Source organism: Cuculus canorus, chromosome Z (genome assembly GCF_017976375.1).
Source record: "Cuculus canorus isolate bCucCan1 chromosome Z, bCucCan1.pri, whole genome shotgun sequence".
Lineage (NCBI taxonomy): Eukaryota > Metazoa > Chordata > Aves > Cuculiformes > Cuculidae > Cuculus > Cuculus canorus.
In genome coordinates, this window is record NC_071441.1 from 13,415,471 (window position 1) to 13,547,841 (window position 132,371).

The 132,371-nt window shown below is 42.8% G+C and overlaps 4 protein-coding genes and 1 long non-coding RNA gene across 8 annotated transcripts; all 5 read left to right on the forward strand.

Moving 5' to 3' along the window:
* The first annotated feature begins 26,208 nt into the window (after positions 1 to 26,208).
* LOC128850431 (uncharacterized) lies at positions 26,209 to 31,073 on the forward strand. 2 transcript variants are annotated; one of them, XR_008447867.1, is made up of 3 exons: positions 26,209 to 26,293; positions 27,691 to 29,033; positions 29,618 to 31,073. It is a non-coding gene; the product is annotated as an uncharacterized LOC128850431 (long non-coding RNA). The 2 variants fall into 2 exon arrangements; XR_008447866.1 differs by having other exon boundaries at positions 26,215 to 26,374.
* Positions 31,074 to 49,138: 18,065 nt separating this feature from the next.
* On the forward strand, positions 49,139 to 76,036 carry SLC30A5 (solute carrier family 30 member 5). The gene is made up of 19 exons (XM_054054380.1): positions 49,139 to 49,276; positions 49,486 to 49,608; positions 51,338 to 51,404; positions 52,663 to 52,748; positions 56,244 to 56,331; positions 57,981 to 58,068; positions 60,663 to 60,739; positions 61,819 to 61,989; positions 62,596 to 62,884; positions 63,251 to 63,459; positions 64,548 to 64,705; positions 65,343 to 65,472; positions 66,887 to 67,106; positions 68,593 to 68,819; positions 70,714 to 70,842; positions 71,447 to 74,337; positions 74,900 to 75,112; positions 75,637 to 75,777; positions 75,854 to 76,036. Exons 1-16 carry the CDS (start codon positions 49,221 to 49,223, stop codon positions 71,615 to 71,617), a joined length of 2,289 nt encoding a protein of 762 aa, XP_053910355.1. The 5' UTR covers positions 49,139 to 49,220; the 3' UTR covers positions 71,618 to 74,337; positions 74,900 to 75,112; positions 75,637 to 75,777; positions 75,854 to 76,036.
* Positions 76,037 to 78,942: 2,906 nt separating this feature from the next.
* On the forward strand, positions 78,943 to 87,552 carry CENPH (centromere protein H). The gene is made up of 10 exons (XM_054055358.1): positions 78,943 to 79,060; positions 79,136 to 79,179; positions 81,652 to 81,700; positions 82,128 to 82,202; positions 82,669 to 82,725; positions 83,565 to 83,628; positions 83,915 to 83,966; positions 85,121 to 85,281; positions 86,850 to 86,947; positions 87,255 to 87,552. The coding sequence occupies exons 1-9, from the start codon at positions 78,999 to 79,001 to the stop codon at positions 86,940 to 86,942; spliced, it is 657 nt and encodes a 218-aa protein (XP_053911333.1). The 5' UTR covers positions 78,943 to 78,998; the 3' UTR covers positions 86,943 to 86,947; positions 87,255 to 87,552.
* A 1,442-nt stretch (positions 87,553 to 88,994) lies between these two features.
* On the forward strand, positions 88,995 to 95,914 carry MRPS36 (mitochondrial ribosomal protein S36). Its single transcript, XM_009566296.2, has 4 exons — positions 88,995 to 89,086; positions 90,309 to 90,372; positions 94,409 to 94,602; positions 95,836 to 95,914. Exons 1-4 carry the CDS (start codon positions 89,048 to 89,050, stop codon positions 95,851 to 95,853), a joined length of 315 nt encoding a protein of 104 aa, XP_009564591.1. The 5' UTR covers positions 88,995 to 89,047; the 3' UTR covers positions 95,854 to 95,914.
* Positions 95,915 to 99,127: 3,213 nt separating this feature from the next.
* CDK7 (cyclin dependent kinase 7) lies at positions 99,128 to 122,104 on the forward strand. Of its 3 annotated transcripts, none has more exons than XM_054054586.1 (12): positions 99,128 to 99,363; positions 99,492 to 99,551; positions 100,568 to 100,601; positions 102,691 to 102,758; positions 104,641 to 104,709; positions 105,873 to 105,983; positions 106,813 to 106,931; positions 107,961 to 108,060; positions 109,800 to 109,886; positions 115,053 to 115,202; positions 116,763 to 116,910; positions 118,353 to 118,502. In XM_054054586.1, exons 1-12 carry the CDS (start codon positions 99,304 to 99,306, stop codon positions 118,439 to 118,441), a joined length of 1,095 nt encoding a protein of 364 aa, XP_053910561.1. In that variant the 5' UTR covers positions 99,128 to 99,303; the 3' UTR covers positions 118,442 to 118,502. The 3 variants fall into 3 exon arrangements, with proteins under 3 accessions (XP_053910561.1, XP_053910562.1, XP_009564590.1); XM_054054587.1 differs by lacking the exon at positions 118,353 to 118,502 and adding an exon at positions 119,208 to 122,104 and having other exon boundaries at positions 99,129 to 99,363; XM_009566295.2 differs by lacking the exon at positions 118,353 to 118,502 and adding an exon at positions 118,509 to 118,730 and having other exon boundaries at positions 99,129 to 99,363.
* Positions 122,105 to 132,371: the final 10,267 nt, after the last annotated feature.

Consider the following 132,371-nt stretch of genomic DNA (forward strand, 5'->3'; position numbering starts at 1 on the left):
GATTTCCTGCATCTGGGGACTGAGTGCTTTTGAGCTCTATGGAAAGCATCCTTAAATATTTGACAGCTCTGCCTTCCTACTGCTTTGCTCTCCATTAACAAAACTGTCTAGTCAGCCTACCTTCTCCCATGCTTCCCCGCCCCACACAACCTTGTATTTTCTGTAGGATAAGAAATGCTAGAGAAGAGGATGATCTACGTCTGCTGTAGAGAACAGCAGTTCCAACATCAGTCAGTATGTATTAGTGTGGAAAAAAGCAAAGACAGAAAAAGGGTACTCTCCAGGAACTTTTCTTTGCATTCTTGTTTTTCCATTCTCGTCCCTTTTTCATTACTCTCATCCACTTTTCATGACCTCCACTGGTAATGAATCAACAAGAGATTCCACTGACTGACACCCAGTACATAGCTAGAGACTCTGGAAATAATCCCACTTTCTGTATTCCCTTGCCCTAACACAAATTCCCAGAGTAAGGCACAAGTTGCTTGTTTCCCCAAGATCCTATCCCCAGAGACATTTTCCAGTGATATGAAGCAGCAGCAGGAAGATATCGCTAAATGAGCAAGCAGATTCCTTTGTACTTCTTCTATTTGCTGCACAGTAAGTCCACACAGAGCTTTATGGACCAGTACAACACAGGATAAACTGACTTTTTCTATTATCTTCCATGTGGCTTCACATATGGAGTAGAAACTATACCCAGGAGAGGCGTCACAGGCCCTCGTGCATCTCCTCAGCCCTGCTCCTGGCAGCAGAGCAAGAAGACTGAGGGAAACACTCCCATCTGGTGTTCCAGAGAAGGAAAGAAAACCTATATAACCCAGATCAGAAGGGGGCGAGTTGTGCCTTCACCTCATGATTCCCTTTCACCACAGCACTACAGGAACAGGACTACAGCATGTAATGCACAATACCCATCATTGCACTTGGTTAAGTATTTTCAGTAAGGCATTGGGAACAGCCCTCTTCGGGTCAGGAGAGAGTTACGTGTTCATGCCCCAAGGAGTTCCTGCTCTACAGCAGTATTAGCCACTATTGTGTCATAGATTCAACATTACGTGCTTAAATGAGTAAGGTTACACATGAGACCCCACTATTTTCAAATATCACTGAAATTATAATTCTGTAGATCTTGACTTTGCATGGCTTTAAAATCTCATCTTCAACAGTGTAATAACAAGAAAGCAAGGATTGGAGGGAGAGGGAAGGGCTGAATTTATATGCAACTGATAGTTCTTTGGCTGTGGAGAGACTTTGCTGCTGAAAAATACACTTCAGACTTTCATGGGATCTCGACAAAGAGTTTTTAGGCCTAATTTGAGGGTGCAGAGAACAACTAAGGGCTACTAGTTACACTGTCTACACAGGAAAAAGAGCTAGTCCAAGTACTAGTATCTCATATAAAATTCACTAGATCATTAACCTCAAACAAGATCAAACAAAAGAGCCTAGGTGTACATATTTTCCTTCTTGGTTCCTGCGTAAAAGTCACTTTTGTTGATATCAGGAAAGATTTAAGAGAAAAAGGAAAGGTATATGATGAGAGAAAAACATCGCTAAGCAAACCCAAGTGAGAAAACATGAGGAAACTTCAATGATTACGTTAGTGATGGTGCATTTATTCTGCTGCTGTGGTGGTGGGATGATGAGGGTGCTCTAAAACACCCAAATTCTGCTATTCCAAAGTTCAGATAAACTTTAGAAAACACTTCAAGGCAAAGTCCTGAGCCTGCAGAAGTCATTCAGATTTGTCATCTCTCACAGTGCCTGGACCTCACCTTCAAACCCTAGGGTAATCATTAGAGCCAGTAAGAGCTGAAGATCTATTTTCCTGGGCAGCCAATAGATGGTCAAACTGAAAAGCAACAGCAGAAGTATGAAGTCACTCAGCATTCTTAGTGACTACAAAAATCAGGTTGTACATAGAGCCAGGCATAAATTTTATGCCAGGATCTTCCCATATATAACATAAAAATGGTTATGGAATCTGTCAGCAGGTAGATGATCCCACCTTCTGTGGTGGTATTCCTGAGTTCATCTCCTGGTCTCATTGATAGAGAAGCAATTAGTTCTTACTGTTAGTGTAAGCAATTTCAACCATGGAACAAAGAAGCATTTAAAAATCAAATAAGAAATGACCGTTATATGGTCATTTTGTGTGCTGACAATCCTCAGACTTCATCTTGGTGCTTGTAAGTGCACACAAGGTGGCCTGGGTGCTTTCAGCCTGTTCTTTTTAACAGTTCTGTCCTCTCCTAGGCGTGAATCACATCGTTACATTTCATAGCATATGCAGGAAAAGATAAGATAAGAGGAAAAGTCTCTACATTACAATTCCTGGGCAAACTGGTATTCAAAATACCAGTAACTGTTACTGTTGAGGCTCAGCTCAGTCCAACAGGGAGTGATAACTGGAACATAAATAGCTATTTTGGACATGATTAATGGTCATGTGCTCAGATACTGGGTACAAGAAAAACTGCAGGCTTGCATGTACTGATGGTTGGGCAGCAGTATTAAGCAAAGCCACACTTAGCATCATTACAGGGCCCAGACAGATTCAGTCAGTTGTTTTCATCCAAGAAAAAGACGAGCTCTGTGCCAAAGGGGCTTTCCATCTCTGACATTTACGGCATGAGCCGTCAGATGGCTCAGGGCAGAGAGTGGGAAGTTTATTAGCAGTGGCTGGAAGAGTTTAGACAGCTGTTGCTTTCCACTGCCTTTCTGAAAGCCTTGGAGCAAAGTTGTGGAGAATGTTATCTCCAAAACATTGATCAAGAATGTGTCCGCAGGGAATTCAACTTCAAATACATAAAAGGTTACAGCAATAGAAAAGAGGAATGTTCCACCCATGCTGGTGGTGGAACAGACCAGACAGAGTGGGCATACTGCAGCAAGCTCGCTGGGTGCAAGTTAGACATCGTGAGAAGCTCTCCAGGAGTGAGGATAGCAAAGCCCTGCAACAACTCACTTGCAAAGGAATGGCAACACAAGTAACCCATCTTGTCAGAGAGGAAGGAGATGAGCTTGGTCAGCTCCTTCCTAACTTGCGAACTTCCACATTCCTCAGGCAGTAAAACCACACAGGTATTAGAGTCATAGCAGGTTAATAGTTACATGCTACTGAGAAGTTTAAAGCAAGAAAGGACTTCCAGGGAAAGACCAGAGAGTACTCACAGGAATTCCCTGAGAGGTCAAGACCAGCACGAGACATAGCAACCTTCCTGGGTTTATCGCATGCATTTCAGTTTTATTTAAAGGGTGAAATGATCCTTGACCAGATTTTCTTTTTAAAGAAAGTCTTTCTAACTGAGGCAGTTTTCTCCTGTGCTAGTGAAAACCCCTTCATGGTTAATTTGGTATCCTGATATTTTAAGAGCAGTGATGTTGTGGTATTATACAGTTATCACAGAAAATTACCACTTCAGGACAGATGGAGCAGTGGTGTTGATGAGTAATAATTAAGCTAAGTCATTAAGGGCTCTTGTACTCATTGAAGACATCCACTGAAGATATGTATATGGAAAGCAGATATAACTTCTTCTGCTAGCAATATCCTCATAGATGTCTAAAAGACCCTTTTTATCTTTAGATTAATTAATTAAAGAGGCCATATTTGAATCACGACTTTTGATTCTCTTTCCTAAGTGTTAAATGATTTTAGAAGTTTTGTGTCTTATCCTAGAGTCACACAATTCTTGTAATCATTGAAGACTGACTCAGTATATCTTATTGTTAAGCTTCTAATTTTGAACAACCAGATAAATTAGATATTTAAAACTTTGTATCCAAGGGACTCCACAAAGTCGCAAGGAAGACTGTCCCAACTCCATCCCCAAAAGGTACAAATGTATTGTTATTTCAGTACAATATATTTTGAGTAATCTGAAAAGTAAAGTGATGGTTTAACAAACAATGGCATTTAGTGTTTTCTCAATAGAAGAGAAGGATGACACAAGTGTCCCATTAAATGGATAAAAATGATTTGACAGAGACTGAAATACAGTGAGAGCCATCAGACCTTATTAGCAGATCAGTGACAAGCACCACCTTAACAAGAAGAAGTTAGCTGGTGATAGGCTTGACATAAGCCTTGTTAAAATGGTTGCCTGCTCCATGCAAGTCTTCATTTACCTCCTCTAATACACTTCTCAGGTTCTGCTTTCTAGCTACACATGCAGGATCAAGGGCCCATCCCATTCTCAGCCTATGGTAGGATTCCATGTGTATGTTGGATGCCCTGTCCACCTGGAGTCCTCTGAAGGAAAGACCTCATGGGAACACAGAGAAGAGAGGCCAGTGCATGGTCAGGGTGCTGCATCCCTTGCTGTGTGACAACCACTAGTGACACTGGGAGCAATGGTGGAGCGCACTCAAACTCTAAGAGGGTCATTACATCCTGTTGCCTTCACCAGGATCTACAACGATCCACGCAGGCAGGAAGGGTAGCCATGGCAGTGGTCTCAGCATTTACATCCACAAAATAAATATTGGAGACAGAAATCACTAAATTGGGTTGGATGATAGGCTTGCAATCTAGCACATGCACTGAGGCCTTTGGAGACAGGATCCAAACTATACACAACCAAGAGTCCCCCAGCAATCCAAACACCTGTAGTGCGGCAGACTAAAAAACAGCCTTAAACTAATCTGCATTAGAAGACGAGACCTGCTCACACCCTGGGTCAAATGAGGGGCAGGTGTGTGCTGCTTGTAGCAGTTCGCACAGGATTTAGAGGGAAGAGTAGAATCCTGAGATCTTGAGCATTGATGCTGGTGGGAAGACTAGGTTAAACTGCAGGCTTCCTGCAACCAGGTCCCTTAATGAAAGAGACAATCTTAAAGGCAGGGACTCCTCTGTGTCATAGGTGCTAGTAATGACACAAACTACTGCTGGAGGAAGCCATGTGAATACAAACCTGGGTGAAATATCTGTTTAGATACTTGCAGAGATAGAGCAAAATCACGATTGCTTCATAGATGGGAGGGACTACCCATCCACAATTTTTGGATGAGAGTCCATAGGCTATGACAGGGTCATACAAACCCACTGCCCTTTTCTCACAAAGTAAAAGAACATAGGATAACAAGAGGATAGAAAGCCTGTTAAATAGCTGACTTGCACCTTGCTATTATCCTCCTCCTTCCTACATAATAACCTTCACTATTTATATTCACATCTATATTTAATGCTTACTGAAGACTACAGTCTTGTGTTTGATGTTCAGCTGAAGACATGATTCATCACAATACTCATTTTTAGTAATGGAAAAAAGCAGTGGTAGAAAAAAACAGATAAGACTGCTTTTCATCTTGGTAGCCATGTAACCTTTATGTGAACTTGGAAGTCACACAAAGAATGGCAGCCTCAGCCTATCTGGAATTATTCACAAAGTTTTCTGAATGCTGCATGATCTCCCCTAACAGTATCTGATCTCTCTTTCTTTAAAGAATGCTTGTTAAAAATAGTGAGAAAATGATCCACTCCTTGCCCCGCCATTTCTGCTGTTGTTTTAACACAAGATGTAAAAAACATTCTATTTTTTATAAAAAGTTTTTAAAAAACAGATGCTATCATTTCTATGTCTGTAGTCCTGAGAATGAAAAACAAGGAGCATAGCTCAATTATTAACTTGTTTTTCATGCTCTATCCTGCAGCCAGAGCCACCAATGTTATGACTCCCAACCAGGTGGCTGGAGAGTAGAACAACACTCCCTTCCCAGCTACCAGCAACAATCCCACAAGAACAATCTACTGCAAGGTCACTGAATACAAACATCCAAAGTACCTCTGATATGAACTCACAACAAAAAATAATCTAGCGCTCTTCCTTATGAAAATAACTGGAGCACCTGACTCTTTTTTATCATGGACTATACATGCTCAAACTCTCCCCTGCATCCTCACGTGGAAAATGCCAGTGTTCTTGTGGTAAAAAACATCCCTTTGCAAAGAAGCTTATTGATAGCTATTATTTAGCCACAGTTTTATAATTCTCTTTCCATGGAAAATAGATATACCTCTCTCTTTTCCAAGACACTTGACTTTCCTTAAACTAACTAACACCATTCTGTTAGAGAACAGACACAGTAGGGTTAGATGACATTATAATTTAAGAATATAGCTTAACTCTAACTTTTGACACCAATATGAAAGACTGAAATTCCACTGGAAAATGTGAATTCATTAAACCAAATTTATTTTCATTCTTCAGAAAGAGTTCATTACAGGAATAAGAAATAGTATAAATTACCTCCAAATTCACAATTGCTATTAGGTATATTGCAGTCTTCTTTGAATTTAAAACTCATTTAATTTCTGGAAAAGGGAAAGCATGCAACCTTCATCTCTCTTATTCGTGACTTTCCCAAAATAGCTACAGTCAAAGGGGCTTTACAGTGAGCAAGGAATCCAAAGACCTGGATGAAACTCCACTAGTGTGGTGCTGAAGCCTAACCAGAAGGTGCGGTTCGGACGCCTGAAGTGCTACCCGTGAAAGCGGTAGGTGACTGATAACTTCGAATCACACCCCAGCACCATCTGTTTGTTTAAAATTGATCCTCAGGTCCAAAATGTCCTAGAGCTACTACCATGGTGAGGAATCAACATCCAGCTCTCAAATGCAATTGCTGGCAGAGAAACGGAGCAGAGCCTCAGACCCAGATTCCTGCATTGGAGTTGGGGCAGGACAGAAGGCAGGCACAGGCTCTCGCTGAGGCACGCCACCTCACCCTTGGGAAGGGGTTATGCCTGGGAGCTTGGAGACCTAGGCACACGCTCAGATACCACCCGGGAGCATTTCGGCAAGCATGCCCGCACGACTCAGCCCTCAGGCCTCACCATGTGTCCCTCTCTTCATACCATTCACAGTTTTGCAATGTCCATGGATATTCAAGTCTCCCAGAGAACCAGTCTGTGACCTACATCTGGTCCAGATGTACTCCACCTGTATGTTACTCTTGGTGGGCAGTAAAAGTCATTTCTGCATAATATGTATGCTGCAGCTGACAGCGCCAGTCCCAGCCATTCCTTTCTCCTCCCTCCTTCTTCTTCCTCGCACTGGATGTTCCAGGGCAGCTGGTTAGGGTGGACGCAACTGGATCATGGGACCAATGTGAGTTTTGTGACAAAACTGGTGCCCTCCTGGCCAAGAAAGCCAAGATGAGGAGAGCAGGAGATCAGTGCTGCTGAGCTGTCTCTGCATCCAAGCAAAGCCTTGTTCAAATCTAGCGTCAGTGATACCACGAACTGGGATGTCTTGGACTGGGTGCTTCATGCAACATTTTAAACTGCACTGCCACTTACACAGACTCTTACAGCAACACCAGAAGGGGTCCTCTTCGCTTGCATACACTGTACCTCCAGACTACTTTCCAAATAGCATGCGACTTCCCACCTTCCCTCTCTGTTTTCCATCAGCTTTACTCCTTCCTTTCCTCTGGCCATCTCTGCCTGCATGCCTCACTGGTGGGGCACAGGACTTGGCACTCGTGCAAGTGCTCCAGAGAGGCTCAGGAGGGGAACCGGAGCAATGCAGGACAACACTGAAATGGCTGTGCTAGGAATCCAGGAGTTAGCATTTTCTACGTGAAGGCAATTTCCAGTCCCAGTCCTACTCTCCCTTCCATCAGCACAGGTATCGCACCACTGCATAAGGTAAAATCTGACCACAAACCCCAGCAAATCTTCCCCCAGGTGCATGAAGAGACTGAAAAAGGCAAATCAGGGGCAGCTCTTTTTAATTCCTATCCTCATCCTTTCCCACATTCCTATTAAAAAGCAATGATGGAAGCCCATTTCCCTCCTTGTTATTCCTGCATTATAATTGTTTGTAAATGCCATTTTTTCTTTAATTACCCCTTCCTACATATACATGATAGGGTAAAGGATAATCCAACATTGCAATTGAATTACAAAAGCATTGCACACGGCTGTCCTATTAACTTCATAGCAGTGATGTGTTATAAAATGCGAAGTGTAGAAAAGGGGATAGTAATTTGTTTATAAATATGTTAATTAGGTGGAGCAAAAGCCATATTGCCCGAGAAAAGAAATCACTGATTGCAAAGTGTGCCTTCTAGCATGGATTTCACAGGGCAAAATGTAGTTAATAAAACCACCTTTATGCTTTGTATTACAGCTTTTTAGCATAAATGGCTAATAACCAATTTACATTAATGGTGTTGGCACAAATGTAAATTAGGGTCTTTCTGTTTGTATTGCTGAAGTGCAATTCTATTGCCAGACAATTGTATTTGGCCATTTCATTAACTGGAGAGATCTAAGAAACAGATACAGTTCCAGGGCCTGCCCAAGGAATATTAATGTGGAAGAGAAATTGCACCTTACACCTGGTTACAGGCTGGAGCCTCACAAAGAAAGCATTTTCACACCCAAGCCTGTTCTTCCATCACACACGCTGGCGTAGAGAGACCATTTCTCAAGCAGGCTGGTACTTTCTCAAACCATGTTTAGAAAATATGCTTTCCAGTATCATATGGCATTTCAAGATTTCAGCTGTTTTCGTGTTCTGAGTCATGAGCACCGAGGTCTTGGGAAGATATCAACCCTAAAAAAACAAGACAGCTGGAAAAGCATGACCACAGTCTGCAGTCATTCACATAAAGGAGAGGGGAACTTGCTTCCGCATGCACAGCGCCTGTGTCAGAAATAGGACTGTCGCTTCCCACATGAACTACACCCTCCAGGTCTGGCTCTCCCCTCCTAGCAAATATTTCCCCACTCCTGACTGATTCAGAGCACTCTCCTTCCTAGAGCAAAACCATTTCCCTGCAGCCAAGAGATGCACCTTGTATTTTCTCTGACGGAGTTAGTGATGTGGTAACTTGCATGGGATTTACACCACTGCTTCTTTACACTCCTCGGGGTGCTGGCTTTCCTGCTTGATATCTAGAAAAAGGGATGGTTTCAAAATAATAATTTTTATCAGTTTAGATGGAAGGTGGAGAAACGGGCCTCTACAGCCCACTAAATCAATAGTTCTGCCAGCCAAGGATCAAATGGAAGTGTTGGCAACTGACTGGCGAGGCACATGAAAGCCACACAATCCCATCTGCTATCACAATAGAGGTTTTCCATTTCAGGCCTCATTCATCTGGGACTTTTCATATTTACAGAGTCTTTCCTTAGTCATGTTATGTAAGCAGATACTCAATTTTCCCATATACTTGAGTGTGCTGCTGGAGGAACAATACATCATGAATCTATTTCCAATTTCATCACCTTTTATGTGATATTGATACAAAAGCACCTTGGTTTATAGATGAAGAGGAGAAGAAAGGCGTCTTGTCTTTATGCAAATTGGTAGTTAGCTGTTTTCCTTTCACCAACATACACGGCAACAGACTTTCTGTATGGTAAGAGTATTTTGGAAAAGAGAAGTGTGTATCATTTCACTTCCAAGCATGCTACATTTTGGTGCCATCAACACCAGTACAGCATCTTCAGAAAATCCCTGATGAACTACAGAATAATTTTTTCCTTTCGAACGCGAACAGGCATTTTAAAGAATCACGTAATATACATATATATGCCACCCACAGCCCCCTCTCATCCTCACTTAAGCAATGTCATTCTAGCAGATGACAAGTAGATCTCAGTCCTGCATTTCTGCTGCTCTGCTATAAATCAAGAATAATGTCATTAAAGTTCATCAAATTCTGCTGATATAACTTCAACATAAATGAGGTCAGATACAGGCTTCATGACCTCTGGATCCTCTTGTCGACTACATGCACAGATCATAATGAACTAAGGAAACATAGCAGGCAATATCATGCTGTTCCTGTAGTACAAAAAATATCAAAAGCGATTAACACACCAGTATTACAAGATTACTATTATGAATGGCCAAGACTTACAAGAATTAAAAAAGGATAATCACTTGTCTGAAGTCCTCATAGCAGGAGGCAGAACCCATCATATAAGGTCAACACCCCAAGCTTGTTCTGGTTTGGTAATTACTTAAAGTAGTTACCACCTGATCACAATTAGGTGGACTAAGTGAAAGACTTCATGGTTTCACTTCCATTCCTAAGTGACAACACCAGTGCTCCAGCGGGCTCATGCAGCTCTCTTGCATATTATGAGCCACACAAATATCGAATTCAGCTAATTATGATTATTGTTAAACTTATAACATCCAATCTAAATCCCATTATCTGACTAAAAAGATTCCCCAGGGGTTTCATAGGGTTTGGATCAGATCTACAATAATAAATGCCAAGTTTGTAGGGCCAAAATGTGCTGACTACACCAGTACAAACTCAGCATAACTCTTAAGTCAGTAGGGCTACTCTGATTCATGAGAGACTAAGAGAAGAATTAAACCATTAGTGGTTTGTGCTAAAATACAGTGTGCTTCTCATTTTATACCAGGCTAAATATTTTGGATTTACTATACTTTTTTAAAAAAATCTCAATTTTTTATTTGGACTGTAGCTGTTATATGTTCTGTTCTCGTGGTGGGTTTTCAGAGGTAAGATATCCCATTTAATAAGCACATGATTTCTTCCAGTAAAAATATTGGTTACAACCTACAACAGGGCAGGAAAGCTTTTAGTACAGTGTAGCCTCTGAGCCAAATCAGCCTATACTCACACTTCAGTGGGTTTCTGTTCCCACTTGACATCAATAATGTTGCCTAAGAGGATATGAGAGAAGGGTTTGGTCAATTGCACATGTACAATTTTTACAGAATCAGCTTGACTGTGACAGAAATAATAATTGATGAAAAGTAATTTGAAGATTCTGGGGTACAGCAAAAACTGTTTACTATTTCATTTTAGAGGCAAGAATGGGAAGATAAAAAAATCAATGATCACACAAGCTACAACCTGGTATGGAGCAGTATGTTTAGGAGTATGTGGCTACTAATAAACTCGTACGCTGGTATTTCTGTGTGAATAATACCTGAAAGCTTTGTGTGGCTTGCTGCAGCTCACATTTAATGCAAGGGCTCTACCTGCTGCTCTGAAGCACAGAACAGGTTAAAAATCTGGGTAAAAATACATTTGCTTCTCCAGAAGCTGTCTGTTGAAGCAGCTCTGATGACTGGGGAGCTACCCAGCGGTGCTTCCCGGCTGTGAGTGTGGACAACCCCATCTGCCTCCTATGTGGAGGAAGGAAAGGTGACACAGGGCTTCCCACGGGGCACCAGCAGACACCTGCATGTCTCCCCAACAAGCAGAAGTTGCAGTGTTTTGCGGGTAAATAAAGCTGCCTCCAAGGAAAGGGAGTTGTCATTTGTTTTCAATAGTTACCTCCTGCAAGGAAAAAGCCAATCTCTTCATCACTGGGAATAGTATTGTTTAAAAGAAAGAGACACCAAATCAGGCCAGTCTTCCCAGAGCAGTCCTACAGACACTTGAAGCTCAATAGAGTTCGGCTGCTGATTTGCTGCTTCTCACAAGCCCCCTGAAGCTTTGAATGCCTTGGTGTCATCCTTAGGGGATAAAACTGCATATTCCATAAACTTGCCTTAACCTGGCAACTTGTACAAATACTAAATTCTCTTTTAAAAAGGTGTTTACTAAAAAAGTAACAAGGCATTGATTTAATAGCTTGGATTTAGTCGGTCAATCAAAGGCATGTACGGAATAGCTACCAAAAAAGATCAAAATGCATGCTTATCCCATGCAGCAGAGGTGGCTGCAGTGATATACGGTGCAGTTCAGACTGCCCAACTGGCCCACAGTCTGCATTACTAGCACTGTATCCTAACTTAACTGCTCTGTAAAACTGCTTTGGAATAAGGAAGTGCCAGAGGATCCATATAAAACCAAATTTTCTTCCATTCTATTTCAAAGTTTAAGGCAGTCATAAAAAGAGAATAAATATCACTCCTTCCTTTATGCAGATGGGAACATCCATCACGAAATGACTGATAAATCTTATTTCAAAGGCAACCGTCAAAGTGCTGCTCTGTGGTGCCTCACTGAGTGATGCGGAGGCACATGGCACCACATTCACCACCCACAGCTGCAAAGGTAGCAGCAAAGTCCCCATCAGCTTCTCCGTGGTGGTCATGGAATGCCCCCAGCAGGGGCAGCCACCTCTGGGGCAGCCTGTGCAGGCAGCAAATCTGTTGCAATGTTTTGACCGGGAACTTGGGTGTGAACCCTCACATATGCCCCACAGCTCTCCCTGTGCTGCACTGTACCAGTTGCCACAGCTAGACCGTTTTATTTCAAAGGAAATGGATGCTCCAGGCCACCCATGCATCAAGAACAATGTGCCAATGTCTGCCTTGGCTCTGAATGTATCAGTCCTTGGGCACCTTCCCTAGGAGAGAAAAAACTCTCTTCTGTGACCTTTACAAACCCAGAGGGTATGCAGGAACAAATAGATACTGTATTGCAATTTCCAATGTCTGGAGACCTCTTCAGTGCCTGTTTACTACACCTGGTGGGAGGAGGGAGGGAAATGTTCAGTGGACAGCAACCAGTCACTAACTAAGTCAAACGCACCTCAGGAAGAGGACAGGATTTGCAGAGAAAAGTGAACAAGGGTGTGAAGCTGCTGCACCAACACAAATTTAAATACCTGCTCATAGTCCAGAACAACTGCCTGCACTAGACATCATTAAAACTGGGAAAGGGACAGCTAAATGAAATTTCTCACCAAGAAAAAACTATCTCAAGGAGAAAGATACTTCAAGAGTACAGCAGTGTCCTCCCAGCATTCAGCTAACGCCCATCACTGTCTGCTGGCAAGGCAGCAGAGCAGGGTGCCTTGGCAGGGATGAAGTTGGCCAGTGCTACCCACAGCCACTGCAGCTGCGAGCCCACCACGAGCCCTGCCTGCACTCCTAAATAGCTCTGCCTTTACCTGCTGGATTCTTGTTCCATAGCTGAAACAGGGAAATGTGGACACCTTGCAGTCCCTCTGAGGACTGGAGCATCGCCAGCCTCAGACACGGCCCCAGGTGACCAACAGCATTGGGCATAATTGCAAAAAGTATATTACTTCGGTTAAATACCTAAGTAATTACTGAACTAATACTGAAATCATGCTGAATTATGTGTCTGCCTTCTGCCTAGCTCCAGTTGCTGTGGTGACATTTTCCTTTTGCTAGCTTTGGCAGGCGATGTCACCATGTGTCTGCAGCCTTCCTCCTCATAGAGGGCAGTGAGCCTGTCAGACTTGCACACCAAGCCCTCTCACAGCTGCAGACACAGGGCACAACCTGCATGGCTTATTTTTAATACACTGAAACTTGCTTAGTTTAAATGGCTCCATTTCTGAGTGTGCTGTTCTCAGCAGTAATTACTAATCCTTGTGGTGGCCTCCACTAATCCTAGTGGTGGCGTAAAATTTTAAACAGAAGCTAATTTACCTTTGGAAAAAGGGTTGCTGATAAAAATGTGGAATAACAGGAGACCTAGGACAGTTCTGAGCATTACAATCACCTTAACTCCAAAAAGCTTTCTCCTGGCCAACCACTCTTCCGTACCTGTCAGTCCATTCCCAGTCCATGGGCTTTCCAAATATTGAAGGAAGAAAAGGTAAGGAGATTAGATTTTTTCTTACATGTGAAGTCAACCACCTATGTGTGCTACATCCTTGCATCTGGGCTTCGCAGGACAATTTCTCCTCTCATCCAAGCAGCTTCTCAGAACGACTTGGTTAGAGCAATGTTTTCTGAAGCCAGCTCTGGAAGTCGGAGGGCTGAAACCATTAAAATCAGTGGCCATTTCTGCTGCTTCCCAATGAGAGAGGGGCAAACAAGTAAACTTTGCTGCTTTAGGGTCATCAGGAGAAAATAAAAATGCAGCCAGCAAATACGACGCAACACACAAAAATGCCTGCATCTCACACCTGCGTCTACAAATAGCCCAATGAAAACACACCAAAGTTCTCGCTGCTGCTTGTTGCCTCCAACCGCATATCCTCAGATGCACAAATATGGAGAAAATACAGGTTTTCTTCCACCAAATGGCTCTGTTCAAGATCTGGAAACAATGCCCAAAGGCCAAAGGCCAGGACCACAAGACAAATCCATTCATGTGTTATCAGACCGTTGGTAAGTCTGTCTCTCAGTGCTAGAAAATGTCTGTTTACATGGTCTCAGAGGAAGGATTGTATAATCATTACTGTATGATCTTATGATTTAGGATTTCCTGGCCTGCAATGGCTCTGTGATCTTTGGCAAGTCATTTAATACCTTCCTGACAATACTTCCTTCTTTAAAAAATGTAAGGACAAAAATACATCCATGTTCATGGCAGGTTGTGAGGATAAACACAGCTCAGATGCTGAAGTGCTGAGATAGTATAATAACGTATGTATGTGCCATAAAAAGGGAATGTCTCACAAATATGTTGCAGGAGACAGAAAACAGGTTAGACTTCTAGGAACAGCATATGTCATTCTAGATGTACAGTCAGACGTTTCCACAGCTTTTCCCTTTTCTGCCATGAAGGACTAAAGCCACAGACCACTTCCAGAGCAACAGAGCTCAGTCAACAGCATCAAAACCTTCAGACAAGGCCTTAACTGTGCACTAAAAATTAATAGTAAAGCCTGCCTGGTGCCTGTAGGCTGTTACACAGAAATGATGGTAAACTGGGAACTATTTGCAACAGAACTAACTTTTTATCATGACCTCTGATGAAATCTCAAAGTCAGGAAGATGGCTCTGTTGTGGAAGAGAGGATTACCCAGACTTATCACAAAGGTAAGTCTTTCTAGCAAGTTATAACTGCTTACCATAATGGCTGGGTTCAAATGTGCCTTAGCTTTGGGGAAAGGTTTAGGGCATCTTTTGAAAGACAAGAAATCCTGCAAGGCCACAGTGTTCTGGGCAGCCTGAATGATCCTCAAGTACAATTGGTAATGCTGGTCAGAATCAACCTCATGTACTTCACCTTTGTGTCCAAAAATTACCTCTGGGTTTAGTTTATTACTCATTTACTCAGGTAATTCTGAGCCCCTGCAGTGCTGTATATAGTTCATCAACTGCAGTACACAGAGGCTTGACCTTTACAGTGGAACATCTCCACAACTTCTCAGATTGCTCTTTTTGCTGTGACCTTCACAGGACTGTAATATCAATAGCAAAATTTTTGTTATGGCTGCGGATAAGAGTCATGTTCTCAAACAAAATAGTCTGCGACAGCTTATAGTACCAAGAGATAAATGAGAAGTCCATAGTTGGGAAGAAAACATTTCTATGATCCTGTAGCAGAACTTAGTGCAAAGTGGCTTATAAAAACTTCACTGGAGGTACAGAAAATAAGTTCTCAAAAATTCCTGGTATAACAGACAGGAAAACAGACAAAAACAGTTTTGGGTTAAACATGATGACAAAATTGGATGGGCTGAATACACAGCAAGTGGTTAAAGAAGTGTGTACGAACCAGTAAGAAAAAAGTAAAAAGCAAGGCTAAAACTGGTACTCCACTGGCACAAGAATGTTCTTCTAGGAGCAACATTAAACTGCCAGAATTTGATCGAAATGGAGCAAATCTGTATGTCTACTGTCACAAAAAAAAAAAAAAAAAAAAAAAAACAAGAGGAAGACAAACACAATCAAGAACAGCACAGAATACTGGGCTGCATATAGTCAGACACAAAGACCTACATCAACACTTTTCCTACAGCTTGATTAGGGCAGGGACTTGGTTCCTTTGGGTACACAAATCCCATGTTATATACTGTTGTACAGCAATACTTTGGCCTATTATTCTATTTTTATAAGAAATATAAAAGAAATACAACATTTCTGGAATATGAAAGAAAGCTTTTCTTCTAATTCTCTACCCTGCATACAAAAAGTCATATTCTCTTGGGAAGCAGATGTATTTGGATTATATTCTTTAAAAGGAGAAACATTTGAAAATAGTACAGCATTTTTTATATTTATAGCATCATTTTAAAATAGATTTATCATCCAGCTTTCTAGTTTTCCTTAGGCTTTTATAACTGTGAAACTATGAGCATGGGAGGGATGCTCTCTCCTGCGTAAAGAAGGCACCTGTGGGGGACCTACAGGTCCACCTTTGTGGCCACCTTTCCTGCCAGTGCCTCAGGCTCATGTCTTCTCTCTACCAGAGTACTTCAGAAACACACAGTCGTGGTTGCTTCTGTCCCTTATATTTTCAGAACAAAGGATGATAAATGCAAACAAATGACCCTCAATCCTCGTCCACACAATTGTCTGTTTACACTCTTCTGGAATTTTAAAGGCCTGTTTAGTGCTTGCTGCCTTTCCAGCACACACTGCTGACTGGAGCCTTGACTTAACAAGACTCATTATCTCTCATAAAGATGTCTTTCCAGATGAGCTTTCTGATCTTCTTGTTTGTGACTGGAAGTATAACGTCCCCAAACTGCCAGTGTAAACCCTTGGAGTTTAATCAAAAGAACTGTTTTCTCTTCCAAGTAGTCTTTGGCTAAACAAGTCAGTGTAACAAATAAAGAAGACAGGAGTTTTTTTCAGACAGCTTGTGCACACCCAAGTCATGTGGACAGTGAGATTTTAATTTCAGAAAGCTCTGCAGGATTAGATCACATTCTTCACACTGGAACCAGCAAAACACAGTGCACAAACCAAGCATAGCGTTTTTGCCTTCAGATGGTTGTTTCAATATGGGACTACCAGGATCTCATCCAAACTTATCTGCAAGGGGAAACTCCACTGTGGCTCCTCTGTGTATCCTCAAGGGTTAGCTGGATGCAGACTCCCATCCACATTGGAACTGATGACGGCAAAACTAACACTGTATGTATGTTATTCAAAAGGAAATGGGGCCCTGTAAGAAAGTCAGCAATTTGGATCTGTGACCTTGAGAGCCTGAAGTGCTGAATCTCTCCATTCAGGCAGTCCAAGGGCAAAAATGTGTACATTTCCTAGAACTGTAGGCATATTTCCAGTTAATAGCCTGCATTAATATCTAAAAGTTAAATTACAGTCTTTATACTTTCTCTGCCTTTCCTCTGGATACTCAGCTCCATTTGTACATGTACAGACAAGGCAGATTTTGAATTAATAAATGTGATATTATGGCATGATCCTTTAAGCGACTGAGATGAAAGGCTGATTTCTGTTTCAGTCCTAAGCACACTGACATGAGGGGTAAATTTGGAGTTTGATGCAAGGGATTCAGCTGTGCAACTGACATTAAAGCTAATAGGAGCCACAAGAAAAACAAAATTACATTCTCCTCCTTGGACAAGAAATTAAATACAGATTGCACTTTATTCAAAGAGTCCAGAGTCAATTACTTTTTCCAGTGAAATCAATGAGAAGGACTTTCCATTTCAGTTCATCAGAGCTGCTGCCCGCTGACAAGAGTGACTTTGTCTGGGATCTTTGTCATCATTTTCCTTCCTGGATTTGGAGGTTTTCTTCTTTCTTACTTTGCCTAATTGATGACTCGTCTCAGAAATACCACATTCTTTTCTTTTTTTTTTTCCTCAAAGGCAATTCCACTGATTTCAGTAACTGGCTAGAATTTTGAAAAATCACTGGTGCTTTCCTTTAAGACATTGTAAATGCCATAACAAAGACCAACGTTAGCTGGATAAAACATCCAAAGCACATATCCTGTTCCCCAACAAGCCTGCTAAAGTGGGGCAGCAGAGACCTATGGAGACACTCTGACCGGGATCAACTTTCATCCAGTGACCTGTCTACAAATGGAGAGCATACTTTGACTTAGTCTTTATTTGTCACTGTTTGGTTAAGGCAGGTGTCACTTGGATGGACTTGATGCTTCAGTATGCCCAGTAACAGCACAACAACAGCAGAGTCACTTGTAAAACTACTGCAGAACATGGAGTAGATGTGCCTGAAGGATATTGGGCTGATGTCTATGGTCCATTCATTCAGCAATGTCAACTCTTGCATGTACTAAAGCCAAATTTTTTTCTAGGGGATTTGGTGTTGACATTGCCATCTCCAAGATCTGGGCTGATTCCTGGCTTGACATCTGTCATTAATTCTTAAAACTACACGTCCACACAAACATGATATCCCTTCCCTTTACTATCCATAGGAGGTTTGCAGCTGATCCAGGGCTTGTATAAAATTAGTGCACCCTCCCAGCTTATGTACAGCTATACCAGCCCAGGCAAGGTGAGGATCCAGTAGCCAAATCACCAGGGCCCAATTTCTAACATAATTTAATAATGATCATATCATTTAGCTGCTAAGTTGCCCAAGTAAATAACTACACCGTTCTCAGCTTCCATGCCCTGTAGTTCTCTTACTCCCTGCAGCCTTTGCTCCACAGCTCCACAGTGATGTGCCAGATCATGCAAAGGCTCTGCCCATCTGATATTATCCCCTGGTTGTTAGCACCTAAGCTTGTGAGCTTGTGATTGTAAAGATGTATGTGCAGGATGCAGCAGGGACGCATATGCCAGTGAGGTAGGGCTGGGAGCAGGAGCTGATGCTGCAGCTAATACTGCCAGAGCTGCAGTGGTGGGGTAGGGCTTGCTGTGCAGTCCCCAAGGAGAAGGAACATAGGAAAAAGGTGGTTCATCTGTATAGCACTTGGCCCCCTTGATATGACTATATTTAAGTACTGAAATCTTATGTAATATATGCAGGGTTTGCTATCAGCTAAAAGAAGCTGTTATTTCAATTTGTTAAGGAGTTCTCGTAGATTTGTTTTACTCTTGAATTACTACTTGCATTTTAAGGGAAAAAAAAAAAACAGATCTAAACTTTCATTAAAAATCTTGGTTTAGACTAGGGGAGAGAGAAGGAGGGAGAAACCCAGATCTTTGGTGAAAGAGCAAAGAGCATGAAGTATCCCAGGCACACAGGTGGTGGTTTATCGCTGTAACTGAGACTCTGTACAGTAAGACCTGTGTCAGCCACCCAAACAAAACTAAACAAAATGCTTTCTGATAGCTAACATTGAGATAAGAGGTAGAGTCTGCCATTTAGCAGATAACCATGCAGCACACACATCAGGTCTCCAGCAGTAATGGAAAGAGGAGCTTATCTTTCTGGGTTGAGCTGTGAGCTGTGTCAAGCAATAACCAAACTCACTGCTCTCACCAGACATCCATCAGCTAAGGGTAAGCTCAGCCCAAGTGCCACCAGCTGAGCTGTGCCTGCTGTCTGCTCTCCGGCAACACTTACACCCCAATGAGAAGTTTTTTCAAACAAATTTCACCTCAAACGAGATGTGGTCTTCCTGATGAAGTGGATGCCTCCACACCGTAGCAAAGGGTCCAGGCATTTGTTTATCTGGAGGTGGGGAAGTGCACATGGGATGGAAGAGCCTTCCCATCGCAAGAGCTCACCACTTCTAGTGTGGCATTTGCCCAAAAGACCAGGATGCACCAAGTAGCCATGAAAGGCCTTTATTTTCATCATATCATCATCATGTGGAAATACAGTGCTTTCAAACAACAGTAGTGATATGTAGGTTGTAGGCTTCTAATAATTATGGGGTTTGGCACCACGCAGATGTTCAGGTCAGCCTAGTGTCTTGAATACTATTTTGAGGGCATTAGAGAATGTGTTCAGCTCAGCCACAAACTTCCTGGAGATAAATTGCTCAGCCTATTCTGTGATTCATCCTCCGCCTATCTCACAGGGAGCCACTATCTCACAGGGACCTCAAGAGAACAAAATAATACAGAAATTACAGTATTTTCACCCACGCTAGCAATGAAGGTTGGGAAAGCCTCCAGAGCTCTCATTCTCACTTTTCAGGCAGCATCTGGTCCAGAACTGACCATCACTTCTGAAAGCTCAGAACATTTAGGCCTAGTTATATTCTGACAGAACTTTTACGTGTGCTTGCACAGCCAAGGTTATAAGACAGGTTCTGATATCACTTGGGTTTGTTATAACGTCACCAAAAATTCCAGTGAATTTCATTGCTTTTCAAATTTCATAAATAAAAATAACAAAGGGAGGGGTTTTTTCCCCTGAAATATCTATTTAGTTGATAAATTAAATTCCTGTTGTTCAGCTCCACTCAGGATAAAGTTCTGCAAGTGCCAAAAGAATAAATAGAACAGATAGTGTGCCTACATTACAAACATTAAAAGAATAAACATTGTGATCTGTGCAAAACATCTTAAAATGCTACTTTTGTTTTTCATTTTATTTCTACCCTGTAGTTTTAAGAACTCAGTTGAAATAATAAGTGTCCCACCTTCTGTCACGGGAAGAATCACTGCATTTTGTAAAACAGATGCCCTGTTCATATAGAGTTCATACAGCTTATTTTCAAAGAGATTCATATATATTCACACAGATTGTTAATCCTGTAATCATTTGGAATCATGCTAATATACATGTGCCTGTACATACACATTTATTTCACTATATACATTGTTAGCAAATAGTAATGTTTACATTACAAAAGGCCAGCAGCTGGATCACAACAGGATCCCAGTGGCCACAACCGCACAAGATTTTTATAGAGTACCATTACAGCAAAATCACTTGCAGTGCTTTGGGTACCACAAGCAGCATATCTCAACAGCACAATCAAGAGCATGAAGAGCCACCAGTAACAGGCTCTGGCAAGGGAAACAGCATTCCCACCACACGAGCAAGAGGCAAAAATGGAACTATTCCATTCCAAAAAAGCTTGTTTCAACATAATCTTCTTCTGTGACAGCATTTAGTATTTACTGTGTGTTATTATTAGTATTTACTGCGACAGTGAAGGCATTGCATTCCAGTGTTTAGCAAAGGGCTGGAGGCACTGAGTGCTGAGTCTCCATCCAAGGGCACAGCGTGGGAAAGAGAGAAGAGACCCCACACCAGCCTCTGTGCCCTGCCTGCTGTGAAGGCAGGCAGCTCCAGGAACACTGGTGCCAGGGCGTCTTCCCAGGAGGCTGCATGAGACATTCTTGCTCCCGCTGCCCCTCAACAGACCCCTTCCTGACCACTGGATCACTTGACTCTGGTGGATGAGCTACCAGCAGCAGCTGTCCTCTCTGTCCCCATCCCTCGATGGTCCCTGGGACTTGTGCTTTGCAGTACCCTACTCAGGATGCTGACTGTAACTGTCAGGTTTGGAAAGACTCATTTCCTGATCTGTTTTCCAAAATCCTGCCCTCTATCCTAGCAGCAACCTTGCAAGGTGCCTTATCCCTGGCATGCAAACCAGAGGAGAGCACCAGTGTCACAGCCAGGTGCTGCACCACAACAACCCAAACTGCCCTGCATGGAGAAATGAGACCTCCAGTACACTCAGAGAGCCACAGCCCACCTCAAGCATACCTCTGCCCTAAACTCAGGGGACACGGACAGCTTCATACCTTCTTTATCCTTTTTATAAATCGCATTATAACCTTGGTAAAAGGGAAAAAAAAAAAAATTAAAAAAACCCCACATAATCATGAGAGAGCCCTCTGCTGGTAAATTAATTTCTGGCTGGAGAATAAAGGACAAAATTTGGCTTGTGTTGGGTTTATTTTGTACTCCGTCAGCAGTTCTGTAAGGTTATACAAAGCAGTGTCCTTTCATAACTGCATTAAAGGAACAAGAACATCTGAAAATCTATGTGCTAGGAAGATGGCGGTGAATGAAGTTCCCAGGTTAGGGAAATTGAGTTAGGACGGTTTGCTGCTGATTTCCTGGGGCAGAATTAACTATTGAGTCAAACCCCATGGACATCAGAGGTGACATTACAATGTAAGTCAAAAGAAGACACTGCAGGATATCAGGCCGGGGAGTGGAGAAGGAGGACACACTCTCCATCACCTAACCACACAGAGGTTACGTGGGTGCATTACGCGTGCAGTGAAAATCAAGTTCTCATAGAAAGCACAAATCTCACTCGCCATTTGTGCCACACATACCGTCATCCAGGTGCTGGGTACGAATGCTGCTCTCCCCAGTTTCAGCATTTCCCTCCTACTGCAGCAGATGTAATGATGTACCAATTCTGTTAGAACAATACTCTCACCTTTGAAAATGTATTTAGGGTTGAAGTAATATCAGGGGAGAGCAGATAGCCTATTAGGTGTAGGTTGCTTGTGGTTTGTGGCTGGAAGGCAATCAATGTGGTGTCCTTCTGCAAGTAAGAAGGATCATATTCCTGGGCAGGAAGGCAATCCTTCCTTCCCTACACAGATTTATCATAACACTACCTGGGATTTCGCTATCAGTCCTGACCATTTAGTTATCCATGATGTACAACACAACAAGAGAAAAGCATGAAAAAGCACAGATGAGAGATACTATGCTTCAGGTGGTTTTATTATCTTTCTCCATCAAGACCATTCAGATTTAAAAATGCCTCCTGTCACTGCTGATGGCCGTGAACACCATTCCATGATGGGTGTCCCCTTGTTTTCAGTCACTGGCCACATACAAGAGTGAGCAGCGTGTCTGTCTGTGTGCGACTGCCCCTGAGGAGGGAGAGACTCCTCAAAACCACAGCTCTGTGAGCCTCTTCAATATTTGTAAGCTGCATTAACCCTGAGCACCACATGTTAGGGTATTGATCTAAAACCCATTTGACAACACACAGAGAAATACTACACTGATAACATATGGCACAGGGATACATGCAGAAGATAATGACAACTTGTTGCAGTTTGCAATGGTGAGAAAATGTGATTGCTTAGGTAAAAATATGCTACTAATCATTTAGTAAGAGCGTACTTCCACTTCGTGGTTCCCTCACAAAGCCCAACAATAAAAAGAAGAAGGAACAAACTGCATGAGTGCTTTTTTCTCACTGAGATCAGTTTTTTATGTTCATCTATTGAATTTTAAAACAGTCAATTTGGAGAGGGAGCCTTAATAAACTGACTTATTCTCTGCAACACTGGTTTCATATTCTTCATTTCTTTCTTAATATAATCTACAGTAAAGGAAAGATTGGGCTGTAAGTAAAATTACTTATATGGGTAGTCAATGGCGAGCATTTAGAGGATGTTTTAAACACTCTTAGTAACAATCGACATCTTGAAGAAGGTGTTGCAGCCATCAGCAGAGCCAGGGTTAGTGCAGCATCAGTAGTAAATGTATTGGTAAATCAAACGTATGGGTTTTAAGAAAAAATATGGTACACTGGGTCCAAACTTAGCAGTGGTTAACTTATTTTGCAGGTAGAATACCAGATGCCCAGTCTTTATTCCAGAAAGAGGAGCTGAGCCCTGCTGCAGAGAGGGTAAGGCAAAAGGGGCAAAAGATCCTGAATGACCCAAGTCATGAACATCTATTCAGCTAGGACCCAGGCTGAGTACCTTTCCTGATCATCCTTTGCCGAGCGCGTCCTCCCCTTCTGTGGATTTGTCACCAACCATCAGAAATCATCTCCTGACCGCCAATAATCCTGTCCCTGGGCCAGCACACAAGTTTCCTTGATCCTTGAAGTGGGGGCAAGGCTATTTCATATCTCCCAGGAATGCCTCCCATGCCTGACAGGATCTGCCCTGCAATAAAAATACCAACAGCTTTTTTGCACATCTACAATGGCAGCCTCGAAGTTCATGTAAGTACCATTTGCAGGTAGTGGTCTTCTTATTTTTAAGTAGTGTTGTTTCCAGAATGGCAGTACTGGCCTCAAAATGGATTTTATTATTGATGTTTTATTTAGTTATTAAAATGTAGGGTTTGCACTTAAAACAGAGACTATTCTCCAGCTGCTAGCTATCTTAAGCCAATTCATTATTCATAACCTTGATATTAATTTTTTAGATATCAAGCTATTGTCCAATAGATGATTGTGACATTTTGGAGAAGTGGGTGCTGGAAATGAATGCTTTTGAAGTGGGCCAGATTCACTACACTAGAATTGCAACTGCAGGTACCCCTCACTGCCCCACACTCCTCTTCTGCAAGGTGATTTCTTGGACCCAGTAACGCACCCCAACAACTTCTTTTGCAACCATTTGTCTGCCTCTGTGTGTGTGAAGGGGACACAAATAACAAAAGGATCAGCTGGTTTCTGCTGTGGGAGGTGAGAAATGATACCAAATGACACCAGATTGGAATCAGTTACTTCCACAAACTTTTATAACAACAGTGCCCTGAGGCACCCAGTTATGAGTAAGTTGATTTTTCATCATCTAAGTGACAGTCAGACCTCAGTAGCATGAAAGGAGTCAGCTGGTCTGTGTATGTCTCCAGTGCTGAGATACCAGAAGGATTTCATGCAAACTACCATGAGACTAGAAGGGCTGTGGTCAGGGGTCACAGAGGGTCACTGCACCAACATACCCCTCTGTCCTACAGCTTCAGGAACTCAGTTTTTTGCCCCAACTTTGTTTCTTTTCCCCTCACACTGTCACTGTACGTTCTTGGACTTATTTTCTAAGGCTTGCTTTGCCCATCTTGTTCCAAATGACCTGCTGCTTCCGATGACCAAGAAAGACTACACAAGAACAATGGAAGGATATTCAAAAGTATAGATGACCATGAAAGTCTCCTTTGTGTCTTTGAAAATTCCCCACATTAGCATTAAAAGCATACCTTGAGAAATATGCCTGGCAGTGGCAGCCCTTATGGCAAAAAGAAAAACAACTTTTGAATAAGAGGAGACATATTTGCCAAAAGCCAGCACAGGTGCATCGCAGGATTACATCCCAGCTGTTAGGTTCATTCCCCTGGGCACTCTCTGCTCAAACATCTTTGCTGTATGTTAGACCCTTATTCAACACCTTCTTCAAAAAGAAGAGGTAAAACCTTTCAGAGAGTCTGGTGAGACACCCTCAATCAGTGTAACACAGCACCTGCTTTGCAATACCTCTAAAACCACCCAGTAAATGCAATATTCCTCCTGCTTTCTCATTCTGGTTTCTACTTGTTCCATGAAACTAAAATCTCTTATCTATATAAGCTTTTCTCTATCACTCATTCTCTGGTCTCTGTTTAAAACACAGCAGATTCCAGCTATAAACTGCTTCAAATACCCTGAGAACTTCTGCAAAGCACAATGCAAATTTGAAAAGTTCATGCCTGGTGCTAATGCAATAAAAGGAGGCAAATATGATTCCAGATATACAGTTGGTGTAATGCCTTTAGGAACCACTCCATCAGTTTGATTTAGAAAATGATTGCATTATGTTAAAACAACTAAATTGGATAAGAGGGAGAGAGATTTGTTGACATAAATCTTGTCTCTGAGTACCAAACCCCTCCAAGTAAAACCAAATAAGAAAATATATACAGAGGGAACTGCCAATTTCCCCTGGGGAGATCTTTCTTCAAGGAACTAGAAGTCCATATTGGAAATCAATCTAGTTGTTTATAAAGCAAGAAACCTCTATTGGAAGACAGCAACCAGGAACATTGGAACCAAACAGCAGAGAACAAATGGAAAAAATGCCCAAACTATATAATCCAAACATATTGTTTTCAAATAATGGTTCTGATTCTGACCTCATCTGCAATAAGTAGGGAATAACTTGGCATGTGCCAGCCAAACATCATGATCTCAAAGCAAACAAGACACAATGGAAGGGCAATCAGGAATAAGCCAATAGCCTCATTAAGAATGACCATGAATAACCAGCATGGAGAAGAAACAAGGCAGGAACAACCCTAGGCAGTAGAAATTCTTCCAATATTTTGCATGGACCTGACATGGTGGCAATCATCAGCCTACCAACTGACAATGAGAGCTATTCATGTTAATATTTTTCCTGCCAGAAGAGTCCTGCTGAACACTACTAGCTCAGCGGGAGCAGGAGCCTGCGGTGAGGCCAGGGCAGGAGGTGAAGGACTGCACTCTCTTTTGCTTTCCCTGTCCCTACAGTTCTCTATAATCAGGGGGAAGAGAGGCAGGGAGCAGAGACTGCTGCGAGCATCTTTCTACAGAGAACTCTGGTATTACCGATAGTTTTTTCTTCCAGTCCAGCCTTGATTATCCCCAAACTTCTGCTTAAATAGGTAATTGGATACTGTTCGGCTGAATTAAATAGAAGATGTGGGAACTAAGTGCAGTTTCATACTGTAGAAATGATGTGAAAAATTATCTGCCTGAACATCTGTTTAATGCTAAACAGCTGTCAAGAAGTAAAAAGAAACAAATCTGAAATAACACTGTTACACATCCCCATACAAAATTCTTTCCCTGTAACCGTTACTGCTCCTTTATCTGTTACACCAGCAGCTAAACATTTGCTAAGTATTGAACAAACTCAATCAACGGCCAAAGGCTGACTGGTTACTGTCTCTCTGCCCACGGGCTGGTGTGGCCGTGTCAGTGACTCATAGCCCTTTGTCCAGGCAAACAGCAGCGGCAGTGATGGTGACAGCTCACCGTAGGTGCTGCCGCACATGAGGGGGACCTCCTGCTATGCACTGGGTTCCGGCTTCAAGAAGAGGGATTCGTGGTAAGGATTGCCAGCCTGGTGGTGCCTGGATCCTACTCTCAGCTCACCCTTAATTTGACCCAAGACATTTTGCAAGCAAATGTGAGTAAGGTGGTTGTAAATCCCAGCAGGCAGCACGGTTGCAAAGCTTATTACAGGCAGAGGCTGATAGACATGGAAAAATTCATGCTTTATCTCTTCCTGTACAGAGTGAAATCACAAGGGTATCCTACCCTTGCTGCAAAGCCACAGGACCTTGGTGGCTGTGGGATACAGGGACTTGTCTTTGGGCCAGCAGCTGCGGCAAGCCACACCAGCACCTCTGCCTGCCCAGGCACCACTGCTCCCCAGCCTATTTCAGCCTTCTCTCTGGTGAATGACCACTCTCACTTCTCCAAAAATATTATCTTCTTGGCAGGCTGGAGGTAGTCATTTCTTGTCCAAATAGTTTCTTGGCAGACTGGAGATACTCCTATCTTGCCCCAGGGGTACATGTTAGCACCTGTTCTTGTACCTGAATAAAACTTGAGCATGTTACTGCTCCATTGAAGAGTAAAATGCTCTTTCCTGTTCAGCACTGTAATGGACTGCCCACGAGCCTTGCCACACACTGAATCAGACAAGGTCTGTGACTGTGTGGACTAGTGCCCACACATTGTTTAGGCATTTAAGTTAGAACCAGAATTGCCTCTTTCACCAACACGAAATAAACAGTGGGTAGTGCCATCCACTTGGAAGAAGCTAGTCCAACCTTGTTTTTTGAGGAAGGCAGGAGAAATTATTCTGAGAAAGCAAAAAACAGCAACAGCTCCTCATCAGCTTATGCCTTTGTCATGGACAAAATACAGAACAGCAAGAGAGTTTTTTTCATTGATTTTTGCTGACATGCAGCTCAGTCTTTGACCTGATCCCATGAGGACAGGCATGAAGCTAAGGTCCAGCATTCCTGGCTACCAAAACACTGACAGAATGGGTTTATGTAAGAAAACTTGCAAGAAAGCAAGTTGTGTGCCCTTCTTTGGACTTCGCTGATTAAACCAAACAGACTCCAAGCTGCTGTATGACTACAGCAACTCCCAGACCAGGAGAGGACCCAGGTTGCCTTACAAGCAGGGCTGCAAAAAGTGAAGCAATCAGAGATGAAAAAAATCTCACCTGCCATGTATCCAATATTTTATCAAATAGGAACTTTTCTTTTGTCCTTGAGAACCACTTAACACTGATGCTCATAGATATTCTTGCATTGTCAGCTCATATTTTTGTGATCCTTTCCAAAGGACCTTATTAGGATTAGATGATTTAATCCCCTACTAACTTGTTTAAATTGTAGTGGTGGCATAGCATGAGGGGCACAGGTACAAACTGTAAGTGCAATGGAACAGCTAAGCTTACTGGAGGTCTTACTTGGTGTCTTGCAGAAATCCCTGTGGAGATGCATCATGTACTGCTACCTCATTACAAAGGCTCACTGCTCAACGCACAGCAATTCAATGGAGGAGGCTGCTTGAGGAAGCATATATTTTCACTCTGAGATAAGCTTACCATCATTTGTCCTCAAACTTTCCCCACTCCTGCCTAGTACCACCCTGATGCAACAGTCTGCTTCTGCTCCTGCAATGTCTACGATCAAATATGTCATGGAGAAGCCTCTGAGATGTAAACATGTTTCTTCTTCTCCTTGGAAATCACTAGGTCAGCTGTACACTGTGATGACACTCACATAAGAAAGGGAAAAATATTTTCATCTCAAAACATCAAGCGCTGGAAAGAAGGGGTTTGATTCTAAAACATACTATTTCTTCCTCTGCTGCTATTAAGAGCCACTGTGGCCCTGCATATGGCCAGCTTTCAGCCCTGATAGTGATTTCTTTTCCTAAAGTCACCCGCAAGAATATCAGAAATAGGAATAAGACATCCCAGCTCCAAATCGTATCTCTCAGTCATACGGCCATTGTCTCTCTCTTTTGCCTTTGCCAATTTTACACTGTCCTGCTTAAAGCAATGTTCATGCTCTACAGCACCTCTCTCTTCCAAACATAAATCAATAGAAGTCCCTGCTGATTTAAAAAATGAAGCAAAAAACTTTTTGATAACTCCAACAATTGCTCATAAAGGACTAAAGTACTCTAGAAACCTGTACTGCATTCGGTTTCTAGAACAGTAACTGTTTTATCCAAAGTGCTCCGTTTCCCTTTGCTATTTCAACCAGGAAAAGCCAAACTCTTATTTTGCACTTTACTCAAGAGGGTATCAAGGTCTACCATTTCTAACAACATGGGGAAAATACAGAGAGGCAGTATATAACAACTAGCTCTATGTATGTAACAGCCAGACCTATACTGTTGCATAAACATACTATATGAAAATTTCTGGCATGAGAGTGATTACTGCAACAACGGCTTATCTGCATGATATTTGATTGACTGAAAAGGAGCTAAACAGTGGTTTCTCTTTGGCAACCTCTCCTATTTCCTTCTTGAATGGTAGAGTATTGAAAAAAAAGAGGAAAAGTCCCATTTTTAGATCCAGTGAGTACTTCCCGATGCCCCATTCTCGTGTCCCAGGCAGCTGGCACCCACTGAAGGTTCGAGGAAGAAGAGTGTCACCACTGCCAGGAAGGCTGACAGTCCGCAGCCCTGCAGCACACCACACAGCTCTGCAGCCACTGCACCAGAACCTCCCAGGTGGCATGAGATGCAAGAGGTACAAGGCATAACTCAACTCCCCTCAAAATCAATAGCAAAACTTCTGCTAAATTCAGGTGGGTCAGGGTGCCATCCAGAGACTTTTGTAGCAGATACCTCAATTTCTGACTTAATTTACTGCAACAGCTAATTAAATTCTTCAACAAATATTCACGCTAGTGGTATATCGTGCTGTCCTGCCTGGCACCTCGGGTGAACCTGGGCACAGAAATTCACCATGAGTCTACAATGGCAGAAACATAATTCAATTCTCCTTTGAAACAACCAAAAAAAAACCCCTGTGGATAACATTAAAGTACATATAATTTACACCTGGGTTTTTTGCTGGAAGTCTGGACCAAGGGTACATGTAATGATGCAAATTAGAAGAACTCTTATTTGAGGAAATTATCTGTGCAACCTAAAAAAAAATCTCCTTCGCATTGCAGATATGTTTCTTTTATAAAGCTGAAGAAAGCTTGCTTGGATATTAACATTTTTTTAGGCATCTTAGATATTATATTATATTATTTGCATTACGATGGAGATGGCAGAACTTCTCAGGGGAACCTCACAGGGATATTTTAAGGGTTTCTTTTTCTCTCTTTTTTTCCAGTTTTGTATGCGCAAAACCTAACAGCTTGTTCTTCTCTTTTCTCAGAGAGAAAAAATGATTCTGATTTCAAGCAGCACTGAAATACAAGGTTCTGCCAGATGTTACATAAACGATGATGTAATGCTGAAGTATTTCATTACACATGCAGCTCTGTTCTTCAGCCCAACAGTGATTTATTACATTTTGTCAATCCTATTTTATGTACCCACATCACTTTTACCTCATTTTTCTTCATGACATTGTTACATTGTCACATAGGGACACAGAGGTAATATCATAACAATGCAGGCAATGAAGTTAGCATTTTACAAACAACGTTACTAATAAATAAGTATACCAGTGAGGGGGAAATGGTCTGTCTGAGAGAGTGAAAAACGAATTTACCTTTGAATAATCTGATGGGGGGAAGAGGCCGCAGGTCCAATAAGAAAACTGAGTTTGTATCCTCTCGGAGTATCTTCTGCCTTCATGCAGAATGGTGAGGAAATGCTGTTCTTGCCTCTTTTCAGTTTAATCTCACATTCTCTTTGTTTTCCTAATGTGTTCTGTGTGCTGCCAGCTAGACCTCACACAAACAGCTGCTTGGTTGAAGAGATTCATCAGCAAGTGCAAGAAGATCAATGCTTAAAATCTGTTTTGAGCGTGAAATTATCAAACCATTGGATATACTACCGGTTTTCCCTGGTTTTCCATCAAGGTTTGTTAGCAAATCACACCAAGCAATATCTCTTCTTATCAGGAGAAAAAGAATTTCAGAAGATATAAGCTGAAAAGATACGAAGGCTATGTCAAACGAATGCAGCAGGATACTTAAAAGATGCATTCCTAAAGCAATATCATTAAAGAAAATAGCCCTTCTGGTGAGCAGGATGCCAAAAACCCTGTTAGATGGCTGAAAGAGAGAAGCCCTCTTTTCTAGTAGATAGACATTAACCTGCATCATGCAAAATGTTGCAGTGAGAAGCTGCAGCTGATAGCAATTTAAAATTGTCTTCTTTCAAGGAGCACAAGGCCAAATTCTGCTTTTCTTATGTCACTAGAAAATCAAAGAAATTTGCTCTTATAAATGGCATGTCCCCCTTAGGAGTATAAAAGGCATTTCCCTGTTTTATGTGGAGTCTCTGCAGGTTAGTATTTGTTACTTAGTAGGTAAGGTGCAAGTCAGCAGAAGACTCAAGTACATGCTTAATTCTCATTAATTTCAGTGGTTAAGAACATGTTTAGGGCTTTGGCTAAACAAAAGCTTCCCTCTCCTGTTCTTCAATATTTCCTTGGCCCCTATTCCAAAGCCCATTAAAATTTGTCTCAGTACACCCACCAACTGCACTGCATCTGAGATGTCATTGCCAGGCACTCAGTCTACTATAAAACATCAGCGTTTCACAGAGACGTGATTCCGCACTTCAAAAAACAGCTAAGTGCTTCCCCAATCTGGATGTCAAAAACAAACAGTCCAGAAAGGAAACTGCTTTCTGCTCCAGGACATCACTGAGTAACTATCTGTTCCACAGACCACTCTTCCTGTCTAAAGTGAATAAAGATATAAGCTGGATTGACTTTTACTCCCTGTTTGGGTTTCAGACAATTCGTAATGAATCCACCAGTTGCTTTAGTAGGTTGGGACTCACCACCTACTATTGTTTTGTTCCCCTGGCGGAGAGATTCCGCTTTTTGCAAAAGGTAAGCAGAGAGCAGAAGTGAAAAAACCTCAGCGTACCATAATTTTTTCCCTCTCTAGTTAACACAAGATCTTGCCAAGCACAATAATTTTTTTTTAAAATTACACAATTATGCCCTTATTGTTTATTTACTTGTATAGACCCAACCGGCCACGGTACTGCAGTAAGTCACCTGTACTCCCTTAACACAGTTTAGAAGACAGGTACATGGGCAAAGGGAGGCAAGGAGAAGGGAAGGGACTTTCCCAAGGCCACACAAAAGATGGATGGCAGAGGCAGAAAAAAGGCAGATCTCCCAAGCCCCTGTCCTCTTACTGCTATTACCATGAAATGCTGAGAGCAGAGAGTCATCTCTTTTGGGTAACTTCAAGCAAAACATTAATGGGTAGTTTTGGCAATTCAGCCTCTTGACTGGCTTATTTGGGGCTCATATATCTGGGATGCCTCAGAGGCAGGGTAGATGCTGAGCGGCCAGTGAGATGGTATGTTTCTGGCAGGGCAGCACACCCTGCCTGGCTCCAGGCATCACCATCGGAGCCTTCAGACTCTGAGAACATTTCCATAGTTTGGCTTAGAAGCTGACATTACTTTTTTATGGAGGAGAAAGAGGAAGGATGTGATGTTCAGCTGGCTTACAAAGATTGAAATAAATGCCAGCACTCCAGCAAAGCAATGCAGCTGTTCTCTCAGCCTTGTCCCATGTAAAGATACCTGGAAATGGAGAAAAAGCTTTCAAGGTATTGCAGCACACATGAGGATATAAATGTTCTGCTTTTATATTCTCATCGGAGTAAAAAGAAGAAAAAAGTATTTATTATCTAACTAGCCATGAGATTTAAACTGGGGCAAATAGGAGTTTGATTTCTTTTTAGATAAAAGAGATGTTAAAAATGAGAATTTCATCTTGCACGGAGGCGTGACAAAGTATAAGACAGAATCCTTCTTGATTACAATCTTCCATCATTTTGATTTTATAATTACTGAATGGAATCAATCAGCTTTCAATTGTTACCTTGGTGAAAGATTAAAACATCATTACTTGTCATACATATTTCACACTTTAGCAAATTTTAATAAACTGTATGCATGAGAAATGGTCATATTATCTTTCACAGCACTGGGATGTTAATGACATTTCTATTGATTTTAATTCACATTTGTTGGTCAAAACAACTCAGATTCAGGCAAGGCACGGACTTCCATAATCAACACTAACAAATGAAGACTGCTGGAATCATTAACCTAAAATATCATAAAATAATTGCTAATGAGCTAGGAAAGTCTTATCTTCTTAATGATTATCTTTTATGGTCTCTTGATCCATTTATAAGGGGTACATGTCAGTATTCTCTCCATGACAGTGCTAGGGAAGAGGTAAAAGAGACCACCATAAAGTAGACAACACGAGACAAGCAGAGGAAGCTGTTTCAGACACAGCTGCCCATCAGCCATGACAGACATTTTCACCACGTTGGTATTTCAGTAGGAAGTTAGGATGCTTCCTCAGGGAGCTGGTCTTGGCTTGCTGTGGCAGAGACCTTCTCCTCATGATGCTCATCACCCCAGTCAGCCAGGACAAGCCCTTTGGACCTGCGAGCCATGTCCCTGCCAAACCACATCTGGTGCTCGCACTAGCCTTTATGGCTGTGGTAGTGCATTCCACAACAACGTGAAGCCTCTTCGATGAAGAAAGTTACAGGGAGCAGGTTTGGAAGGTTTTTGGCAGATTTTGAATACATTTTAAACACAAATTATAGGACAGTTTGCTTCTCTTACTACATATGCTGTGAGTAAACCAATATTCCAGGTTATCCAACTAAGCTAAATAATCCCATCTACTAAGACAAGCAGAGATACTTACTACTCAATATTTCTGGAAGTTTTAGAAATCTAGTCCGACCAGCACTTTTTTTGCTGAATCATATGTTGTTTCCTGAACTCATATTAGTGCCATCTTTTCTGCTCCTAAGCACAACTTAATAGCCAGATGATGTAACTAGATTGTGAATTACTCAGGCTTCATTACTATTATCAATACACTGCAGAACACTTAGTAATATACTCTGAAATGTTATAAATAAGTAAAACTTAAATACACTTGTTGAATTAATACAGCACATTTTGTGACACATTTTTTCCTTCTTCTGCTATGGTCCAATACTGGGATACTGTTAGCCTTCAGACCTACAAGATTTTAAAAATCAACTCATCTCAATTATGTGGAGAAGTGCCATTAGCACCAATAGAACTAGACACAGCTTTAAAATTGAGTGCATGCAGAAGTGTGTGCAAGACCAAGATTTAGCTGTCCTGCCCACTACCGATCTCCTTCAGCTCCCACTGTCAGTCTGTGGAATAAGGAGGTTCATCAACCCAATAATAATGTCTCAAGCCTCTATTGGTTTAATGCAGGTGCTCACAGACAAATGCAATTCACTGATTTACAGCAGAATTTCACCAGTCAAGGAGCACATTAGCAAAACTATAACTTAGCTGAACTATCAGATGATCTCTACAATTACCACCAGAAACCTTAATTGCTCCTGTCCTCGTTGTCACTAAACACAAACGTGAACGTGTGGGAGTACTATATGTCATGATTTCAATGTGTATAATACAAAACAATACATGTATTAGTGTCCTTATATAGGCTATGCTTATTCTAGCGTTGCTGTGATTTTTGCTTCAGAAGTCTCCCACACAGAAGCATGGATGTAGTGTCACGCCTCCTCAGTAAATGTTATAATTTGAGACCCAACTTTACCAGGAACAGAGAATGTATACCTACTCTCGTAACCTGTAGAAATGATGCCTGGTCCTGTTACACATAACTGTTCAACAGCCCCTGCCCTAAAAATCGCTAACTCACTTGCTATGCATCATACAGTAGCAGATAAAGTGAATTATACTCTGTTGTAGAGATTACCAATTACTCAGTGAATCTGGCACCTCCAAGGACTGCACTATGAGCACAGGCGTTCCAGCGTTTGAGTCTCCCTTCCATACTGTATGGTAGTGAATGAAATCCAAAGATATCAGGAGGGGACATCTCTTGAGTTTGGCATGGATGAGTAGAAGTTTCCAGACAACACGAACCGGAAATATAAGAAAGAGCTGCACAAAGACGCATTGGCTGAGAGTTTGACTCTCAACTGTTCTAAAAATATATCAAGGGTGAATGCATGTCACTGAATCATGTTACAGGCTTGAATACCAAGTTTCAAGGCTGTTCAAGTCAAGTTTTCCTGATACTCTCCCTCTTCTATCAGACATACCTGCTAGGTTAACTAAGGCATTCTTGTAAGCAGCAGAAACATTGCAAAACTCAATGCATATTTTGAGATCTAAATCTGCTAAAGGTAAAATACAAATATATATGGCAGGAAAATTGAACTGCCATATCAGTTGCCATTGATCAGAACCATTAAGAGAGAAATCACAGAAGCAGACAGTGCACTGGACCAGCAACACCGAAAACAAAGGCCTGTAAATATTAATCTTTTCCAATTTAAAGACAAAAAACTTGCCTCCCTTGTCCCCCTCCACCTCTTCAGACTGGGAGATACCATAACCCTCAAATGCTTTAGCCGCAGCACACACTACGATGTTCTGTCTTATGTTTCTTCACATCAAAAAATTACTTCCAAACAAGCCACTCATACACTTGCTTTCAATTTCAGGCCCCAGGCAAGCTCTCCCAAGCAACTTGTTCACTTCCATAAAATTAAGACATTCCAGCCCCTGAATTTCCTTGGCAACAGGGGAGCAGCCAGCAAAACATCCTCTGATATCAGTCCACAAGATTTCACATCCTCACCTGGAAAATGTGGTACCAGGAGAACAAAACTGCACTAACTCACCAGGAAGTCAACAGTATTTTTCTTCTGCTTACAGCAGCTTGGGAACAATCAAATGCTGTCCTTCACATCCAAAAGCACATGAAGAGGTTCTGTCTTGTTGGTGATTTGTTGATTAACGGCTTCCTAACAGTCAAGGTCATTTACTGCATATCCAATGTGACTGATGCTACATGCTGTGGTAATGATCTCAAATCAGAGGCATATCAAAAATTAGCCTAAAGGACAGAATTCTCCCTCTCCTATTCCCACATACTGGCCATTTATAAAGCTACATTGAGCTTCAAAGTGCACGTTGAAATCAAAAAAAATTTGAACATAGGAGTCTGACTTGCAAAATAAAATGAATGTACGAGAGTTTTCCTGCTACATGTTTTGGCTCCAGCGGCCTCTTACAGTATCACTATTAAAAAAAATAAATAAATAAAATTATGGTAGTGACACAAATCCAATAAAGCAGATAAATTTGGAGTGGAAGAATCACTCTTACATTACATCAACCCCTAATGGAATAAAATGTGTACCTAAATTAGCGCTTCACTAAGGTGTCATGTAGTCTTCCTGTTTTCCTTTCCATGGTCACTGGTTACCAGGGTTTCTCCTCTCTGATCAGTTCCTTTCTAATATCTTGTTCATACTGGATGAAATATTGTCTCTAAAGCCAGTGTGAGTTTTTCCATTTACTTCAGAGGGGCCAGGACCTCACACTCAGATTTTATCGTGCCTGTGTCTCTGCATAACCTTGCGATGCCTCTTCTGCCCTGCACCTCTGCTCACTACCTGCTGTTTTCAACCCTCTGCCAACCTCACAGCTCCATCAGTAGCAAGAAAATCCTACCTTTTACTGGGCACATGGCTCATATAAATATATGTGTATGGATACAGACAGATATGGGTATGCATATGTATGCATGTATGTCTTTGATTCCAAGGAGGGAAAGATGAAGTATACACTCCTAAATCAGAAATTCTAAACATATATAGGTCCCATTGACATATTAGCTCACACAGCCATCCTGCCCAGGGATCCAGCTGCACAGACCAGGCCACTTCAGAGCATTAAAGGCATCGGAGAGGTGTCATTTCCTGGTCCTCATTGTTTTGCCTCTGCTCTAAACTAGGTGGAACTCAGACTGTGGTTCACACAGATCCGGTACATGGTCGGGGCCACGGCAAAGTTCCTGTCCTCCCTTCCCTGACGGACATGGCTCTCCCGGGGCTCTTGTTTCATGTAGTCCTGTACTTGTCTTGCTGTGGGCTTACATGGTGCATCACCACCACAAGGAAGAGAGAGGAGACACAGGTTTCATGGCTGGGGAGGGGCTGCAGGTGAATTAAATTCTCCTTCGTAACGTGTTGATTTTGCCCTTTTCTGTTATAACTATAACAGCCTTTTAACGTCTTTATAGATGTATATTGAAGTGTCAGTTCTGTAGTTGTTAAAGAAGCTACAAATGCCTTATGACTCAAGGATCTCCAGCCAGAAGAGAAGAGCTTAAAAATGGAATAAAATTGCCATCTATAATTTAAATGGGCAGCTCTCCCACTGAAAAATGCTTTTCAATTTAAAACCTATTAACAAGAAATTAGGAAATCTCCCTTTGCAGTGTTGTTGTTTATTTTAAAATGAAAACTAAGAACATAAAAATACTATCAGCATAAATGCTTGTTAGACCCAGAAATAAATTAAACCATTTTATTACATTTTTTTACCCCCAATGTTTATGTTCTATTCTCCAACAATTTAAATTTAATAGACAAAACTATTAAGAAGGCAGTATAAATTGAATTTTTGAGCCAACTTCTCATTGTTCTGGAATCAGTGACAGAACTGCCATTGATTTCCATATGATCAGAATTTAAACTAGGGTGTTTTTATTAACAGAATAGATACCACAAAAGGTGTCTTTGATCCTTGACTCTTCAATGACCAATCTTCCACTGGTGTCAAGAGGAAAACACCACAATCATCACTTGTAAAACAAATTTTCATACTTGCTGTCTGGATTCATGTGTAAAAAGATGTAAGGTGTGTGCATTTTAGGGACAAAAATATGCATACATTTGCGTGCATGTGCACAGGTGCAGCTGTGGGTACATACGTGTGTCAGCTTACATATCTGACTGAACTGCCAAGGTAGCAAAGAGACTATAATGTAAATGAGAAGTTGGGTCTGGGAATTTTGTCCCTGTTAAATAGTTACACATGTAATGTAAGGTTCAGCAGAATCAGTAACTCAATATTCCAGCATACGGAGTCTCGCATTTTTATTTGCACAGCAACCAGTAGCCTGAGGCATAATTTTCAAGTGTCCAAAACTACCTGACTTAGAAAAATGACAACATCACATGCCTTTTCTTCCAGGAAAGCTTTTGAAAATTCCTGATTTCAGTCTGGCCAGGAATATAACACCACCTGTCTTTCTCACAACATGTGCATTCTTCTGTGGTAATGTCTAAAAATAAGAAGTGTAAAGGGATGCAAAGAAATAGGTTAGCTAGAATTTTACAAACCTCAAGACAAACACAAAACATAATTGCATTCTCAATTAAAATGTTCCAAGTCATTGCAAGAGAGCCAAGAAAGCTCTTGGCTTTCTTCAGTTTGACTACTATTGTTTATTTCCATATGAGCAGTATTGGCTCAGTCATTACTTGACCTAATTTTCATCAAGGTTTGCTTTCCCCATATTGTGTTTTCGCCAAGGATTTTCACATGTTTACAGTAAAGAAACGTGACTTCTTGTGGTACAAGGCTACTTGTTTTTCTAGCTAATATCCCTTGTCATATGCCCTGAGGGTTTGGTCTTTGCGAACCAACAAAACCCCAAAGAGCACCAATAAAACCTGATAATAAATAACACTGTCAAAACACCTAGGTAAATGGCACAATGCCCTTCAGTGAGCTACACTTTATAGGAGCACTCCTAAAGAAGGAAACACGTCTAGGATGGGTTTGGCTCTTCCATGACTTCAGCGGCAAAATCCACTCCATCTGCCCAGGTCCACTCCTGCTCGTCCTCTCCTTCCAGGCCAGCACTTCTGAGCCCAGCTCACAGCACGCCCCTGGTGTGGCAGCACGCTGCAAATGAGGCAAGCTTCTCTGTGTAGTTCTACTCCTTTGGTGCCAGGATCTCCGTGCACCACCAGCCAAACCCACTCTGAGGTCTGCAAGTCTATTACAGAGAAAAAGAGCAGGAGAATTAGCACCAGGACCCACTAAGCTACTGAATCTGGTTTCCTTCAACTTTGCTTCTCAGGCTTTGGCTTTCTAATTGAGCACAAAATCCAGATGAAGATTTCTTTTATGAGGAACATCCAAAATATCCCTATCCCATGAAGATTTTCTACGGGGTTTAATAAAGGGTGAACACAGACAGGCACCAGTCCCTCAAAGGAGCCCTCCATGGCATCTCTCTGCTCTAGCCAGGCTGTCATTTTCATCAAAATTATTTGAAATCAATGTTCCTACATCTCTAGCTGAAATCAGTCCATAGGTTCAGGTATAAGTTGCAGCCATATAGATGTAAATACACTCCACATGGCTACAACAGCTCTCTCTTGTGGGGAAGAGGGGCAAAAAGAATGGGTCTTGGCTATTATTGGTACAGATGCCAAAATTCTTGATAGAAACACATAAAGGTAAAATCATGTTTCTCTCTTAGTGCTGCAGAGGAAGGCTATCAAGCTGTAAGATGTGTTAGTTGTCCCAGTTAAATACTCAGGCTTTTCCCCAGACCCTCTCATGCAATATGGATGCCATCAGAGCCAAAATCTGTCTCACCTGGTAGCTCAGGTACCCACGCTGCTCTGAGCCCTGCCACCCTCCTCTCTTCATCCCTTCTGCAGTTTCAGGTTTCTCCAGCAGCTGCATCTCCAGAGGCTGCAGAGTCAACATATCCTCAGTGAGGGTGCATCAGTCCTTTGATGTCCTTACCTACATGGGGGAATCCACAGAAGCTGCCAGGCCGAAGCCAGTTTGGCACCAACATCATCCCAAACACATTAGACATGTCTAGAGTGAAGATCAAAGGGAGGAACTGGCCTGCTTCTCCTCCCTGGCAGGACCACATGAGCTTGATGCTAAGCTGAGTAATAATCCTTCTACATGCATGCCGCCTCTCACCACAGCATGCTCAGGCTGAGCTTCTTGGTGTCCGACCAGATCTGAGCACAGGCAAAGCTAGCACCATCCCTCCAGCCTGCCCTGTGGTTGCGTTTCAATGGCTGTGAGACTCAAGCTCTCCATGTCATGACACATTTCAAGTGCTTACAGCTGCACTAAACATGAGAAAAATGAGCCTTGGTAATAGGCTGCACTAAAAGGACTGAGGCATGACATCTCCTTCAGCTCATAATCTCAAATTATTTATCAAGAGACAGAGAGCAGCTTGATCATCTCCAGTATGAACTAACTACTTAGCCAAGCGATTTTTCCTGAATTCTGGTAATCTCTATCTTTCACATCCCATCTGTTTTAACAATAACTGCTAAATCCAGACCTGGCACAACAGGGCACTCAATTGGTTTCGGTGGACTCACACGTGGATGCCAGTGTAAGATCTTGCCCTTCATGATCCATGCTCCTACAGGGCTTCCCATTGGCTGCTGCTCCCTGAGTGCACACAAAGCAACCATTCATGCAGGAGCATCCACTCAGAGTGAGCTCAGTGATCTCGGGCTGTTCCAATAACTTTGCCTAAATCCTTTCTCCTTTTCTTTGCTAAATCCACCAACTGAAAGAAAGGCTACTTCAAAGGGAAACACTCGCCCTGCCTGACATCATGGCATATTAAGATAATTCAGAGCAGTTATGATAAATGTTCTGACTACTAGCATCAAGAAACAAACAAAGGACTCACAGCAACATAAGATTAAACATGTCTCCACGATTATCTGGGGAACAGTCTTGCTGACCATGTCCTTTCTTGCTATTTTTTTCCTGCCTGAAACAAACAGAGAACCTTAGAGAGTTGTGTGAAATACAGCTTTAGACCCCCAAAAGGCAAGGAAGATCTGTTAGAAGAGGGTTTTCACTTGTCAGGTAAGAAAGGACATACTTGTAGCCTCTGTACCACAGGCTCCTCTTGGTCCATTTGAGAGGGAAGCAGTGCTGCTTACAAGGGCTAATTCTCACTGCTGGGAGGGTAATTCTGCACCACTATCTTGGTGGAGGGAGGCTACGCTCAGTCAGGAAAGAACAAGCCTGGGTGGCGAAAGCCAAAAGGATTTGCAGTGAGAGGAAGCACAGCCTGCCAAGCCAGAATGGAATGCAAGCTTTGATCCTAGCCACCAGTTGTGCCAAATAACCTGGTACTTTGCAGCCCAGCCACAAAAACACTCAGACTTGCCAAAGAGCAAGTGGGAGCAGATGGAGCAAGCTGAGGAATACAAAAACATGAGCTCAGAGCTGTAGGCAGGACTAGATTATAAAAGAAAAAGAAGCAAGAGGTGGTTTGTCAGAGCACCTCTATCTTAATCCATTTGCTCCTTTTCTTGCAATAGCCCCCACTGCATTTCTTCCCTTGATTTCCATTTACATTGCTTCTCCAACAAAGACTTATCACTTAGGTTCCTTCCATAACACCGGGACAAGTTACCTCATTTGCACCCTATCTCCAGTCCATGAGATTTTATACGGTCAGTTAGGTTGTGAGTAGTCATAGTATCACAGTATCATAATATAGTTAGGGTTGGAAGGGACCTTAAAGATCATCTAGTTCCAATCACCTGCCATGGGCAGGGACATACCACTAGACCAGGCTGTCCAAGGCCCCATCCAACCTGGCCTTGAACACCTCCAGGGATGGGGTAGCCATGACCTCCCCGGGCAATCTGTGCCAGTGGCTCACCATTCTCACGGTGAAGAAATTCTTCCTAATGTCCAGTCTAAATCTGCCCCTCTCCAGTTTGTACCCGTTCCCCCTGGTCCTATCCCTGCAAGCCTTTACGAATAGCCCCTCCCCAGCTTTCCTGTAGGCCCCCTTCAGGTACCGGAATGTCGCTATAAGGTCTCCTCTGAGCCTTCTCCAGGCTGAATAGCCCCAACTCTCTCAGCCTGTCCTCGTAGGAAGGTGCTCCAGGCCTCTGATCATCTTTGTAGCCCTCCTCTGGACCCATTACAACAGCTCCGTATCCTTCTTATGATGAGGATTCCAGAATTGGACACAATACCCCAAATGACGTCTCACAAGAGAGGAGTAAAGGGGTAGAATCACTTCCCTCAACCTGCTGGCCACGCTTCTTTTGATGGCACCCAGGATACTGTTGGCCTTCTGGGCTGCAAGCGCACATTGCCGGCTCATATCGAGCTTCCCATTGACCAGCACCCCCAAGTCCTTCTCTGCAGGGCTGCTCTCAATCACATCATCCCCCATGCTGTACTGAAACCGCAGATTTCCCCAACTCCCGTGTAGGACCTTGCACTTGGCCTTGTTGAACTTCATGAGGTTCTCAGAGGCCCACCTCTCCAGCCTGTCCAGGTCCCTCTGGATGACATCCCATCCTTCTACTGCGGCAACTACAACACTCAGCTTGGTGTGATCCACAAACTTGCTGAGGGTTCACTCAATCTCACTGTCAATATCATTGATTAAGATATTAAACAGTCCTGTCCCAGTATGGACCCCTGAGGGACACCACTTGTCACGGATCTCCGTCTGGACTTTGAGCCATTGTCCAGCCATAGTCATGCTAGTAAGTTTTCTTGGGGTGAGAAACAAACCCATAACCCAAGGGCAACCCAAGGGAACACACTGTCCAAGGCCACACACGCCAGAAGCTAGCTAAACCATCTCACAGCTTCAGTCTGGTGCCCAGGCACGTTTACTGTTTAATTTCCTAAGGAGGTTCGCTGCTGCTTGGATGTGTGCTTTCCTGTCAGCTTGCTTTCCTAAGCACTGCCTATGGGTTATTTCATTGGCTTTGTGTTCATGCCCTCCCAAGATACTTTTACTTGTTGGCCAGCCTTAGCTACTGAAGGAGCAGAAGTCTCAAGAGACATTCAGTTCCCAGACTTCTGTGACTATAAGTAGCTAGATGGAGGAGAGACCTAGACTGGCATCTCACTAGGGAAAACTCTTCAAAACGAGTTTCACCCAACTACAAGACAATACAGAATCCATATAGATTAAGACCATCCCAAATGCCTTAATAGCAGTAAAAAAATAATTTGGGCTTAGTTAATGATCCAGTGGTTAGCAAGTCATCCTAGACAAGACACATACCATTAATAGCTATAGTTTGGACAATAAAAATGTCCCTTTGTTCACAGAGCCTTTTTTTATTTCTCTTCCCTCTTCTCACCTTACCTGCTTTCATAACAATGTTTTTTTTTAAATCCAAAAGAGTTTTTTATTCAGTCCTATGTTCCAACATGGGCAAAAACATATCCTCAGCATAAGTTCTGGTTCTCCAGGGACCAAGCCCTATTGTACTTCTTGTCAAAGCAAGGCTGAGGAATACCAGTACGGATGCTAACAAGTAATAGCATAGAAAAAAGCGTGATATATCCCAGGATAACATAAAAGAAAACACCTCCCTGTTCAAGCGGTACCTACACATACACATGAAAGTTCAACAATGGTCAGAAACCCTCTGCTCTACATTATGATAAAGTAGACTGGCTGTCCCCCACAGGCCTGCAGAAGAGAAGATGAATGTGTAATGTGAATTCTGCCTTCAATTTATGGCCTAATTTTAAAGTACCTGGAAGTAAAACATGAACAGGAATATCACCCACAGAGGGTAGTCTGAACTCTGCTTTCTATCACTTTCCTACAGCTTTCATTTATCTATGTCAGCACAGAGGACTTTCTGAATATGCCTGTACTATGCATCGGTCCAGGCTCATTCCCAAGGCTGGTCTTGCTCTCCATCCACATCACTTCAAGCCCATACATCTGCAGTCCTCCACAGCCAGGAGCCTGAGTTCTGAGTGCTCACTCATGGGCCATAAACAGCTTACGCTGGCACAAAGCCATATACAGTGAGGGACAGCCTACCATAACATAGCCAAAATACAGAGATTTTAAAGCACATTTTATTATACTTCTTTTTTTAACAGATGCCCAGGGGCTTGAAAGACAAGTATCCTCCCCAGTACCGGGGGAAGGAAGGAGAGCAGTGACGCAGGTCACAGGACTTAGACCGTCCGTTGCCTTGAATCTACAAGGTCTCCGTCATCTCCCCTGCTTGCATTACCAGGTCTCTTCAATTTTCTGCTAGTGAAAGAAAACATGGTTGGGCTGGTGTAGACCAACCATCAATGCTTTTTATCTCCATGTCATCCAGGAAGTTGAAGAAGACAATGTTTTTATTGTTGATGTTCACATGATTGCAACTCTGTAATTGCTGCCTTCAGTCATGCTAGGGAAAAGAGAAATTTGAGACAAAACACTGTTGAAAAAAGCTCGCGTAGTTCAGCTTCTCAGCAGCGTATGTCCCTTGTTCCTCAGGACTGTCACAGCAGAGGGAAGACAATACAAATGAAGACCTAACTGAAGCTGCTGTTTTCAGATGGAAAGTTAGCATCATGCATTTGTCTTTACTCACACTAGCTATGCTACGTGAGTTTGTGAAAGCAGAATTCGCTCTGTCAGCAAAACAGAACATGTGTTAATTTAAATCCTTATCAAGGAAAGCAGTGAATCATTTCAAATGGTTCAGGTGCTTTACTCATAACACCTAAGTAACTCTGATTGGAAAATTGCAAAAAAAAAAAAATCTCTGAGACAACTGCAAGTATTTATTTCAGCTTTATTATGAAATAGGTCATAATGAACGAGGAATTGACCTTGTGGTTAAACCACTGGCCTAGGACTGAGGTTCAGCCCCCAACTCAGCTCCCTACAAAATCACATCACTCCACTGGCCCTTGCCTTATGTGTGTTAAACTTATTAGCAAACCACACACATGACCTGTGGAGATGCTCAGCTTTCTGCATGCACTGCCACCATCAAAGGGCCAAACCCTGAAGCCGAGACATAAAAAGGAGGACTGATTTCTGGGGTTTCCTGCCTTTTTCAGGGAAACCCCAGGTCAGACTGCAGCATAACTCTCAGTGGGACCACATACCTAAGCACTGAGCTAGGCAGAGGAGACTAACTGCCCGCCAGATCAGAGATGCCAGAGCCAGCCAGATCTCCACCACCAGCCCCATCAATTGTGAGCACAGCAGAACCAGAACCGCACCAGGAGGATGGTGTTGGGGCTTCAGCACACACTGCTACCCATTGTCAACAGCCTACCATGAGGAGTGAGGGAAAATCATTGCCAGAGAGACATGTTAACAAAAGGTGCTTATATCTAAACAAAAGCTTCCTGATAACACAAAATTAAACTGTCAGGAAGCAACACACATGTTAGAATACAGTCTAACAGATGCTTTAGCATTTGTTTTATGTAAATTTTAACAGGCACCATCCTCTGTCACCAGTTTGATAAGGAACACAACTCTCATTCCAGCACAGCAACCTTGTGTATGTTTTCTCAACTTTTATTTTCTGCTACATTGTCCTCGGCTACAAATTTCCCAGCAAAAACACAATAGACGGTTTTTATCACATTACAGGAAATCACTAAAGCCTCTAAAGTGACCTTGATTTTCAGGTGCTTTTCTTATCTTCTACGAGCCCTTTTTTCCCTTCTCACAGCTGCTACATAGTAAATATTGGAGATTTATAGCAGGAAAATGTCATTTTTAAGTCACAATAAGGCTTTCTTGCTATGTCATTTATTTTCTCTGAATTACTATGAAAGATACATAACAGCAGTGCAAGAAGAGAGAGACCTCTACAGCAATCCAAGTCACGATGCTATTCCAGAGACAGCTGCCCTCCTTTCCTCACGTCCTCACACACCAATCTTGAAATATCTGCAAATTTCTATTGGTGAGTTCAGTATCTCGGCTGAACTGAAATCCATGGACCACTGCTATCTGTGCACTGCCCAGTAACGCTGCTCTCTGCTCAGCTGCTCTTTGCTAGCTGAAAAATGAAGGAGCATGGCTTGCAGTAAAATCAGAAGGAAAAAATGCAGAAGCCAAGTCTTACAAAAGTCGCTGTCTTCTCGTGCTTAAGCAGAAAGAAAAGACATTTTCTGCCATTCTAATTATTTAGTTAACCCCAGTAAGCTTTTCCTGGAACAGATACCTGTGCCGCCATTATTCAATAAATACAAAGCTATTAAGATATTTTCCAAACAAAACTCTTGATGAAAGCACAGCTTGGAATAAACACTCATCAGTAGCACAGTTCTGCCAGAGCTCCTCCACCAGGACGTTTGCCACCATCCCGAGTGCGCTTCCCCGCAGACCACAGTCCAAAGCCAGCCCCAGAAAATCACTCCTGCGTTGCACACACACATCATTTCCTTCCACTCAGAAGGAAAATGCTTGATCTTTCTTGACAGACCAAAAGCCCAATTTTGAAATTACTCTGCAGCTCTTCATTGACCACAAATACATATACTTCTGCTTTCAGGGAGATGGGGTTTCTTTTTTTAATCTACTTTAGTTAATTGCTATCTGGAAATAGCAAAAAGAAGTAGGTTAGTATGTTACTTAGAAAGCGGTGCAAGTCCTTCTTTTTCTCCAATTGCCCTAAGATCTAAGCGGAAAAAACGAAAAAAATATCCTGCCAATTTTATTTCAGCCTTCCCCTTCCAAGTTTCCCTTGGTCTCACCAGGCTGCAGGAACAATCAGGTTTATGGTTTACCAGGGACATTTGTTAGGCATGTTTTCTCCTTCTTAATACATCATAACCTCAATGAGGAGTAACAGATACACTAGGACCACTGCTAACACTCCAATTACACTCCAATAAATGTTTATACACTGCTTATTTCTTGATTTTCTCACCATTTCTGCATGTTTTGAAAAGTTTAAATAAGAAACCTTCCAAACCTTATCCAAGAACACCATACCTTCCTGTGTATGGCTTTTCCTTTAAATCATAAAGTCTCTGGGTTTGAGCCTATTCTTTCCAAGACTTCAGTTTCTGTCTCCTTCAGCTATCCCTGCAACTCTAACTTTGCTCTAGTTATTTATTTTTACCATTTGCTTCAATAATCCAAATTAGTTTTACCAGGTGTATTTTCTTCTGCAATTTTGGGTTTTGGTTACCTTCCCTCCATCTTTAGAGCAGGGCTCTCTGCTCCACTTGAATACAAGAACAGCCACCTTTAACAGCCCTCACACTGACCTTGGCAGGGTCTAGGAATGTGTATTTTCACAACTAGTGCAGACACACTATGTTTTCACATATAATAGAGTTCACATGCTCACACCAAGACAGCTCCTGGCCAAACCAAATACCACTGCAAAGGCTGACAAACCAGGATGGATTCCCAGTGTGTTGAGACCACAGGTAAATCCACATGCGTATAAGCTCACATCCTAGGCATTCTGCTGCACATACAGGTGAGGTAGGACCGCCTATATGGCAGGATATGTGTCCTCCTGGAAGGCTCCCTTGAGCCAGGGGTGCTACCAGGGTGCACAGCATGGGCAGAGGTGCCCTGCCACCATCCCAGCGCAGGACACTGAGCACCAGCAGTAGCCAAGGTGATGCCACCAGGCATGGTGTGCCTGAAACACATGTTGAGGAGGTGCTCAGTGGGGGTCAGCTGAGAGAATCGGCAAGGCAGCTTCTGGGACAACACAAGGCCTGTGCATGCTATCACCACTCAGCAACAGGCTAGCCACTGATGGGCAGCAGCCTGTTCCAGCATGCCACATATTCCCACCCTTAAAAAACAGTGAGGATCCATGCCTGTGTTCCCTGGTCTCTGCAACGCTCTCATTTAATTCACACGTATACTTTTTGTTTCTCCCAGTTTTGGTCCCAGGGAGCTTTCCCTAGTGCCTCTCTAGCCTTTTTCTCTTTCCCCTTCTGCATGGCTCTGACATAGCGGGTTTATTCTTACCCTTCTCGGCCTCTCACAGCATTTACTCTCCCTAACTGGCTTCCAAATCAACCACTCACCCCTGCTTTTGGTTTGCAGTCCTCTCTTGTGCTGTTTTCCAAGATCTCCATCTCCTGGAGACAGAGCACACAACACACAAGTAAGCATCTTCCTCCTCCCCCTCCCCAGACATCATTGACATCTTCTGGTTGATCCATGGGCTTCAGGGAACTTCAGGCTGTGAACTGGGGCTTTTGGACAGGGGGTAGGACATGTGGATTAAACTTTTAAGGGGTCTTCACAATGTGACTGAAATAGCAGAGGCAGGCACATGTTGGGGATCTCTGACAGAGCTGTGTTGTCAACAGGCACTTACTCCAAGTTGTGCTTTCATTAAGAGTTTTGTTTCCACTGTTCTAAAGGAAACAAGTTGCAAGACCCTACACACTGACCAACTTCTTCAGATGGAAACAGGTGACACAACACACAGCAGCAATTCTGGCTACCAATTCCATCAGATTCCTGCCAGCAGTATCCTGCAACAACAGCAGTTGCTGGCATACATCACTGCATCAGTGAGAACGGCTGCTGGACAGCTCTGGTATTTTCACCGTGTGATACAGCCCCATTTCCAGAGCACTGAGAACTCTTAGAGCAGTTGAGCCTTAGTAGAGACAGACTCTGCAGTACTGTGTGTGAAGGCACCATGTGTGAAACCACCGTAAGGCCGGCTGTAGCTGTCAGGGACAACTGTAAAGACAAACACGCTTCCTTTAAAGCACAGTGGGAGTAAGGGGGAAATTTAAGAATGACTTGGGACAGCAGGTCACAAGAAAGGTGTGACAAACCCCTCTGTAGTTCATACGCAGTGCATTTTACCATTTCTAAGGCTCAGTTTCACTCACAGCCTGCCTGTCCATGCCCAGGCAACCCTCGGGCCCTCCCACAGAGCCATCAACATAGCTGCACTTCACTAAACGGCAAATCCTAGAATGATGGAAGCACAGAATAGTTTGGGTTGGAAGAGACCTTAAAGATCACCCAGTTCCAACCCCCCTGCCATGGGCAGGGACACGTCCCACCAGACCAGGCTGCCCAAGGCCCCATGCAGCCTGACCTTGAACACCTCCAGGGATGGGGCAGCCACAACCTCCCTGCGCAACCTGTGCCAGTGCCTCACCACTCTCATAGTGAAGGAATTCTTCCGTAGGCCTAGTCTAAATCTGGCACTTTCCAGTGTACACCCACTGCCCCTACTCTTTTACTACAAGCCTTTGTATACAGTCCCTCCACAGCTTTCCTGTAGGCCCTTCAGGTACTGGAAGGTCGCTATAAGATGTCCTTGGAGCCTTCTCTTCTCCAGGCTGAACATCCCCAACTCTCTCAGCCTGTCCTCGTATGGGAGGTGCTCCAGCCCTCCGATCATCTTTGTAGCCCTCCTCTGGACCCATCCCAACAGTTCCATATCCTTCTTATGTCCAGGATTCCAGAACTGGACACAGCACTCCAGATGAGGTCTCACAAGAGAGGAATAGAGGGGCAGAATCACCTTTCTCAACCTCTGGCCATGATACAACCTGCTTTTGATACAACCCAGGATACGGTTGACCTTCTGGGCTGCCAGTGCACATTGCCGGCTCACTTCAAGCTTCTCATCGACCAGCAACCCCAAGTCCTCCTTCACAGGGCTGTTCTTTATCACATCATCCCCCATCCTATACTGAAAACGGGGATTGCCCCGACCCAGGCACAGGACTTTGCACTTGGCCTCGTTGAACCTCATGAGGTTCTCACAGGCTCACTTCTCCAGTCTGTCTAGGTCCCTCTGGATGACATCCCATCCCTCTGGTGTGGCAACTGCACCGCTCAGCTTGATGTCATCTGCGAACTTGCTGAGGGTGCACTCAATCTCAATGTCTGTATCATTGATGAAGATGCTTCTAAAGCTGCAGAACGACTCGACTCTCGCAGAGTCGATTTGCGGCCAGCCAGGGCAGCCAGAGCACCCACCAAACCCCCCGATCACGGCCAGCCACCACACCCTCCCTTCCCTTCTCCCTCCCCCGGAGTATGCGACGGCCCTAACGGCGCACGCGCAGCCCCCCTCGCTGACCTCGATTACACTTCCGGTCTCCCCTCCCTGACCCTGCTTCCGCTTCCGGTTCCCCGCCGAGGGGTCTGAGGGGGATGCTCAGCGCGCGCCGCGATGGAGGAGAAGTACAGCGGGCAGGCGCTGGGGCCCGTGGATGTGCCCAGCGCCCGGTAACCGCGGGGAGGGCGAGAGGGATCCTCGGGACATCCGGAGAGAGCGGCGGGCATCGTCCTGCACCCCTCGAGGGCCTCCGAGGCGCGGGGGCGGGGGGCGAGTAGGAACCGGGACCGGGGGGGACACCCAGCGGGAACCTGGTGCGGGGGGTGTCAGCAGCCTGGTGCGTGGTTGCAGGTGCAAGCTGGGCTCTCGCCTTTTGCAGGCTGACGCGTTACATTGTGCTGCTGTGCTTCACCAAGGTTTTGAAAGCCGTGGGGCTGTTTGAATCCTACGACCTGCTGAAAGCTGTCCACCTCGTGCAGTTCATTTTCATAGTGCGGCTGGGGTGAGTGCGGGGGAGGCAAAGCCTCGTCTGAAACCGTTAGAGCCACGTTGTTTGTGGTGTTCATTTTCAGCATTGCCCTTATGGTTCTTTTCCAGCATTGCCCTATGTACTTGGGATTGTGTTGTGGATTAATTGAAGAGGAAAAGGCATTAGCAATGGATACGGGAAATACTCTGTTCATAGCAGTGTTTTCCCTTCATATCTATGCTCACTGTAATTTCAGAATAATAGAATAACTTGAGTTGCAAGTGACCCATAGGGATCGTCGAGTCCAACTCTCTGCTCCTCACAGGACTGCCAAAGACTGAACCGTGGGACTTAAATGCATTGTCTATTGAATCATAGAATCACTAGGTTGGAAAAGACCTCTTAGATCAGTGAGTCCAGCCATTCCCATACGCCACTAAACCATGTCCCTGAGCACCTCATCTACTCATCTTTTAAATACCTCCAGGGATGTGACTCCACCACCTCCCTGGGCAGCCTATGCCCAATGACCCTTTCAGTGAAAATTTTTTTCTTGATATCCAGTCTGAACCTCCCCTGGTACAGCTTGAGGTGATTCCCCCTTGTCCTATCCCCTGTCACTTGGGAGGAGAGGCCAGTACACTTGAACTCTGAGAAGTTTTGTGCCATGAACACTTTCCTGGGGAGCCTGTTGGGTGATTGGCCACCCTCTTAGTGAAGGACCTTTTCCTAATGCCCAATCTGAACTTCTCTGACACAGCTTCATTCCATTTTCTTCAAGGAAAGGAGATCAATACCTCTGCCTTTGCTGCATCCTTTGAGGAAATTGTAGGCTGTGATGAGGGCACCCCAGAGTCTCCTCTTCTCCAAGATGAGCAAACCAAGTGATCTCAGCTGTTCTTCCTAAGTCTTGCCCCCAAGACCTCTTGCTGACTCGGTTGCCCTGCCGTGGACCCACTGTAATAGTTTAGTGTCTTTCTTATGTAGAGATGCCCACAGCTGCTCATAGTCCTTGAGGTAGGGCTACACCAATGCAGTGTAGAGTGGAACAATCGCTTTCCTTAGCTGGCCAGCTATGCTGTGCTTGGTGCCCCCTGGGACACAGCTGGCCCTTTTGGCTGCCAGGGCACACCATTGACTCATATTCAATTTGTCATCAACCCAAATCCCAGATCTCTTTCCAAGGGGCTCTCCTTGGCCTCTCATTCTCCAGTTTTATATGTAACAAAGAGTGCCTTGTCCCAGGTGGAGGGTGCAGCACTTGATCTTGTTAAATTTCATGCGGCAGGGATTGCCCGGCTCTCCAGTCTGTACAGATCTCTCCGTAAGGCCTCTCTGCCCTCGAGAAACTTCAGTGATTTTCGTAATTTAAAATTGGTCATGCTATGACAATACCAATCATAAGAAACTCGGGTTTTCTTCCAGTCTTCTTAAGGGCATAGAAGACAATAAAAAACATAGTATTATTTCTTCTCACAACTTCTGATATCAGTTAGTTTGATTTTTCTAAATCGCAGGTAAATTTCTCTTTAGCCATTGTCTGAATAAATTGTGTTTAAAATTGGCCAGAACTTGTAATCGTCTTTGTACTGGTAGCTGGTACAATGCAGCAGAGAAAATAAGACCTGTCAGTGTGGTCTTTTAATGAAAAGTGTAGAGGAAGCGTTTTTGTCAGCTGAGCCCAATATGAGGGACATGGTCATTTAGAGCTGGTTTGAAAAAAAAGCTAACTGTTAATGCAGAAATTTTATTCTTTTAACAGGTCTGCATTTTTTATGGTTTTGTTTCAAAAACCGTTTTCTTCTGGAAAAGTGGTAACCAAGCGTCAGGTGAGTTGGTGTATGTAATAGTGGCGCACTATTACATACATGGTCTTTGTAGATACTCTTGACAATGTGGTTCTTGAAAAAAATGAAGGCAGAAAAAGGTTATTCCATTTGGAAAATGTTGCAATTTCCAGAAGTGTGTAACTAATATGTGTTTAGCACACTGAAAAAGCAATCAGCATTTTTAGCTTTTGAGAGCATTATGAAGAGATTCGTCCTTGGCTCCATGCAAGCATCTGTTTTGAGAACTGGATTTTCAAAGGGAGCTTAGTCTGCTTAGCTGACTTCAACAGTTCTTAAAGGGCAGTTTCTAGACTGCCAGCATGTCAAAGTGCTTCAGTCATGTCCCCCATGCCAGAACAGTGCTTTCTGCGTGGTGCATTGTGATAAAGGGTTAGTCTATGCTCTTCAGACCTGTGTTGAATTCCCAGTACCCCTCAGTGTCTGAGCAGGGCCAGGTTCGCACATGCTGTTTTACAAAAAATAGTGTTTTCACCTGCTTCTTATGTTCACCTTGCTTTTAGGTAATTGTGCATTCAAAGACATGGTCCATGCACAATGTCATCAGTGTATGTGCTAAGTAGAGACGATCTGAAGGATAGCCTCAGAAGTGTTCCAAGTGTCAACCGTATTCATGGTTAGACATGTATGGCGGAATTTTGAAGTGTAAACAGGAATAAATTGCATCGTCACTCTGTGTTGAAGGTGTGATGTTTATCATAGGCACATTGTCTTGTTTAATGTATTTCCAAAATTAACTACCTTTCTTGAAACTACTTTTCTTGTATTTACAGTTAATAATGTATTGAATAGCTGAACTATAACCTGCGTCCTAAAGAAAGAATTTAGCACATGCATAAGTATTTGTAGGCTTAAAGTCTTAATCTCTTTATCATGATTGTTTTATGTAGCTATATAGGTGTTTGTCAGATGCATATAATAAATTACAGAATAGGGAGTATCTTTGGCTGGTAAGTGAACTTGAATTTTTTTCAGTATCTTTATCAGGCTCATCATTAAAGGGATCTCAGACCATTCTGCCACAACACTAGGTTCTATAGTAAAGAAATAAGTAATTCTATTTCATCACCTTAATTGCCTGGTAACATAGTTAAGAAGATAATCATGTTCTGAATTTTGCAGAACTTGTAGACTATATATTTTCCTCTCTCTTTCTACTGCTGCTGTGCTAAAAAGGCTAATAATGGGGTGTTTACTTTGAAACCGGAGAAAATGATGATGAAATACCTCTCTTTTGCAGTGGATCAAAATTGTTAAACATGCTGTTGTGGGATGTATCATTTCACTCTTGTGGTTTTTCGGCCTTACTCTTTGTGGACCACTGAGGTAAATAACTATTTAGGGTCAAGAATGTTTTATCTTTTTATGCTAATTTTTGGGTTTCCCCGTTCTGCTTGTTGTTTTGTATATGTCTTTTAGCCCATTCTGGCAGCCTCGTGGTTTATTCTTTGAAATTTTAAATGGATGTTTATGGTTTTTCCTGTGAACTCTGTTGTCCTTGGGAAAAGCTACATATAATTTTCTACAGAACTTCTTTCTTCATTCATTCTTTGACAAGAAGCCAGGCAAATTCTTAATAGTGCTTAAAATATTGTCGTGCTTGATAAGCTCACTAACTGTTGTACTAACTGTGGTTTTCATCATTTCATTAGTCTCATTAACGTAACTCCAATTATTTATTTAACTTTTTGAAGTCTGGGGCTTGCCAGCTAGTACTAGCAGCTTGTATACCCATGCCAGGTTACTAGAAATAACTTCTAGAAACAATTTATTGCAGAGCACTGCTTTGTCTAGTTATATGCTTGTGCTGTGTTGGAGTTGGGTAGCGTTAGTACCTGTGCTCTGAGTGAAATCACCCATGTTGTTTGTTAGTAGTACTGATTGAGTAACTGTAAGATAGTAATGGTAGGCTTCCAAAAATGAAGGTTAATGTATCAGAAAGCATCTTTCATTAGAGAGAGTAAGCCTTAAATCATAACATTTTATGAAGTTAAGGTTTTATCCTCTACGCAGGAGAAGGCATACCTTAAAATAAAGGATTGCTTAATACCTTAGTGCCTTTCTGGATGCTGGCAGTCTTCCCAAATAGAACCAGTCACATGGGCCCTAGTAGTTTGTATTGTAATGCACAGAACAGCAGAAGCATTGGGTAAACTTGACAGTGATTATTACTTTCATGTTCTGCACTGGAAAGTTGTCAATACAGCTCGTTAGTCAGCCTTTGCTATCTGAAGGAGATAGTGTGCAAGGTAGAAATTCTCATTTTCAGGAATTAAGAGGTTCGGAGGTTGCATAAACTACTAGGCTACCCACACCTCAATGAACAGGATGTAATACCACAGAATAGGGCCCCTTTTTTTTCTGGGAACCAGAAACTTTGGTTTAGAGCAGATATTGTGATGCAATAACTACTCCATTTTGAGCAGCTTAGTATCTTGTTGTGTTAGGAGAAGAAAGTACCATCTAAAATAATCTATAAATGAGAAATTTTAATCTGTTTCTTTGTTTTGTGGTATAGAACCATAGAATCACTGGGTTAGAAGAGACCACCAGGATCATCGAATCCAACCATTCCTATCAATCACTAAACCTTGTCCCTGAGCACCTCATCTACCCATCTTTTAAATACCTCCAGGGAAGGTGACTCAACCACCTCCCTGGGCAGCCTGTTCCAGTGCCCAGTGACTCTTTCAGTGAAAAAGTTTTTCTGACGCCCAGTCTGAACCTCCCCTGGTGGAGCTTGATGCCGTTCCCCCTTGTCCTGTCCTCAGTCACTTGGGAGAAGAGGCCAGCTTCCTCCCCTCTACAACCTCCTTTCAGGTAGTTGCAGAGAGCAATAAGGCCTCCCCTCAGCCTTCTCTTCTCAAGGCTAAACAACCCCTCTCTTAGCCGCTCCTCATGAGACTTGTTCTCTAGCCCCTTCCCCAGTGTCATTGCTCTTCTCTGGACACACTCCAGAGCCTCAACATCCTTCTTGTAGTGGTGGGCCCAGAACTGAACACGGTGTTAGAGGTGTGGTCTCACCAGTGCCGGGTACAGGGGCAGAATAAGATGCCATTGGCCTTCTTGGCCACCTGGGCACACTGCTGGCTCATGTTCAGTCACTCAACATCCCCAGGTCCTTCTCCTCCGGGCAGCTTTCCAGCCACTCTTTCCCTAGTTTGTAGCACTACATGGGATTGTTGTGCCCCAAGTGCAGGACCTGGCATTTGGCCTTGTTAAACCACATGCCATTGCTCTCAGCCCATCGGTTCGGCCTGTTCAGATCCCTTCGCAGAGCCTCCCTACCCTCCAGCAGATCGACGCTTCCACCCAGCTTAGTGTCATCCGCAAACTTACTTCGGGTGCTTTTGATCACCTCATTCAGGTTATTGATAAAGACATTGAACAGGACTGGACCCAGCACTGAACCCTGGGGGACACCTCTTGTGACCGGCCTCCAGCTGCAGTTAACTCCTTTTACCACCACTCTTTGACCCATCCACTCTTGGGGCCATCCAACCAATTTTACCACCAGGAGAGTGTGCGCCTGTCCAGGCCAGAGGCTGACAGTTTCTGAAGCAGAATGCTGTGAGAAACTGTCAAAGGCTTTACTGAAGTCCAAGAAGACGTTTACAGCCTTTCCCTCATCCAGTAGGCTGGTCACTTTGTCATAGAAGGCAATCAGGCCAGTTTGGCAGGACCTGCCTTTCGTGAACCCATGTTGACTGGGCCTGATCACCCAGTTCTCTTGCATATGCTTTATGATAGCACTCAAGGTCACCTGTTCCATGACTTTCCCAGGCACTGAGGTCAGACTGACAGGCCTGTAGTTTCCTGGATCCTCCCTCCAACCCTTCTTGTAGATGGGCACAACATCAGCCAGCCTCCAGTCCAGTGGAACTTCCTTAGTCAGGCAGGACTGCTGGAAGATGATGGAAAGGGGTTTGGCAAGCCAACTCCCTGAATACCCTTGTGTGGATCCCATCTGGCCCCATAGATTTGTGAGTGTCTAATTGGCCAAGCAAGTCTCTAACCACTTCCTCTTGGATCGTGGGAGCCTCATTCTGCTCCTCTAGCTCCTGGGTATGTACACAAAGAGAACAACTTTCCTTACTATTAAAGACAGGCAAAAAAGGTATTAAGTACCTCAGCCTTGTCCTAATCCTTTGTCACAGTTGTTCCCTTTGCATCCAATAAGGACTGAATATTCTCCCTGGTCCTTCTTCTACTATTAATGTACATATAGAAAGATTTTTTTATTATGTTTCACTGACTTGGCCAATCTGAGCTTTAGTTGGGCTTAACCCTCCTGATTTTTCCTCTGCATGATCTAACTTCCTCCCTGTAGTCCACCCAAGACGCCTGTCCCTTCTTCCAAAGTTCATAGACATTCCTCTTCTTTTTGATGTCCACTGATATCTGCCTGCTCAAACAGGTTGATTTTTTTTCCTCGACGGCTCTTTTTCAGGCACATGGGAACAGCTTGCTCCTGTGCTGCCAGGATTTCCTTCTTAAAGAATACCCAGCCCTCTTGGGCTCCTTTGCCCTTAAGGACTGCCTCCCATGGATCTTTATCAACTAGCCTTCTGAACAGTCCAAAGTCTGCCCTCTAGAAGTTCATGCCTCACTGTCCGGTGGTAGATCTGTCTCTCATGAGGGCAAATATTTTTGCATTTATCCTTTTGAGTTGTTTAAGTTTGCTGTTGAAATCACAGGATAAATCTTTGACTGCTGTGTCATTGAATTTTAACTGAAATAAATATATCTCAAGCTTGCCCACTTAAAAGTGGACATCAGTGTTTGTAAGTAGACAGAAATGTTTATTTCACTTTTTTATAGGACATTGTTGCTGTTTGAGCACAGTGATGTGGTTGTGCTGTCGCTCCTTAGTGTCTTGTTCACAAGCTCAGGTGGAGGACCAGCAAAGGTATTTAAAATTTTATTTCACCAAATGTAAAAAGTAGTGAATGCTATATATCGAAGTACTACTTCGCACAGAACAAACAGTGTTTCAGCCCTATGTTCATAGAAACTGTAATTTATTTTTTTTTAGGTTAATTAGTGGTGAAATTATAAGATGTGCTACTTGAAATACTAAATATGACATTAAGAGAGAAACAATGGGTGAAGCTATTGTAGATCCATGGCAAACACCTGAGAAGTTTTTCTGTTTGTAGGTGGAAAAGAAGCATGAGAATTAATTTTGCACTTCAGCGTTCTTAGTAATGGGATTTTGGGTTCAAACTGACAAAAGGACGTGTGTGTATAATGGTCCTGGCCTTTAGGCACTGAAGTTCAGCAGTACAGTCTTCAAATGCTTACCTAGCCTCTTCAATGTCTGTAACTTCGGGTTTTTTTGCCAGAGGGTTCTCTAACTACTTTAATGTCTGCATGAGCCTAAACGTGTTGAACACTTGGACCTAGTCTTGCAGAAATCTATACTTGAGACCTCCTTTGTCAGAGTCCCATTACACACAGCTTTTTGCACAGTGTTCTCTAACTAAGCCTAATCAGCCCTAAGTAGATTGAGCTCATCCCAACACCTTGGGGTGATAGTCTTGGCCGCTTTCCCTCTTGGAGGAAGATACCGTATGATAAGATCTGTACCTAAGGATAGAGTATTGGCTGTGTAGGAGAGAGTCTTTCTTTGGGGCTGTGTTAAGCTGGGAGTTTTGAAATCTGTCTCATAACTGCTGCTGGGGTCCACTGCTCACTTTTAGGCTGGCCTTAAAGTGACTACTAGCACAGTTGTCTGCTCTGACACTCTGTGCCCACTCCCATCAAATTGGCATGCTTAGAGCACCCAGCATGAATCTGAAAGACTATTGTTTTCTCCAGCCAGCCACCATAGGGTAAATGTAGACCTTCAGAGAGGTTCTTTGTGAGTGTCTTAGTAGGCCATGCTTGGAAGTTAAACTGCCTGTCTAAGGCAGCAGAAGCAAGGGAGTGATAAACACGTCCTTGGAATGTTTCAGCTTTCTGAAGTGAACTGTGGCAAAGAGAAGTCAGCTGATTTTCCAAAACAAGAATGTGACAGCTGTGTTTGGCTTCAGAAGATGAATCATAACAGCATTTTGTAGCTGTAGAGCTCGGTGTCTTGCCAAGATGATGAATACCAAAATCTCAGTGTCTTAAGTCAGGGTGGTGATGGCTCTGGGAGCTGGGATTTCATAGCTACCTCTATCCATTCCCCACAAAAACACCGCAGAGTTCTGCTTTCTCAGAACCTTTGTACAGCACTCTAGCCTTTACCTCCTGTAAGACAAAATTATACAGTTTGTGCACTAGATCTTGTTTATAGCTCCTTGATGCTACAAAATATTAAATCACCAGTCTTAAGTAGCCATTCATTCTGGCAGACAGAAGTACACCATGAACAAGGAAGCAATCACACCCTATGATACAGGCTTCTAGTTTGTTAGAGTGGTAATTTGCCCTGATCTATCTGGTAAATCTGAAAGTCAGAATAAATATAAAATTATATTGTCAGAATCACTTTTTCATTAAAAAAAGGGGGGGGGGTGTCCTCATTTTATTATAATAATAATTGGAGCATGGTTTTGTTTTGTTCTACAGACAAGAGGTGCTGCATTTTTCATCATAGCTGTCATCTGCTTACTACTTTTTGATAATGATGACCTTATGGCTAAAATAGCAGAACACCGTATCCTTTCTTGTTGTGCCTAAGAACAAGTGCCTGTGATTACCAGAGGAGAGAGAATATGAAGTTGAGAGCAGTAAATCAGATATACTTGCATTTTCTTCAACAGAATCTTACCTTTCAAGAATATTATAGCATAGGATTTTACTCTTACACCTAAATACTGATATTTACAGCTGAATGCATAGCATTCCTTACTTTGATAACTTAGAACACAGCTATAGCTTTTAAGCTGTAGTTAAAGGCTTTCTCCCCATTTGCACATACTAAACCACTTAGGATTGCTAGAAGCTTTTTTGATGAGCTCTCTTTTTTTTTTTTTTTTTTTTCCTTTCTGGAAATTCTAAACATAATGGCTGTAGCCTGAATGTGTGCAGTAAATGGTTGGCAGCCTAGCTGGGAGTCTCTTCCTTATATCCAGAAAGTTTCACAGAGTTATAGAATTATTTGGGTTTGAAGTGACCTTTAAAGTTCACTTAGTCCAACCGCCCTGCAGGGAGCAGAGGACAATTTCCCCTGGATCAGGTTGCTCAGAGCCCTGTCCAACCTGACCTTGAATGTTTCCAGGGATGGGGCATCTGCCGCCTCTCTGGACAACCTGTCCCAGTGTTTCACCACCCTCGTTGTAAAAACTTTCTTCCTTATTTCTAGTCAAAATCTACCCTCTTTCAATTTAAAACCATTACCCCTTGTCCTGTCAGGACAGGACTTACTGGAAGTCTGTCCCCATCTTTCTTATAAACCCCCTTTAAGTATTGAAAGGCTGCAATGAGTTACCGTTAGAGCCTTCTCTTCCTCAGGTGAAGAACCCCAGCTCTCTCAGCTTCTCACCACAGAAGAAGCGCTCCATCCCTCTGATCATCCCTTCTCTGGACCTGTTCCAGCAGGTCCGTGTCGCTCCTGTGGTGAGAACTCCAGGCTGGACACAGTGCATCAGATGGGCGTCTCACCAAAGCAGAGCAGTGGGACAGAATCACCTTCCTCGACTGGCCATGCTGCTTCTGATGCAGTCCAGGATATGGTCGGCCTTCTGGGCTATGATTGCACATTGCTGGCTCATGTCCAGTTTTTCACCCACCACTACCCCCAAGTCCTTCTTGGCAGGGCTGCTCTCTCTGCCTTCATCTCCCAGCCTGTATTGCTGCCAGGGGTTGCCTTGACCCAGGTGCAGGACTTGGCACGTGGCCTCACTGAACCTCCTGAGGTTCATGTGTGCCCACTTCTCAAGCTTGTCCATGTCCCCTGGATGGTATTCCATCCCTCAGGCATGTCAGCCACACCACTCCCTTTGGTGTTGTCTGCAAAGTTGCCAAAGGTGCACTCGTTGTCACTGATGAAGGTTCTGCACAGTACTGGTCGTATTACAGATCCCTGAGAGCACCACTGTTGATCACCTCCATTCAGACATTGAGCCATTGACCACTACCATCTGGAAGCAAAAATCCAGCCGATTCCTCATCCGCTGAGTGCTGCATTCATCAAATCCATATCTCTCCAGAGACACGAGTGCTGTGGGGAACCCCACCAAAGGCCTGTCAGAAGTCTGGGTAGGTATCATCTGGACAGGCTCTTCCTTGTCCACTGATGCAGACACTCCATCAATGAAGGCCACTATGTTAAACAGGCAGGACTTGCCCTTGGTGAAGCCATGCTGACTGTCTCATATCACCTCCCTGTCTTCCATGTGCCTTAGCATGGCTAAGGGGGATCTGTTCAACAATATTCCCAGGCACAGAGGGATCCTCCTTTTTACCTTGGATGAAAATGGGTGCAGCTTCCCTTCTTCCAGTCACTCGGTACTTCCTCTGACTGCCATGACTTTTCAAATATCATGGAGAGTGGCTTAAAGATTGTTTTCTGCCTTTGCAAATATAGTAATCTCAGTTCAGCTGCCGGCTGGAAAATGATGTCAAGTAGCCTCCAGTATCTCCAGCAAGAGTGGACTTTAAGCTTCGAATTTAAGCTGGCTGACATGTTTTCAAAGCCACTGAGTAAATTGGAAGTGATTCTGAGATGAGTTTTCAACAGGTTGTCTTATTGTGGTGAAGTATACTGGTGAAAAGCACTGAGTTTTCAGTGAATGAATTAGCTGTGAAAGTGCCCTGTAGTGGTTTTCCCAAAAGCTATATTTAATATATTTTAATATTATAGTTAATATAATTAATGCTGCATTGTGCTTGACAAATACTCTTTATTTTCTGAAGTTTAAATACTTAGAAACTGGAAAGATGTAGGCTATATTTTAGACACTTCACTGTTAGAGCTTTTAGTAAAAAATCAATCTAATTTTTAATGCTGTTAAGTATATTTTTCAAAGTCTGGTTGCCATAATTAGTGTAAATTCTGTGTCATGACTGCTGTGCAGTATTTAACACTGACTGTGTTCTCATGTTTTAAAACACTTTTCCCCACACAATTTTTAACTGCTTATTTTCTGTGGAAATACTTTCTTCTTTCCTAAATTTTAAAGATCTGACAAGCCTTAAAGGTCAGGTTGCTTACTTCTGCTTTGTGTGGTTTTCTGCTACGTATACCTCTTATTTGCTTAAAAAAAAAAATCATCAAATGAAACTATTCCTTAACTTATTTTTATTTAGCTGAGGGACATCATGACAGTGCTCTTACCCATGTTCTGTACACAATCATTGCTTTCCTTGGTGTTGCAGATCACAAGGTAAATAACTTATATTTTAGTAGTTAATATATGTGTGTGTGACTTTTGTAGGTAAGAATTTTACCACCTCAGAGTTAATCCAAGCCTAAATCGAAACCAAAAAGCTCAACATCCAGCATGCTGGAACTGAATTAGGAGGATGAGGAGCTTCAATACAGCAACCCAAACCATACAGTATTCAACTGGTATGGCTGGCAATGACTTTGCTGTAATGTGTAACCTAAAAAGTCTGATTAAAATTATCCTGAAGTATTCTGTACCGGTGTTCTGGATGTTTCAAAATGCTTTGCGTACAAGCAGTTTCTTGCTCTTTTTCGGGGTCTTTGTGTTGTTGCTCCTGTTTTTCCCGTCTTTCTCTTGCGTTAGATGCTTATATTTGAAGATGCAGTTTCTGGTACTTCAGAAGTATAGACCTTAGTGTACGGGATTGACCTGGCTGATTGAGTTGTTCTGCTAGCTTAGTCTTGTTGCTGAAGTGGTTGTATTGAGAACTAAATCAGGAAAAAAGTATGGAGCAGTTGAGAAAGTATTAATTTAGAAGTAAATGAAATGCTTGAGAGACTGGCTAAAAGCAAGTGGGAGTTGGGATGTTCTGTGTGTATCTTGTGATTCATTTATAGAACAATTTTGAAAAAAAAATATGGTGAAGAAATGTGATTTGATGCAATTAAAGGTAAGTGAATGAGAAGACTACAAAAGGCTTAGAGGCCTAGGTGACATGGCACTTATGGGGTTTATGTATGCTTTCGGCAGTCTTTTATTAATGGAAAATGGGAAACTAAGTTTTGTTTGATTTTTCTTTTTCCTAGTATGTTCTTTGCTGTCAATTCACTGCTGTTGTATGCTGGTTAACACTACTGAGTTTTAAACTTCATGTCATATTAGGCTGTTGTGAGTAGTGCTGAGGTATAACCATTTATGCATGTTACTTTTTTTAACTAGAGTAACAATTACAGGAAATACTGTCTTTGGCTTTTGTGGATAAGTTAAGGAAAGCATATTAATCTTCTGTCATGTAAGTGTCATTTAATTTGGATTGGGGTGTTTGAGAAATGCTAACAAGATCCCTCTATTTCCAGGGAGGTGTACTGCTTCTCGTACTGGCATTGTGCTGTAAGGTTGGTTTTCACATGGCTTCCCGAAAACTTTCTGTAGATGTAGGCGGAGCCAAGCGTCTTCAAGCTTTGTCTCACCTTGTTTCTGTCCTTCTCTTGTGCCCGTGGGTCGTTGTCCTCTCTCTGACAACAGAGGTAAGAGAGCAAGTACAAAATTAAATCATTTTTTTTGTAATGTTTCTGCTTGTGAAGTGCAGTTTAAATCTTTTAAAATGACCAAAGTTGCCATTTTAATTTTGTAGTAAATGCTGTTTGCGTTTTTTCCTCTATATTTTGGTGTCTATCTGTGTGATACCTTCATTTCCTCTTTTGTGTGATAACTTCATTTCATCTTTCTGGCTCAGATACTATATCCAGGATTCATATACTAACATTGCACAAGTATTAATGACTGTATAAATGCAGGTCTCTCTTATTCCTGAGGAGCAGATTATTGTAATTTAAAGACATTCATGCATTATGCTTGCAACCGCAGGGAGAGTAGATCATTGCAAACGTGGTGTTATGTGTGGCATTGCTTTTAAGCACTTGAAAGTATGTAAAGTAAGGTATTGTACTGCATATTAGCTGTATGTGCCTTTGTGGTCTGAAATTTTGCTTTTATAGGCTAAATTGAAAATATAGAAGTATTTATGTTTTGATGGATTTCTGAAACCATTTATAATGAAAGTGAATGAATGCTATATATATAATCACATCTAATGGAAAGCAATCCTGTTTGAAATCTGTTTTTCATTGCAGAGTAAAATAGAGTCTTGGTCCTCTCTCATCATGCCTTTTGTAACAGTCATCTTTTTTGTTGTGATCCTGGATTTCTATGTGGAGTCCATATGCTTTGTCAAGATGGAAGCTTCCACGTGTGCTCGATATGGGTCCTTTCTTATTTTCATTAGTGCATTGCTTTTCGGCAACTTTTGGACACATCCAATAACAGACCAGCTTCGAGCTATGAACAAGCCACCACACCTGGAAAGCACAGAGCATGTTCTTTCTGGAGGAGTGGTAGTGAGTGCTGTCTTCTTCATTTTATGTACGTATTTTTTACTTGTATTTTAATAAATCTATTGTCTCTGTGATTGGGAAGCCAATCAGAAAATGGGTATATGCAGAATTATTTTGGATGAGCTTTTGTGGATCCTTTTGTATAGCAAGGGTCTGTATCTGTGCTCTTTTACTCTCTGTCTACAAAAAAAATAATGTAATAGATCTGTTCGGTTGTGGAGGTGATGATCTAATCTTACATAGCAATGAAATCTAATGATAAACCTCAAGATGAAGTTGACAGTCACTTTGCTGCCTGCAAGTTTCATGTAAGCTTTGATTGCTGATAAAACATACTTGAAAATAACTGTGAAGCTTAGAAACAGCAACAAAAACTTCAATACTTTCCTTGCAGCTGCCAATATCCTGTCCTCCCCCTCCAGGAAAGGGCAGAAGGGTACCCTTATTGGCTATTCCCCTGAAGGCACTCCTCTCTATAATTTCATGGGTGATGCATTACAGCAGAGCTCTCAGTCATTACCCCGGTTTATTAAGGAGTCACTGAAACAAATCCTTGAGGAGTACGATTCTAGGCAGATCTTCTATTTCTTGTGCCTAAATCTGGTAAGTGCCTGTGTTTTTTTTTTGCAAACCAAATCACAGTAGTACATAGCACAGTAAGAAGAGTTGTTCTCTGAAAGGTTCCCATGATTGACTGTTTTTAAAGTGACCCTTGACAGAAGAGTTTCATTAGATGAAATATTAAAATAGAGGATTCTTGCACTGATCTTGCAGTAAGTGGCAGGTCACTTTGATTTCTTGTCAGAATGTAGCACTGTTTCTGTATGTAACTGTTATACCAGAAAGTAAACACTTGTATGATAGTACTTGAAGACTGAGGTATCTCAATGTTATCAGCAGATAAGCTGAAGCTAATAAAGCCTTCAAGGATGGAGACAACAAAATAGTAAGTGTGGGATTGATTAGTGTCATTTTGGAGTGGGCTGGTTTTGCTCCTAGCTTCTCTCTTTTTTGAACAGGAAAAGGTTATGCAGTAAGCAAATCTGGTAGAACCTCATTTACAAAGATCTGTCTTTGTTCTTTGGTGATTATCCAGAAGAACAGGGGTTGAAACTTGAAGTATCAGTAATTTTAAGGACTTCCATTATGGAATGTGAGAGATGGGAAAGAAAGGTTATAGACAGACCAATTAATAATAGTAAATTGTACAGAGAAAGTGTATTTATTAAAAAGGTTTCCTTGTGTACCCTTCTTAAAACCGATTCCTAAGATTTAAGCAGTCAGCTAATTGGTAATGAAAATTTTTACAGAACAGATGTATCGACTGCATTGCTTTTACAGGAATACTAGATCAGACCAGAATTCTTACGTTGTTAATGACAAAATGCATAAAACTTTGTGCAACATTAGTTTAAAATTCTAAATGAAAACTTGAACTGACTCGTGTAGAGGGTTGTTTCCTTGAGTCTAAGGCATTTGGGGTGGTAGGTTAGAAAATGTCTCTTCATCAACTTGGAATGTATCACTTACTTTTGTTTCATTGGAGAAGAGAGAAAATGGTCTGGGAATATATTTAACAATACCTTTTGAAAACTGTTAAGCATCCTATGACAAGAGTTCCCTCCTAGCTACACAGACATAAAAATACAAGTTAATCTTCGAGGAAAAATTCAAACTCTCTTTCGTTTTAGGCTTTCACGTTTGTGGAGCTTTTTTATGGAGTATGGACCAATAGCCTTGGTCTTATTTCTGATGGATTTCACATGCTTTTTGATTGTTCTGCATTAGTGATGGGGCTTTTCGCAGCTCTGATGACAAGATGGAAAGCAACTCGCATATTTTCCTATGGGTTTGTATGTTATATTCTTTAATGACTATCTGCAAGTTATTCTACCTGCTCACTTTCAAAATGTTTTCCTGTAAAACGTCTGGGATGTTTTAATGGTGCGTGCTTCTGTGGGTTATCTGCTGTCTCTCTTCTGTTCCACAGGTGCATGCAATTCCTCTCTTGCCCCTGCAGAGAATCTGAAATTTGATTTTTATTTATCTCTACAAATAAATCTCTATCCCTGTGAATATTACTTAGAAATTGCCTTACCCAGGCAATGTCAGAAACTGAAGAAAACATCAAACTGAAATAAGTATTAGAAGTCAGTGTTTAAATGAGGATCTTGATTCTGCAGCCATAATCAAAATTTGTATAGTTAAATTGCATAGCAATTTGAAGCCCTGAATGTGCAGTATATATGAAAAAATACTTAGATTATTATACCTTTATACTGTTGGTGTTTGGACAGCTGCAAACTAGCTACCTTTTGGTCACAAATAAATAACCTAGAAATTAAGGCATGAGTTTGTGGCATCGAGGAAAAAAATCAAAGCAAACAATGATTCATTAAATGTATTATAACTGTATTTATTACAGCTTTGAAATTTGTTCAGACTACTCATTATTCACTCTCAAAAGTACATTTGTGTGCTTTCAGGTATGGACGTGTAGAAATTCTGTCTGGATTTATTAATGGCCTCTTTCTGATGGTAATTGCTTTCTTTGTCTTCATGGAATCAGTGGCCAGATTGGTGGATCCTCCAGATATAGATACAAATATGCTAACTGTAAGTTTTGTCATTGTTTGAATGTTGTTTGGCAGTTAACAGTTCATTTATGTTCATCGCAATTTAAAGAAAAGTTGAGGACGGTAAAGTTGCATACTCAAGACGTCTAAACTATGCACTGACATTTTAATGTATTCTAATTGTAAAATGCAAACTATATCTAGTTTAAAAAAACAAAAAAACAGCTAGGGATTAATATAATTTAACTATAACAGTTAAACTGATCCTTTTCCTAGGCTGCTAAAGCTGTAATGTTTTTTGATGGTGGTCTTCCTATAGTAAAAGATCCTAAGGAAATAATTTGTACATGGCTAAATTTGGTTCTGCTGTACTGTATTCGTAGGTCAATTATTGGAGAAACTATTTTGTATTAGTCTCTAAAAAAAACTCAAAAATCAGCCAAAATTCATAACATTATGCTGAGTCTGCTACTATGATATGAACAATCATGAAGCTGTTCATAGCTAATCGTAACTACACCTTATCTCTCTAATTTCCACGGCATTTTCAGGGACTACCACCACTTGAATTTTCAGTTTTCCAACCCTTTATTTGAAATGTGATTTCATTTTCTTCAAACCTTTTTTTTTTTTTAATTATGGAATTCTGCAAATCCTTCCATTTATCCCATTTCCAGATATATTTTTTTTTCTTACATGCACACACATGATTTTGTGCTCTCCTGCTTTCTTTAGTACGTAGGAGAAAGATTTTTATCTAGGCACAATTAGAAATGTGCATTGCTGAAATCGAGGGCTGATTTTTTTCTTTTTTTTTTTTTTTTTTCTTTTTCATCTTCAATATTTTCTCCACTTTCACTACTGATTCTGTTTCCTGAGGGTGGGAAGAATTACCCCTTCTACATGAGAACCGTCTGCATAGCCAAGGAAACTTCTAACAACCCCCAAGTAGTTGGACTTGCTTAATTCTTTTTTTAGCTGGAATTACTCTTGCGCTTTGCTCGTTTTTCAAGAGAAGAGGAGAAAAACAGGCAGACCAATACAGCAGTAGCTTCTGTCTTCAGTTCAGTAGCATTTTAGATGAGTGTGCGTATCTTAGATGCAATATACATCGCCCTTTCTTAAAATTAAATTTGCAATCTTGTTCCGATTTATGGATAACTAGGTTTTGCATTTTTGTGATTTTTGATTTTTTGTGATTTTTTTTATTCAGTGATTTTTTGAGAAGGTTTGGGATGACTGGATCTTTTTGAGAAGGGAAGAAAGTTCCTTTGAAAGCAGCATGTATACTAAAAGGAATATGATGATACATATTAGAATAGTCCTGTTGATGCTAATGCTTCTGCAGTTTTCCTTAATTAGAAGTACAGTGTTTCAGATTACCATGTTCTAGAAAATAAACATCTTGAACGCCTGGTATGTAGTGATGCTAAAGACTTTTCTCCCTCTCACAGCCCGTCTCTGTTGGAGGGCTGATCGTAAACCTTGTTGGCATCTGTGCCTTCAGCCACGCGCACTCCCATGGGGCTTCTCGGGGAGGTTGTCACTCGCACGATCACAGCCATTCTCACCATGGACACAGCCACGGGCACGGGCATTCCCACAGTGACCATGGGCACAGCCATGGGCATTCCCACGGGTCTTCTGGAGGCAGCATGAATACCAACATGAGAGGCAAGTACAGATTGTTGAGTTGTGAGCGATCTATGTGATTCCCAGCAGGCTGCAGATCTTCAGAATCAGACACAGTACTATGCTTCAAATCTCTCTGCAGAAGTGATCTGACAGCCATTTAATATGGTATACTTCAATTTCTCAAACTGTTTTCTTCATCAGTGAGTTTAACTCGAAGAAGCCTTAACTTGAAATGTTTATTTGCGTGGCTTTCTTAGATGTGGATAATACCTAAGTCCTAGTAAGAAGCATTAATCTCTAGTCTTCACTAACATTAATAAATAGTCTTTGCAAACCTTACTGCATAAGCTTACAGTCCTTGTTTCTACGTTCCACCTGGAAATTAAACTATGAGGCTTCTGTGTGTAATCACCAGGCTTCTAGGTATCACGTGACAGACGGTTGTAAAAACACCACGGGAAGGGATAAGAAGCAGAAGAATAAATGCAGACCAGCAATCTAGAATATGCTTCTGTTTGTGATTCAGGAGATAAGGTGATAAAGGTGAAACTCTTTTAGAAATCTAAATTCAGAAGCTAATCGAGAAGAGCAATATGTATAAAATTTCAGCATAGCTACTTCTTAGAATTTTTCCCTCTTAGTTAGACAGTAGTTACTTAGTAACTGCCTGGCTTATAGAAAAAAAAAATCCTACAAATCAATGAAGTTTTTCCTGTAACCTTGTCAGAGCACAAGCATTTTAGAAAATAGTCATATTTCATGGGTTATTTTACATCCTAATTCAGACGGCTGTTTTGGTCTCCGGCATTTTTGTGAAGTCTGCCCTTGCTCTTAGCTATTTCAATATGCTTTCAACTCCTGACATTTCAGTAGCACAAATCTTACAGATGGTTAGAGATTATTTTTCTATGTCTATTGAATGTTCATTGAGAATGCCACCTACCTTTAGAGCAGTATAAAGTATAAGATTCCTAGCAGTAGAAAATAGACAATATTCTTATAAACTTGGAGCAGAGTTGGCATACAAAAACTAAATGTGTTAATATCTGTCCATATTAGCAGTCCAATGCATTCGCGCTGGTCTTTTGCTCCTCTGCGAAGGATCAGTGAGTCTCTCTGTACTGAGTTAAATGATTATGCTATATAGTAGAAATGCCACTGACAATTTAGACTATTCACATTTTATTTAATCTGTAAGTGCCTGCATACCTCATTGCTCTGTGGAGTTAAAAATGTTTTTTTACATGGATTTGTCTTTAAACATTAGAAAAGCTAAATGTTTTGATTTAATTTTCATGGAATCTCTAGGTTGTAAAAGACCTTTGAGATCATCAAGTCCGAGTGTACCTGCCTGCTACCAAATCATAAATTTTGCACCAGGCTAGGCAGCTAGTTGCCGCTGTTCAGCTTGGTGGGGGTGTGTATTATATTTAATGAACGCTGCTTTGTTTCTGCTGTTGAACATATACTTATATTTTTAACAGACTTGTTCCACTTAAATCACTCAGTTTATTTCTTTTTTCAGGTGTGTTTCTGCATGTGTTAGCAGACACTCTTGGCAGTGTTGGTGTTATCGTATCCACAATATTTATTCAGCAATTTGGATGGCTCATAGCTGATCCGCTCTGCTCTCTTTTTATTGCTACATTGATTTTTCTTAGCGTTATCCCGCTGCTGAAAGATGCCTGTCAAGTGCTTTTGTTGAGGATACCTCCAGAACAGGAGAAGGATCTGCATGCTGCTTTAGAGAAGGTCAGAACTACAATTCTAAGTGTTTTCATGTACAAACAAACAGAACTATTAACTGGTTTTAATAATTATTAAACTCAAGTAGGTCAGTCTGGAAGCTTCCTTTGTCTTAGGAAAATACGATGTCTCAAGTTGTTTGAAATCTGTTTTGCAAAGATGTGGCAGGATTAGTTCTACTGACTGAAGTTGTATTGCACTTTTTTTGCTTTTATAGGTAGCTCGTGGTTTCAAAGGAGTATGGTAACAGTGTGGGAAAGGTCTTAGTACTAAGAAAGTAACATAGCAATTCCTAAAAGCTTGCAACCTTTTTAAACTTGATGTGTACAGTTCAGGCTACCAGATTATATCTTGTGCCTGTCATCACAGGTGTTCTTATTTGGTTATATCATGATGGGCATGCTGGTTCACAGTAGGTGAGATGGCAAAAGTAAAGCTGTTTTTCCTAGTTACTTTTTCTTCCTAGTCTGTTCTCTTCCTGTCTGCTGCAGTACAGTTCTGCTTTGTGGCTGTACCTAGTATTCTCTGTTGGCTCATTTCAAGTTCTGCGCAGAATTGTAATGCAGACCTCAGTGTGGAGAAGTCCTCTCTGCCGAAGAACTAGTTACGTGTTCTTTGAGGATGCCATAAACTAGAGGCAGCAAGGAGAACTGTCCTGATGAGAACTGTCCCCTTGGTAGAGGGGAAGATGCATTCTTGTCTGCATGAGGTAGATGGAGATTGACTGGGAGAGACTTGTGTAGTGAAAGGAAAGGATGGTGCAGAAAGGGGTTTCTCTTTTTGATGAGGGACGACAACACTTCTGGGAGACTGAGGAAAAAGAAAGTACTTTTTGAAAACAATCAGAGAGCAGTTCGCTAAAAGATAATGAAAAAAACAAAACATTTACAAAAATACATCACACTGAAACAGTTTGCTTGTTGTAGGTCAACCCAGCCAGCAGACAGGCATCCACACAACCACTTGCTTGCTACCTCTCTTTACCACCAGCACTGCCAGTGGACAGGGCAGAGAATAAGAAGAGCAAAAGCAAAAGAAAAAAATCTGGGAGCAATATAAAGGCCATTTAGCAGGCAAAGGTGGCAGCGGGAAGCAGTGCATTGTCTCCCACAAGCAGACTGATGCCCAGACAGTCTCCAAGCAACAGCCACCTTGGGAGCCAAAAGAACCTCTTCTTCCTCTACACCAGTTTTTATTGTTAAGCATGACGTTGTATGCCATGCAATATCCCTCTGGCCATCTTGGGTCTGCTGTCCCACCTGCTCCCCCTCCCCACTTCTCGCCTGCCCTCAGCCTGCTCACGGGGGGAGGCGCAGAGTGAGAGAAAGAGAGAGCCTTGAAAGTTCACAAGCACTCTTCAGCAATAGCCAAAACATAGGGGTGTTATCAAAACTGGTTTAGCCACACATTCAAAGCGCGGCACCACAGATTCTCTTGTCAGAGAAGTTCAGTCTGTTCCAGCAGACCCTGTAGAAAAATCAACTCTGAAAAATGGTAAATTACAGGAAGATGATGTGTCTCTGAATTAGGTCCAGTTATGGTAACTAAATGGCTGCTTATCCTGGATAGTGAGGGAAGAGATGTCCTAGAAATAGGTAAATATCTATATAGTGTTTTGGTTGGTCTGTCCATTGATGTTGTTGTGTTTTGTACACTAAATCAATCTTTTTACATTCTGTTTAGCATTGCAGTCTGGGTTTTTCACTTAGTTTTCCTTTTAGTTTCTAGTCTTTAACAGCAGTAGCCAAGTGACCTTTCAATACTACATATTTCTGAATATGGCTTAGCTGGAAAGCTGCTTTGTTTCCCTGTGAAATATTTGGCACCAATATCCATTAGATGCACAAGTTCAAAATGTGTTCTTAAGTTAATTGTTGCTTATGTAATTTCTTTATAATAGATTCAAAAAATAGAGGGAGTCATATCCTACAGAGATCCCCATTTCTGGTGTCACTCTGCAACTGTTGTGGCAGGTACAATACATGTGCAAGTCGTGTCAGATGTGATGGAGCAGAGAATTGTACAGCAGGTAAGGTGCAAGGTTTTTGGACCCTAAGGTCTTCATTTCTTGTTCTGTAGCCTTTCTTCAGTCGTAGATTGAATTTTGAATCTGCTGCTCGGGATTGGTTTTATTGGCTAATCGGTTAATATCTCAGAGCTAGTCTTTAATGATGTACTTTTCCATGGAACCTTGCTCTTTTGGAATTAGTTGCATAAAGAGTTGTTTGCTAAAAAATTTGCCAGAAGAATGAAAAATGAAGGTGTGGGAAGGTCATTCTTGCTGTTGACAGTGGCAGCACATCTGCTCTGAGAAAAGGAGGAGGAGGTGGGTTTCGTGCTGTAAACAGTAGATATGTCTGAATGCTAATTGTGGGTTTATGTTTGGCCTACTGGGATCTGTCGGCCTTGGGGTTTTGTTTTTTCTTGATACTTATTTCCTTACACAAGACAGAATTATCTGTTATGCTGAAGCTGCAAAGCCATTCCCACTGAAGCTAGTCTTCACTTTCCAGAAAATTCAATCCTTAGGATGGCTTCTTTTTAACAATAGTATTTCAGAACCAGAACAGGGCAAGTTACTGTGAGGCACACAGGATATGTAACGCTGATGTTAACCATACTGTGCTGTTCAGGTTACAGCGATTCTGAAAGATGCTGGGGTGAACAACCTAACTGTCCAAGTGGAGAAAGAAGCTTATTTTCAACACATGTCCGGGCTCAGTACAGGATTTCAAGACGTCTTTGCAATGACTCAGCAGCTAGAATCCATGAAATACTACAAAGATGGTACTTACATCATGTGATTCAAAGTGTTGTTTGCCAAAGGCAGTGCAAATGGTAAAGCTATAAGATTCCATATTCATATTACTTTTTGTCAGGAGATCTTGCACATACATGTACAGAAACAAATGTACTATATATTTGAATTTTTTTTAGCATACTATCTTTATTATAATTTGATTAAGATGCTTTTATAAAGGAAATGAGATGGACTTAAATATTTGCTGTATATGTGAAAATATTGGAAACCTTAAATAGTGTACTTGGAGTTTATTAAACAGAAATGTTGGAACTTGCAGAGAGGCACAGATATATTCCATACTTTCCCTAGGTATGGAACATCACAATTATAGTTCCATCTTAGCAGGAAACAGAAATGGTTTATATTGAAGTGCAAACATGAGCAACTGAAAAACATTTTTTTTCTTTCAAACAGAGCTTGAAGACTCTTTGAATGAAAGAAATTACACTTTTATTATGGGGATAAACAAACAACATGAAGTCATGGTTTTTGCACACTTTGTTAGATAATAGAAATAGACAGGTTTTCTATTATGTCTTGGCATATAGATCCAATTTCTAAACATAATTTTAATGCATAAGGGAAATAGATGTTACCATTTTAAATTTATATCAAATTATTTTTTAAGGAGAGAAATCCACAGGTTAACAGTGAGAAAGTAGGAGGGGAAAGAATTGCAGGCACTTTTCTGTTTCCTGGGAAGACTCTTAATCAAAAAAACACTCTGTAAAATAATTACTTTTTACTTTTTGTACAAATCGGTGAGGATTCCAACATTCAGCTAAACTTCACCTCTTCATGATACATTACTCTGTCACTCACTTCACTTTTTTCATAATACCATAACACAGCTGTAGGTGGTTCTGTAGCCAGTTATACCTCTGCGTGTTACCCAGGGAAGCAATCCACGTTTAGAATGCTAAACTGTGACAGTAGTCTGTCACTTGGCAAGTTGCTGAAATAAACTGTAAATTGAGACTTCTTGACTAGAAGAAGCGTGTTCAAAAAATAATTGTGTGTGTTGGGATCTTAATACTGTGAAGGAAACAAATCTCTATCTTCAGCGAAAACCTGACAAGAGGATGATAATATGTGTCTTCAGAGGTAGTTGTCTTTGCATTTGCTTACAGTGTTCCCCTTCTTGTCTGAAGCCCTTCAAACATTTTCCTTGGAATTCAGCAAATTGATTCAGTCGTTAGCAAGAACAAGTATTTCATCGTTCCATGTATCACGGCAGTCTTATTTTGTCCTATTGTTTTCTTCTTCGGCATTTAGGATCGGTTCTCAAGTATCATAAAGACTGAACTTGATATTAGTGGAATTTGGGGATAGTGTGATTGCCATTTGAAATGACCTTGAGCAACTCTTCTAATGTGATACGACTGTTCATAACAAGCTGTGGTTTGTTTTGTAACTGTTAAACAAGTCTGCATTCCATTCTCTGGTGCTGTGCTAAATTTCTATCTGCAGTACAGGACTGACTTGAATAATGGTGGTGAGAAAAGTTGCTAAAAGTTGCTTTGTTTTTACATGGAGTGATGAAGGTTGATGACACAAATCACATTTCTCAGGATCGCACTGCAGAACCAGCAGAGTTCTCAGGGCTTGGTCCCATTTTTTCCCAATGTATGCCTTTGGTACTGGTATTCTCGCCTTACCCCCTCCAGAAGGCTCAGGTCAGTTGACTAACAATGCTACATCTGTGCTGGGCCAGCAGGCAGGGTGATCTTTAGATGTTGGACACTGTTTCAAACGAGAAGCTTCAGTTAATATTTACACGTGCCACTCATATTTGAGACTCATTTGAGCTGACAGCATTTCATCAAACGGAGCATTAGCCCCATTATGATAAGTGGGTGAAAAGGGCGGGGGGCTCTTTCTTATCAAATCAAGTTAGCTTAACATACTTGAAAAGCCTTTATGCTCGGCAAACCCTGATTTTGTACTTCAGCTGAGAGCAACAGGACCCAAAACGAGCTAAGGTGGTTGAGATGCTGTTGGATGATCGTGGCCGCAAAGATAAGCTTGTCCCTGGAACTTCACAGGCAAGAGCAAGCCTGCATCTTAACATGCATTCGGCAGCTTTTTATGTTACCCAGCACACATGCACAATGTTTTTCCTGGCTACCCGGGCAGGCAGGCAATGGCAATAAGCGTTGCTTATCTTAAATTTGTTTAGTAAGAGCCCCTGTCTGGCAAGAAGCCTCCAAGGGTTCAGCCTTTTCCCCTGCCCCACAGCAAGATCTGCCAGAGCTGTGATGCAAGGGCAGGTTTTCACATCCCGGCCACAGGCCAACCGATCTGTATTTCAGTGACTGCTATGGCAGGGAAGTTTTCTGTCTGCTCGCTGGATGTGTGTACAGACAGTTGCAACAAAGCGCTTCCCAAGGTGAAACAGATGGAATGCAAGGTGCAGCGCTTGTGTTGGGCAGTGCACAACAAGTGTATTTTTATGGGAACGGTGAAATAAACCTGTTTTTCGGTAACGTTTTAATTTTATGCATTGCATCTTAACTCTTCTGACCCGGGGCAAGTGCCGGGAGAACACCCAATCGAACTGAACTGCGGCCCCGCAGCGGTGTTCCCCCTCCGCTGCCCGCGGCCAATCGGGACGCAGTGGGCGGCCCGGGAGCGGCGGCCGTCAAGGGTTTAAAGCCGAGGTGCTCGGGCTGCGCCCCGCTCTCGCTTCTACTTTCCATGCCACCTCCCAGGGCGGTCAGGGTAAGTGCGGGACGGGGTGGACTGGCGCTTTGAGGAGCCGCTTCGCCTCTACCCACAAACCCGGATTCGCGGGCGGGGGTGCAGACCCCCGATGCCCCGTCTCGCCCCGGCTGCTGCTTCGCGGTGGGCTCTGCAGGTGCTGCTTTAGGGTGTTCCCTCGGTTCTGCCCGCTGGCCCTTGGCGACTCGGGGCTGGAAGGGGGGCACCGTGCGCACCCCCGGCTCCTCGTACTGACCCCCAAAGCCCCGGGGCTCCGCGCGGCGCTCCCAGCATCTCTGCCCTTTCCACAGGGTTCTCCGGGACCCTCTTCCCCCCCGCATTCCCGGGGTTCTCTCGGGTCCTCTCTCTCATCCCCGGGGTCCTCCTGGCTTCTCTGCCCCATCCCCGGGGTTCTCCGGGCTCTTCTTCCTCCCCCCATCCCCGCGGTCCTCCGGGCTCCTCTCCCTCCCCATCCCCGGGGTTCTCTCGGCTCCTCTCCCCCATCCCCGGGGTTCTCCAGGCTCCTCTCCCTCCCCATCCCCGGGGGAGCCGCTGCTGCCGGTACCCACTGAGCCATGTGCAGATGTCGTCGGTCGCCCGATCGAGGATCTACAGGCCGGCGACCCCCATGCCGCCGCTGCGCTCGCGCACCGTCTTGGGGGACCTCGGCAACTGCTTCGCCAGCGGGAAGCAGCTGGCGGACACCCCCGCACCGTGGAAGCGGGCGTCGGGCGAGATGCGGAAAGCCGCCGGCAAGGAGCAGCAGGCGCCGCCGTCGACCCTGGAGCCGCCCCAGGTACCCCCGGCGCGTCCCGGGTGCCCCCGCCCAGCCCCGGCCGAGTGCGTGGATCGGTGACCCGGAGTGGGACCCCCGAGGGGCTGCGGAGCGAGGCGCTGCCACCACTGACCCCCAACTTCATAGAATCATAGAGTGGTTTGGGTTGGAAGGGACCTTAAAGATCATCCCGTTCCAACCCCCGGACCTGGGCACGGACACCTCCCACCAGGCTGCTCAGAGCCCCATCCAACCTGGCCTTGAACACCGCCGGGGATGGGGCAGCCACAGCTTCCCCGGGCAACCAGCGCCAGTGCCTCACCGCCCTCTGTGTGAAGGAGTTCCTCCTGATGTCTAGTCTAAATCTGCCCCTCTCCCGTTTACACCCATTGTCCCCAGTCCTATCACTGCAAACCTTTGTGAACAGCCCCTCCCCAGCTTTCTTGTAGCCCCTCCAGATACTGGAAGGTGGTCATAAGATCTCCTCAGAACCTTCTCTTCTCCAGGCTGAACAACTCCAACTCAGTCTCTCTGTTTCTTTGCAGCTGGAGCCACAGTCTGCCACCAGTGTGCAAATGTTCACTTACAACGTATCAGAAGAGCTGTTGCTTGAAGTGGTAGGCAAACATGAAGATGATGATGGCCCAAACTTTTGCAACTCGTACAGGAATCTCAGAGACATAGAGGTTGGTAGGTGTAGGTCGGGACTGCAAGGGGTATCTGTTGGCACTTGACCTTGTCTTCGAACTTGTCTCTCTGCAGGAGATCAAGGTCAAATATGCCTGCAGATCAAACTGCAAGATTAGCAACCTTGAATAGCTGAACTTCCCTATGGTGTGGAAGCGAGACCAACCCCTGATGAAAAAGATGTAACTCCTAAGCACACAAAAGCAAAAAAGGAAAAAAAGGCACAAAAAAAGATGTAACTCCTAAGCAAACAAAAGCTGAACCTGAACAGAATGAAACCCTGAGGATACAGTATATTTTATTTGGGTGTATGTTAAATAAAATAAAGCATTTGGTCTCTTACTGGTGGTTTTTGTGGAAGTACAGTTGATTTCCTCCTGCAGCTGAGGCTGTGAACGGCGAGGTGTGGTGGGTGAACCTGAGAGTTTTGATCATCTGAGTGGGTGCACAGGCAGGAGTGCTGGCACACCACCACTCAGGCAGTGGCAGACAGAGCTGGTAATTGGGCTGCACTCTAATCCACCTCACTACTTATTTATTGCAGCATAGTTTTGTCAATAACTTACCTGGTATAGATCAACTCAGCCTCTAGGAAAACACTAGCCAGAGAGCTGTATCTGCCTTCACTTAGGAGTGGTATTTGTTCTTTGCCTACTGCTGTCCCTGCTTTGTTTTGGTTTTGTTACAAGCAGGTACTCCTGCTCCCCTTGCATCATGGCTGGGGGAAGGTTCTGCCTTGTTTCTGTCTCGTGGCCACCACAGCTGAAGGATTCTTTTGCTGGAAGGGCACAAGTCTGTTTACAAACCCAAGAGTTAGAGGAGCAGAATGAGGCTCCCATGATCCAAGAGGAGGCGGTTAGAGACTTGCTTGCCCAGCTAGACTCCCACAAGTCTATGGGGCCGGATGGGATCCACCCAAGAGTATTGAAGGAGCTGGCGGATGTCCTTTCCAAACCCCTATCCATCATCTTCCAGCAGTCCTGGCTCACTGGGGAAGTTCCACTAGACTGGAGGCTGGCTGATGTTGTGCCCATATACAGGAAGGGTTGCAGAGAGGATCTGGGGAACTACAGGCCTGTCAGTCTCACCTCAGTGCCGGGGAAAGTCATGGGACAGGTAATCTTGAGTGCTATCATGAAGCACATGCAAGAGAACCGGGTGATCAGGCCCAGTCAACATGGGTTTATAAAGGGCAGATCTTGCCAAACTAACCTGATCACCTTCTATGACAAAAACACTCGACTACTGGATGGGGGAAAGGCTGTGGATGTAGTCTTCTTGGACTTCAGTAAAGCCTTTGACACAGTTTCTCACAGCATTCTGCTTCAGAAACTGTCAGCCTCTGGCCTGGACAGGCGCACACTCTCCTGGGTTGAAAACTGGTTGGATGGCCGGGCCCAGAGAGTGGTGGTCAATGGAGTTCACTCCAGCTGGAGGCCAGTCACAAGTGGAGTTCCTCAGGGCTCAGTACTGGGTCCAGCCCTGTTCGATGGCTTTATCAATGACCTGGATGAAGGCATTGAGTGCACTCTCAGCAAGTTTGCAGATGACACTAAGCTGGGAGGAAGTGTCGATCTGCTGGAGGGTAGGGAGGCTCTGCAAAGGGATCTGAACAGGCTGGACTGCTGGGCTGAGACCAATGGCATGAGGTTTAACAAGGCCAAATGCCGGGTCCTGCACTTTGGGCACAACAACCCTATGCAGCGCTACAGACTGGGGGAAGAATGGCTGGAGAGCTGCACGGAAGAGAAGGACCTGGGGGTGCTGGTTGACAGCCGACTGAACATGAGCCAGCAGTGTGCCCAGGTGGCCAAGAAGGCCAATGGCATCTTGGCTTGTATCAGAAATGGTGTCACCAGCAGGTCCAGGGAGGTGATTCTCCCTCTGTACTCGGCACTGGTGAGACCACACCTCGAATACTGTGTTCAGTTCTGGACCCCTCACCACAAGAAGGATGTTGAGGCTCTGGAGAATGTCCAGAGAAAAGCAACGAAGCTGGTGAAGGGGCTGGAGAACAAGTCTTATGAGGAGCAGCTGAGAGAGCTGGGGTTGTTTAGCCTGGAGAAGAGGAGGCTGAGGGGAGACCTTATTACTCTCTACAACTACCTAAAAGGAGGTTGTGGAGAGGAGGGAGCTGGCCTCTTCTCCCAAGTGACAGGGGACAGGACAAGAGGGAATGGCCTGAAGCTCCGCCAGGGGAGGTTCAGGTTGGATATCAGAAAAAAATTCTTCACAGAAAGAGTCATTGGGCACTGGCAGAGGCTGCCCAGGGAGGTGGTCGAGTCGCCTTCCCTGGAGGTGTTTAAGGAACGGGTGGATGAAGTGCTGAGGGACATGGTTTAGGGAGTGTTAGGAATGGTTGGACTCGATGATCCAATGGGTCCTTTCCAACCTTGTGATTCTGTGATTCTTGAAGTAGGGAATAAGCCCGGCAACTAAGAGACACCCTTTTGATGGCCATCAGAAGGACCTGGGGGTGCTGGTTGATGAGCCAACAATGTGCGCTTGCAGCCCAGGCCAACCCTATCCTGGGCTGCATCAAAAGAAGCGTGGCCAGCAGGGGCGGGAGGGGATTCTGCCCCTCTATTCTTCTTGTGAGACCTCATCAGGAGTATTGTGTCCAGTTCTGGAACGCTCATCATAAGAAGGATACGAAGCTGTTGGAACGGGTCCAGAGGAGGGCTACAAAGATGATCAGAGGGCTGGAGCACCTTCCCTATGAGGACAGGCTGAGAGAGTTGGGGTTGCTCAGCCTGGAGAAGGCTCCAAGAGACCTTATAATGACCTTCCAGTACCTGAAGGGGCTACAGAAAAGCTGGAGAGGGGCTATTCACACAGGCTTGTAGTGGAAGGATTAGGGACAATGTCTGTAAACTGCAGAGGGGCAGATTTAGACCGGACATAAGGAGGAATTTCTTCACCATGAGGGCGGTGAGGCACTGGCACGTGTTGCCCAGGGAAGCTGTGGATGCCAAATCCCTGGAGGTGTTCAAGGCCAGGTTGGATGAGGCCTTGGGCAGCCTGGCGTAGCGGGCGGTGTCCGTGCCCACGGCAGGGGGGATGGAACTGGATGGTCTTTAAACTCCTCTCCAACCCGAACCATTACACGACCCTCCTGCCGCGCTGGCGGGCGGGGCCCTTTGCTCTACGGGCGGGACGGTGGCGGCGCGCGGTGCATGCCGGGAGTCGCTGTTGCTGGCGGTTGGCGGGAGCGGCTGGAATGGCGCGGCGGACGGGTTCGGGCGAGTGGCTGGAGGCGGGCCGTGAGGCGCCGATGAGGCGGTGAGTGCGGGCACCGGGCGGGCGGAGGGAGAGTCGCGGGCCGGGACTGACCGCCGTCCCCTCGCTTCCTTGCAGGCTGCGGGGAGAGCTGGCGGGGAGCAGCGCGACCGCCCGTCCCAGTAAGTCGGTCCCGAGGCAGCGGCACCGCCGGCCGGGTGGGCGCGTGCAGCACGGCTTTATTCGCCCAGTTTATACACGTGTATTCTGTGTATCGTCAGAATTAGGCGTATCGGTCATGTTCCCCAATGCAACTGCCACGGGCGCCCTCCCCTCTCTGGAGGTGCTGGAGGCCAGGCTGGATGCGGCTTTGAGCCTCCTGCTCCAGGGGGAGGTGTCCCTGCCCGTGTCAAGGCCGTTGTGTGAGAATTAATTGGGAAGTCTTGCTGCAGCTGGTTTGTATGTTTAATTATCTTGTCTTAAAAATCTGTCTTGCATCAAGAGATAATAGGCAGACCGTCTCCAGGCATGGATGAATAACCTGAAAGAATAAACTCTCTTAGAGTTGCAAGAACTTATTGATGTTGATGCCGTGAAAAGCCGAACTTAATGATCAATGCCAATTTGATTATTAAGCAGGTATTCCTTTAATGAACGACACTGGAGTGCACACGGGGTAACCCGCCTAATCTGTCCCACTATTGAGACTGGTTACATGACTTTTTTACTGGTTAAACCTACATATCCATATAGATTCCAAGAAACATGTTACATGCCCATTGTTTTTCACCCAGTCTTGTATGCACATCACAGTTTCGTTGTGTCTTCAGAAGCCTCTGATGGTCTTTGTTATCTCCTTCCTCATTGTGTGCTGTTGGTGAGCTCAGGTCTGTCGTTTGTTCCTGCTGCGGGACTGTCCTTTCGATACTTGCTTTGTTCCTTGTTTCAACTAGTAAACAAGCTAAACTGCTGCTACAGTCACATTCTTCCTAACTGCAAGCTGTCCAAGATTTGATTCTTACTATTTTTACTATTCTTTAAGCTAATTCATTCCCTTAACGTAATGATATATTCCTTCCTTCAGTATGCTTAGTTGTCTTGTAAGATGCAATTGTTTTAGGTCAGGAGACAGCCTGGAGGGAGTCTCCAGACGTGATTGGATAACCTGAAAAACCCCCATTCTTTGGGGACTTACACGGTTCTTTGTGTAAAACTAGTATATACATTCCCTGCTTTTGTAAGATGCGGTGCCTCATTTAGAAGGACATTTGATTCAGTGCTGAGTTGTAAAGTAAAATATTATTGCCTTTGCTTTGAAGACTTTGTCCTTTTAAATATTTTACCAGTGAATAAGTGTTTCTTACGGCTGGAACCGGATGATCTTTAAGGTCCCTTCCAACCCAAAACATTCTATGATTCTGTGGTTCCCCCTTGTGCATGGTCTCTGCGGAGCCCAACGTCAGCACTGCAGCCCTTCCCTGCAAAGTTCACATCTCCCCCCCCCTCAAAGTTCCCGTGTGAGGCTCGAAATAAGGGTTATCTTAGCCTCCTGTCTCTTTTGGCTTCTGGCATGCTAGCCGAATGCTGGCCTTTTGCAGCCTTCGTTGTTTTGTTCCTTAAATATCACAAAACGATAACTTTTCTGTCCATTGATTTCTGTGGTTAGATTGGGCTTTAGCAGGGATGCTGTGTTCTGTGCAGCACCTCACACTGATAGCTCAGGATTACGCCTGCACTGACTCGCTGTGACCCCTATTAATATAACCATAGAATCATAGAATAGTTTGGGTTGGAAGGAACCTTAAAGATCATCCCGTTCCAGCGCCCGTGCCATGGGCAGGAGCCTGTCCACACTAGATCAGGCTGCCCAAGGCCCCATCCAACCTAGCCTTGAACACCCCCAGGGATGGGGCAGCTACAGCTTCCCTGAGCAACCTGTGCCAGTGTCTCACCACTCTCATAGTGAATAAATTCTTCCTTATAGCTAGTCTAAATCTGCCCCTCTCTAGGTTATACCCCTTGCCCCTATCACTACAAGCTTTTGTAAACAGTCCCTCCCCAGCTTTAATGCAGGCCCTCTCCCGGTACTGGAATATAACCCTTCCTCATTATAATAAACTTTTTTCTAGGCTGTCTTGCTGCATTTTCTGTACAGCACTTGGAGGATGTTTGACTGCTTGCAGAACTGCCTGCTGCCCTTTCTCCTCTTGTGTTTTCACTCAGGACCCCTCTAACACGCCGACGCATGGTGGCAGTTTTCAGAAATCTGGTTGCTGGGGCTGAAGTCTTTCCAAAACTCTTCCGGACTCTGTGTTTGACAGCAATACTGATCTAGGGCATTTCTTCTTGATCCCACTGCATTTTCATGGCCTATGTCCTCTTCTGCTGAACCAGCTGTCTGCATATACAGGGCAAGGCTGTGAGCTAGCTCGGTATGGCTAAAAACCGCTAAATTGAAGTATTTTTACATTCTAATTATTTATCTGACACAACTGATGGGTAGTATAGTCTTGCTAGCAGTTGAAGAGATAAGGCATGGAGGTGCAAATAAGAAATACGTCGTTAGTACAGCCATCAACTGCGTATACTTTATGCTCCGTAGATGGCATTTAAAAGCTCTGTTGTGCTTTTCTAGTGATGTTCTTCCTTTGCAGGTCAAGAATATTGCCATGGCCAAGTCGCCGAAGAAGACTCTGTCTCGAAGTATGTCACTTGACCTTTTTAAACTTTTGATGTATTTTAAAATAAAGAGGAGAAGGGTTGAGAACTGAACTGGGATGTTCTCTTCTAGTTGCTTCTTCTTAGTAAATCTCTGGATTAACAGTCAGTGCTTTGCAGGAGTCTAGTGAAAACAAAGGAAATTAAGAGAAAATATGGAGAAGGAATATTTTACTCAGTCTTCTAATTCTGTATCTGATGTCATTTCTAAATTTGCAGTCCTTCTTGTAATGGCTAGGATTCACTAATATAGTTCCACGTGCTATAATACTCTAGTGTTAAAAATCTGTGGTTTACAGGAAAAAGTCTTACTTTAGACACATAGAGAGATAGTTAAAAATATAATATTGCTTTTAAATTTTTTGTTATGTTCATGCTGTTTGGGAGTTGTGTTTTATTTTTTCTCCTTCAGAGCCTCACAAGGTTTGCTAAGAGATCTTGATGCAGTAAAAATCTCTCTCCAGAACAAGACACTAGCCTTACAAAGGTAAAATTTTCTTCCTGTTTATTTGGAGATTTTCTGTTTGTTTATGCACACATGCATAATTCTGAATAAAATAGGATTTCAAAGTGATGTGGGGGGGGTGTATTACAAACATGAGAGATTTTTAGATTGGTCTCCTGTGTTGCATGGCTGTCTGAATTCTCACCTTTGCCAAGCTTCCCTTCTGCAGACTCTGTAAATAATGGTGTCCGAGTCTGGCAAGAGGCAAAGGAGTTGCAGCTCTCACAAATAATCATTGATACACCCTTCTTGTCCTGAGAGTTAAGCCCTGTAATTGAAGAAGTGCGACACTTAAAAGGTTACTGAATATTTTAAATATATAATTCCAAGGTAAAAGTGAGCATAAATGGAACCTTGGAAATATTTCTTCCGTTATTTATGTGAATCTGCTTCTCTCGGTTTCCTGTGGGTTCCCATCAGATATATGTTTCTTCCCCACAATCTGCAGGACCCAGCTTGTGAGTGCCCTGAAAAACCAACTGAAGGAAAACAATAATGAATCACGGTAAGGTGTTCTTAGGGAAAGCAATGTCTCAAAAGAATTGGACTTCACACAATTTAATGTGACACATTTCTACATTACTTCATTGTACCTTTTCTAAAAGCTAGCTTCCTTATTCCAGTTTTGGCTGAATGATAACATTCTACCTTCTGGCTAGAATTGGCATGATCAGACCTCTTATGCCCAAAAAAGATTTACTTTTGGACTCTGAATTAACCAGCCTTTGATTATGGGGATTGTAATTTTTGATTCATTAGTGAGCCCTGTTTATAATGAACAGTTTTTTGTCTTTAATGCAGAAGTTCTTTGCATTTGTAATATCTGAGTGCATACTACAGGCTTTCAACAGAGCCTTGTGTCTGCTTTGCTGCCTTCATTAATTAATCATGTAGGAGCTTAATGTGTTTGAAAAAGAACTGGAAGTTTTGGACATGTTTCAAATTAGCTTTTAATTTCCCACCCAATATTAATGAGTGTACACATATGAAGTGTAATAGAGAAATCTAATTTCTGTCAGAAGTCCAGCTGAAGACACGGCATCTCCATGATGTCATTGTTAGCCGTTTTGAGGTGTGGCTTGGCTTCCTTGATGCCTTCCACACTCTATCATTTGAAATGTTAAACAGATTGGATTGAAACATTAGGGGAATAAAGAGACTGCTTAGCCCCCTATGACAATACTTAGGAAAATAAATAAAATAAAATGAAATAAAGTTGTGTTTTATTTTAGTGTGAGGGAAAATGTTGTTTGCTTGTTTTTCAATTCAAATAACCTTGACTAAAACATTTACACTATTGACTGCTTAATGATCTTAAGTATACAACTGTGTTTCTTTCCTTAGAGAGATCATGAGAACTTTGAATAGCGTAATAATGCGCAGCAGGGCACTAACTGCATGTCATCAGGTAAGTGGCATTGGTAGCTGCTGTTACAGTTGGGCAGGTCTACCAACCTCAAGGTGCCAGGAAGCAATTTGGAAGTAACAGGATTATACAAGTCATTTGAAACTAAGTATGTGGCCCGAAGGGTGTGGTTTCTACTGGTGTTACAATTTCGGAATGATTACCTGGAGAGAGTAAGAAAGTGTGGTTCTAAAGCTGCCTCTAACTGCTTTTGTGGATTGAATTAGGACATTTCAGTATCTTTTGAAGCCAAGAGTCTGAAGTATTTTTGGGGTTCCCTCCTTTTTAGGAAGTATACGAGAAGGAACAGAAGTTGATTGACTTGAGAAAGAAAAGATTCTGTAAGTGTTTTAGTTATATTGACTTTGGTTTATATTTGAATGTACAGCTCTTGTAGCAATATCAATTCACATGTGAAGTAACTCTGAAATCCTTGACACAGTTGTAAGACTTCTGAAAAGAGTAAGAAGTACTGTGAAAATGACCTGGTGTGTTTTCTGCTTCAGCATGGGACTGACACGTTAGAATGAGAGAAGATGCTCTGAAAGAATGTGATGGTGTTTCCTTATTTAATGTAAGCTCCCCAGAAAATGACACATCACTTAATAATTTAAATCAGTGCTACAACACCCAAAGATTTTGGGTTTTTTTTGTCAGACCTATATGAAATGTCAGACCTTTATGAAATGTTTGTAGAATAGGATCTACTTACAAGGAGCTCTTGTAATAGTAGTTACATTGGTATTCAGTAGGCTTGTTAGAGCAGTACAAATGTAGATACGAAGAATATTTCCAGAACTTAATAAGGTAAATGTGTTTTTTGAATGCACCTACTGTCGTATGACCAGGCTTTCCAAAGTGTTAACAGCTGTTGTTTGTTTCATGCATAAGGAGTGATGTATTTGTTGACAAATAGTAGTGACAATAGTAGTGAACGAAGACAGAGAAATATTGGTGTTCCTCGGAAAAATGAGCATCCCTAATATCTTCGGCAGTAAGGGGTGTAGTGCTGTGTCAGTATTCTTTCAGCGTATGAACTGTCCCTACATGGCTTTGTTCAGTTTTAGCCTGGTATCACATAAAAAACTAGTAATATTTACTGATGTTGTCCATATGTCCTTTGTATGACTTTGGAATTCGGTTTTGATCAATTTTGAAAAGAGGGAAATGGACTTAAATGCTAAAATCTGTGATAACTGAAGACAGACTGTAGGACAGATGTCCAAATTACTGTCCATGTCTGATGGAAATGAAGCCTAAGTACTTTCTGTTTTGCTAGCATTCAGGGAACCAACTGGTGTGCTTCAATACCAGGTAGCCACAGCATGTGTTGCCTCCTGTGAAGGGAATATCTTGAAGTGTATTGGAGAGAAGGGATGAAGTGTGAAGATAGGGTTATTGGAGTGGAAGTGCCTTAGATGTCTGAGGAAAATGGTGTATCTTTAGTTCTGCTGCTCGTCTAACTACATGCTTCATTTTCATAAAAATGGAACAGTACTAAAACAAACCGGAGAACAGAAGCAGCTGCAACTGCCTCACTTGATGAAAAAAGAAGAGGAACAAGAAAGTACGATAGTGAGCAGAGGTGTGAAGAAGTTACATGATAACTTACAAAAAGAAAGAGAATTAACTGCAATAATTCAAACTGTGTTCCAGGTAATGTGTCATAGCTTTTAGAAGCAAGTTTGCAGTTTTCCATTGCAGTCAAGATAATATAATGTCTAGTAAGTGTAACTTTGGACAAAATTGTGTTTACTAAAAACTTTAAGTAGTGGAAAAACTGCTGTATGAAAGGAGAGCTTTATTGCTTTAAAGGCTAAAAGTACAAGAGTGTCACAAACTCCTTTGGAATAATTATTTACAGAGTTTACAGGCAGTCTATCAATCTGTATTTATTCGTATGTTCCCTTAAAGGTACAAAAAATAATGTATTTTCTTGGAGACTGTCTGTCACAGCAGTGGCTGTATTTCCTTACGTGGAGAGCCACCCCTGCACCTCCCCACAACAGTTTCCCCATCTCATGGGTTGGAAAAATAAGTAGATCTCAACCTCTTGATATCAGTGAGCTGGGCTGCTGTTCATCCGTCTGCGCCTTCTGACCATGTGCGTTTCTCAGTGTTGCTGCTGCAGCCTTGTGAAAGCCTTGCTCTGCAATGACGGCCAGTCTCCAAATACTTGTGGTGCTGTGGCCTTTAGCCTTTTGGATAACCATGTATCACATGCTGCTGAGTGGGTTGTATCCATGAGCCGGCTGGCAGCTCATCTAGAGTGTGGAGTCATGCAAAATGAGGAAGACAATCGGACAGGGTGGAATGCCCTCCTGCAGCATCCTGTGCTCAGAGGGGGCTTTAATAGAAGTTCACCTGTGCTGTGCTGCAGTCCAGTGCTTGGCCTCTCGCTGTGTGATTTGTGTTCCGTTACCTGACCTCACACATCAGGGACTTAAGTACAAAGATGGGAGGCACAATGAACAATAAATTCTGATTGCAGTGTTCTTGAGTTTCTCTGTTTTAACAGGTTGTAAAATCCCAATTAATCAAGTACAAACTTCTCTTAATAAAATTTGGACTGGAGGAAAGAGAGATCATATTGGAGGGCTTCAGGTGGCAGGCAGGGTATAACATGCTATAAATGTGGACAATCAGAATAATTTAAAGGACAGAAAAAGCATGTTTTTTATTTTGTGTATTACGTCTGCTACTAGTTTGCATTATAACAATGTTATGTCTGAAATGGAGAACAAAAAATAAAGGATTTTAGTGGGTTTTAGATTAGATTCATAGAATGATCTCCTGGTTTTGTATTCTTGAAATCTTCTGAGCCGTAGGTAGAGCGAATAATTTTTGATTAAATTTAGTAGTTCCTATTTTCAGTTCAGAATGGTAGGGTGAGAATATTAACTGTGTTACATTTTCTTTGAGGCAAACTTTGTTTTATGTGTTTAAGAAAAAATATCCTCTAAATGCCTGTATTTAAAAGAGGGATGGTGTGAGAGCATCTCTAGGAAATTTAAAGCACTGCTTTTTATTTTACCTATGAACTGACAAAAGGATCTAAAGTGAATAGTTGCATTTCTCCTCTTTCCCCATCCCACCCACTGCTGTGAATTTTGAGGGCTTCCAAATGAAAAATAAAAAAGCACGCAGTCTTGAGAGATTTTACTAGGAATAATCCTTTTTAAAGTCTTTTTCTAACCATAAATCTTTTCTTTTTTTTCTTCTAGATTATTTTACTGGCAAGCAATGTGAACTGGGCAGAAGATCCGTCTTTAAAGGAAGTTGTTCTGAAGCTTGAAAAAAATGCCTATCTTCTCTGAGTCAGGTGAAATGGCATTCAGTTTTATACAGCTAATGTAGTCAATGTGTTAAACTTGATAGTTAATGGGCATCGTGATAGCTCATGTTTAAGAATTTTAAAATGTACTCATTTTGGAAGTTGTTCTGTCTAGAGACTTGCAGCATTGCTGATGGAACAACTGAAGAGCCACATCACAGCTGCCCTGTCCCAAGCGCTTCTTTCCTTTTGAAAAGCAGCAATAGCACAAGAAAGAAGAATAATGTATACATTTTAAGCTTTTATGTAAGAGTGGGTCTAAACCTAAGCTCCGCTATTTCTTTCATTTCCCTAGATGCCAGCTGGCTGTGGAGCTCTGGTGGGATGCAGGACCCTGCCTGCTCTGCCCTGGTTGAAACCCCAGCCTTGAAAGTATAGTTCAGAGGTGACTTCACACTGTGCACTGTGCACCCTAACACTGTTTTCATTAACTGCATTTTTGCTTTGTGCTTGAAGAGAATTGGCTGTGACACCTCGATCACGCATTGAAATACCACCACCATTCCCTTGAAAAGCAAATGTGTGCTTTTAACGACCCGATTGGGACTTATCTTAACTGAATTAAAATAAAACGTTTCATTTCTAGCACCTAATGTGTTGCCCGCCCTCCATTTACAAGAAGGGTCGGAGGGAGGATCCAGGAAACTATAGGGCTGTCAGTCTGACCTCAGTGCCGGGGAAGGTCACGGGATAGGTGATATTAAGTGCTATCATAAAGCACATGCAAGAGAACCGGGTGATCAGGCCCAGTCAACATGGGTTCATGAAAGGCAGGTCCTGTCAAACTGACCTGATTGTCTTCTGTGGCAAGGTGACCCGACTACTGGATGAGGGAAAGGCTGTGGATGTCTTCTTGGACTTCAGTAAAGCCTTTGACAGTTTCTCACAGCATTCTGCTTAGGAAACTGTCAGCCTCTGGACTGGACACTCTCCTGGGTTGAAAAATGGTTGGATGGCCGGGCCCAGAGGGCGGTGGTAAATGGGGTTAACTCCACCTGGAGGTCAGTCACAAGTGGGATTCCCCTGGGCTCGGTACTGGCTCCAGCCCTGTTCAATGTCTTTGAATGAAGGCACTGAGTGCACCCTTAGCAAGTTTGTGCATGACACTAAGCTGGGTGGAAGCGTGGATCTGCTGGAGGGTAGGGAGGCTCTGCAAAGGGATCTGAGCAGGCTGAACCGCTGGGCTGAGACCAATGGCACAAGGTTTAACAAGGCCAAATGCCGGGTCCTGCCCTTGGGGCACAGTGATCACCCTATGCGGTGATACAGACTGGGGGAACAGTGGCTGGAAATCTGCCTGGAGGAGAAGGACCTGGGGGTGTTGGTTGACAGCCAACTGAACATGAGCCAGCAGTGTGCCCAGGTGGCCAAGAAGGCCAATGGCATCTTGGCTTGTATCAGAAACGGTGTGACCAGCAGATCCAGGGAGGTTATTCTCCCTCTGTACTCGGCACTGGTGAGGTCACACGTCGAATACTGTGTTCAGTTCTGGGCCCTCCCCACAAGAAGGATGTTGAGGCTCTGGAGCGTGTCCAGAGAAGAGCAACGAAGCTGCGGAAGGGGCTGGAGAACAAGTCGTAGGAGGAGCTGAGAGAGCTGGGGTTGTTTAGCCTGGAGTAGGCTGAGGGGAGACCTTATTGCTCTCTACAACTACCTGAAAGGAGGTTATGGAGAGGAGGGAGCTGGCCTCTTCTCCCAAGTGACAGAGGACAGGACAAGGGGGAACGGCCTCAAGCTGCGCCAGGGGAGGTTCAGGCTGGACATCAGGAAAAAAATTCACAGAAAGGGTCATTGGGCGCTGGCAGAGGCTGCCCAGGGAGGTGGTTGAGTGACCTTCCCTGAAGGGATTTAAAAGACGGGCAGATGAGGTTCTGAAGGACATGGTTTAGTGGCAGATGGGAATGGTTTGACTCGATGATCCAAGAGGTCTTTTCCAGCCTGGTGAGGCTATGATTCTGTGGGATTTCCCAACGCACCCCATTTCCCCGCGCGCCCTCAGACCACGCTGGGGGCGGGGCCTCTCGGCCGGGGGGCGGGGCCCGGCTCTTGCGTCACGCGCGCGCGCGGGCCGTGTCGTGCGTCACCACCATGGGCAGCAAGATGGCGGCCGCCACCAGGGTCGTGCAGGTAAAAGGGCGCCGGGAAGGCGACTTCGTCTCCGTATGTGTCCGCGTGTGGATGGGGAAGCTGGCTCGGGTAGGCGGGCGTGTTCCTCAGGGCGGCTTTGCCTAGGGTTGCGGCGTCGCTCGGAGAGGCCAGTGTCCTTGTGGGGACCGGGGTGGTTCTGTGGTGCCGGGGGATGCGGGGCAGCTCCTCTCTCAGCCCTCTTCGAGGTGAGGCGCGGAGTCGTTTTCTAAAGGCGTTTCGGGCATAAACATTGTGGCATTGACTGTGCATCCCTGCCCATCGCAGGGGCGTTGGAACTGGGCGATCTTTAAGGTCTCTTCCAACCCAAACTACTCTAAGATTGCTTGGCTTTCTCATATATATCCTTTTTCTAACTGAAACTGTAATTCCAACGCCTGGACAACACCTACAGCTAAAGCGCAGCTGGCATTTCCACCGCCACCCTCCTCCCCCCATACCTACACCCACCCACACCCAGGGATAGAGGAGTACCTGTACAGATGGAATATTTCCTGGCGTGAACACAGGACTTTAACGAATAGTAAGTTTATCAGAGTGGTGGTGCAGATGGTACCGAAAATGCTGGCAAATAACATTTATGACTCGTTTTGGAGTTTTAGAAAGAAAGCGTCCTTTATCAGGTCTGGGAAACATACGGAAGTGATTTCCATCATGTGTCGTGAGACAAAGGCTAGTTACAGATTTCCCACTTACATGCATATGTGTAATTTTTCCCAGAAATCTTACACATATTCTGTTACTTTCCAAGGTCTAATTTTAATGTTGTGAAACTTTGCAACAGTCAAAACTCTTGATAATTTGGAGCTGGCTTCAGGTCGCTGCTTGGCCTTGGCTCTAAGATAGTTGAAAACTCCAGGATGATTGCAGAAGAACAGACATCCGCTCAGCACAGAGCAGACTGAACACAAGACATTATCATCTAAAGAAGCAATGTCTGGAAACCACTGTTTTAAAGAAAACGTGGTATCAGAGGGACATTCTGTGTCACTTTCAAAAAACCACTACTGCTTAGACGAAACTTAACTGTACTTTAGCTTAAATCAAAATACTCCACTTTGAAATATTCCGTGTAGTGTATCACAGAAAGCAGCACTGTAGAATGGTTGTTTATAATAGAGTCTGTGTTCCATTTTATTATTGTGAAGGTGTTAGGAAATATATTTTAATCTCCTTGTTTCTCCTCCTCCTTGCTTTGCTCTAGGTGGTGAAGCCACATACTCCTTTAATTAAGTTCCCAGACAGGAAAGGTAGCCCCAGACCTAAAAGTAAGTATTTAATCTCTAAGTAGAACTTCCCCATATTTCTTTGTATTAACTGTTTTATATAAGAACCACCACACAGATTTTGTGTTTTGGCTGTGCAACTCAACTGACTTTGAGCAGGGTTTCTGAAACATAGTGGTTTTAGTTTGAAGGGAGCTCTTGACTCTTCAGGCTCTATACAGCTGTGGGAATACATGTAATATGTGCATGTCTGTCTTTCTTGGTCAGGGCAGATTTGTCAAGATTTGTAGTGTTGTTTTTCTACTTATATATAGTAAGTCCAGTTTTCCCAAATACTAATATTTGCCTGAAATTATTGTCAATTTGAAGCATCTTTAGGTATTTGATGATTTTTGCTGAAATGATGTTGCATTTTCCTTATCTCTTCTTTTCTTAGTTGGAGTGTGCTTAATGTCTGTGGTATTCAAAGCAACGATTATACCTGGGAGAGACATACCACTGTACATTTTAAGAAGTATTTCTTCGTGTCACTAATTAATGCTGAAAAAAAGAAAAATCAATTGCAGTCATTATGACTATTTCTGATCTGTGTTAATATTTATAGGTTTCCTAATACTGTCACATTTAAACATCAAAGTTCTATGAGCCATGTGTTGCTTTAATACCCGTTTGAGTTAACAAAGCATTTGAAACTAAAGTAGGAGACCTCTTAAGAAACTCTGAACAGATCCTTGTAGAAGCTAAGCTAAGGCACATGGAGGACGTGAAGGTGATTCGAGACAACAAGCATGGCTTCACCAAGGGCCCATCCTGCCTGGCCAACCTTGTGGCTTTCTATAATGGGATGACCACATCAGTGGATACGGGAAAAGCAATGGATGTGGTCTACCTGGACTTCTGCAAAGCCTTTATGTGGTCCCCCACAACACCCTTCTCTCTGAATTGGAGAGAGAGGGATTTGGTGGGTGGACTGGTCTGTGGATAAGGATTTGTTTGGATGGTTGCATTCAGAAATTAGTGGTCGATGGCTCGATGTCCAGATGGAGATCCATGACAAGTGGTGTCCCTCAGGGGTCCCTACTGGGACCAGTGGTGTTTAATATTTTCATCAGTAGTGTAGACAGCGAGATCGAGTGCACCCTCCGCAAGTTTGCAGATGACACTAAGCTGAGCGGTGCAGTTGCCACACCAGAAGGATGGGATGTCATCCAGAGGTATATGGACAAGCTGGAGAAGCGGGCCTGTGAGAACCTCATGAGGTTCAACAAGGTCAAGTGCAAAGTCCTGGACCTGGGTCGGGGCAACCTGTAGATTCAATATAGCATGGGGAATGACGTGATTGAGAAGTGCCCTGCAGAAAAGGACTTGGGGGTGCTGATTGATGAGAAGCTCGACATATGCTGGCAGTGTGCACTCACAGCCCAGAAGGCCAGTCGTATCCTGGGCTGCATCAAAAGAAGTGTAGCCAGCAGATTGGCGGAAGTGATTCTGCCCTACTATTCTGCTCTCATGAGACCCCACCTGGAGTACAGTGTCCAGCTCTGGAATCCTCAACATAAGAAGACTGTGGAGCTGTTGGAACAGGTCCAGAGGAGGGTACAGAGATGATCAGAGGGCTGGAGCTCCTCTGCTATGAGGACTCTCTCTGCTGAGAGAGTTGGGGTTGCTCAGCCGTGAGAGAAGGCTCAGAGGAGACCTTATAGCGACCTTCCAGTACCTCTAGGGGGCCTACGAGAAAGCTGAGGAGGGACTGTTTACAAAGGCATGTAGTTGTAGGATGAGGGGTAATGGTTTTAAATTGGAAGGGGGAAGATGTAGATTAGACATTAGGGAGAAATTCTTCATGATGAGGGTGGTGAGACGCTGGCACATGCCAGCGGTTGCCCATGGAAGCTGTGGATGCCCCATCCCTGGAGGTGTTCAAGGCCAGGTTGGATAGCACCTTGGGCAGCCTGGTGTAGTGGGAGGTATCCCTGCCCATGGCAGGGGGGCTGGAACTGGATGATCTTTAAGGTCCCTTCCAACCCAAACCATTCTGTGATTCTTTAGAAATGATACTGTACCACGTTATTAGCCACAGCATCGTCATGTTTGTGATTTAGATATAAGTATAGTTAATCCATTAACATTGCAAAGTTTCTACAGTGCACATCAGTGCTACTTCTAACTTACATGTGAAGTCCTCATGAACTGCTTTCTGCGGTAACTGTCAGAATTCTGTATTCTGCACAGGTTAGCCACATGCACCACCTTTCATGCCAGCAAACTGCTTTTTCAAAGTCTTGGAAACATGTTGCTTACCTCTTGATTAACACTGCATCAGGTGGTTTTTGTGACTATATCTATGTGACTTTTATATCTTAATCAAGTTCTGTCATCTTACTAGTAAATTGCAATCTACCTCATCTTGTTTGAACAGTGTGGTAATAACGGTGTCTAGATACCGAAACAGAGCTCTGAAGATCAAGGCTAACCTTTTAGGCATGTGGGTGCTTCAAAGACCAGCCAAATTCTTTTACCGTATTACTTTTGCAACATGATGGTCTGAAATAGGGAACGGAAGAATTGAGTAGGGACTGTATTTGAGCTAAAACAACAGCAATATTAAAGTCTGTTGCATTTGCGTCTTGACTTTAGAAGTTTTTAATTGGCTAAGGCATCTACTCCAACTGCACTTCAGACTGAAACATAGAATAGAAGAAATTCTTGGCAAGTCTTTACACATTTGTGATGAATGAAACAAAGTTGGAGAATTTCTTTCAGAAGTTGTGCTATTTCTTGAAGCAAAAATACTTTTGCTCCCTGTTCAGAGTATGCTCCTTCTGATGGTCTCTCTTCTGCCTTGCTCTGGGACTTTCTGTAGTTCCTTAAGCACCTGCGACTTTCCGATACAGTCTTCTGACTGACGACTTCTGAATATGCCTCTCACTGGTGGCTTTTTTTTTTTTTCACTAGTGGTGTTGGATCACATGGCTGCAGGTATTTCATGGCCCAATCCTACCATTGCCTCAGATGCACTGTGGCTAAAACTGCTTTGTGGCCTTTGTCCCCATTGATCTTTTCAGAGATTTCTCGCATTCTTTGACTCTTCTAGTCTTCATGCTGCTTATTTTGCAATTTTACAGCCCCCCTGTCCCATCTGTTCAGATGTGGCAATTGTCTTGCTTATTCTTCAGGAGCACTGAGAAGGACCCCCTATGGAAGCATTCTGCTTTCTCAGGTGTTTTAACCTTAAACAGAGGTCTTGAGTGCTAAGTAAACATATTTCTGTGAGACTCTGTCCTGCATGGTGTAGTAATTGTATACTTCCATCGTAAAACGAGCCGTGGTGAGATAGACCTTGGATTTGCAATGCTGACTTTGACAGCACTGTCCTTTTGTCATATCTTCTTCTGTTCTCAAATTCAAGGCAGCTTATCTAGTGTGAATTCCTTAAGTCCAGCTCCTGGCCCTCACCTGTTCACGCCCTTCTTGGTCTCTGCGTTTCATTAACATTGATTTCTGATGCCTGGTATTTGGTGGTCATTCTGCACATCGTTAACAGAGTTTTATAGGATGCCATTTTGTAATATTAAAAGTGGGCACAATACTGCATTGTGTGCTGTGGGGTGTCAAAATTGTGAGCTTTATCTTTCCATAAGCCTCTACCTCTTTTTCATTTCTCTGTCTTTACAGTCGCAGTAAACAAAAACCATCATCTTCATGCATCTTAATTATTTATCTTAGTTATCTTTCTGTAAGTTCCTCCACACACGTTTATGATACTTAATGCTTTTTCTGTAAGGACAGCTTCCCAGAGAGAAAACTCTCATTAGCATATATACCGATTTATCTTCCTGTTTCTACATCAGTATTCATACCACTTAAATATGCTCTTACTGTCAGATTTTTTTTGCTGGCTTTTGAGATATTTAACAACAATAAAAATGTTTTGTGAAAAGTACAGTGTCTTAATTCTTTTGAGCGTTCCTTATAATGAAGGAAATTGTCAATAACTGATAACTTTTATTGTCTGCTCAGTAATTAATGTTACAGTCTTGTTATATTTCTGTAAATGGGTTTGCAATCTGGGTTTCAGTACAGGAATCTCTACAAGCAAGTGTGCCATCCCTCCATGCACAAGAGTCTGTAGGAGCCAGATCACCAGCCTTTCAAAACACTTTACCTGGTAGTAGAGTACAAGGTACACCAGACACTTCTGAATTAGCAAGAATCTTACCTCTGAAATACAGAAGGAGACTTGTGTCAGAGGAAGAGATAGAATATATCCAAGTAAGTATAATTTATTGCTGTGTATTGTCTGTTTACCTAACACTCGGCTTATTTCTACACCTTGTTCAAAATTTCAAACGTGGTATCACATTGTAATGCGTGGAGAGGGTGCGCTCCATGCTTTCAGAGCTTTGATGCACAATACACAGGGTACAAATTCTTAATACAGAAGGCACCCAACTCTCACTAATTAGTAGCTTTTGGTAGTACTGAGTAGAGGGACAGGGGCATAAAACAACTGCCAAGGTATTAAGTGATAGTCATAGCCTGCATTAGTTGCTGTCTGCCCGTTTTGTAACAGCAGTTTAATGAGTAATTGGAATGTGGCCAGGCAAGAGCACAGGTGCTCTTAGACCAGCGAAGGCTTTTGCCAGGTGACTGAAGTCCAAAATATTTCTCAGGCTAGTTTTTATAAGTTATTTATTTGTAATGGAAACATTTCATTAAACTTGATAGAATATTTTCTGCAGTATTTGCAGATGTAGCATTGTACACGAAAGGCAAGAAAACCCTGGTTTTGTTCTGCAACAGCTCTCAGCTGTATCGACACTTAAAAAGGGACACTGCACAAAATAAAGAACTTGTGAGAGGCTGTGAGTTCAAAATGAAAAAATGCTTGCTTAGCTGTGTTAAATGATAAGGACACCTGTGGTATAATAGTATTAGTAGAGAAAATCCTTTTTGCTGCACCTACATAGGTAGGGTATTAGAAATAGAAATAAAATGAGTGATTTCCCATAGTAATGCACTTCTGGACCTCTACTGCAAATTTTCTAATGCTGAGATAAGTTGTAAATTATTTTTATTGGCAAAATAATGAATTTAATACCTTTCTGGTTTCTTATAAAGATTGTAATGGTTTGTTGTGGCTTTGTCTTCACTTTGCACTTTGGAATTTGGGCAGTGGAAACAAATGTGAAACTTGTGTTGCCTGCTGCATTGTTTGCTAGAGTTCTCTGAAGTGAGTGAGAGTCCAGTTCCTTTGGAATTGGGAAGTGGAAGCAGCTGTCATTGTGGGTTGTGAGTGTTGATCGTTTTCTCCTGTGAGAGAAATGGAGCTGTTACTGCTAGATACATATGCTTGACACTCTGTGCATGCTCTTATATAGATTGAAAATTAATGTACAAATTAACTATAACTCTGTCTGTTATTCTATAATGGTGCAAAAGATTTGATGTCATTTTCCTGTTCTTTTAGTGGAGTATACTTAACTGTCTGCTTTTCTTTTACAGCGTGGAGGTCCGGAATAAGTATGGAAGATTGTTGGCCATTGTTGAAGAATGGAGTATTGTATTCACAATAAAGGTGTTTCCTTAATACTAAAAAAACTGTTGTATGTAATGAAACGTGTGAGGAAGGCAGGTTGAGACCACGCACCACGTGTGGTCTGTGATGGAGAAGGGTTTTCTGTACCCCCCTCAGGCAGGACAGGAAGGGTGGGAGACAAGGCACGGTAGCCCTCTATGTTAGAGAGTGCTTTGATACCCTTGAGCTCAATTACAGTGAGAAAGAGACTGAGTGCCTATGGGTTAAAATCAGAGGAGCCCACAAGAAGGCAGATATCGTGATGGGAGTCTGTTACAGACCACCCAGTCAAGAAGAAGCAGCTGATAAGCTCTTCTATAAACAGCTGGGGATACTCTCTAGATTGCTACCTCTTATCCTTGTGGGAGACTTCAGATACTTCTTGTATCAGTATCTTGCATCAGTACTTGTGTACTTCCAGATATCTGCTGGAAGTACAATACAGCAGAAAGGAAGCAGTCTAGGAGGTTCCTGGAGTGTGTGTAAGACAACTTCCTCACACAACTGGTGAGTAAGCTGACGAGGGAGGGTGCCCTCCTGGACCTGCTGTTCGTGAACAGAGAAGGTCTTGTGGAGGATGTGACGGTTGGAGGACACGTGGGACAAAACGATCATGAGATGGTAGGGTTTTCAGTTCTGGGTGAGATGAAGAAGGGGATTAGCAGAACAGTCACATTAAACTTCCAGAGGGCAGACTTTGGACTGTTCAGAAGGCTGGTTGGCAAAGTCCGATGGGAGGCAGTGCTTAAGGGAAAGGGAACCCACGAGGGCTGGGTGCTCTTCATAAATGAAATCCTAGCAGCTCAGGAGGAAGCCATCCCCATGTTCCGGAAAAGGAGCCGGCAGGGGAAATAAACAGCTTGGTTGAGTAAGGAGATCTTGAGAGGCATCAAAAAGAAGAGGAATGTCTATGAGCTTTGGAAGAAGGGACAGGTGTCTTGGGTGGACTACAGGGAGGAAGCAAGATTGTGCAGGGAAAAAATCATGAGGGCTAAGGCCCAACTAGAAATCAAATTGACTAAGTCTGTGAAAGGTAATAAAAAATCTTTCTACAAATACATTAACAATAAGAGGAGGGCTAGGGAGAATATTCAGTCCCTACTGGATGCAGAAGGAACAACAATGACAAGGGATGAGGACAAGGCTGAGATACTTAATGCCTTCTTTGCCTCAGTCTTTAATAGTAAGGGAAGTTGTTTCCCCTATGTACAAACCCAGGAGTTAGAGGAGCAGAATGAGGCTCCCATGATCCAAGAGGAGGTGGTTAGAGACTTGCTTGCCCAGCTAGACACCCGCAAGTCTATGGGGCCGGATGGGATGCACCCAAGAGTATTGAAGGAGCTGGCAGATGTCCTTTCCAAACCCCTTTCCATCATCTTGCAGTGGTCCTGGCTGACTGGGGAAGTTCCACTGAACTGGAGGCTGGCTGATGTTGTGCCCATCTACAAGAAGGGTTGCAGGGAGGATCTAGGGAACTATAGGCCTGTCAGTCTGACCTCAGTGCCAGGGAAAGTCATGGAACAGGTGACGTTGAGTGTTATTATGAAGCACATGCAAGAGAATGAGGTGATCAGGCCCAGTCAACATGGGTTCACGAAAGGCAGGTCTCACTAAACTAACCTGATCACCTTCTACAACAAAGTGACTCGACTACTGGATGAGGGAAAGGCTGTGGATGTTGTTTTCTTGGACTTCAGTAAAGCCTTTGACAGTTTCTCACAGCATTCTGCTTCAGAAACTGTCAGCCTCTGGCCTGGACAGGCGCACACTCTCCTGGGTTGAAAACTGGTTGGATGGCCGGGCCCAGAGTGTGGTGGTGAATGGAGTTAACTCCAGCTGAAAGCCAGTTACAAGTGGGATTCCCCTGGGCTCGGTACTGGCTCCAGCCCTGTTCAGTGTCTTTGAATGAAGGCATTGAGTGCACCCTTAGCAAGTTTGCCGATGACACTAAGCTGGGTGGAAGCGTGGATCGGCTGGAGGGTAGGGAGGCTCTGCAAAGGGATCTGAACAGGCTGAACCGCTGGGCTGAGACCAATGGCAAAAGGTTTAGCAAGGCCAAATGCCGGGTCCTGCACTTGGGGCACAACAATCCTATGTGGTGATACAGACTGGGGGAACAGTGGCTGGAAATCTGCCTGGAGGAGAAGGACCTGGGGGTGTTGGTTGACAGCCAACTGAACATGAGCCAGCAGTGTGCCCAGGTAGCCAAGAAGGCCAATGGCATCTTGGCTTGTATCAGAAATGGTGTCACCAGCAGGCCCAGGGAGGTGGTTCTCCCTTGAGAAGCACCTTGCGTACTGTGTTCAGTTCTGGGCCCCTCACCACAAGAAGGATGTTGAGGCTCTGGAGAATGTCCAGAGAAGAGCAATGAAGCTGGTGAGGGGGCTGGAGAACAAGTCTTACGAGGAGCAGCTGAGAGAGCTGTTGTTTAGCCTGGAGGAGGCTGAGGGGAGACCTTATTGCTCTCTACAACTACCTGAAAGGAGGTTGTGGAGAGGAGGGAGCTGGCCTCTTCTCCCAAGTGACGGGGAATGGCCTGAAGCTGTGCCAGGGGAGGTTCAGGCTGGACATCAGGAAAAAATTTTTCACTGAAAGTCATTGGGCACTGGCAGAGGCTGCTCAGGGAGACGGTTGACTCACCTTCCCTGGAGGTGTTTAAGGGACAAGTGGATGAGGTGCTGAGGGACATGGTTTAGGGACTGTTAGGAACGGTTGGACTCGATGATCCAGTGGGTCCTTTACAACCTGGTGATTCTATGTTTCTATGTTACAGGACTGAGGAGCGATTCCATGTAATTCATGTCCACACCATTAAAATAGTTTCCTAATTAGCCATTCGCAAACTTGACGATGGAGCAGAGCGATTTTTTTCATTTCTCTAGTGGAAACGGATGTCCCACCAGGAGCGATTTTTCGGACAGGGAAGGGGCGCCGAAGCGCTCCTGGAGGCTGTGGAGCTGTTGCGTTGAGCTCGGCGGTTGCACAGCGTCAGCTGCGAGGCACCCGTTGTTCCAGAGCCGGGAAACGCGCGAAGGCGCGTCCTCCTGCGATCATCTGAGCCGTTACCGGCGCCCAGCGCCGCTCCCGACGGCCTCCGCGGCCCCCTCTCCGCCCCCACCCCGCAGCGGAGACAGCGCAGCCGCGGGGGGGCGGGGCTTCGGCGCGGCTGCGCCCAGAGCGGCGTTGGAGCCTCAAGGCGCATGCGCGCGGGGTGGGCGTGGCCCGGCGACGCTGTCCGTTGCCAGGGGAGGGGCCGGAAGCGGCGTGGGGTCGGGCCCGGCGCGCGCTGTTAAATCCCCGCCGCCGACGTCGCGGCTGCTCCGTTGGTGACTCCTGCTCTCCTTCTCCTCGTTCCTCTTCTCCTCCCTCTCCTTCCCCCCGTCCCGGTGGCGGCGATGGACGCGCGGGCCCGCGCCAAGCGCTACGAGAAGATCGACTTCTTGGGGGAGGGGCAGGTGAGCGGCGCGGGGCCGTGCGGGGCCCTGGTCGGGCTCTGCGCTGCCCCGTCCTCGTCCCTGCTCATTCCCCTCTCTCGCTCCCTGCCCCCTCTAGTCTCTCACGGCCGCCTCTCCTCTTCCCGTAGTTTGCCACCGTCTATAAGGCGAAGGACAAGAACGACAACCGGATCGTGGCCATCAAAAAGGTGAGTGTGAGAGCTCCTCGCTGTCGCGTGGCCGAGCGTCCGGCTGCTGTTGAGCTGCATCGTGCTATTTTCTGTCTGACCGAATACCCGTGGGACGGTATCTGCCTTTGTTTCTGGTGTGTTTGTAATTTCATCAGCCGAGGAATGTTGTTCCTGATTAAGTTCTTTAGAATCAAATGCAGTTTCTTTGACAAAATTTGACAAAAGCGATCTTTGATTTGCATCTTACTCACTTTCAACATTTGTATTCAAGAAAGTATGTTGTCATAAAGCATTTCGCTTCATACTATTGAGGGATTGCAGGAAGTTTTTGTATTAAAAATAGATGATCAGTTGGTGATGAAAAATGCACGTTGCAGAGCTTTGGTTAGTTTAAGGACCTGCTTTACCAGGTGAGCTGAACAAAATCAGTGGTAGAGAATTTTGTTTGATGCACTAATCTCTTTAAGCATTACCATACTTTCTCTGTGTGGTTACTATTAGTAACTATTAGTAGTTACTAGTGGTTACTAGTACTACTAGTAGCAGCTGTTGTAAAAAACATTCTTGTTTGTTCAGAATAATTTCTTAACTTTTTATCATCTGGAAATAGCATTGCTGGGATTATGACTTTGAAAACTTCAGGGCAGTAGGTGATTGAGATAAAAGGAATTAAAGCTAACCCAAGTTTACAGAGAATGCTAACTTTGCTGGAATCATTCTAAAAGGACTGTCAATTATTTTGTCCTCATTTTTCCTTGGGGAGAAGCTCATTAGTGGTATAATAAGGCTTTGTGGCTACAAAGCATTTTATGCTGTCAGTTTGCATTATGTCTGCTTTCAGTGCTGCTATGACTATTTTTTAAGCTTTTACTAATTCTGTAGACACAATTCTTTTTCAAGAAATCCAAACAGCCTCAGCATCAGCTGGCGAAGCAGTTCATGGTGCTGAAACTCAGTCTGTCTTAGAATAGATGAATCGCCTGCTCTGGACGCAGATGGCTTAACCTTATATAATATGAAACGTTTCTTTTCAGATTAAACTGGGACATAGATCAGAAGCTAAAGACGGTGAGTTTTAAAACAAATTCATGATGCAGGAGCTGTGCTTTGTTTGCTTTGTTTTTGTAAATTGGTACATTAGTTTCCCACGCAGTAACTTGGCCGACAAAAATCGGCTCAACTGTCTTGGTGTTGGGCTTTGTAGACAATTGCTTCAAAACTGCAGGGACAGAAAAAAAACAGCAGAGGTATCTGCATGCATAGTATACATCTAAATGTGAGTAGCTAACAGGTGAGTTTCTCAGTTTAAGTGGAATACAAAGATGAATGTAGCTTATGATAATAACTTTTACAGCACTGAATTTGGAATACCTTTTTGTGTTTTTTGCCTTTCTGTGTCTTAAATATTGAAGACAGGCAAGAGTATTTATCTATTTTTAGATATTTCCTTTGTTCTATTCTCATTACTTATGCTGAGAAAAAACTTTAAAACAAAATCTTAAAATTCTTGACTCTGTGTGGGTTTGTGTTATGTTAAGAAATCTAGTCCATGGAGCAATGTCTTTCATCGTGTGCTCTGACCAGCCATGTGCCTTTAGGCATGGATATTGCAAGTAAAAGCCCAATAAACCTGGTCTTGTCTTACAGCCTGGGTGGTGCAGCAGGATTTTGTATGATTCTAGGCTGTTATCTTTTAGGCATCCTGCATCACCTTACCGACTTCCCAGAGAAGAATCTTTGCTTTCAACTCTCCAATTTGGGGAAGAATTTTTAGAGAGAAACTGAGCACTCATCACCGCCTCTTACAGTTGAGCTGACTGTGTCAGAGTTGCAGTCCATCTGGCCTTCAGGGGGGCTCATGCCCTTTTAGTCATTACTTTTGGCTCATACAATGTCCGGCTGTTGTTCAAAGATATTATTAAAAATAATGATCCTATCTGTTTTCCTTGTGCTATCTGATAACCTGGTGTACTCTTTTTTTTTTTTTAATCTAAAGTGGGACTGTAAAGTAATCCATGTAGCTTTGCCCGAAATTTTGATTAAGTCTTATATGTTGAATCATATCCCAAGATTTGGGAGAACACTGCTTTTCAGCTCATGCACAGCTGAGACTTCATGCACAACATAGCACAGGAGCATATGCGTGCCAGTCAAGCAAATGCATACCAGCATTTTTCAAAGAGGAACTGTTGCTCTGCATGAGTCTTGGTTTGATGCCATGAAGTTAATGTGATTGCAGAAGTGCACAGTTCCCTCTCCTGCCCCCTGCTCCAGTTTTTCTTCTATGAAATCTGGCTATAAAAGGATCCAAGCAAAGATGAGCAGGTTTTGGCCACTGTACCGTTTATGCCACAGCACGAATATAGAAAAACATAGGTGCCTGGCCTTATTAAATATTACTGTGTCAAAAAGAAGAGAGATACTTGTGAGGTTTGTCAGTATAGCTCTCTCTGGAAGTGAGACACAAAGAAAGCTTGAAAGGGACTGTTCACAAAGGCTTGTACTGATAGCACGAGGGGGAATGGATATAAACTGCAGAGAGGCAGATTTGGGCTAGACATTAGGAAGAATTTCTTCACCATGAGAGTGGTAAGACACTGGCACAGGTTGTCCAGGGAAGCTGTGGCTGCCCCTTCCCCGGCGGTAATGGCCAGGTTGGATGGGGCCTTGAGCAGCCTGATTTAGTGGGATGTGCCTGCCCATGGCAGGGGGGACTGGAACTAGATGATCTTTAAGGTCCGTTTCAACCCTAACTATTCTACGATTGTATAAGAACTTATATTTGCTAGATGCAGCTTTGCTTTAGAATAAAACCAGAGCTTACAATACCCTGAAAAAAGGTGTTTGTTTTTTTCTCTAGGGTTTTGCTAGAATTTTCCCATTTTGACAAAAGAGGAACGCATTGCTTCATAATCTAGATCTAATTACTGTGGTGTAGAATTTTTTTCCCCGTGGAAGAAAGTGCGTTTCCACTTTTATTCTGCAGAAATCTATTTGTCAATGGCAATGTAATTGTTGTTTAACGAATTGTTGAGTAATGAGGAATTAGTTTGTAGCAGTAAAATCATCAGTGAGTAATAGAATAAAAGGTTTCTTTGGAGCGAAGTTTTTAATTTTTTTCTGTCTCTAATCAATTTTTTCTTTTCTCCCAATATAGGAATCAACAGAACAGCCCTCAGGGAGATAAAATTGTTACAGGAACTAAGCCATGCAAATATTATTGGTGTAAGTAAAATGAATGCTACTTCTAGACTCAGTCCAGAAATATTTTTGGTACAGGTTCAAACTGAAATTTAGAATTAGTTGGGTTATGGACATACTACGTAATTTTATTTAAGCCATTTTCCCATCCCAAAATAGTCAGTAAAACAATTGTTACTACAAAACACCTACTATAATAACAAAGACAGTCATTTCTCTTGAAATCCTCTTTTTAGTTTGGGGCCACGTGAACCTTAGTGGTGGGTGAACTTGTAGAAATTTAGAATATTTGATTTTGCATTCTCTGATAGAGAATGAGAGCAGTGCTGAATTTACCTGATTGTTTGCTTCACGTGAAACTGGTGACAGCCAAAAGCAGGCTTTTGTAAACAGTAGTAAAGTGAGATTCATGTGGCTTATAGAGCTGATACATTTAACCTCTGTTGACAGGAGTAAAACCTGTGTGTTTTCAATTGCATTTAAGGTCACTTCCAGCTGCAGATACTCACCTGGAGCTAAAGATATTTTAAAATTATCTAATGGTGATAATCTGTAAGTCTGCCATATGTATTAGACCAAATGTGATTTTTCCAGATATTTTATTTAACTTTTCCAGAGTGGAAATGTGATTCTTTCCTGGATTGTGAACTTAATTTCAGAGTGGTTGCTTTAACTGTCAAAGTTAGAGAGTGTGCAGGGAATGACACCTAAATGGCAAGGCCTTGGAGCGTGTTTTATGGAAAAGTCTGGGGTTCCTCTTTCTGGAGAGGAAAAAGCTCAGAATACGAAACTGAGGTGGTAGGTAAAGCACATACAGAACTGATATTTACAAAGCTCCATGGTACTAGAAATAAGAGATGTGTTTAAGATGTATTTGCATCAGGGGAAAGGGAGTATTTGGAAATTGTACTACTTTACACAGCTTGTAGCGAATTTCCTGAATATGTTGCCACAGGCATTGTAAAAGCGGATAGCATCCAGGGCTCGAAAAAGGAGTTAGACAAAAACCCCTCCTAGCAGTCCTGATAAAACTGCTGTGGGTGTTGGGAGTGTAAGGGGCACGAGGTACAAAGAAGCGGGCATGCCTGTAGTCTTACCTGCATAGTATCCTGTCATCATGGTTTCTGCAGATGAAGAGTTTGAGCACAGCTGCTGATGTTACAAGCTATGCAAACAACTTTCTTGCAATGGGTAGTTCACGTGGTTGACATACGGAGACTGTAAGGACTGAGCCACACCATGGAGATCATACTTCCCTGATTGTTAGGGTAGAATGCTGTGCTAGATGGTCTGTATTTCTTAATGGGCATTACTCGTGTTACCTCAAATTAAAAACTGATTGTGGTGTTACACAGCTTCTAAGAAAGGGCTGTTTGGGTATTCTCCAAAGAGTGCTATTTATCCTAGAAAGCTTGCTACAAAGATGAATACATGCTTAAGAATGTCTTTGAAAGGATGCTAGTAAGCCTAACACTTAGAATTTGCTTACAGGAAGCAGATACAGTGAGCTGAATCCATGGGAAAGCTTGGTGTAGTCTCAAGAAAGGGTAGGAGTTTTGTAGAACAACAAAGCTTAGGGAAGCTTAGGGACAAGATGTGCATTAGAGTATCTGTTCAAGCTAACATGGTAAAGATAATTCTTTCTCTCCGCACCCCTCTGCTGTTCCCCTCCAAAAAAAAACTTCAGGAGGGAGGAGCGATTGTGTAAAATGTTTTTACCATGCTTAATGGGGATTTTTCTTTTTTGAGACTGAGTTAATGGAGTGAGAATTTTTATATCGCATGTTGAAAGATTTAAACCAGTTCAGCAAGATGAAAATCCGTGTGCAGACTACAACAGTGCAGTACTTGCAAAAACTGGAAGTATGAGAGTGTGCTTCATCATAACGTTTTTTCTGTTTCATAGCTTCTAGATGCATTTGGACACAAGTCCAATATTAGTTTGGTGTTTGATTTTATGGAGACAGATCTTGAGGTAAGATTTTTGTAAAGACTTTTTACCAGTGTATCTTGAAATGTTTTTTGAAAATACTACTTTAAGAGGCTTACATTTGCATATGCTAGAAAGGTCAGTAAATTAAGATCACGTCTTAAAAGTAGTTTGAATAATTTGACGGGGTTTCTGAGTTCTCAGCTGATAATGCCCTTGCTTTTCAATACTTGTCAGTGTGATCTTCAGGAAATAAGTTGTTTACTATGTCAGTTTTCTGGGACTCCAGTCAGAGAGTAGAACCTCAGTCGCAGATCAGTGTTTCACAGTGCAATTTCTAAGCATAATATCAAACATGTTGAAGTAAGTGTGATACTAAAGCATGACAAGTGATGAGCGGGTAGTTAAATCACATGAACCCAAACTGTTTTTTTTAAATATAACAGCGCTAGGTACTAGCTTTGCAAATCAGCATCTTGGCGATGTACAGATTCTCCAAGACCTTAAGTCAGTTTGCAGAAGTTTTTGCGGAAGTCTTTGTATGAGATATTTTGATGCAAGATTCTTCATTTTGGAAGACTGCCCTAGATGGCAATTCATATCCTATCTGTGTATGCTTGCATTATATCTACTGTGGACTGAAATTAATGTGGCTGTTAAGCTAGTTCACTGCACATACACTGTTAAGAACTGAGGCTAGCATTTAAAATATTTAAAAAAAAAATGAAATGCTTACTGAAACGTAGACAAATGCAAGACCGAAAAGCTTAGATCATTTTCTTGCTAATAGAAATTAATGAATGCACTTTCTAGAGGATTAATTGTCTTTACTTAGTAACTGCAATATTCAGAGCTGAAGAAGAAACAAAGAGGAATGAAACACTCTTGTACTACATGATGCTGTGTTATGCAGAGCATTGAACTGTATTGTGGTACCACTGAGGCTGCTGTTTATTATTAAAATAAACTCATTTCCCACCCATTTTCTCCTTTGTTGTTTATGCAAAGTTCACATAGGCTATATGGACTCGCAATTTTGATTTCTAATCTCCAAAACAGACCTGTTTTTCCGGAAAAAGAGTGAGAACAGTAGAGAATATGTGACTGCCAATTCAAACTTTGTCTTAGAGGATGAAATAAATTTTGAGCTGAAAGAACGTAAGTTAATCTTGCATTGTAAGTTTTACTATCAATCTAACACTTCACAGGTTATTATAAAGGATACTAGTATTGTGCTGACACAATCTCACATCAAGGCATATATGCTGATGACACTTCAAGGATTAGAGTATTTACATCAACACTGGATTCTACACAGGGTAAGCATGTACTAACCTGACAGCCTTTATGCTGTCACAGAAGTCACATGTGATAGAGTTTGATTCTAAAGTCTAATGAAGATAGTTTTGAAGTTCAGCTGTTCTTAGTCCATAAGCATTCATGCCAGCTGTTTTGGAGAGACAAGAGAAAACCCAGAAATGTTAAAAATTAGTGATGTGGCTATCATTTAGATATTTACATAAGTGTTTCAAGTTACGTGTGACTTTTACTAGCATTGCGAACTGGGTCTGGCTGGGAGAGATGGAATTTTTTTCACAATAGCCACTATAGTGCTTCCTATTGAATATGTGGCTAAACCAATTTTGATAATACACCAGTGTTTTGACTGTTGCTGAACAGTTCTTGGGTATTTTCAAGGCTTTCTCTTTCTCTCATTCTGATTTGCTTTGCTGCTGGGCCGAGGTCAACCCCATGGCACATTTTTGCTGTATTAAACCATACAGCTTCCATGGTTTCTACTGTTACTTGAAACGCTTGCAAGGTCTTTTTATTATTCAGTTAGCAACTATACGTTTAAGGCAGAACTGCTATTCCTGCAGCAAAGCTAAAACCTATCAAGAGGCAGCAGGTTTTTATGACTCTGCTCCTGAAATATATCCAAATGAGTGTATTTTCCTATGATTTTCATGTATGATGAAATACTTGATTTCCTGTTTTGTGTTCTTTTTCCTCACAATGTAGAGTTAATTATATCGTCAAAAGCCTGTGTTTTAGAATACTGTTATGGCATACCTGCTGGTAGGTTCTTTATATGCTTGTTTTTTATCAACACTGACAAAATTTATTCTTTGTTTTCTGTACTGACAGGACCTTAAACCAAATAATTTGTTGTTAGATGAAAATGGAGTTTTAAAATTGGCTGACTTTGGCTTAGCAAAATCTTTTGGAAGCCCAAATAGAGTTTATACACATCAGGTAGTAACAAGGTAAGACATTCTGTTTTGTTTCTTACACAGTGATTGTGTAGCTGTTGTTGCTGTGTCTCTTGAAATATGTCGTGTCAAATTAACTTGGACAAAGTTTGAGATCTAGTTTATGTGATATGGCTGTAGTGGCAAAAGCCTCAAAAAAAAACCAAACCACAGGAAAGCATCATTTGGCCAAGCTTCTGTAAAGAACTGCTAGAATATGCAATCATGGATGTTGTCCTGGCGTATGATACTCCTTTGAAACACATGGAAATAATATATCTGGGTGTAAGCCTGGCTTTCAGAGCAAGACAGCTGTTACATGAGACCTAGAATATGTTTATTGTAGCTAGTCACGATGCCTATTATGAGACAAAAGCTGGAACCAATTAAAATATTTGTTAATGTTATTTTTAACATGCATACATTTTTAAGGTTTGCTTTAAAAAGCAGGACTGCAAAAGACAAAAAGGATTTCTTTTTGTCTGCTCTAGTGCTGAAACTATTCAGGAAAAGCTAGTTTATTTTAATACCTTTATTCAAAACACAGAAATTATATAGTGATTTCAAATGCAACGTGTATAAGATGATTACAATAAAATTGGTTGTTCTTAGGCAGTGAAAGTAGCTGCTTTAAACATCTACTATCACAGTTCATTTTGCATAAAACTGTGCATAGGGCTGAGGTAGAGATTTTTGGAAGCTGGAAGGAATTAAGTCTTCCTGTCACATCTTCAACATAAAATCTAAAGAAAATAGTTGGTTTATAACATGCAAACTAGCCTGCTAAATACTTCCTTTGCACATGTGCAGTTTTATTGCTTCTTAATTAGCTCAGTTGAAATTGTAGTTAATCTGTGGTTGTATGTGGTGAAGGATACACAATTTTATTCAGTCTTTCTTAAACAAAACATGTTGCAAGGTAGAGTACAGCTCTCGATCTGAAAAATATATAGGCAGGAGCGGTATCCTCTTTGTAGTTCTTGCATTGCTACAGTATACATGAGCGAAACCAGCTGATTTTCCCGAAATGTATTTTCTTCTCAGGTGGTACCGAGCCCCAGAACTATTGTTTGGTGCTAGAATGTATGGTGTTGGTGTTGATATGTGGGCTGTTGGTTGTATTTTGGCTGAATTGCTCCTCAGGGTAAGTCTTCTAATGTAAACATTTTGTATTTGTTTTTCAGTGCAATTAGAACTTCTTATATGGGCTTCCTCTGTACTGGTAACAGCAGCAGTTGAAGGCAGTTAGCTATTTAGAAAAGGAAGAAGAGAAGGGGGCCGGAAAAAAGCTTTCAAAAGCTTACCAACTGTAAAGAAAGTGAAGTTTTGGAATAGTCTGAGGGTCCATAAGTGTCACAATCACTGGAAGTCTTTAAATAAACATCTAGGTAAAAAAATTGCAATGAACTCTCATAATCTTGCCATGGGCAACGTAAAGTAGATAACTGTTCCAATATTATCCTTTCACAGAGCCTCCTATCAGTTTTCATTTGCTGTCCTTCCAGGAATGCAACATCACAGATAAATGCGTACTCTGTCCCCTGAATGTTGCTCCTCAATAACAGTAAATAATTACCACCACTACCTTAATTGTGGAGTTATTTGTAAGAGAGTGATGTTTTTCTGAGCTCTTGTTAGCTGACAATACTGGAATAAAGCTGAAGGTTGACATCAAGCTAATCCTATGTCACTCCCAAGCATAGTCCACTACCACTCCCGAGCATAGTCCACAGATGTAGTGGTCCTTAAGTACTTCTTGCTGAAATAGACCATTTATTATACAGCTCTTTGGAGAGATGCAAGTGTGGGATGAGAAGTGAAGGGTAGGTAAGGGCACAGACACAGCTGGAAGCATGAAGTAGCCTGTAGTATAATTTATTTTCCATAAGTGGCTTCTGCTTTGGTTTTGCACTGTACTGTAGCTGTTAGTGTGGCCATTTCATGAACCAGATCGGGGAACTGGTCTGTCTGAAAACACCTTGAAAGAAATCTTCTGCCTTGGATTTTCACACAAACAGATGTGCTGGTACAGCTTGGTTGGCAGTTCAGAAATGAAAGTGTACAGTGGCTGTTTAAGCAGCACTATTGATGATGCATATATATGCATTAGACTTGCTAAAGTTGGGTGAACTCAAGGGAAGTCAGAAAGCAGCTAAGAAATTGTTGAATTCTGTTACTTGTTCGGTTTCACACAAAGCAGAAGATGTTTGGTGGTTCAGTTTTATTACTGTGAAAGCTTTGAACATATTTGTCCTTTTTCTTCGTGAGTGTACTCTGTCAAGGGACAATGCAAATTCTGGGAGCTTTAAAAAAGCAGTTTTTATTCAAGGGGCTTTTGCGACACCAAAATTTAGTGCACGGCCTTGTATGGCTGTTCGTTGTGGTCCTACGTAGTTAAATACTGCCTCTAATCCTTCATAATTTTTGCTTTGGTCAGAAAGTCCTTTTTTCTTGCATTGTGTACCTGAAGTGTAAGCTGCAAGTTGAACTGGGGAAGTACCCCCATTGCTGTCTTCTGCTTTGTTTAAATGAGTCATGACCCTGATAAGAGTCTCTATTATAGTGGGTCACTTCTCTCCCTTGTGCTGTGATCTCATTCCATCAGTCTAACCAGTGCTTGTGTGATCCAATTACAATTCACTTTAAATGTTTTGAAAATGTCTAAAACCTAACTTCAGAGAGCAGATGGTGGATAGATGGTCACTGTGACCAACTGACTTTAAACTGGCAGCTGAGGTGTAAAATCTCTTTAATTATTTTACGTTGAGGTAGTGGTGGTATACAAAGATGCTTTGCCCTGCATTTATGAAGGATAGCTCCAAGCTCCTCTCTAGTATCGATCTTTAGAAGTTAATTCAATTAAATGCGGTTGCCTTCTTCCAGGTTCCTTTTTTGCCTGGAGACTCGGATCTTGACCAGCTGACGAGGATATTTGAAACACTGGGCACTCCATCAGAAGAACAGTGGCCTGTGAGTCCTTTTGTTTAACAGACTGACATTAGTTTTACTTGATGCTCTCCCTTTTAGCATTTGAAATTAATTGGAAGGGTGTACTAGAATACTTGAGTAGATTTTCAGAAGGCAACTGCCTAATCTCACAAAGAAGAGGATAAGCCACCAAGATTTATTGTTTCTCTTGGCAAATCTCCGATCATTATAGCAGTGTTGCTAGCATCAAGCAACAGTAATTAAACTTCTTGATTTCCTTTCTGGATGTATCCACAGTTTCTCATGGCTATTGGTGTGAAATTATGGTAATTGTGTAACATTTTTGAGATGCTTGATTAATTAGTCTGCCTTAACCTGAAAGGCTTTAATCACTTTCCGAAGTAGGAATAATTTTTAGGGACTTAAGTTGGCCTGGACAAGTTATAGTTTTGGTATACAGTAAAAAATGCCAGACCAATAGCTTTAGAGAGAAACAGCTTGTCTCATATTAATGGTACCATTACAAATACAAATTAGTAGTGCAACTATTTCTGAGATGACAGTGAACTCAGTAATACCAGACCAAACTTAATGCATCAGTGACTTACCTAATTGTGGTTATCAGGCAGACTGATGGGAAGCAGGGCATAACTTCAGATGAGCAACTTGGGCCAGTTGATGGGCATAGGGAGTCCTAAATTCCTTGATCAGACAGTTTTTGTAGTTGAGTTGTGAAAGCACTCTCTGGATTTGCTAACGAGTTATCCCATCTCACCTCTGGTCCCTGTCTCTACTGCATTTATCTCATTTGTGTGAGCAGTACTTGGATGCCACTTTAAGTAGTGCACAATGACCAAATGGAGCTATAGCTCTATAAGATGTGTGGCCATCATATGGAGAAGACACTGTAAAAGGCAGTATGGGCCCTGCATTTCCACCCCTTGCTTACGTAACTGTATGGGAGAAAGTGTGGTTGTCATGCCATGTCAGCGTAAGTCCAAGACTGATGCTGATGCTACCCACTTCACTGGGAGTGTCAGGTGTGGAGAGGTGACTGGTCAGGTTTCAGCAGCTGGGATAGTGTTAAAGCAGTGAGGTTCATAAGCCAGGTTTCCTGTTTGTCAGTACACCTTGAATGCATTCAGTTGACTGCATTCAAAGGTGTATTCCACAGTGTGCTGCAATCTAGGCTAAAGCTGTAATAATGGGATAACCTCAGTGCTCACGCTGCCAGTGAGCTACGGCAGTAGTTCCATGTGCCAAGTTGCAGGTTTAGGCTAAGGTTTCTTCAGTTTCATCCGCTACTGTTGGGCAGCGATCAGTTTATCATGAGTGTTAGCGTCCACTACCACTTCCACCCCTCTGATTGCAGCAGTGGCAGGTGCTTTGTCGTTCCACTGAGTGAACAGAATGGGAATCAACATGGCCCACAGCCAGAGTGTGCAAATGTCTTCCCAAAGAAGGTGGCCCCTAATTTCTGTGGTAAGGGTTAGGAAAGAGTACACATTCCAAAAGGGAAAGCCACCAGGTGTACCTAGAAGAACAACACGGATCAGACAGTATGGGCAGAGGGGCAAATGTCTGAAAGTATCAGGAGTTTTAGCTGTCTGGGCAGTGTTGCAGCAACTGGCCATGAAGATTTGGCCATCAGTGGTGTAGACAGTGGTGTCACACCCAAACTAAACATTGCAGCAAAAGATTGCTGAGCCATCAGTAAATGAGGCATCCTCCTGTGGGGTGGTGAAAGGAGTGACTTAAGTAGGCAACAGTAATTATGGCTGGTAGCTACAGGAATGGGAAAGGTGAGGTGAGTGAGAATACAATTACTCGGGCCTGAAAGTTGGGCTCCATCAGTGATGATGGGGATACCAAGAGCCCAATGGTGAGTTGCAGTGGACTGAGTTCATCCGTTAGGGGAAAGAATTTGTGAAGTTGATAATGAAGAATAGGATGTAAAAAGTGTAAAACCCCACGGAGTTTGTCAATGTCAGAAAAGGTAACAAGTGAAGTTAGGGCCTGGGCTTCTGGTTCTGAAATTTGGATGGTATCCCCCTGTTATATTTGCAAGCCAGGCTAGGTAATTGTCACTGTTTAGCCCCATCTTGGCCAATTTGGGCAGCTAAAACCAAGCACTTGGGCTCCCGATTCCCTTCCCCACTATCCCTGGGGAAAGTGAAATTAGAGGAAAAAGGCTTCTGAGGTTGGAAATTGGAACTACAACTTTAATGAAATGGTAGTGGTATTTTCTTCATTATTATTTTTAAGAAAACAATAAGATATATACAAAATTGCACCCCGACCCTTTGATTACTATATGTCACCAGAGATGCTGCAAGGCAGGCTAGTTGAGTGACTGGAAGGAGGCTGGGCTCAGGAACTGGATTCAGGAACATATGGATCTATAATTGGGGGAAAAACAAGACAGACTGGTCCTCACTGGACATAGCTTATTTAAGAATAGGGACATACATGATATCTCAAGTTTATACTGAGTATGACATATATGAGATGGCATACTCTGTTGGTCAGTTTGGGGTCACCTGTCCTGTCCACCCCTCCCTGCAGGTGTGATCCTTTTTTGTCTTTTACTTATGGCATTCCACCAGCTCAAGAATGACCTTGGTTACTATAGGAATAAGTATAAGATTGGCTTTTCTGTATACTAGTGCACCATGTTATCGCTACTAGAGAGAAACGCTGTCTGGAAAACATGCAGTTAACCTTCAGGAAATGAAATTATGTGGATGAGACTTTGCTGCAGTTAGGAAAATGATTCTACTTTAGCTCAAACCACAACAGTAATTGACGATAACAGATCCATGGTAGCACTTCCTTAATTTGGCTAGGAATATGTTTGTAAAGGAGCATGCAGGGATACCTGCGATGCCTCTGTTAACATCTTACTCAGTTTCAGTAATTAATAGTATTTGTAAGTCTGGTTGAGCTTGAAGAATTTTGTGTATTGTTTTTTGAATCCAAATAAAACTAAATATTTGCTACCTGTGTCACTGTTGAGACACGACATGGTGATGCGGAAGCAAGTTTCTTTATTGAAGTTACATGGCTGGCCGGCACGCGCTTGATCTTACACGCCCCTCTTATACCCTTTATTAACACACGCGTCTCCGCATGATTGGATTAGCTTATACATAAACAATCTGTGAATGGATGGTACTACTTTCATGCACGGTCCTATATTGTCTGCCCACTTCCCGTCCCATGATCTCCTTCCAGGTGCATTAAGCAGGGGTCCTCAGCCCGCTGTGGACCCCCACATACCTGGTCTTCTTGGTCAATATATAAAGCTTTCTATATTTTTGTTGTAGAAACTTCCTTTTCTATAGGTCTTAGCTGCCAAGTTTTTCTCAGGCAGGTGGTGCCACCTGGCTGACCACAAGACACTGTAATTCCTCCATGCAAGCCTGCATGCTTTTAACACAGGCAGTGGCAAGAGTTTTTTGTCTTCTAATGTAGGCTGAGTATCCTGCCTACATCGTGCGGGGCTTCAGTTAATTCTCTTTGTAGGAAGACAACTCTGGCTTTGGCTGCATTCAAATGGTGCTTAGTATTTCTGAGACAGTGAGCAAAGAGAAACAGAGTAACTTCCCCTTCACATTTTTGTCTTTATGAATGTCTATAATTGAAGTAGCTAGGAAAAGGGAACAGCTACTTCCCACTGTCAGAGATTCTAGTGGGTTTTGGCAAGGCAAAATGATCAAACAGGGCTCCCGTTACAGGGTTGGGGAAGGTCATGATGCTGACTACCATATCCCACTTCTGACACCAGAGGTGACTCAGCCGCATTACAGGTTTAGGCTGTGGTAACCAGCTGCAGACCAACAGCTTTAAGGATAAGCAGTTTATCTGAGAATAGTGGTGCAGTAACAAATACAAATCAGTTGTATTATTACCTGGGTTGAGATGACACTAAGCCCAGTAATTTGCTAATAATGGGCTAAAGTCAATGTTGGGGTGCACACCGACCTACATAACCATGGTTAGCAGGCAGGCTGAGAGGAAGCAGAGCATGGCTGCTCCTGAACAGTAACTCTGACCAGCCAGTGGGCACAGAGGTCCTGAATTCCTTGATCAGACTGTCCTCTTTTGTAGTTGTGTTGTAGAAGCACACTCTGGACTTGCTAACCAGTTATCACATCTCACCTCTGCTCTCTCTCTGTGCCGCATTCCGTTTGTGTGCTTCAAATGGTGCCTTAAGTGGTGTGTGATCACTGGATGGAGCTATAGCAGCATGGAGAAGCATCCTAAAAGGCAGTACTAGCCCGATACAATTGTGTTGTTATGGGATTCTAAATCAAACACATGAAATTTTTTTGTACTGACACTTCTGCTTTTTTTGGAAGTGAAAAGTTAAGAGATAGGTGATGAAATGAGAGCCTAGGAGATTTGCTGGCACAACAGAGATGATGCATTTCCAACTTAATTTGCAAGTCCATGCATTTCATGAATTGAAACCTTTACTGTGAAGATTATAACTGAGCATGCTTTTCACTTCAGTGTTAGTATTACTGAAGTGTGAGTAGAGGTTTAAAATAATTAAAATGTTAAAATACTATGTTTTGATAATTATATGAGAAAAGGATAATTTTAATTATGTAATTTGAATGGGATTTATTTCATACCTACAGAAGGAGAGTAAGAAGGCAATTAATCTGTTGTTTAACTGCTTGGCTTATTTTCCTTCCCTCCCTCCACTCCCCAGATGACAAGTTTATCAGTTACACATTTTGGAAAGAAGCTCAAAATGCTCATGATCAGCTAACTTTGAAGAGGAGGACAGTGTATTATTAACTTGAAGAAAATGTGGACTGGCTTTTATTATAAATCACCTCTTCCACCATGTCAGTTTGCAAAAAGGAAAAGTTTTACTTCATTTTTTTCTGCTCCCACTCCGAAGTTCTTTCATTCTTCATTTCTTTTTAAGCAGTTTTTCCTTTTGTACTGGTTAGCACTAAAGCACAAGGGAAGGGCAGATTGCTTGTAAAGGGAAAGTATGAAACAGCTAAGTTACTTAAAAGTCTTTATGACCTACTATTCCTATTCTGACTTTATTTCAGTGACCACCTATTAGCAGAGTCTTTTGAAAGATAATTTGCTTCTGCTGAAAAATAGCCATATGAAGTTCCCTGTCTGTGAAAACGTAACTCTTTCCAACTTGTAAAACGTAACATGCCTTTTTTGTCTTTGTAGGGGATGACAAGTCTTCCAGATTATGTCACATTTAAGTCTTTCCCTGGAATGCCACTTCAACATATCTTCAGTGCAGCTGGTGATGATTTGCTGAGTCTTCTGCAAGGCTTATTCACATTTAATCCTTGTACTAGGTTTACAGCTACTCAGGTATAGTATACTTGCATTGTCCTAATGTCAATTAACTTACTGTTAGTATTAGATAAATGTGCTTTGAAGCCAATAAGCCAAGTTTGAAATAAAATGTCATATAGCTCAGTCTGTGAAATACTAGGAACATATTTCTGGTGTTTTATAGGGAGATCTCTGAAAGGCATGAACAATACTGACTGACCACCTATCTCTGTTACCAATGTAGAGCAAAGGTAGACAGTTACAGGCTGTGCGCATTATAGACTTCAAACAGTCGTTATAGTTGACATTTAAAATCCAGTCACCCAAAACTTAAAGCATATCTATTTACCTAGTTTTGAAAGGTTTTCACCATTAATTCTTCCAGTTTCTTTTTCAACTTAATTTAAATTGTTTTGGTCCTTTTTTAGGATTAAATTCTGTGGTGATTTAAACCAACATTCTGATATGAATATTCTTTTCCATTATACTTGGGTAAAACTGATCTTAATTTCATTAGTACTTGATGGGGAGAAAGGGAAGGACTTTGAATGAAAATCTTACAGAATGTTCTGTTTCAGAGTATTCATTCCTACTGTGAAGAAGAGAGCATTTGGCAGTTTCAAAACTGTGTTTCTGTCACCTTACACTCTTACAGAAGAAGCAGAGCTGCTCCTTAAGGCCGATACTCCTTCATTGCTTGTTAGATAAGATTAGCGCATGTGTTAAGTATCTTTTTAGCAGACAACGTCTTCAGAGTGCATTCAGGTTTTTTTTTGCTCAGCATCTTTAAAAACTTTCACTATAAGTTTCCAAATAATTAGTTCTGCTATTCTTGGGATGCTTTTATACTAGCTCGTATGTATGAAGTCATTTTACAGGTCGTATTGTGGGACGGTGACTTGAATATATGTGGTTTTCTAGTTTTATTGACAATGCCACAGTTTAAGGCAGAAAACAATTTTTCCTTACTGTATTGGCTTGATTTATAGCTGGCACTGAATACCATGTAACTGACTTAAGCAAGAGTAATAGTTACCTAAGAGTCAACTTAGCATCATTTCCTTAACCACAGTTTATGGAAGCTAAAATTCAAAATTTTTCTCACAGCTTATAGGTTAAAAACAACACAGTTAAAGAAAGTTGAGGGAAAGATCTGTCATAAAAGCTAGCAAAACAGATGGTGTCCAGGTCCTGGATCTGATTAAGACTTCAGAGTTATTCTTTTAATCTTTTTTCGCTCCTACTTTCTTCTTTACCCTCTTCTCTCCTCTGCCTATTCCGATTGTAAGCTTTCCAGAGCTAGAAACTTGCTGTTTGTACAGGACTTGTTGCAATGTAGTCTAGAGTTTTGTTAGGGTGTCTGAGTGCTATTTGAAATAATATACATTTATGTATTGGTTTACAAATAGAAGTGCTGTGGTAGTCTCTCAGAACACAAAATATTGACTTGCCTGAAGTCCACCCTCTAGTACAACAGTGCCCTCATAGTTTTTAAGTCACAATTGCAAGTACTTTATTTCATTATAACCTCTTTATAGATGGTGTTCTGACACTTTATACTGATTACTTGGTTATTTTTCTTCCATTATCATTAAGGCATTGAAAGAGAAGTATTTCAGTAACAGACCAGGACCCACTCCAGGAAATCAGCTGCCAAGACCCAACTGTCCTGCAGAAGCTCTAAAGGAGCAACAAAATGCACTTTTCAATTTAAAAAGGAAAAGAACAGACGGAGTAGATCAAGGTAACATCTTAATGCTTAATTTGTTTTAAAACAGGAGCTGCGTTCTCAGAAAGAATGTGATACTTCCAGTGTTTTGCAACAAGAATGAACTATATCCCTGGGCACCAGCACCAGCTGAAGTCCTTCAATAATTTAGGTTTTAGAATAAATGCCTTAGGGTGAGAACGACTTAGTTCTGTGTTCCAACAGAAAGGATAGAAAAAAGGCTCTTTTATGACAATTACGAACCTTATTTGTTAGAAGAAATATCTAATTCCATTAAATTCTGTAATGAAATGTGATGATACCCAGTAAATTACAGGCTATTGTGAGGCCCTTTATTTTTTTTTTTGCTGAGTCATCTTACTGAGTTGGTAGTAACTTAACTTTGCGTCCCTTAAAACAAAAAAAAATGGGAAAAAGCAGAAAAAGAAATAGCGTGTAGTCTTTCAGATGACAAACTGGAGAATATAAATAGAGTTCAGAAGAGAGATTTCTGTTCTCTCTCTCTCTCTCTCTCTCTTACACTAAGCAAATTAACTGTTAAGACTGCACTGGGTAAGGAACACGAAGCCTTTTTCGATGACCCTTTTAAAAGGCAACCCTGTTCCCTAACATTTACTTCTATATGGAGCCTCCACTATTTCCTGAACAGTAGCATGTACTTCCTATCTTCATGGCAAGAAAAGCTCCGAATACTGAAGACCTATATCAGACACTTTATGACTTGGACCTTTTAGTAGAGGTGCAAATACTGGTTCTTAAACTTGGAGTTGGACTTCTTAACAGCTGGAATATGTTAGATAGCAGCTATCAGGTTAACATCAGTTTTTTTGTTATTGCCAGTTTGAGACTGTTTTGATGTGAGTGATATCTTTTTGGAATGGAGACGCTTCCATTAAAGTGCATTCTGTCTTGAAATCAGAGAGACAGCTACGCTATTAGAGTCTAACTTGATTTTTAGGCACTTTGACCTATTGTTTCTTAGTCTGTGCCAAATTAAATTAGCTTAAGATTCTAATCTAATAGGAAAATTTAATCAGTTGACTATTTGCGTGCTCTCTGCTAACCACAGTACTATGGGTCAGCTGACATGTGTGAACTTGTCAAGTTAACATAGCTTGAGTGATTAACTGAAGCTTAATTGCTCTTTTTGCAACACCATGTGAAGGTCTATGATTAGCGTTCTGGAGTATGTGCCCCAAAATAGGACTGTTAACTAAAGGAACAGTAAGAGGAAGAAGTGCTTTCTTGAGTTCTGTGACTTAACCATTTGAAGTCTTGCATTTGACAATGAGCAGAGTTTCCAGACCTGTTTCAGGCTAAAACACTAATTGCTGTAATGTCTTTCTAAATGTTTACCTGTATCCCAAATTCAATTAACACTTAATTATAGAATTTTGCACTTATTTGGAGTACCCTTACTTATTCAAGTGGGCTTTGATTCTAACACTCTTTCATAGATTCATTGGAGAAATTCATCATGCTTGCTGCTGCAGCAAACAGCATTAACCAGCTCAGAATAGATGTATCTCCAGAATATATAAAGTGAACACTAAAACATTGAAGAGGGGAGCAAACACCTTTACTTCGGTAACAATGTGATTTACACTTTTCAGGATTACCAAAAAAACTGATTTTTTGATTGCTGTGGAAGGTGGATGAAAATGAGTGAAAATGGCCCGAGTCCCGACTGTTGAAAAAACACTGTAATAGTCACTGGATGGTTATTTTGTAATATTTTTTATGGAAGATATGATTTTAACTTTTCCTTACTGAAACTGAGGTTTTATTAACCCTACTTCTTTTATTCTGAATAAAAATATTAAGCCAAACAAGAAGATTCCTTTCTCTGGTTTGCTGTCTCATTACTTTGACTCCTGCTTTTAAGGCAGTAACTGTCGAAACTGCTTGCTGGATACAGATTTACACAGACTAATTTTGCAGAACCTTTATGCTGAATCACATCCCATCCTTTACAGATGCGCAGTCGAAGGAGGAAAACTGTAAATACAGCCCTCTCAGCTGGAGCTTAAATGTACATGATTGTCTGCTAGCCCTGTAATAAGTATTGGGAAAACTGTATCATTATAAGGGAAGAGCAGGGTGCCTTTTTTCCTTCCAGTTAATGCTAGCGTAATAAGAAATGAGTTTGCATGTGCTCTCAGTGGTTGTGTTAAGATTTTCCAAGGGACATACCCACTGTATTGAAAATAATATGGTGCACAGACTGACTGTGTAGCATTGGTATTTATTTGCAGGCTCCAGTCTTCCAGAAGAAATTATCTGAGACCATATAAATACTGTTTTCTTCACAGCCTCAAGATTGCAATAAGAGGTGGAGGGAAATGCGGCTGGGAAAACTATACCAGCCCTCCTGTCAACCTGTGGCTGTGGAACAGTTCATGGTACAGATACTGGGCTCGGCTCTGTTGCCTGATTTTCACATTGCTGTCTTGCAAAGTGGCTGCTGGGTAACCAAACTTCTGCAATGAAGAGAAGCAAGCCAGTAAATACTGTTGGTGCAGCTTAACTACATTCCCACCCCTGTTGTGCAGTGGATCTCGGGGATACCTGGTGAGCCACTGTTATTTTCCCACCTGTGAACTGCTTTCAGCATTCTCTTTTCTGATGTATGTGGCAAGTGTATTACTAGAAGACATGGAAGCTTGCAGAGGAAGAGTAACCATTGTCTTGCTCCTGTGTTACTTCAATTTATTCCTACCTTGAGCTGTGTAAGGGAGAATAGTTACTAGTTTCTCAATACCCTACTGCAGTGGTGGTTGAAGATTTCCTAGTGAAATTTAATTGACAGCGTAGGGAAAATGTCAAGTAACGTTAGTTACAGCAGTGTTTACTGTCTTTATAATCAAACATAATCATTCTGAACACAGGCTGGGATATTAAGAGAACTGCAGTGCTGCAGTATACATACAAAAATGTTAATCTGAATGGGGAAGAGAACGTTAGAAGTGCTGTAAACTTTTGCATTGAATTTAGCTAGGGCAGCATTCTGACTGGACTTCAAAGCTTGGGAACCTTCAGCCCCTAAAACAGATACTGGATTTTTCAGTGTGTCCTGCCTACCAGGTATAACAAATAGAGGTTGCACGGCAGGGACAATTTAAGTATTCTGCCAGCTTTGCTTTTGAGAGTAACACCATGCCCTTGTCACATGCTGCATGTGCCTGGATGATACCCTCCCCTGAAGTGAACCTTTTCCAGCAGAACAAGTAGCAATCCCCTAAGTGTCTGCTGGCAAAAGTTGTAGGGTAGGTGCTTTATTAGATGGGCAGTCACTGTTTGGTTGTACAGAGCACAATTAGCTGGATGGTTAGTTTGTAATATTTTTGTATGAAATATGTTATTTAACATTTCCTTACTGAAACTGAGGTTTTATTAACCCTACTTCTTTTATTCTGAATAAGTTAGCTGTGCTCTGTAAGACTAGGATTGAAGAGAGGATATTTTGTGACAGAAGTTACTTTCTTGTATGCCTCCAGTCATGTTTACCACAGCAGACGCGCGAAGAAGTAATGCTTCAAAAATTCAGGAGCTGTTCTCTTTCAGCCTCCACACTGGAATTCATTTGGTACCCTGTGCACTGCATGCATGGTCAGACCCTGTTCCATACTGTGAGGGTGTAACTAAGTCTTGTTTTTAGCTGACTTCATTAATGATGGCAACTGTGTCAGGGACTAAAATTGCCTTGCAGTGGTGGTGGTGTGGGTAGATAAGGTGTGTGTATACTACAGAAAGATTAGAAAAAGAATCAGCACAATATTTTAATCTCAGGCTTTTGCATAGTTTGATTTAACTTTTGTGACTTAAAAATTCCTTCCAGAGCTCTGACTTGAAACCTTTGACTATAATTTAATATGTAGTCATATGCAATTAGCAATTTAAATACTGGTTAATTTGTAACTTGCTTACCTTGTACGCTTTATATCATGCTAATCACACTTCAGCTTTGACAATCTGTCTTTCATCGCACCAACTCGTTGAATATATAGCTGCTGCAATCTACTTGGCTTCTGTTCAGAACCACAACAATAAAGGATGTTTTGTTTTGACCCTGCAATGTGCATGCTTATACAAAGGTTTAAGTTGTACACTTGTGCAAACTGGAACAACATCTAAATGCCTTCTTTCTTGGTTTGAGAATTTCTGCCCTTACCGCCCCTTTATCATGAGTAACTGCTGTTTCTTCCTGAAAAGTCAGTCTTCCTCATTGCAAACTTGATGGCTCTTACCTTGAGACTTAAAGGACTTTGAGTAACTTCTATGGATTGTTCTGAATATTGTTTATATAATTTAATTAAAACTTTAGGGTTTTCTTTCTACTTTGCCACAATAAATGTAGCAAAACACATTGTATGAGCACACATATATAAAGAAGGGGTAAACAAAACTGATTTAATTTCCTCACAGATACCAGGATTACTTGTGGTGGCATGGAGATCAAGGACTGCTAGCTAGCATGTACCCATCTTCTCTCTCTGGTTCTTGATTGGTGCTAGCACTGCGAGATCCCTGCAGCTTTTCTGTTTTGACAAAGAAGGCTCAGAGCCAGGTTGAGTTGCAAAATGCAGTTGTTGATTTGCGTTTGTGGTATGCTTTTACCCATGGTGTGCTCATGATGCTGGCAGCACTCCAGGCAGCATACCAGTTCTCTGCTTTCACCTGTGCTCATTCTTGGCTTTTGTGACTGTTCTTGTTCTCTTGGCTTGCTGCGTGTACAGCATTTGCCGAACTCCTACTCTTCCTCCTTGCATTTTATATTCAACTGTCAGTTTTGTCTCCGGTGTAAAGTGTTCTCTCCACATGGCGGTAATAAAATCAAAGGATAAAACAGGGATAGGTCTGGAGTTGGCTTGTCAAACTGAGATGGAGAAAATTCTTGGAGACTTAACAGAGTGCTTTGAACGCTTTTGGCAGGGTCTGTTTTGGCTTACACCTTCCTGATGCCCAGTAGTGTGAGAATCTGGGAAAAAGACATGCATAGCTATGGTCTCTTTGGTTCCTAAGCGCAGCACTGCTAGGGCAATCCTGTGTTGATCTTATCTTCCTGATGACCTGCTGGGAATTACATTTTTTTTTTCTTCCTATAGTCCACCACCACTACAGGAAGGCTCCAGAAGCAGCTCTGTTCTTTACTGGCTTGAGAGTTCTGCTTGGCTAAACTTTGTTCATCTTATAATTCCAGTTTCTTATTTTCAAGCTTCTCTAAGTAGACCCGGAATAAAATCTCAGTTTTGATGCTGTTGAACTCTCTGTGTTCAATTCTAGGATTTTTTTTTTCCTTCTATTTATTTCCTTTTATAAACTTACTTCCAATAAAAAGACAGGGGTTAGAGAGGGGTGTCCGTCCTTCTCTTCCTTCCAAAGATTGAAATCCAGAGGCAGGCAGATCCCACATGAGGATTTTCTGAGAGGCTTGCTGTGTGGCTGGCACAGAGGCCATCAGTGTGCTGACAGTTTCCTCTAGTGCTGTCAGCTCAAATTGTGCCCTGAAACCTTCATGCTAACAGCATTCACTACTGTGATAAGAAGAGATGGTATACAGAGGTGGGAGCAGGAGAATGGGACTTTTCACTCTTAATTGGAAAGCATCAGTGGATTGCGGTTTATTGCCTACTACGAGAGACTTGTGCCACTTGGGCAGAGGCACTAACAGCTACGCTAAGCTGACTTTGCCAGCAGGTTCTAAGTTGTGTGCTTTGGTTTTGGGAAACCTTCAGTTTGGGCCAGGCTGTTAGGCAAGTAGCCTCAAGGTGTACTTTTGCAATCGTGCATGGATATGCCATCCATGAATTAATCTGTCTTTTTTTTCTCCTTAAAAAATAAAAAAGTTCACTGACAAAATTAACAAATAATTAACAAAGCATTGCAATCTGACAGTCCTGAAGAAGTCAGCTGCTGGGCTGACAGATGTAGAACTGTCTTTTTCTTGCTACTTCAAACTTACCCATATGTTCAGGTGCTTCCTTTTCTCACATCAACATCCTGAGGAATTCAACAGTGCAGAAAGACAGTGCCACCATGTTTTATGGCACTTTATATATGATGGTGGAAATTGATTTTTATCTGTCAGCTATAACTGCTGACTTAGAAGTTGATCAGTTTTCCCTGCCACTAGAGGCAGTGTGACAGAGAAGTAAGGCAATGGTCACGTGTGTTAACAATTGGTCTTAGCCTAACACCTGTCTCCAAGAATCATCACTGACAGCCAGAAGCTCCTTGTAAGGATGGAGAACTGGTCTGTCTGGGCATGCAGCTTAGTCTGCTTAACTTCATATTCTTGTAGAACTTCTTCAATAAGACCCTTTATATTCACATTATCTGATAACTTGCAGGAATGCAGACTTTCCTTCTTCTGTCTGTCACTCATTAATAAGACTCAGTGCCTCGTGGCAGCACCAAATTTCCTGCTGCAGGCTGCTTACCTGAGTCTCAGGAATGTGTAAATGTGCTGGGGAATACTGCTGTCTCTCTTTCTCCTACCACAATGTTTCTGTAGTGTCACCTGAATTAAATGTCTACATTGTAAGGTAAAAGCAATCTCTGTGATTGAGAAATCTGAGGCGATGTATAGTAAAAACTTGGGATGAAAACCTATACTGCATACAGGTGCTGAGGGGTCATAAAGAATGACATTTATAATTGGCATTACATGGTATTGTGCTAAAAAGGCATCATGGTTTAGCCCTAACCAGCTAAATTTTGGCAGCTAAAAACTGCAGCTGAGCTTCCAAAATCCCTTCTCCCCGAGCCCCACAGGGAAAGGGAAGAGGGAAATGAGAGGAAAAAGACTTGCGAGTTGGAAACTAAAACTACAGCTTTAATGAAATGATAACAATAATAATAATAATGAAAATAATTAGAAGATAATAAAATATGCACAAACATATAAGATTGTGACCCCGCCCCACCCCTCGATGAATATACGTCACCACCAATACTGTAGAGCAGACACGAGAGTATGGGTTCATGGCTAGGAGGGAGATGGATTCAGGAACTGGGTTCAGGAACACACAGATCTGGGATCAGGAGCAACCAGACAGATGAGGTCCTCACTGGATGTCAGCCATTGCAGCAGAGAGCAAGACGCTCATGATCTCTTAAGTTTATACCGACATATACAGGAGGGAATACTCTGTTGGTCAGTTTAGGGTCACCTGCCCTATTTGCCCCTCCTCGCAGGTGCAGCTCCATTTTCGCCAGCTTGAGAATGGCCTTGGTTAAGTATAGGCATTGGCCTTTCTGCATACTAGCGCCCTGTGTTATCACTTTAGAGAAGAACACTGCCTCAAAAACATGCAGTTAATTTTCAGAGAAATGAAACTTACAGCAGCTGAGTTAGGCACAAAACTGACTCTAATCTACCTCAAATGCCAACAAAATGTTCAACAAAGCACGCAAATACAGCACCTGGAGAGTTCAGTGTAAAGTTGTGTGATATTTCTCTTCTGTACTTTTGGTTACAAAAATAAACCTACTCTGATAGATTTGATGCATTTCCTTAATAGACGATGCAAATGTTAATCTATTTTGAATTAACAATCAAGTGAAAAAACAATTAAGCAGCTAGTTTATTAAACTATCATTCTCAAAATAAAAGTTTTTTTAAGCAAATTGGCCTGGAAATACCAGGCTTTTGGGCTTTTGGGCATCCTTCAAATGCTATGGAATGCTTTATGTCAAGTCCTAAAAGTGATAGAAAACATTTCATTTGATCAGAATCTAACAAAATTTGACTACTTAAGTGCAAGGATTTTTTTTCTCCTTTTTTTTTTTTTTAAATACCTACTACTGGCTGGAAAAGGTTAGTATGAATTATGGAACTCTAATATAGTGGAAGATACCATGATTTAGCATTATGATCAACCTGATATTCTGGAAGGGCCAGCTAGATATTTATGTCCAGCCCCAAAGGGACTGGCAATCTCTGTTTGTCCCTGTCTCAGAGATTTATAGTTGCGGGTTGCTCTCCCCTTGCACTGTCAGATCATTCCATGCGCTCTCTGCTGTTACAGTTGCTCTGTGTGCTTCCATGCACCTCCCCACACAATCTGGAAGGTGATCATCCCATTAGAGCAGTAACAAATACATACAAATACAGTATGTGACTGATAGATCCCAAGCCAAATGATGCATTTTCAAAAGCTGCTGCCTGGATATTCAGTCTCCAGCCTCCAGGCATGCTGAGAAAAGCTTGAAAGCTTAAATCCTAAAAACTCAAATAGCAAAAGATGGCATAAAAGTTGTCTTTTTTTCCTGTCATTGGATTCCTTGCAGCCATTGTTGTAATGTGTTTATTTTTTTTATTTTTAAGCAAAGTAGCAACTGGAGATACAAATCAGTAAGGTGTAGCAGCCAAGAACCCCTTGGCAAATGCTGGAATGGGCCCTGCCCTGGAGCTTCCCGCTCCCAGCCAAGCATTCAAACAGCTCTGGAATGCTGCAGCTGCTGATGGTGCACCTTCAGGACTAAGTGAGCTATTCTGTTTGCTTTTTGTCAGGTCTACATCTGGGCTACACTGTGCTGCTGCAGCTGGCCCTGGTGTGACTCCTCTATAAGCTGACGTTTAGAAGGTGTCCAAGGGTTCTGGGGAAGCCCTTGGCTACCTATAAGGATATGGGGAGAAGGAGTCCATAATCCAGGCACTAGTACATATTAGAAAAAAAACTGGCAAGTTGTGAGTCTATTATGGGCTGCAGCCACCTAGACTGTGAGACAGGGATAGTCTTGCCGTCACACACAAGTGAAATCCTAGGTGGTAAATAAGTTATTTTTACTGCCTGACAACACCTTTGCATGGCGTTCTCCTGTACTAGAATACCCTTTCCACAGGAAACTGTTCCAGCAAACATCATAGCAGTTGGGTCATTAGCTGTGTGAGAGGTTCAGTTTGGATTTGAGTGCTGGTTTCCAGAACATGCACTTTCCTTCATTTCTCACCCCCCAGCACCTGAACCAAGACCAGAATTTTAACTCTATTCCTGGGTACTCCTTGGCTATCTTACTTCCTGCAGGGCCACCTCTTGCCCCTATTCTGCCTTATTCATTAAATATCTATAAATCTATGTTTGTAAATTTACTCAGATGAAGAAAGGCCAAAGAATCTTGCCTTTCTTTACCAAGGCTGTGGTATCCCTATCACTTGACATCCCTAAATCAAAACTAGCATCTTTTCAAAGAGGCACTCTTCACCCTGCCAAAAGGAATAGTTTGAAGATTTCTGGCCAGTAAATGAGAGGAACACAACAGCCTTCTCTGATTTCAGAATATGTATTTGATGGGTAAACCCTATTCTAAATGCATGCATGGGTAGTTTCAGAGTGACAGTTCTTTTCATGCAGTAACATCTGCTCATTGCTTTGCTATTATCCTGCCAAATGCTTGCCAGCAACACAGCAGGAATGTTCAAGCCTTTCTGGTGACGAATTTTTCACTCTAAAAGCCAAGGCCCACATCCCAGGGCTCTGGGGTGCTCTAACTGATTGGAAAATCCAGAAGTTACAGAGCTCTGCTGTTTTCTTCAGTGCAGAGGCTGGATTTATTTGTGTCAGTGATAACAGTGCTGTCTGACATGAACGGACCTGCATGGAACAGCACATTAATGATGTTCTCCACCCAGTGAATGCTTGTTGCTATTGCAGATATGCTGGTGAATTGTAAGCCACTTGTACTCTTCCACCATACCCGTATGTTACCTTCACCAGTCTCTCTTTGCAAGACAGTTTAATTTTAAATTAAGCCTCAGATACTCCTTCAAGCTTGGGTTGATTTTGCAGATGTGGAAGCTAAGCAAACCGATGAGTCAGCTTCTCGTGATTGTCTAAGAAGCCTGGAACAGAAATAGAAGATGAATGCAGTTTTGCTGAGTTCTTACTATGCAGTGATCCTCATGTTCCCATGTCTTAACCACATGTTTCAGGAAGCTGACTTTGATTTGAAGTTAAAAACACCAGTGGTTTTTCTATTACCTGCTTGCTGGCCAAGCTGCTTTCTTGCCCCTTGTTCAAGTCTTGATTCTTTTTCTTCAGCCCAGCCTCTGGGGAGAGGAGGTGTAGATCAGAGAAGGTGTGCTGTGACTCCAGCCCCCAGTCCTGACTTGAGGAATCCTCACGTGAGGTTGGGGCTTTTGCTGCTCCTACAGAGCTGGAGTGTGATCGGTGCCTGAAATGTGTGAGGTCCTCTGGGATGCCTGCAAGCTGGTGTACTTGGCAACTTAATAATCATCTGGTTGACAGAATTAATTAACAACAGCAATAAATACCCTGTCTCTAACTGAGTATATGCAGATGTTAGAGTACCATTAAAAACAGAGCACATGTCTGCTTTTTATAAACTGTACTCTTACAGTGATTTGTCTCTTCAGTCCCCAGTATAACACCAAATTATGATGAAAAGCTGATTCATCATATGATCTGCTTCCTAAAGACTTGTTTGTTTGACACGTGAGGAGAGAGGAAGAGAGTTCATGCAATGCATCCTGCAGTTGTTACTGATTTCCTTTCTGGTAGGTGTAGCTATGTTCTCTGCGTGAATGCACCTGCATGCAGTGCAACAGCTTGTAGGCACACTGAATTCCTAACGCTGTAGCAGTTTATATGAAATAAAATTCCAAATAGTTATCTTAAATATTATCCACCTTTAGCCACTGAGGAGAAGGGCTCTGGAGCTGAGGAATCACGCCAGGGGACTTTCCTTAAAGTAGCAACACTTGCAGCAGAAGTACAGCAGCAAAAAGCAGGGGGATAGGGAGGGTTCTTCACCCTCCTCCTAGACTGGGAAAGGGCAGGGTTCTGACGAGCAAGTGGCAGCTCTGACTCAGCGTGGGCAGGGACAGGAGTGAAGAAGCCAAGAAGAAGCCAATCCCCCTCACATACAATAGCAGCCCCCAGGAGCACAAGTGACCAGGAGCACGGCAAACATGGTTCGGAAACAGGCGTGCCTGCGGGACTGTGATCTCATTGTCATCAGAGACATGGTGGGATGGATCCGATGACTGGAGTGTAGGCATGAAGGGATACAGGCTCCTTGGGAAAGACAGGCAGTGGGGATGAGGAGGGGGTGTTGTCCTTTATGTCAGTGCCCAGCATGGAGCTCCACCTGGGTATGGAGGAAAAGTCAACCAAAAGCCTATGGGTCAGGATTAAAGGGAGGGCAGGGACAGGTATCGTTACAGCGGCGGTCTGCTACAAGCCAGCAGACCAGGTGGAGTTAGAGGATGAGGCCTTCTATAGACAGGTAGCCTTGTGTTCACAAGCCCTGGTCCTCATGGGAGGCTTCAATCACCCTGATAGCTGTTGGAGGGACAAAACAGCATGGTACAAGCAGTCTATGAGGTTCCTGGAACGTGTTGATGGTAACTTCCTTCTCCAAGTGATAGAAGAGCCAATAAAGAGAAGTGCTATGTTCTCACCAACAGGGAAGGGGTGGTGGGGAATGCGAAGCTCAAAGGAAGCCTTGGCTGCAGTCACCATGAAATCGTGGAGATCCAGATCTTTAGGGCAGTGAGGAGGGCACATAGCAAACTCAACACCCTGCACTTCAGGAGAGCAGACTTCAGCCTCTTGCGGGATCTGCTTGGTAAGGTACCATGGGATGAAGCCCTAGAGGGGGAAGGAGTCCAAGAAAGCTGGTCAGTATTCAAGGATCACTTCCTCCAAACTTGGGAGTGATGCATCCCAACAAAGAGGAAGTCAGGCAAAAATGCCAGGAAGCCTGCATGGATGAGCAAGGAATTCTTGGACAAACTTAAATACAAAAAGGAAGCCTAGAGAGGGTGGAAGCAAGGACAGGTAGCCTGGGAGAAACACAGAGAAATTGTCTGAGCAGCCAGGGATCAAGTTAGGAAAGCTAAAGCACTGACAAAATTAAATCTGGCCAAGGATGTCAAGGACAGCAAGACAAGCTTCTATAGGAACGTTAGTGATAGAAAGTGAGTAGGAAGAATGTGGGCCCTCTCCAGAAGGAAATAGGAGTCCTGGTTCCCCAGGATATGGAGAAGGCTGAGGTACTCAATGACTTTTTTGCCTCAGTCTTCACTGGCAAGGTTCAAGCCACACAGCCCAAGTCACAGAAGGCAAAGGCTGGGACTGAGAGATTGAAGAACCTCCCAGTGTAGGAGAGCATCAGGTGCGAGACCATCTAAAGAACCTGAAAGTGCACAAGTCCATGGAACCTGATAAGATGGGTCCACGAGGCCTGAGGGAACTGGTGGGTGAAGTTGCTAAGCCACTATCCATTATACTTGGGAAGTCATGGCAGTCTGGTAAAGTTCCTGCTGACTGGGAAAGAGGAAACATAACTCCTGTTTTTAAAAAAGGAAGACCCAGGGAACTACAGGCTGGTCAGTCTCACCTCTGTGCCAGGCAAGATCATAAAACAGATCCTCCTGGAAAATCTGCTGAGGCACATGGAAAATAAAGAGGTGATTCATGACAACCAACATGGCTTCAATAAGGTGCAAATTCTGCCTGATAAATCTGATGGCCTTCTACAATGGAGCTACAGCATTGGTGGATAAGGAAAGAGTCACTGACATGATCTACCTGAACTTGCGCAAAGCATTTGACACTAAACCGCACGACATCCTTGTCTGTAAATTGGAAAGAAATTGATTTGATGGATCACTCGGTGGGTAAGGAATTGGCTGGATAGTCACACTTGGAGACCTGTCATCAATGGCTTAATGTCCAAGTGGAGACCAGTGACGAATGACATTCCTAAGGGGTTGGAATTTGGACTGGTGTTGTTTAATATCTTTGCTGGAGACATAGGCAGTGGGGTTGAAGGCACCCTTAGTAATTTTGCTGATGACACCAAGCTATGTAGCGTGGTCGACACACTGGAGGGAAGGGGTGCCATTCAGAGTGATGTTGACAGGCTTGAAAGGTGAGCCTATGTTAACATCATGAAGTTCAACAAGGCCAGTTGCAAGGTCCTGCACATGGGTCAGGGCAATCCTAAGCATAATTACAGGCTGAGTGGTAAATGGATCGAGAGCAGCCCTGAAGAGAAGAACTCGGGGGTACTGGTGGATGAGAAGCTCAGTGTATGATGGCAATGAACTCTTGTAGCCCAGAAAACCAACCACATTCCGGCTGCAACCAAAGAAGTGTGACCAGCAGCCTGAGGAGATGATTCTGCCTCTCTACTCTGCTCTCATGGGACCTCACACGGAGTACTGTGTTCAGTTCTAGAGTCCTCAGCACAGGAAGGACATGTGTCTCTTAGAGCAAGTCCAGAGGAGAGCCACAAAGATGATCAGAGGGCTGGAGCAGATATCCTATCATCAAGCAGGACGCACAGCAGCCCTTAGCTACTGCCTGGTACTGTGCTTGGGCCCTAGGAACTGATGCTGAAGGAAGTATTTCAGAAACACCTGGAAAGCTCTTTGCTCCCTGCAGGGAAGCACAGCCCTGAAGCTGTCTGTTGAATGCACACGACTTTTCCGTGTGGGCAGCATGGGACATGGCAAAGTTGTTTGAACCCAAAGTCGGTGCATTGCAGCATTAACTTGCATTTGATGCCTGATCTTTTAAGATCCCCATGTTTGAGTTATTCTGTGAGTTTGTTACGCTCCAGGCACTAAAGGGCAGGTGTGGGAGTCAGCAGCGGTCTTAGCAGTGTCTGTGGCCACAGAGAGTCCTGACCCTGCTGCTGGACCAGCGAAACCAACGAGCCCTCACACACTGTCCCCACCTCTGCACTGCACAGGCGGCTGCGAGGGGACAGGACTGAGTTCCAGTCTCAGGCAGCCGGTGCAAACAGACAGTGCTAGAGGGGCAGCAACCCCAGAGTACATGGGGCTTCCTCCCCATGCCCCGAAAGCTGTGAGCCCCAGAACTCACATGATTTGCCTCGGCCAATCTTATAAAAAGAGCACCCTTATGTTGTTTTTTTTAAACTCCTCAGAGCGGTGAGGCACTGGCCCAGGTTGCCCAGGGAAGCTGTGGATGCCCCATCCCTGGAGGTGTTCAAGGCCAGGTTGGATGGGGCCTTGGGCAGCCTGATCTGGTGGGAGGTGTCTCTGCCCACGGCAGGGGGGTTGGAACGGGATGATCTTTAAGTTCCCTTCCAATTTAAACTATTCTATGATTCTATGGTTCTATGATAATTAGATGTCTCGGTATACAATGAAAACCTGATATTCTTTAACTTGCAGCACATCTTACTGCGTTTACTCAATGATATGGTTTCTAAGTGCAGAACAGCATTAAAGAAAGCACTCAAGATTTAACAGATCTACAGAACCAGCTCTATGAGGTCTAATGACTACCAGTTCTGAATGAAAAACCTGTCGTGAAAACCAATTGTTAAGTTTTGCTGCAGCTGGTTTGTATGTTTAATTATCTTGTCATATAAATCTGTCTTGTATCAAGAGATAAGCAGACAATCTCAAGACATGGATGAATAACCTGAAAGGAGAAACATTCTCTTAAAGTTGCAAGAATTCACTGATATGCTTAGTTGTCTTGTAAGATGACCAGCTGGTTTAGGTCAAGAGATAACCTGTCTTAATGCTGCCAGAATTTATTGATATGCTTAATTGACTTGTGAGATGTCATTGTCTTGGGTGAGGAGACAACCTGAAGGGAGTCTCCAGACATGGTTGGATAACCTAAACACATAAACATTCTTTGAGGACTTACATGGTTCTTTGTCTAAAACTAGTCTATATAGAATCATAGAATAGTTTAGGTTGGAAGGGAACTTAAAGAACATCCAGTTCCAACCCCGCTGCCATGGGCAGGGACACCTCCCACCAGACCAGGCTGCCCAAGGCCTCAACCAACCTGGCCTTAAACACCTCCAGGGATGGGGCATCCACAACTTCCCTGGGCAACCTTGGCTAGTGCCTCACCACCATCATGGTGAAAAGATTCTTCCTAATGTTTAGTCTATATCTGCCCCTCTGCAGTTTACAGACATTGTCCCTAATCCTTCCACTACAAGCCTGTGTGAATAGCCCCTCCTCAGCTTTCCTGTAGCCCCTTCAGGTACTGGAAGGTCGTTATAAGGCCTCTCGGAGCCTTCTCCAGTCTGAACAACCCCAACTCTCTCAGCCTGTCCTTGTAGAGAAGGTTCTCCAGCCCTCTGGTCATCTTTGTAGCCCTCCTGTGGACCCATTCCAACAGTTTCATATCCTTCTTATGTTGAGCATTCCAGAACTGGACACAATACTCCTGATGAGGTTTCACAAGAAAGGAACAGGGGGACAGAATCCCCTCCCGCCCCTGCTGGCCATGCTTCTTTTGATGCAGCCCAGGACAGGGTTGGCCTTCTGGGCTGCAGGTGCACATTGCCACCTCACGTTGAGCTTCTCATTGACCAGCACCCCCAAGTCCTTCTCTGCAGGGCAGATCTCAATCATATCATCCACCATCATGTACTGACAATGGGGATTGCCCTGACCCACGTGTAGGACCTTGCACTTGGCCTTGTTGAACCTCATGAGGTTTACACTG

What these genes read in the sequence shown, in the direction of transcription:
- SLC30A5 (XM_054054380.1), top strand. Translation starts at nt 49,221, where the DNA reads ATGGAGGAGAAGTACAGCGGGCAGGCGCTGGGGCCCGTGGATGTGCCC. An exon ending in AAGTGGTAACCAAGCGTCAG is followed by an intron (nt 51,405 to 52,662) that starts GTGAGTTGGTGT and finishes TCTCTTTTGCAG; the next exon opens with TGGATCAAAATTGTTAAACA. An exon ending in CAGGTGGAGGACCAGCAAAG is followed by an intron (nt 56,332 to 57,980) that starts GTATTTAAAATT and finishes TTTGTTCTACAG; the next exon opens with ACAAGAGGTGCTGCATTTTT.
- CENPH (XM_054055358.1), top strand. Translation starts at nt 78,999, where the DNA reads ATGGCGCGGCGGACGGGTTCGGGCGAGTGGCTGGAGGCGGGCCGTGAG. An exon ending in GAAGAAGACTCTGTCTCGAA is followed by an intron (nt 81,701 to 82,127) that starts GTATGTCACTTG and finishes TTTCTCCTTCAG; the next exon opens with AGCCTCACAAGGTTTGCTAA. An exon ending in GAAAACAATAATGAATCACG is followed by an intron (nt 82,726 to 83,564) that starts GTAAGGTGTTCT and finishes TTCTTTCCTTAG; the next exon opens with AGAGATCATGAGAACTTTGA.
- MRPS36 (XM_009566296.2), top strand. Translation starts at nt 89,048, where the DNA reads ATGGGCAGCAAGATGGCGGCCGCCACCAGGGTCGTGCAG. An exon ending in CCGCCACCAGGGTCGTGCAG is followed by an intron (nt 89,087 to 90,308) that starts GTAAAAGGGCGC and finishes GCTTTGCTCTAG; the next exon opens with GTGGTGAAGCCACATACTCC. An exon ending in AGGTAGCCCCAGACCTAAAA is followed by an intron (nt 90,373 to 94,408) that starts GTAAGTATTTAA and finishes TCTGGGTTTCAG; the next exon opens with TACAGGAATCTCTACAAGCA.
- CDK7 (XM_054054586.1), top strand. Translation starts at nt 99,304, where the DNA reads ATGGACGCGCGGGCCCGCGCCAAGCGCTACGAGAAGATCGACTTCTTG. An exon ending in CATCAGAAGAACAGTGGCCT is followed by an intron (nt 109,887 to 115,052) that starts GTGAGTCCTTTT and finishes TTGTCTTTGTAG; the next exon opens with GGGATGACAAGTCTTCCAGA. An exon ending in AACAGACGGAGTAGATCAAG is followed by an intron (nt 116,911 to 118,352) that starts GTAACATCTTAA and finishes ACTCTTTCATAG; the next exon opens with ATTCATTGGAGAAATTCATC.